Source organism: Chelon labrosus, assembly GCF_963514085.1.
Source record: "Chelon labrosus genome assembly, chromosome: 15".
Taxonomy (NCBI): domain Eukaryota; kingdom Metazoa; phylum Chordata; class Actinopteri; order Mugiliformes; family Mugilidae; genus Chelon; species Chelon labrosus.
The window spans coordinates 16,154,197-16,295,742 of NC_140348.1; the positions used below are offsets into that span (position 1 = coordinate 16,154,197).

Consider the following 141,546-nt stretch of genomic DNA (forward strand, 5'->3'; position numbering starts at 1 on the left):
GCAACCAGCCTCAGGTGTCCGATTTAGTCTTTCAGTTGAGGTCCTCAGGCAGTGAAGGATGAATCATAGTGAAACCTAGTGCAGCCACAATCCTACGCTCCAGCTAGCTGATGTCTTAATAACATCAGTGAATGCAAACAACCTGCCGACTTCCTGCGTGGTTTTATCTTTGTCCAAGAGAAGCAGAAATTAGCATGCCTCACTCTCTCTGCATGTATGCATGTCACTGTCTATTAGCGAGTACGAGTGCTGCTGCCCGCGCGGGTGGAGGAAAAGGATGTCGAGGAAAGCCCTGGTGAGGTGTTTTCTCATGGAATCCCCCTCCGAATGCTGCTAGCTCGTTAGAGTTTCCAGCCACTTAAGAGAAACGCTGTTATTTTAATGCACACACCTTCGCATGACATCCTAACGCAAACATGCCAAACTAAACACGACCTTTTCTGATGGCAACCAGGTATTAATGATCTGAATTTGTTCTTGACTCGCGTTCGGACTGCAGCTGTTGCACGCTGTCAAGCTCTTTGCTCTCTAAAGCAAAGCAGCGTGATAGGAGAATCCTGTGAAACTGTTAAATGGGAATAAAAGCCTCCTTATGTGTTTTACAGCCCCAGTTATAAGGTCACGGGCTCAGGGTAGTCACAGCTCAGTAATAGCTGGCCACGGTTGATTTCAGGGGTCTGATTGATGCCCTGCAGTAATGATCCCCACGTCCCATGCTGCGAGGTTCACTAATTGTTAAATAGACTGAAATATAGGTATGTGCTTTAGCAACAGCATGACGGGCTTTTGACCCAGGAACATCTGTTAGTTGTTGGTACTGCAGGACCTAATTCATTTTCAGTTTTAGGAAACATCGCATAAGTTGCAGCAAATATTTGATGTCTAATTTTATGTTTCCCGACACATTGGACTATAGTTTTATATCTGTAGGCCTGTATCTAAATGCTCTTTCCACCTCTTTAACAACCAGAAAGTTGTGCCTCAACTGGCCATAAAAGAAAATTTGATTGATCATGTATGTGGGCGGAAAGAGGAAGATGATGAATTTATCAAAGTGCTTTTTTTTTTTTTTTGCCTGTCAGCTCGTCGATTCCTTGACATGTGTGGGAAAATGTCGGTGAGTTCGGGTAAGGTCACGCTTGCGCACTCACCCGCCCCAGCCGCAAAAATAAAAATGAAATACACACTTTCGTACACAGGTTTTTTTTTTTATTTAATATGCTTGATTAATGGCCGTTGATGCGGACTTTATTTAACTCTGATGAATGATGCTTTAAATGGGGATTAATGGCCGTCGTCTTTCTTGCACACAAGCACCTAAATGGCAATTTGCATCCCTAATGCCTTTTGTGGGAATGATGATATTAAGTCGTCAAAAAAAAAAAAAAAAAAATCCCTGTCTATTCACGAAGAAGCCTTTGTCTTGTCTCTCTGCTTGTCGTCTCCCCTTACAGCATCAGGAATAAATAACAGCAAAATCCGACTCTCTTGGGCAGAATTGCATGCAAACACGTGTTTTATAGTTCTGCTAGAAAACAATATCCAAAATTGTCAGTGCTGCTCTGTTCTCACCGGACATTTACTCAACGGAACAGGTTGCATGCGTGCACAGTCATGATACAAACTCGTGAAAAACACACATTACAGTGTCAAGCTCCACTTCTAGATACACATATCTCTATCTTCACCAGTCTCTGGCACGGCCCTCCCTGCCCTCTCTTTATGCTCTAAACAACATCTTCCCGTCCTCAAAGAATGCCTCTGATGGGCCTCTTTGACACGCATTGTTTGTGCAAGAAAATTTAGACCCACAGCCCCTGGCCTTGGCCCTCATCTGCTCTCCAACCATAGGCAGGGCTGCCACTGTGACTAATGTATTATAGATCTCTCTCTCTCTCTCCCTGTGCATGTGTGTGTGTTTGTGTGAGCATACGTGTTTGCGTGTGTGAGTCAGAGAAACAGAGAAAGTGTGACTAATGCCTACAGAATGGTATTTATACATTAGGGGGCCATTAGTGGTTCAGGCTCCTGGGTGGAACAGCAGGGAGTGAGACAGGCATTGTCGTCGCCCCTGACGCCCCTCTCACAGCCAGCCACTGCCATTCCTGCAGCACACACAGGCATTTTTAGGATGTTGGGGAAACAAACAACAGCTGCCTGTGCACTGGAACATGGTACTTAGCATCCAGATCAACAGCAAAGGGATTAGTCCGATTGTTATTCAGGTTGTTTAATTGCACAGTTATTGCTAAGCTGCAGAGACGCTGCCTCATTAATTACTTTAAAAGTATATCAGTAGTGTCTTTCATTTATTTCAAGTTTATTTCCCCCACTCCAGCTTCATGAAGTTTACTTTAACCATGAATTTAAAATAGTCCCTCAGATATCATCAGCAGGTCAGGTGTGTTGGGTATCCCTGTGATGTTCAGGCATTATTTTCCCTGCTGTATAATAGTCTAAATTAATCTAGTCTAAAAGGAATTGGAGCTCAAATCACAAAAAAATGAAATACAGAGAGCCCAATGCACTGCAACTTTAGAAAAAGAAAAAAAAAACACTGCACACAAATAGTCAAAAATCCATCTTTACCAATATGACAACACGGGCAGAACATTTGGAAAAAATAAATGCTTCAAATGCACAAAACGCAGCCAAATACAGAACCTCTGAACATGACTCAGTCTACAATAAACATCTCAGTGGACTCAGCTGGAACATGCTTGTGGTTGCCATGGTGATTTGTGAAGTTGACTAGCTCTCAGTGGTGTTGGAAACTTTGTTAACATATACATTTGCTCGAGTGTTTCACGTGTTCAGATATGTGGATCGCATGTCACATCAACACGACACGACCCACATGAAGCAGAAAAAGAAACCATGATTTTTGCTAAAATTACCGTGATGCATATGTGTGTTGTATCGTGACAGTATCGGAAATATTGACATTTGCAAAATAGAAGGTTAACATTGTGTAATGCAGTCAAACGTCCGCACCTAGGCTCTCCAAAGTCTGCGGGCAGCAGAAAGCAGGAACAATATCCTAACTAACAACATCTGTCTGACTCAAGCACACAAACATTTATCCTTCTGTCTATGAAGGTTCTCAGTCATCCAGGTCATGGTATATCCAACAAAAGTTCAAAAAAGGCAACTGGACTAGAGAGTTTTAGTAGTAGAGTTTTTTTTTGAGAAGACGTTTCACCACTCACCCGAATAGATTCTTCAGTTCTAGGGGACTGGTGGGAAGTCTGAGGTTTAAATAGGAACTCCTCCTGAAAAAACTTGCTTGTTATGCTAATAACCAGAAATTGGTGCAGCTAATTTCCATTAACGACTGGGTACTTACCTGTAGTTGAGGGGGGACTGTTTTACATACAGGCTGCAGTTCGGCATGTACGGAAAATGCTGAGAGTATATAGCAGAGCTGGTCTCTATACAATACTAGAATTGTCTAATCTCAACAACAACAAAAACAGATATGGAAACATCAAAGGAACCTGCGACTTAGTCAGTCACCACCAAATCAAGGCAAACTTTTCCCCGCTATACTGAGTGGCAAAGAAGCATTTATACGGCAAACATGGCCGAGTTTACTTTTAAAGACTACGGCTTCATTGATGGAAAAAAGGCGCAGGCTTTTGTCATGTTGCACTCTGGGGGCACTGCGTAGGAGTGCAAACTTTGTGTAAAGCAAACCATTAATCGTGTTCTCACAGTACAGTCCTACATCACTCCGACCAAAGCCTGCATGCTACCTCCTCCATGACTCTTGCAGGAAGTGAGCTCTACATTCTTTATCCACTTTGTTGACAGAAAGAAAACGATAGAAAATAATGTTTTCTCGGTGTAGATGAACCCGCGTCAGGAAAACATTACCATTTAGAGGAGGAAATGCCGTCAATTCAAAGATAAGGTGTGCTAATAACACGGAGGAAGTCCCCAGCGGAGCTCACTGATGGTACAAGCAGAGAACATTTCTGTACACACTGATAACAGAAAAGAACACACAAAACGTGGAAGAACAATACAGAAGAATATCTTCAAACAAAAACGGCACAAAATCAATTCATACATAAAGTAAATGTAAAACAATGGGATGTCACACGATGTCCTGCTCCTAAATGTTCAAAGAAACCTCTCGACAACTGTGTGATTTCTCAAAGTCTGACTGACAGTGTTTGATCCTGCCGCCTCTAGTGGTCAGGACATTAAAGACATCACCAAGACAGACTGTTTTTTCACCTGTATAGTTTAATTAGTTGCACAGTTTAATATAAAACTTTATTTTTAACTATACAGACTTTGCGACTGTGGACACAGGCTATGATCTTGGCATTTGATCTCAGATTATAAAGTGTTTCAGTATTTTGCATTATTCACAGTGACGAAGGCCAACGTTTGCCCTTCACTGGGTGGGCAGCGTCGGAAGGCTCAGTGTGTGCATGTGTGTAGTGTGTTTGTGACAGAGAGAGAGACAGAAAGAGGGAGTAACGAAAGGTGTAAAAATACCATACTGCTCCAAGATAAACCCTCTCTCCCACGGTCTGACATTTACAGAGTCCTGGAGCGTGGGAGTACGTGAGGGGGGTTGCCCTGTGAGTGTGGACCCGTGCACGCTGTGTGTACGCGTGTGTGTGTATATGAGGTTTCCCTCCACCGAAGAGAAAAGCTCCATTGATGTGAGATGGCGCTCCTGTTCCCATGTCAAGTGCGGCCCAGGGTCAGAGGGAAACTCTGGGATTTTCCACAGGTATATAGCTGTGTGTGTTTGCACGTTTCCCATGTTTGCACAGAAAGGTATGACGTTTTAAAGTGTGTGTTTCATGCGTAATTTAGAGGGGAAATCTGTTTTCATAGAGCTTTAGAAGGGAGGAAAAATGTCCCTCTGGAAACCCTGTATTAGAGAAGGATGCCTTGGAGTGGCATGTATATATATATTTATATATATACAGTGCTACATAGTCTAATCTGTGGCTGTTTTCTTTTAGTTTTTTGGGCGTAATCCCTTTGAAGCCGTGACTGCTTCTCAAATATGTTTTGAAGAAACACATTTGTTCCTGTGTCTCTGCAAGTGAGCTGTCATCACGGAGCGTCAACTTACAAAGGCTATGGTCAACAACAACTGCCAAAAACACATTAGTGGCCATTTATGTTCCTGCGTGAAACTCAATAAAAAGCCACGTTTTGGTTCTTAGAAGACAAGTGTCCATACCAATACGAGTGGTATCTGTGGCGTAGGAAAAATGCTTTTGTCTGTTTCAATAGGTCAGAAAAAAAAAACAATGGAATTTAATGACAGAAAGGTCTCTTGTCTCCATATAGCTCCCCAACACCATGAAGCATGTTCACTTATAGCATACATAGTTTTAATATTTGAAGGGACAATATATACCTGGCATTTGTGTGGATGTTACTTAGACCACCCACCTGGACCAGACCGGGCTCCCCCACCCCTTAGCAATGACACTCCTTGATGGCCGCAGCCATCCCCAGCAGGATGCAGCCTGACACAGACACACACACAAAAACAGTTTAGGAATAACTAAAAAAAAAACATGAAGAACCAGTTCAAGGTGTTGACCTGGCCTCCAAATTCACTAGATCCCAAACTGATCAAGTATCTGTGGGATGCACTGGAACAAGCCTGACCCACAGAGGACCCTCCCCTCAACCCATAGGTCCCAAAGACCCCACATTCTGTTGCCAGACACCACAGGACACCCTCAAAAAGCCCATGTCCATTCTCTGATGAGTCACAACGGTTTTCTAGGCACAAGGGAGACCTACACGTTATTAGGATGGTGGTCAAAATGTTATGCCTGATCGGTTTATATATCGAATTTATACATATAGACATGTCAGTGACGTCTGTGAGAAATGTATTCTGAAGTTAGCATTTAAGCCATCTTGTTGCAACCCGTGTATAGCACCATTTTGGACCACACAATAGATTAGTGAGTTAGTCTGTTCATTTACTTATTATACAACCTATGATTATAATCTCTTGCAAATCATGTGGAAGACATGTAATCAATGAATAAAACAACAAACAAAACAGTGATTGAAAACCTTGGCAAGTGATGTTTGAAGAATAGGATGGAAGTTTTTTTTTTTTCGTGTCTGCATGAACCCACACCCTCTTCCCCTCACTTGCCTCCTCACACATGACATTTGGCCCCAGGCCCCCAGCATCAGGCAATGATAGACACAAACACTGGTTGTTGCGGTGTCCATGTGCCCTAGAAATTAAAGAACGTCTGGCTAAGAAGCAAAAATAGCACCGTTTAGGATCTGGAGCGGTGCTTGCTTCGTGACCAGAGGTATCTTATTATTTAGTAGTTTTATATATAATCATTCCTTATTATGATACAATGGTTTAAATGTGCTCCAGTCAGAGTTTTTTTATATCGCAGAACATCATGACTTCAGCATTTAACAGAAGCAGCACTGGCCTTGGTACAGCAGCGATGGAGAAAAGCATTACTTAGAACACATTGTTGCAGAATTTGAACACTTAACACAACGATGGGCGGTGAATATCATGCATTTTCATAATAGCCATGGTCAGTGAAAGGCTTAAATCTCTCATGACTTTATACTGTATACTTACGCCACCACTTCTGCAGATGGAGTTGGTCATAGCTAACATAACATGTACTTGAGTTTGGTAAAAACTTTAGAGAAGAAAGCTCTGAAATATCTAGAGTGTTCTTTGAAACTGCAGCGCTTGACATTTTCATGTCCAACACAAACAGCCTTTAACCATCAGCCTTTGCTTCAGCCCTGTCACCCTTTCCAGAAGGCCCCAGCCAGAGACCTGTCAGGTCAATAAAATATGACCTTTGGCAGTATACATCTGATAAAGTTCCTCACTTTACGTGGTGACAGCCTGTACTGGAGTAATTTACCGGGCTTCAATAAAGGAGCACTCAGCTCCGTTGCCTCCTCTGGCTCAGTGGTTTGTGACAGGCGGGCAAGTGGAGGAGCAGCCCAGTCAGTGACCCGCCATGGTTGATGTTCATCACAATGACACTGACCTACTTAACTGCCATCTCCTCTTGGATGTCAAAGAAATCAGTGCCTGACATTTGGGGAAAAAAAAAGCTTGGTCAATATTAGTCAGGAATGACTGATAATAACCTACATAGCCCTTTGTAACAATGACTGCTGGCTAAATAGGAAAGAAAAGAATGGCTCGTTAGTTGCCGGTGTCTTCATGTGATTGGTGTTGTTTTTCAGAAGGTAGGTTAATCCGTCTCCTAAGTGTGCTTGAAGCATACACACGCGCCTAAGCAGAGGCCATCAAAGCTAACGTCTCAACTTGAATCAGACACAGATTGATGGTGGTGAGGCGAAAAAGGCTCCTCCGCCTCGCATTTAGCAAGAGGCGAATGTGGGAGGCAGTGACCCGGAGCAAAGGTCTCATCAGCGCCTGTCCCCGTCTGAGGCCTCTCTGCCTGTCAAAGTCACATTTTAATCGCAAACATAATTTGAATTTACACTAATGAATACAAATGACTCCCAGGACTCCACAAGCTGAAAGTAATAAATTATTATCGCTGCTAACAATCGCATTTCTGGAGCCCTTTTTCAATTAGCCGCCCCTGTGGAGATGATCATGGAGGGCCCGCTCAAATGAAGATAAACGACGCCCCGCGCAACGCCGTGCGTCTGCTCCTCTGATTTAATAGCTTTCTAATTCGGTAACATCTTCGACGTGACGAGGCATGAGCCTTTTCTTTGATGAGAAAGTCACCTAATTGAAAGCAGGTGTTAATCAACCTTGCTCTGCGTGATTTAGGAGGGAGTTTGACAAAGAGAACATCGTCCTTGCCACTCACTGACACAGACCATTCAGTTCCCAAAGACGCCTTTTTTTTTTTTCGCTGCACTTTGCAGTTTCCGTAGCACCGTGCACCCCGCTCTGCTAAGCCAAATGTCCAAACATCCTATGAATCTTACGACTATGAAACTGTTCCAAAACACAACTTCAAGAGAGGACGGCCTCGTACACACATTTGTATCGAGAAGGAGAATTTAATGCATCTGTTTTCGGATACTAAATTAGTCTTCCAGAATAGCAATAAATCGTAATGTCGTTTTCATTTCTTGGGGCACATATGTAGAGCTGTTCCCTCTGCTAAAGGCCATCAACAAAACCAAAGCTTATGCCCATTGACAGGTGCTCATTTACTCTGGCTGCTTGTAGAGGTCACATGATAATTATAGCAAATTATGGTCATGGAAAAAGGCCTTTTCTGAGTTCTGTTCATGGGCCCGTGGTGCTCGGTGCCTCAGAGCACACAAACCAAATCCCTAAAACACAATAATGTTCAGCTCCTCTGGCCTATAAGAAGCATCGGGAAATAACTCAGATGCTATTTGGTTCTGCGTAGCCGTGTGATTAAAATGAATGATTGGTAAGCTGGCCATGCCTTATTTTAGATAGAATGGAAGGCAAAATAATGATGCACCTTACAGCATGGCCTTGTTTATGTCATTATACTGTATGTATTATGTTTACTGTATTGAATGGGCACAGTTTATAGTATTGTCAACCCCTAATTTGTGTTTCCTAGCCTATTGATGACATAATATGTTATTATATTAGATATTAATTATTGTAACGCAGAGTTTATCTCTTGTGTTGTTTATTGACCTATTATTTTTCTCCCTCAAGTGAATCTTTGTCTTAAAAGAGACAAAACCGTTCCTGTGTGGCCTATTTATTGTACAAATAATGGACATATTTTTTTAAACGTAAGAATTACAAGACAAAGCTGTAAACTGTAGGGATGTGCCGAGTGGTTCGCCTTGTGTCGTCTGTGTTATGTCTTCCAGATTCAACAGGAACAATAGAACAGACCAGAGGAAAGAAAATAAAAATATGAAACAAATTCACTGTGAATGAAATTATTTGCATAAAGTACCCTGTGATGTAACTCTGGACCCCACTCGCAGCTCAAAACGTTCCAGAGAACCCTTTACATAACCAACTTCAGATAATTGCAAGTGAACGTATAAGAGGAGGCCGTAATCATAATCGGCTTCCCCTGACAAGGCTGTGGTTTTCGAAAGACTGGAAAGCCACGAAAGTGACATTCTGCTTACAGAGCCGATGAATGGCTCTCTGTGTCTCTGTCAGTGGGCTGTCATCACAGAGGAGACTATGGGGTCGCCTTACAAAGGCTATGGTCAACAACAACGGCAAAAAAACACATCAGTGGCCAGTTGTGTTGCTGCGTGAAACTCAATCAAAAACCACAATCTGGAAGACAGAGACAGTTCAGCTCTTGGAGGACAAGTGTCCATACCAATACGGTTGGTATCTGCGGTGTAGGAAAAAATCACTTCAGGCCCTTTCACTCCGTTGACAACAGTGAAGCGTTTGCTGACTTTGCACGCAGGTGGTTCAACATCACGTTTCCTTCCATTGCTCAATCTCAACATGTGGTTAACTTCAACAGAAACAAATCACAAACTGTAGAAGAAATGTTGGAGATGGGAGAAGCACTGACGTGTGCATGATCAGGTTAGATGGGACGCTCTAATATAGTTTTTGCTAGTTTGTCTTTTGATGTAATTGCGTTAATTCATTCTCACTGCTCTCGCTGTAACAGTTCTTGATCCACCTGGGAGTTTTTGCCAAAAAAGCTCTAGAAACCGCTGTATATACAGTTAGAGGAGTCCGTAACTAAACTAAAGTGAGAGTGAATATTAGATTTACATTCGTCACATTGCCAGGCACACAACTCCAAATGAATGTTCTTCTGTGTCTGCTGGACGTGTAAAGGAGATTTTCTTTTTAGCTAAAATGCACTAATGCTTTCAAAAGACCACAAACATTTTTCCGTAGTTTTAGCTGCGCAAATCACCATGGAAGCCAAAATGTGGTGATTTTGAATGTTTCGAAAATGATTAATGCATTTTGCTGCTTTGTAGGTTTGAGAAAGTTCTCCCACTTTGAGTGAACCATTCAAATTACCCAAATGGATTTACTAAATAACGCAGATTAAATTACTTTTCCCTGTTGTGGTGTTAAGTGTTCATGTGGAAACAGTCAAAGCTGTCTGATATGTGAAATTATCACCTACAATTGTTTACTTGACTATTACAAAATACAGGTTTTCATATGAAAATAATCTATTGTGCATTCGTCACTGCCATTTATTTTTGGTTTAATGCTTTTTTGCAAATTATTATTTTAAACTTGAGATTTATCCACCTTATCTTCCAGCTTCTATCGGTGATCTCAGATCTCTGTTCTCTTTTATTGGCAGGAGTTTAATCTCGCTGCTTGATGAAAAACCACATGCTGAAATTCACCCAAGTGTTTTTCTGAGAGTCCAAATCATCTATGACGGGGCCTATTTTGCAAGCATCCTGCAGGGTAATAATTCTCAGGCCTCTCGAGATCAACCGAGGGGGGAGGGTCATTCATACTTAACCTCTTCAACCCAGAAAGACCTGTCAGGCGAATCGTTATGACCAAGGTTCGGTATGTACCCAAACCTTTATCTCAACAGAACTTTTATCAGATCCCAAAGTGTTTGTGATGGAAGGCTGAAATACTGGAAAATAATAAGAGATGCATGATATCTGCTTGGATTAAATTTTTTCATTCAGTGTAAGCAGATTTTAGCTTCCTAGAGGCGCTGCAATAAGATGAATATATGTAAAATTGTCGTGTTATGTAAAGTAAAACCCATGCAACATCCTTCCCCCTTCCCCTGTAAATGGATGGCGGGGTAGGCATGCATACGTGTGGATGTTGAGAGAGTTTGCGGCAGCACCTAATTTGTGAGCTATTTTTTTTTTCTATCGGTACACAGAGAAAAAGAAAACAGCCTTGTGTCTGTGATACACCGTGATCCCACCAGAGAGCGAGAAGATTTACTGAGCACATATGATCTCATTTCTACACGTTTCTCAGGCCTCTAAATCACACCCTCTGACTGATCGGCCCTCTGCTAATGACTTTTCCATCAACTTTTTTCCCCAGCTCTACATGTTCCTGACTAATATTGTTAGACTCTGTGCGTATTTGAAGATATTCCGCTTTGATCCTATGTCTTTTTTTTTTTTTTTTTTACTACCTCCAGTGTTGCTGATATCAGCTGACATTGGGGCAGATTTACGGTATCACCTCCGAGTGTGTGAGTCAGTCAGTAATTCTTTCCCTTTCTCATCCCCTGTGGTTTAGAATCGAAAGGACAGCTGTTTAATAAGATGATACATCTATAAATAGAAATGGCCCTTGAATAACTTGAGTTTATGCCGTTATTTTCCCATAACTTACAGCAATAACAAGGTCTGAGTTGGGGTGCAAGGAGAAATAGGAGGAAGGAGGATGGGTGACTCCTGAATTGTGTATGTGTGTGAGTGTGGTGGCTGTAGATGTTGTGCACAAGAGCAGTGGGAGTAGAAAGTGAGCAAGTAAATCTGCTCTGCGGCTTCCACAGCATCAGGTTTATATGTGTGCCGAGCGTGCAGTGTGTTTTCAGGGGTTTCCATGCTGTCACAAAAGACCCCTGTGAGACCAGCTTATTTACCCTGCAGTAAAACCCGAGAGGGAGTATACCCTGCAGTAAAAGTTGAGAAGGGGCGCAGTGGAATTAGATTTAGGGCCGTCTCCGGCTCTCTGTTCTGTGTGTGCCGTCAGGGAAAACCCACTCTGCTGCTCTTGTTCCGTTGTTCAGGTTGAATTATGTTGTGTTCAGAGTCCAGGGGTAACATGTAGTGGTATAGCACACAAACAAGTTTCAGAATAGGTTTTAATTAAAGAGAGAGGTATTACATTGTTCTCAGTTATTGGTTATATAGTGGCTGGTACAGTGACAAGATATTAATTCAGCATAAATAAGCAGTTGTGCAATTAAGGGTTATTACATTTCACAATGCTGTTGCATAAGCACTTGCTTGACTGTACAAGATGCATTTTCACAGATGAATGCAAAATGTGCTTTTGATTGTTCTTTCGTTTTTTCAAGATCTGAGGAAGAAAAACATATCAACAGGATCTCAAAGAGAACGTGAACTTGCACATAACAGAGTGTTAGCTATCGCCGGAAACCAACCCGACCAGCGCTGAATGAAAAGATGTTGCATACACAGTACAGAGGCTGATGGCTCTGCATAGCCATCCACATGGCAAAGGTACAGTACTGCATATGTCTTACCGACATGCTCCAAACTGATTGGAAGATGTTATTGGGTAAGAGATTGACATTCTGATCCCCTCTCCTCGCCGGAGAGTATTGCTTTGTTACATTCCACATTTTAATCATGTTCAAGTCATTCAGTCAAACTCCAGGCTAAGACTTCTGTACTTTAAGAGTCTGCATGCAATACGAGAGCTGGTGTGTGTTTGTCTGTTAGCAGCTAAATGAACAAAGCTTACAAGCAGTGACATCCAAAGGTTGAGGTTCAGACCAGCAGCTATAAATCATCTTTGATCTGTGACTTGGAGATGTAGCTCTGTTGCTTTGCACAACGTCTAAAGTGGCAAAATGGAAAGTTTGTAAACCTTATAATATTTTTTGCATTTTTGACTTGAGTTTATATTAAATATAAATTTAGCTATGGAATACAGATAGAGGATGTTGCCACAGAACAAATCAAAAGCCCAGAAAATAATTATTTAAATTGCATTTAAACCAGTTTTGCATTTTACGAAAATATTGGAATAACGCCTTGTCCAAATTTTTAGTAAAATACTGAATTGAAAATTTATGAATTTATCCAAGCATTTGCCATGTGGAATCATTCTTTATCTGTATTAAGATGTGCTAGTTGTGGTTATGCGTAGTAAAACTTTCCTTGTGATAGTGTTTTGTATAAAATGAGCCCACAAACGAAAAAAGATTGACAGGCGGTGTGCAAACATCACACTATTTCCACATTACAGTTGATCTAACTAAAAGGTGAGATGTAATCCTCCTCTGGTTTGGCTCAACCAAACATTCACCTCAGACCACAGACAGACTGAAAGCGGCACATTCAATCTAACCACCGTCAGGTGCTCTCAAATCAGTTTCTTGATCTCCGGCCCTGACCGCCTGTGACAAGCGGCCTGGGGTCAGTATAGAGCAAGTGTGTCTTTCCAAGGCACTTGATTCTTTTCATTCCTTTAGATGTTGAACTGAAAAACAAATGCACTTAAATTAAATGATTACACAAAGCTTAATCCAAAGCTACTCATCAAGGATTCAAACGGACACTAACTTTGGTATGATGTTCTTACACTTGTGCACTTCGATGACGTTATTACCAGAGAAGAAATATGAATAATACCAGATTTTGAATTCCATGCACTATGATTGTTAAAAATAAATTCAACTTGCAAATCAAAAGACATGGAGAACAAGGAATAAGATAAGACCAAATAGTGACACAAAATTTAAAAAAAAAAGACGATTGGAAGGCAAATCACTAAACCTGAAAAGGCAAAACAACCTCAGTGATCTAAGTTAAATTGACATAATCACAGCACCAAGAACACATACACGGACAAATAAATAAAAGTTGAAGTCGTTGTAGCAAAACAGAGATGTACAGATTTCAGATTATAGCTAACTAAACTAACAACAGCCAAAGGAAAAAGTATCACCAGTGTTGATAGACTGCACATGGTCAAAAATACACAGCCGGTGCTTTGCAGGTAGGTGAACTGGAGATGGAAACATTCAAACCACTTTGTGGTCTCTGGGACTTTCTGGCTGCCACTGGTTGCCGTGAAGCTGTAAAATCCCCTGTAAAACTTCCAACCAGACTTTGTAGCAGAAGAGGTACTGTTCCTGAAATGAGAAGGACAAAGGACACGTCTAGCTTTTGGGAACTGTATTATATTAAAGCTTGAACTTTGAACTTTAACCCCAGTGTTGGCACTGACCTTGGTCTGAATCATCCCATGTCGCTGAAGTCTCATCTCTTTTACAATGTCGCTCACATTAATCTGAAGACAGAGACAGACGATTATAAGGCACAGCTACAGATAGAGGTCAGCTGTGGCTAGATTTAATGAGAATGAAATCAATAAACAGACAAAACCAGGAGTCTACTTCACTTAAATGCTGACCTGTACATGCCTTGTTCAGTGTGTTTACCAGCTTAGTTTAACAAAATGTTTAAAATACACAGATCAGGCATAACATTATGACCACCTTCCTAATATGGTGTAGGTCTCCCTTGGGCCTTCAAAGCAGTTCTGACTCATCAGAGAATGGACACGGGCCTTCTGAGGGCGTAATGTGGCGTCTGACAACAGAATGTTGTTAGTGGGGGCCTTTGTGTCCTAGGGGTTGATCTGGAGTTGAGGATCTAGTGAATCTGGAGGCAAGGCCAACACCTTGTGCTGTTTTTCACATTTGTTTGACTTGTTCCTAAACCGTTTTTGTGTGTGTGTGCCTGTGTCAGGCTGCATCCTGCTGGGAAGGAGTGTCATTGCTATGGAGTGGGGGTTCCTGGTCTGGTCTAGGTGGGGGTACATGTCTAAGTAACATCCACACGAATGCCAGGCCCAAAAGTTTCCCAACAGAACATTGCATTGTCACAAGATGGTCAATGTTATTCACTTGTCAGTGGTTTTAATGTTGTGGCTGTATGTAGATCTAATACTGGCTGCCACTAGACAAAACGTCAAGAGATCAGGTTATTACAACGGCTCCTAAGGGGAATTCCATCCAATATTAGTGAGATATTTTACTAAAAGTAAAAAATGGAAAAAGTCTGGAGATATGCCGGTGCCACGGCTAAAACTAGAGAGCGGCGTAGCAAACTTATTATTAAACCTTGAACACTTGCTTTCACTCACAGGCAAATCATTCTCGACAAGGTTAATGATAATGTCAGTGCAGATGAGAACTCCCGTGCGTCCGATGCCAGCGCTGCAGTGAACGGTGACTGGACCCCTGTTGTGCACTGCCCTCAGATAGCGAATGAAGCGAACCAGCTGCTCGGAGCATTGTGGGACGCCGTGGTCTGGCCAGTGTGTGAACTTCAGGTGATGAACAAAGTGTGTCTCGCCAGTCTGAAACAATAATATTTGCATATTTAGATTTCACAATAAATCATAATGTTGCACCTACATAGTTAGACAGACAGACAGGTACTCCCGTCTTACCTCTGTCTCCACCATGCGGATGATCTTGATGTGGAAGTTTTCGAGGTACTGTTGGTTCTCCAGGTGAAGCTGGTACCTGCCAGTGTCCAAAGGCACGTCCAGCTTCCCTGGCCAATATTTGTGACATTTGATCCTTCCCCGTTCCACCTCCTGGGTCATCATGCAAATAACGTCTGATTTGTTTTCCCAGATCATCTGCCAGAAGGCCTGGACTGTGGAGGGCAGAGGGCCCTGGCAGGAGATGTAGAAGAACTCTTCAGCTCCAACTTGCATGCGGATGTAGCTGGCGTTGATGTAGTCCTGGTTCTCTCCAAGGGCAACACGAGTTTTGTCATCTATGGAACGAAAGAGAAACAAAACACTCTAAACTCAGTGTACTTTGGAGTGTGAGCATACATCCCTTAAATTAATCACTGAAATCAAATGGTGTACCTCTATCAGCGTGCTTCCTTTATGCAATGTCAGTGTTAATGAACCCATTCATTTCTTGTTCACAAATTAGTTTTCCACAAGCATAGAAACTAATTGCACAGTAAATAAAGGTGGGTAAATAGCTCTGGGCTCTGGAGCTCAGCAGGCCAGTGCTGTGAAGATGTTTGTTGCTGATGAGTGGAGTGATAGACCAAAGTGAGGCAGGAATGTTTTCTGGGTTAGTCCAGCACACAGACTGGAAATCTGGCTTTCTAAATAAAACACTCAAACGCCACATGGAGGCGATTGGTAAATAATACACCTTTTTTTCGGGACTACTTGCACAAACAGCAGTAACAAGCAACAAGGCATGAGGAGAGGTGCTGTGATATTCCATTGGGGGTCACTACTCCTTTCATCACACTCGTTCGTCTCAGCAATGACCCACTTCACCCCAGCACCAAGGCTGGAGAAATAGACGCTTTTGTAAATGTTAGATGTGTGCATGTGTGTGTGTGTTTTCCAGCCAGCGTTACATTAGCGACGTTCCTAATCTCAGACAGATTAATGCACGCTCACGTCTTCGTCCCGTCTCCCTGTATTTACCCTCTGAAATTCATTACGATAGTGCATCTTGTGATTTTATTTGCTCCTGATGCTGCTTCATTTATTAAAAGCATAAATCCCGGATAATTACAAGGATCTTTATCATCATAAAGTATTTGCCAGACTAAATTATGTGTGCGGTTCCAGTGAACCCACTTGGGAGATGATTTGCTGCGCAGAAATTACTTAAGGGTTGTAAACAAATATCTGGGTAGCTGTCTTCAGTGTAGACATTAGAGTTAGGTGAAACCAAGCGCCAGCAAATGTGCTCTCCAATAAATGCTATGAGCACCCAGCTTTTACAAGCTTTGGCCCACCAATAAATAAATAAATAAAAACTCCCAAAAGGGAACATAAAATAAAGTGCAGGGTTGGAGCAAATGGAGAAAGTGAAAGTTTACACGCTGTCATCTTACAGGGTAGGATGTCTCTGTAGCGGTTCTTGTCTCTGTTCTCTGGGGCTTTTCCTACCAGACAGTTGTCAGAGGGCTTCAGATGCTCCAGAGCCTGAAATGAATGACACGAATATAATAATTGTGACAGTGCATTACAAATTCTAATAACCTCTTTGTATATTAGGATCAATGTTGGAGAAATAAATGCCGCTTTCCCTTCCACAGATACACACCATGAACTCTTTGACCAGTTCCTGCTGATCGAGTTGATGTTGCAGAATCTGGATGAGTGCTTTGACCCTGGACCCTGAATACTGGCTGGTCTTAGCAGGAGTGATGAGAGCTAGACTGGCAAGTTCCTCCTCTGATACTATAGGTGGGCCTGAGGAAAACAGAGGGACACGAGCGTTACCTTCATGTCTCCGCTCAGGTAAAATGTACCTCTGACACTTTAACATAGCAGCAAAAACAGAGAACTAGACACCTGTTTGGAGAGGGCTCATTTCCTGACTTGTGGCGTCGAACACGTCGTCATCTTCCTCGCTGCTCCAGCCGTCCGACTGAGTTTTCCGGCGGTCTTTGCAGGACTGGTCCAGAAGTTTGGTCACAATTTGTTTCCTGGGGGAGTCAGGGGGCAGGGATGAGACCAGACCATTTTTACTCTTCTGTAGGTGGGGATGAAATCATGCAAGGCTGAGCTTCCTTTCCCTGCGACTTTTCCACCTAAAATGCAGTATAGACAAGAGGCTAAAATATCCTCCTACTTCTGCTGAACGTTTTGTTTTGAAGCTACATGGAGAAGAGCTACAGACGTCCTAACTGCTACTCTACGATTTGTCTCATTAGGGTTCACAGCCTGACAGCGTTTATCCTAGGGTTGTTTTATTTGTTGCTCTCTGCTGCCTCCCTATGGTTAAGAGTGGACTAACTGCAGCACACCAAAACAAAAGAAGATGCAGGAAGTAGAGGAGGAGGACAGGAGAGGGAAACATGTAGACAGTAAAAAGAGGAGAGAAGTTTATGATGTTACTACCTGTCAGAAGCTCCATGCAACATGTCAGTGACACTGAGGGATGGGCAGCAAGCTTGATGAGAAGGGGTGCTGTTACAACTCTCCTGTTCCACAGACAAGCAGCCAGAGGAGGCAACGGACAGGAGGACCAAGATGTTAGTAGAAGATGTTAGTATAAAGGTAAGGAGGGGTATGACTTCATTTAAACACATGTAGTAATTTACACACACGAGTTTATATGTGCCTGCGCTTGTTTGTGTCCATATTACCTCTTTAACTGACGTCTCAATTGTTACAACAGACAGGCGGTGAGGCGGGGAAGGTGGTGACGTTAGGACAATGTCTGGGTCATTGACCACAGGGTCTGATGTTGCCTCTGAAACAGCAATTGTAGCACTCAGTACAAGACAGAAAATGTTCATGTTCCTTAATCCTGTTTATTACCATCAAACACAGATCAGCCACAAGATTAAAACCACTGACAGGAGAAGTAAATAACATTGACCATCTTGTGACAATACAGTGTTCTGCTGGGAAACTTTTGGACCTGACATCTGCGTGGATGTTACTTAGACATGTAGCACCCACCTAGACCAGACCAGGCACCCCCACCCCATAGCAATGACACTCCTTGATGGCAGCAGCCATCCCCAGGCACACACACACACACATGAAAACGGTTTAACTAACAAAAAAAAAAAACATGAAAAACAGCACAAGGTGTTGACCTGGCCTCCAAATTCACTAGATCCCAAACTGATCAAGTATCTGTGGGATGCACTGGAACAAGCCTGATCCACTGAGGACCCTCCCTTCAACCCATAGGACCCAAAGGCCTCCACTAACAGGATTCTGTTGCCAGACACCACAGGACACCCTCAGAAGGCCCATGTCCATTCCCTGATGACTGTTTTATTGGCACAAAAATCTACATAATTCCAGGAAGGCGGTCATAATGTTATGCCTGATCGGTGTACACTCTGCAAGTCTACAATCCTGCACTGAACATCCACCTTCTACAATCTGTTGATAATAGGAAACAGTTGCCAGAGATCATACCAGGAGGGCGCTCAACCGGCCTGTTCAGCATGACATCAGGTGATGTACAACCATCAGGGCTGGATGTAGGAGCCGGCTGCTCGGCCAGAATAGCTTCGGTGTGAGCGGACAAGTTTGGCGGTGTTGGTGACTCGGAGTAGGTCAGGGGAAGGATGTCCCTGCAGATGGTGAGCTGTACAGCGCCTTCGGCTTTACGCAGGATATCCACCACCTTGCTGTGGCTCAGCCCAGACACGATCACACCGTTCACCTGTCATATATAAACAGTCACAATCAAGGTCTTGTCTAACGACGACGGTAATAAAACAGTCAAGATGCGTGATGAGTTAGTTGTTACCTCCAACAGAATATCTCCCACTCTCAAACGGCCGTCCTGTTCGGCCACTCCACCGGAGCAGATTTCCCTCACTCGGAGCATGCTGCCGTTCGTTCCCCCGATCAAAGCGAAGCCGAGTCCTCCTCCGTCTGGTTTTGTGAACTCTACTTGCATGATACAACTCTAAAGGGACAAGGAGAAATCAGCAGCAGACATCCAGTTAGACTGATGATCTGCTGATTTTATTATCATGTCTTTGTAAGAGAACATTATGTTCTACAAAAATGCCATTACAATGTGAATGCAAACATCAAGAACCCCTGACAGAGGTGCACATGCAGACGGCAAACCCCTATTAGAGAATGAATTTGCAGATTGACACAGAGTAGACTCATGTTACAGTGTCTGTTCCAGTGGACACTTCAAAAAATGTGCAGCCAAAGAATTAGATGCGACAAAACCAGTGTTGGAGGAAGACAGATCTGTTAAAAAACAATATGTTCACGAACTTACATCCTGTTCTTGGGCAACAGAGAGACATCTGAATTTTGCAGCAGTCCTGCACACGGCTTCAGCTGAAAAACAACAAGAGTTATCAGTGAACCAACAGCCAGTGCAGAGAAAAGAAATGCTGTTACTGCGCTCAGTATTGTGTTAAAAAATATTGATCAAGCCGGTAACAGCTAAACAAACAAGGGGAAGCATCTGGAGTTCGGCCATCAGCCAACAGTGCCACTTTCCATCCATGCGACCATTGCTCCAAAAAACAGGCACACGGAAATAAAACAACACACACCAACCTCCCACCTCTTCGGCCATTTTGAAAGAGAAGTGTTGATGGGTGCGACTCTACAGCTGAACGCGGCTGATCTTTTCAGACTGACCCTCGCCTCTGTTCCTTACTGCTCCGTGCACTGTCACCAGGTAACTGAACTACCTGCCCTATAGACTACCAGCTGTATGGCTCTGCTTGTCTGCTTGTGTGTGTGTGTGTGTGTGTGTGTGTGTGTATGGGATGCCTTTGGAAACTTGCAGTCCAATACACCAGTGGAGGGCTAGAGGCTTGCTAATTATTAATCCTGCTGTGAGAGCCCAGGATCTGTCTGTCAGCATTCAGATCACACACCCACACACACACACACACACAGACACGCACACGTACAGTTGCAAAGAAAGCTATCTGTCAGCGCCGAGCTCCGGCTTCACACACACAATGGGATGACAAGCAAAGGGGTGAAAGGGAACCAGTCATAGAACAAGCAATGGAGAGATAAATGGAGGAATAAACGGGGGAAAGAAAGAAAGAAGAAACTCACCATCTTCAGTAGGAGATTCTCTCTCTGGAGAAACAGGCTCTTCAAAACGAGTAAAGAACTTCCTGTCCTTTTTCCAGTCAAACAAGCCTATTACAGAAAAAAAAGCGCTGTTATAGATTGAAAGAGGAGTGATGTATTAGAGGGGTACTTGTAAAAATGTACAGCCATTTCCTTCTTTCCCAGAACTCAATAATTATCTGGTAATGATTGAACTTAACTTATCATTGTTTAGTTTAGCACAAGCATATCTGGTCTCTATAGCGATCCATCTGCGCATATGCTGCATAACAACCAAACTCTCCTGTTTATGGTTAACACAAGCAGGTGAAGACATGCCGTACGTCCTTACCGTTCCACTTAGCCTTGGGGGTCACCGGCTGGTCATCTCTGAGATGGACACAAACAACAGAGACGTTTCAGAAAACAAAAAACTAACGTACAAACACCAGTTTCAGTGTCTAACTTCTTGCATTTTTTTATACCTGAGGATTTTCAGTTTCACTTTACGAGGGGCGATCTCGCAGGCTTTGACTGCATCCTCCAAAGTCATCCCAAGGGTGCACCTGCCACAGATGTAGAGGATCTTGTCATTGGGCTGGACGCTGCCCTCCTCACTGGCTGGGGAGCCTGACACCACCTCCAGACAATAGATGCCCTGCCATTTGCTGCCGATGCCACCTGTCAGCTTTATTCCTGGAGGGCACACACAGAGACACGTTGAAATGATACAGGCTGATGCACAAATGTATGAAACGAGTAAAATAAAATATGTGCAGCGTCCCACCCAGTTGTCCAGAGGGTGTTTTGTAAAGGACAACATCAGGCAGGCTGTCACAGGGAGGCGGAGCCACCAGGTTGCTAACTGCCCTTCCCAGTGTCATACTCAGTCTTCTTGGAGATGACCTGAGAATCGTCATGGCAACATCATCTGCCACACTTGTGACATTATGCCCATTTACCTGGAAGAAAATGACAACACGTCAGTAAGGGCATGCTACATACGTAGGAAGATGTGTGTTAGTGTGCGTACTGTGATGAGCCTGTCTCCAGCTCGGAGTCGTCCGTCTGCCTTGGCTGGGTTGTCCAGTATTTCCTGTATGTAGTAGCAGTTGTCCAGTTTGCTACGAGTGATGGTGAACCCAAAGCTTCCGCTCCTGGACTTGGTCAGAATCACCGTGAGCTCAAACTCTTTAACCAATCCCTGTCCGACAAGAAACAATTATTATTATTATTATTATTTTTTTATTTTTTTAACAGAACTGAATCCTGACAACCCTGCAAAGAAAATACATCGTTGTTTCTTCTTTTTGCAAAGAAAGGGATAGTGCTGCTGTGGAAAAATGGTTCAAGTATAGATAAGGACATACACCAATCAGCCACAACATTAAAAAAGGAGAAGTAAATGACATTGACCATCTTGTGACTATACAATGTTCTGCTGGGAAACTTTTGGACCTGGCATTCGTGTGGGTGTCACTTAAACATGTACCACCCACCTAGACCAGACCAGGCACCCCCACCCCATAGCAATGACACTCCTTGATGGCAGCAGCCATCCCCAGCCTGACACAGGCACACACACAAAAACAGTTTAGGAACAACTCAAAAAACATAGAAGAACAGCACAAGGTGTTGACTTGGCCTCCAAATTCACTAGATCCCAAACTGATCAAAAATCTGTGGGATGATCCACAGAGGCCCCTCCCCTCAACCCATAGGACCCAAAGGCCCCCACTAACAACATTCTGTTTCCAGACACCACAGGACACCCTCAGAAGGACCATGTCCATTCTCTGATGAGTCACAGCTGTTTTGGAGGCACAAGGGAAACCTACACAATATTAGGAAGGTGGTCATAATGTTATGCCTGATTGGTGTATGTGGACAACAAGGTAAAAATATAGTTGAAAAAGACACACAGGAACAGAAAACGTCACCAACTTGCCTTTCTTCGACTCTCTGCCTCCTCCTCATCCTCGTCTTCATCGTAATCATCGTCGTATTGTCTTTCTCTCTTCTCTGGTTCTCCTCTCGGCTGCGTGTGGGTCTGGGCAGGAGGCGGCAGCACCGTGGTCGGCAGCGTCAGGGCGGGTGGAGGAGACACGGAGGAGAGGATCTGGGCCGTGATGGGGGTCGGCGGCGGAGGCTGAGGCGGAGGCACCGAAGGCCGGCTGTCCTTGGACATGGCTTTGTAGTGACTCGGAAGGAGGCCCTCCTGGATCAGGTGATGCTTGATCTTGGGCGGCTGCGTTGTGAGCGGCTGAGATGGGCGGGCCAGGGAGTGAGTGGTCGGAGTGTCAGTTGAGAGGCCGAGGGGCAAGGTGGTGGCAGTGGAGACGTGACAGCTGCTGGAGGTCTTAGGGCTGAAGGCTGTGAGGTTGGTCGCTGGAGTGCTGTCAGTGGGAAGGCTGTGCACTGGGTCGAGTGTGGAGCTGATGGTCAGGTACTCCTCGTCTGCTACGATTGTCAGTCCATTTCCCATGAGGCAGTAGGTCACGCTGCCGTCTGCCTCCTCTCTGACTCCACTGCAGATAAATGAACACAACATCACTATCAAATCAGAGCTTGGACTTCAATGTGTCAATTGAAATTTAAAATAGTTATGACTGAGTATTTTACTCTAGAGCTGAGTAACTAAGACAGCTACGATAGCTAAGACAGTACTTGTGTGGTACTGTACATGGAGTTGGAGAATTAGATAATTACACAGCAGTTTGAGAAGTTTTCATGTACACTTTGACATTGTTTTTATGTTATTCAAGCATTTCCAAACCAGAAATGGCTACAGCATTTAGAGACCCTATTTTCTATTTTCCGTGATATGTGTAAATAAATTTTTTTTTTTTAAATTTATGTCATTCAGTAATATGTAATAGTTTTCATGTATATCTACATCTAATCCATTACCTGGCATAAACAGAGTTTGTAGCAGTCTTTGGATATACATCCATAAGCATCACAGTTGAGCTTGATGTCGTTGCAGCCTCCTCTTCCTCCTTCTCGCCCTTGCTCTTCCTTTTTGCCTCTCCTTCCTTACGTTCCCCTGGTCTCTCAGCCGTCGCTTGTGGCTCTGATGCCGCTGGCGGAGAGGAAGGCACGGGCGAGGTGGGCGATGCCGGTGAGGCGGGTGAGGCGGGTGAGACCGGCGAAGGAGGAGATGTAGGTGATGTTGGGGGCGAGCGAGGAGGGGATGGAGGGGTCTGGTCGGCCTGCGCTTCGCACTTCTGACTTTCCTGGCTCTCTGGGAGTGGTGGAGCTGCAGGAGGTTTTGGGGTTTTCTCAGCTGTGTTGTTCAGATCTTTGTCCTGAGAGGGAGGCTGCTTCTGGTCAAATATGTTGGCGTCATACTCGTCCTGAAGGAACTTGATGTAGTCCTGTCCGAGTCGGATGTCCAGGGACCGGGATCGAACCTCACGAGAGGGTGCAGGACTCTGCAAAGTCAGACAACATGTAAGAGTCTGTCTGGAATACTGTCTGTCTTGGAACCTACTGAACATACAGTGATTTATTTGTATATTATCTTACCAGTGTGTTGTCATCTGCATCATACAGCATTCCAGCACCAGGTCTGCAGATCAACAGACGAACCTCAGATGGAGCACCACGTAGCAGAAACAAAACCCTCTGAGACGAAACAGAAAAGAGTGACCGCCCAAAACAGTTTGGGTCGAGTACATCTGGGGACAGACTGAAAATGTGCACATCGTTCTATTGTCATATGTCTAAAAGCGCCAGTGTTAATACCATTGTAATTCCTTGGCAGTACAAAAAAGATTAAATGACACTAACACTATGACACAACCAGCTTTCTATTTTTGGAAGTCTAAGATTAAAGGATTAGTGAGCTGATGACGTGGCAGAGATCTTAAAGAAAGAGAAAGGCCGGTAGTGTTTTAAACAACCAGCTGTCCATTCACAATTATATATCCACAAACAAAATGACAAACTGAGCTGCCTCTTAAGCATACAGCTTTAGTTTGCATTTACCAATTTCCCCATTTCAAAGTATATACACAGCCACAATAAAATAAAACTCATAACATGGAAATCACCTGGTAAGACAGATCCTTGACACGCTCTTTGTTGACAGACAAAATGATGTCTCCCTCTCGCAGCAAGCCGCTTTCCATCGCTGGCTGACCCGGGAACAGACGCTTGATGCGCACCACACTGCCACGGTCTGGCCCTGAGCGCAGCTGTGAGATGTAGAAGCTGAAGCCGAGGCCAGACAAGCTCTTCTTAAGTAGCACTTCGTGTGTGTTTTCTGCAAAAGAGAAGAAACAGAGGGGAATGGTAGAGCATTAACGTGCACCGCGTAGTCTTAAGTTTGTAATCTGGGCTGTAATGTTCAACTTTGTGACCAAAAAGTGTTTATTAGTCTCACCAACACGCGCTACATCCTTATTTTTGCAGAATATCTCCAGTGAGAAGCATTTTTTTCATAATTTCTCTCACACTTCTTTCTGCGATTTCCAGCAATGAAAGGAAGAGGAGGTGTGATTTTAACTCAGCCAGTGAACAGGCAGCTTGAAGGTTTCAGTGCATGCCGTCTCAAGGGACTGAGGCAGCATCAGCCCTGGATGACTCTGACAGCAACCACAATGTAGCTGTCAGATGACACACAGTCACCTCTGGGCCATGTGTGCATGGGTGTGTGTGTGTGTGTGTGTGTGCGCCTGACACTGTCTATCTTTTTTTTTTTTTTTGAGAATATGCGCCCCTTCCTCTCCGCTCTCACCATCCGTCACAAAGCTGTAGTCCTTGGCTCGACCACTCAAGGTTGTTTCCTTGGAGACTTCGGTCCTGGGGGGCTGCGTGTGTGATGGACTGTAGACCAGGGGAGGGCAGGGTGAGTCAAACTTAGGCTCCAGTATTACTGTGGGCTCCCTCTCCAGCAGCAGGCTTACAAACTATGGGGTACAGATGGATACACATACACCCACTTTACATCTTTAATAATTCTATATTTACAGTATATACAGAGAATTATCGACTATTTTTTATTATTTTTTAAGACAATCCAAAAAACCTTATGTACCCCTTTATGGTTCCATCAAGTTTTCTGATATAAATAAATAAATATTTAGTTTAATTAGGCGTTTAGGGGTCCACTTTCTACTGATACTAATGCAATTAAATCAGCAAATGAGAAATTTGGATTGTGTAATTGTGTTTTGCAGTGTGTTCGCGTGTGTATGCGTGTGTGCTTGTGTGTGTGTTGTATGTGTGTGTGTGTATACACCTCCCCAGTCCTCTTCAGGCACTCAACAGCTTGCTGGTGAGTCACGCCCCTCAGGTTGGACCCGTCAACCTCCAGCAGTCTGTCACCTGTCATATGCACAAACACAAATCTCATCATCATTAGCAACATCGAAACATAAACGGTCTGTGTGTGTGTGTGTTTGTGTGGGTGTGTTGGGCGTGTGTGTGGGTTGGTTGATGGGCATGTCAGCAGATCTAAAAAGTCGTCCCTGCTCACTGAAGCATGAACCAAGGCGGCGGAGACATGGCGCAGTGGCTCCGGAGGCTCAGTCTAATACAAATAACTGACAAAATTTTATTATTTAATGCTACTACTCTACTTTGCAGGCTTTAGACTTTTTCTTTTATCGTTGAGAGTCTGGGCTGCATACTTCAGTCCACATCTTTTGAAGATGATGAAATGATATAATAGTAATGTAACAAAATAAGAAACTGAAAGTCAATTCCAGTTGCTAGTATTTCTGACATCCTGCACAAAATCAAACCTCTGCAGAACGTTTGAGTTTTCAGCAGCCACCTGACGACATTTCAAAGGACAAATAAAAATGATTACCGATTTGAATGCTCCCGTCCTGGTCGGCAGCACCTCCCATCACCAGGCTCTTGATGTAAATTCCTCCATGTCGCACGTTAGTGTTCATTCCTCCCTTTTGGCAAGAGAGATTGCAATAAAAAAGAAGGGAATTAGTAAATGCACTGGCCTCAGATAACCCAAACAAGTCACACTGACTCAGCATGCAGGCATCCAAGTGTGGCTTGTCACTTATTGACCTTTCTCATTAAGCATTGTAAATCGCTTTGGCTGTCGATACGGCTGTGACGTCAGATTTGGCATGGTTTACTTGGATGTAAATTTGTCAACAGAGGCTAAAAGCACAAGACTTTCTATCCAGAGACTTACATTTCCCTGTTCAAAATATACTCAGAGACGGTGCATCCACCGTCCTCTGTCCTCTACAGATGGAAGACACGAGCTAAATATCCTTCGTTATGAGGGAAACACTCACAGCAACACTGATGCCGAGGCTGCCGTTGCTTTTCTTCAGCTCCACCGTGAACCGCTCCGACGTTCTGAGGCTTAAGACAGAGGGTGACCTCGAACACATGTCCTGAAAAAGAGCCAGTAGAAGGGGAACTCTTTAGATTACAACCTGAAACCTATTGTAAACTATTTATAGTTATTATTTAGATTTAGATACCAAGAAAATTCTTACTCAGCACTTCTAAAAGTGAAGAAGTTAAAGAAACAAAGGGCTAAAAACAGATGGGTTTATATGGGAATTACAATTACATGTATGGGCTTATAAAAAAAATAGGAAATCTATGTACATAGTGAATTATTACAAGGTATAATCAAGTTACCAGAAGAAGCATCTATGTCAATAAAAATGCACTGAACTTAAACACCAACAACAAAAACCTCACAATAAACCCTAAATTGCTCAGTGAAAATGGGGCGAACACTCATACATCCTTTTATAGCCCACTACTTAATCAACATTTTTAAAATTAACTTACTTATTTTACAGTTACAACCATGAAGGCACAATGTTTTCATTTATCAGAACAGAGGTAAAATCTAAGCAATGCCATGTAAGAAAGCAGAAAGGAGATTACATAGCGGAAAAGGAATGAAGGCGTAAACCTGTGTTTTCAGGACCTCTGTGACGACATCTCTGAGTCGGCACACATTAATGTGAGCACATAATCTGTTTAACAATTAGCTCTGGTCGACCTCTGTTATCAGCCGGGACAACTTTGCTTCCATGGAAACAAAGTCACTTATCTCTGACATTTGTCCACTTGGTGGTGGCGGAGGCAGCGGCGGCTCTAACCTGGGTGTCATGTATTCGCACGACAGGAATGTGAAGCCTCCTGCTCCGTTTTGGGGTTGCCATGCTGGACAGTGTGATGGCCTCCTCCAGCTCCTCCACGGCGGGACGGTACTCTGTGCCACACAGGGTGGTCTGTGACCCAAAGCTCCTTTCCAATGCCAGACCCAGAGTACTTTGGCTCAAGGAGCTATTTCTGTCTTTCAAAGAATCTGACACAGTACACATATTCTGTAAGTTGCATTATTGTACATAGCAATGATAAAATGGTGATTTATAAATATTTGCCGTCCCGTCAGACCGAATGCAGAGGAGAAAGCGTTGAGCAGTTCTCACGTTTAGGCTGCGACACGATGAGCTCCACCTCATCGGGGCTGTTCTGTAAGATGGCAGCAGCGTCGCTGAACGTCACCCCTTCCAAACTAGTCTTGTTTAAGGAGATGAGACGTCCACCTGAAGAAAAATCATAGTCAAATCCCTGTGACAGGTTTTCACGATCGATTTCTCTCTCTAACGATGTTAAGCTGTACGTATGCTAAGCTGTAAAGCCAGTGCCTCTGTTTCCAGTTTCCACTGTTGGTGCTTCGTACCGGGTTTGATTCGTCCATCTTTGTCCGCAGGCCCATCGGGAACAATGGAAGCAATGAAGATCCCAAGGTCAAGTTTACCTGTATTGTCCTCTCCTACTATTACAAAGCCTGAAACAGGACCAGAGGATGTGAAGACAAAAGTCTCCCGCTATAGAATCAGCTAAGTGACACTCATTAATTTTAAATCAAGTTCACAGCTAAGCCCGTGTTAATAAACTCACCGAAGCCCAGTTTGGAATCTTTCTTCAGGTTCACACAGACTATCTCTCTCTCTGGTGGGGTCCGGGTCGGCGTATCAACTATAAAGCACATGTGCATATATGACAAATGGGACGATGTAAATGCTTTCAGGGTCACAGGAGCAGGTCAAAAGTCTAACACAGGCTCACGTGAACAAACATTTAGCAATAAATTATCCTAAATAGTTGACATAATCACCTCTTATGGAGGATGAGGTGTCAGAGTCCTGCTTCTGTAGTGAGACACTGGACATCATTCTGGGAATCGTCTCTGGAGTGCTACAACACATGTGTATGGTTATTTAAACCATACAATATTTTTTGTAATAAGAACAGGAATCCTATCGTGATTAAACGCTACCTCCAACACTGCCGCTCTTTCCCATCCCTGAGGTCTCCGGATTCGGGCAGCTCCTTGTTCAGCTCTCTGCTCATCTCCCTCCTCATCTCTCTCTGCTGGCGGAGCCGAGCCTCCAGCTTGGCCGTCAGGTCGTCACACGACTTGGACATGGAGTCCGGTTGACCAGGCACGAGACCGACATGGTTCAACATGCCCTCTGAGCAGGAAATCCGCTTCAGGTTCAAGTTGCGAGCCCGGTAGGCGGACATGTACTTCTCCATGTTCTCATCTGGAGAAAGAGAGGAGAATCAGGTTTTGGTTAATGTTTGTTCTTCTCAGCTATAACCTTCGTGAACATCCAGTATTAGAACTAAACAGCACATTTGCATAATCAGTGAAATTTCCCCACCTGGTATCATTGTGTGGTTAAGCTGTCTTGACGTCATCTCGCTATGAAACTTGTGCTGTGCTGAGCAGAGGTTCAGGAGGTACTGTGCTATTTTGGAGCTCTCCGTTACAAAGCCGTGCTTCTTCCCGCTGGGCCCGCCGCACTCTATAATCAGTTTACGTCGCTGAAAGACCGACACAAATCATTTACTTTATGCTTCATACTAAAATATGACATGTATAAAGTAATCTCTTATACAACATCAAAATCTGACTGTCACCCCGGTGGATATGGAGTCAGTTTCCCTCCACAGGAAGCGTCTGGTGACAGCCCGGAGGTGGTTCTTCATCTCGTACACGATGATTCCTTTGGCACAGACTCCCAAAACCAACTCTCCCACCACCGGCCTTTTCTCTCTCCCCACGCGGTGGAACATGACCCCATACTCTGGTAGCTGCTGGACAATCTAAGGTATACACATTAGAAAATTGTGTGTACACGTCGCTGTAGCAATTCTCATTTAGACTTACAGGAAGGAAAACAGTAGATCATCAATCATCAGTTTAAAAGCAAAGTAGTAATTTAGCAGTTTTAGTAGTAATTTAGCATATTGCAAGGTGAAGTTAATACATGACCATAGAACAGTGTGAGCTACTGGGTAATGTAATCGGTATTTTGTGTAGGACTGAATGCATTAGCACTCTGGCTACCTTTAGATACTCTGTTTCTGCCTCTTCTGGCAGCATCTGGGAATGATTTGCATGTAGTCTTGGCAGCTCTTCCTTGATACTGGGCAGGGCTAGCTTCTCCAACATCCTCTTGGACACATAATGCTCCGGCTGGTAATAATTCTTACCATACAACTAAAAAAACACATAAAAGAACCAAACACACCGCTGTGAGACGTGCCGACAGATGACGCTGGTGTTTAAAGACACATCATGAACATTGTTCTTTCCGTCCTCAGTACCTCTGGCATGTAGTCACCGAACTCGGCCTGCAGAGCGAGAGCAGCCAGGAACAAGCCCGTCTCCTCATTGCAATAAAGCCTGTCCTCCAGGATATCCCTACGCAGCTGTAAATAGTACTGGTGACGAGTCAGTTTGTGCCTTGTGAGCGGGGAGAAAATGATTTACAAAGAAGCATCAGTGTTTGATATCGCTCCGTTTCTACAAATGAACTTCCCAGATTTACGGATATGAGTAAATCAGCAGGCCAGTGCTGCACTTACAGAATGAAGGAGATATCATCAACAAAAAATTTGACTCGAAGAAACACCAAAAAGGAAGATATCTGCCCTTTTTTCCAACTGTCAGGCGCAACTTTGGAGATTTTAGTTTCATGATCCAAAAAGAAATATTCATCATCTGTGGAATTCCAAAGAAAAGCCTCTTAAACCACCGAGGAAAAACTGAAACATTATCATCCATCAAGCCAGCTGTGATGGAGCAATGTCACAAGTGAAATGTTTTTGTGCAGTTAAGATATGACACGTCCCATATAATATCCTCTTACCATCTAGAAAGGCAAGACCAAAGTAAAAGTGTTCCACCAAGTTTGCGTGAGCCACCACCATGTCAAACACATCTCTCGCTTTGGACTTAATGTCACAGCGGACCACCACGTACTGTCCGTTAGGCAGCACTACAGTCACTTCTCTCTGAGACGAACATGAACGGCCCTTTCTGGACTGCGGTACACACACACAGACACACAGACGCACATGGACATAAAAGAAAAACCTACAGACACTCACATACATATAGAAAATACATACAAAAATACTGTGCATGCAAATTTTGGAAGTAGAGCAGGCAAGGAAATACGGGTTAAAATAACAGGGGGGGGAAAATGAAATTGATCAGTAAAACAATGATCTTGAATATACCACAATAGATCCTGGGAGCTCAAGAAGAATCTGTTGTTCATCTGGCATTCTGACGAACTCTGGACCTAATGCCTAAGAAAAAATCAAAATACGTTTTTAGGATAAGGTCTTTACACAGGAACATATCTGACAAACATCTGTGCTTCTCTAAATACTCCCTATGCCGTCTGCACTTAGAGATTAATTTGCCTGCACTAAATAGCACATAGATCAATGTAATTTTCATGCAGCTTAAAACTGTATACCAGCATCCCTACGATAACACAAAATTGCATTTTGCATTTACTTAAACAGCCCCCGGTCTTACCTTCGCTTTCCTCTGGCTCAGGCTGAGCGAGGACTCGCTGAATGTGATGGAAGGACTGTGAGATCTGCCTGATGTCTTGGGAGACATGTCATGGTGGGGGCTCCTTCCGAGACAACTGCAGGTGCTGTCCCTGTGACGAACCCCACGGGGGAGTCTGAAGGGGTGGGGCCGAAGGACAGATTGTGTAATAGTTGTGCAAGTTGGAAAAGTCAAACAAACAAGACAATGTCATGTCCCCTAAAAGTGAGTGCAGACTGTGACGGTGGAGAGCACGATGAATGGATAGGTTTGTTTGTACTGACGTGGTCAGACAATCTCCACACTATTGGTGAGTGTGTGCGGGTGTGGTTGCATTTAATACATGCCTGTCTAAAGATGACTGGTACAACGGTGTGGGAGAGCTTCTCTGTCTTTGTCTCCAAGGTCTTTGAGGTAAACTCCCTACAAAACAGAAATTAAACTTTTGGAAAGCACATCAAACCAAATGAATGACAGATCTTTTTGACTTCTCTCTAGGCTCCGTTTCCTCCGCATCATATGCCTACCTGACTTGGAATCAGAGTCTGTCGAGTATCTCCTCCCTTCGGCGCTTCCGTCGCTGACGTCTGAAAATGGCCCTCTCTTTCCTGTCGGCCAGGTAAGAGATGAAAGATGACGCCGTGTTTGATTCCTGCCCGTCTCCGGAGACACTGAGATGTTTGGACAGAACTGAGGCGGGTCCAGGATTTAGCCTGGAGCGTCCACGCTTGGTATCTGATTATTGGCTCTCTCTCTGCTTAATCCCGGGCTTGCTTTAGGTTAAGATTTTAATCCTGTTTACCTGTATGCTGTCTCGAGTCAAAAGAATAGTGACTGCAAGCACTCTTTGTGAATATGCAGATGAGAAAAAGGTCAAAATTGATTTATGACATAAAAGTGACAGCAGAATAGGAGACTATAGGAATTTCTCAATCTCTCTTTATATATCAGGTTTATTTTAATGTTGAGTGAGTCACAAATGAGGCTGCAGAAATTATTTAGAAAGTGTTTTCCCTTTTTACAACAGTCTAATTCTATTTTTGCCCTTAACCATCCCCTCCTACTGTCCCTCTGTTGCAAAGCATTGTGATTAGAATCAAGGATTTTGGCTGAGCTTTCTTCTCTCATGCACAGTAGGAGGCTTTTGGATGTATTTACCGTGCAACTTGTGTAACAAAATGTTTGCGAGGACGTGCATGCTCACCGTGAAGTCTCTCTCTGATCATCTGGCTCCTGCCGCTCAGAGGGACGTTGCTGTCTGGCAGAGAGCCATGGTCCATCTGGAGGAAAATAAAACACTGATCTTCACAGCTATTTTCTTTTTTTTTCTATTGTTGTCTTCATGTTTATTTTATAGTGTGCCTTTAATTTCCCACAGAGAAGCTGATGTGCAGACACATAACAGACATGAACATATTGCAGGTAGGAATCCAGACTCACTGATTCATGAAAAACCTCCTCCACCAGCTGTCTGATGACTTTGGCGGGGGGCAGCAGGATGGAGGCTTTGTGCTGATATTCGCAGGCTTCCAGGACGGCGTTGAGATTCACCCGGCGGTGGGCCAAGTCCTCGCACATGCTGAGGAGGAGGCTGTTTAGATGGTCACTCAACTGGACTGGCTGAGAACGGGAGTGGAAAAGAATCACAGTGAGAGTGGTGTGGGACCGTGATGGCGCTGATAAAGAAGTGTGCAGCTTTTTATCTGGAGCTCTCACCTGATTTTGAGGTAGGTGAAAATCAACTGACCAGTAGAGAGTCATACCCAGTGAATACACCAGCATCTGTGCAACAAAGGATGCGACATATTGATATAATGACACACGAATGACGCATGGCCAACAAACTTTAAAATAAAAGCAGATTCACTTTTACATACATGTATAGACTGTGCATAATAAGATGTTAGTCCCTTCTTAATTAATATTAAACCCTAAGGTGAGCTTTCTTATGTTGAAACAGAAATTAGATAATCGTAATTTAAAATGAGGGTTAAAATATTGGACTATGATGACTTGAAGACTTAATGGTGAAGTAAACATCAGAGATGCTTTGCCACGAGCTGCAACTGCAGGAACTACACTAACTACGGTGATGCAGATCTTCTTCTGATGTGGCATTCCTTGGAGCATCCACGTTGTTGGAAACCCTTCACCAGCAGGGATCTAAGGTTCTTACGTGCTTTGCCCCTTAACCTGTACACCTCGCCTGAGTGGGGCAGCGAAGCCTGATTAGGCTTCACCTGCAGAAGAGTTCCAGCTGTGGCTCTCTCTTCTCTGTGAGCTGGACTCGGCTGCTGCGGCTATGTCCCTGGTGGCTTTTTTCAGCTGTTTGGGCTCCAGCTTTTGAGGAAGTAGCGCACCGATTTTGCTGGCAACCCGCGACAGCCGACTTCAATGGGGAAGGTGGTTGCGTGCCACCCTTTTAAAACCGCTTCCTCGGTCAGATATTGGTATTTGGCTTTTTTTCAACTGGTGGGACGTGTCTAGCCTCTCTTCCCAGGGCACCGTGAGCTCAGCAACTATGGTTTTCCCACTCCTAGATAGCAGGACCATGTGTGGTCGGAGCGGGGTCACTGCCACATCCTGTGGGAAGACAAGCTTCCTCTTCAGGCCCACACTCAGGCCCATAATCTATTTAGTTTGCACACTGTGCTTTGTATTATTTAGGGGAAAGATATTTCCACAGTTTGTTTTAAAAATGTCTTATATAAAAAAATATATAAATGCACACAAATTAAATATATTACTTTTTTTTCTACTTGATGTTTTACATTAGGGTTCTGAGCTGCAGATTTCAGGGCAGAAGTTACTTTAAACAGCCACTAGATGGCAGTTAATCGACCTTCATCTCTTGACAGCCTTAGATTTTGCACTCAGAGGAAAAAGATACATCTGGTCGTGGTAGACTTACAACCAGTTCACTGCAGACTTTAAGAAATGTGTTTAAAAAGGCTTAAGAACTAATATCCTGTAGTTTTTGAGGAGTCTGCCTTCAGCTTTCACGTGAGGTGCTGGGACAGGTACGAGGATGCGTGCACTGACCCTCTCTGTGGCAGGTTTGGTTGAGCTGGCACGGCCCTGCAGCATCTCTGGAGCAGCGAAGGTGGATACCTCATCTGATAGGCCACAGTTCTTAAACGCTAAGGTACCAGTGGCTGACAGCAGCAAGGAGGTGGGGCTTATGATATTGCACATATTGTTGTGACCTGGAAAAAAAAAAAAAAAAAGGCAGGAAGTCCATAACGTACATAAAATGCTGCTGCTACTGTTTCACAGCAAAGCCAAACTGTGTGAAACTGTGACACTTGAAGAGATTTCGAATGTTTACGTAACTCGCACTGCAATAATGTAATGGTACAATCACAGCATCAAGGCAGGATGTATGTGAGCCTACAGTAAGGGGGGGTTATCTATATAAGGCTTTACCTTTATAAGAGACATCCACTAAAGACTCTGCAGTGCCCAGCAGCAGGGACCAGACCTCCTCCTCCAGCAGAGGTCCCCCTCGTGCCTCCAGTACTTCGGCTAATGTGACAAATGTGCTGCTCATTCTGCACACATTCCACACACGCACCTGAGGATGCAGAGAACACACACATCACACGAAATACACACATGTACAAACCTAAAATAACACCCATTAAACGGTCGAGGTAATCACCCGAAAAGAGGTTTATATTTACTTGCTCCACATGCAGACACGTACAGGAGTTGAATGGACGTCTTGCACGCCTTTCACCACTCATGAAAACAGTGCACATTCTGTGCCGAGCTGCAACTCTAAACTCGCCGTCATCACGAGCTGTGGCCCATTTAGCATTTCCGCCTAATCTTTACTCCTCTCTGTGAAGATATTAGTGTTGTCGTCGAAGCCCGTCAGCAGTACTGTGACTGCAGAGACAGTTATAAGAGACAATTCTGAGAAAAGACTCAGACTCTGATTAGATTATCTTTGTCCACTAGTCACAACGCTTCTCGCCATCCCTGCTTTTTGCTAACAGGCTTCCCTCTGACCTAAGGGCATCTCTGAATAAGCTGAGATTCTGGCATCAAAGCAACTGTGTCATGATCCCATGCTAGTTTGTTGCCACATGCTGTGCAGGTATTACCACAAATATACCACACGGCTTTACATAAGATGTCCAGCGTCCAACACATTATTTCCATTCTGCTTACTTTATTTCTTTTTTTGTTTTGTTCTTTTGTGTCAAAGTATTTGACAAAGTAGAATGAAGCGGTGGATACGCCTTACGCCATTAGACAGACAGATTACCTTTGCCAGCTGTCTATTTGGATGCATACGTTAACACTGATTCAGTAACACAGTAAAATATCTGTCACGTTCAGATGAAAGCATCATGAGAAAGACGGTGTTTTTTTGCTTCTTTAAATCTGCTCAGGACATTATTTTATCTACATGAATATTCGGTTAGACTGTATCACATACTGCCATCAAAGATTACGCAAAAAAATTAGTATGAACATTTTCATTAACAGCTATCTCGAAGTGTGAACGCGACACAGGGATGTTTAAAAAGCCTGAGAATTATTTTACTACATATACAACTTTATATATTTAAAATGTGAGACAACAGTGAGGATAATTCTGCAAAACGGCTTGTACCCTCTGATACAAACCAGCCCTATTACTTTAGGCCTGAACAAATCCCTCTCTGAAACTGAGCTGATCCTTGGCTTACGAGATTAAAGGTGCTGCAAAAATACAAACAAAGCAATTAGACTTTAGGGTTATTAGGTTTAAATCGATGATTACATAGTCATATTGATGTGATATATAAAATCGCCCCGCCGTAGCCTATCGGTTTGTTGTTATGATGCAGAAGAGATCGAAGGAGAAGGAAAGTAGGAAAACCTGCCAGGGGCTCCCGACCAATCCGCACCTGAGCAAAAAACTTCAGCAGCTGTTCTCCCTCAAAGTGGTCTGTCTACAAGTGTAAAAGCCACTGGAGCAACTTTGCAAAGACACACAGAGCTACAGGGACCAAAAATAGAAACCTGGCAATTGGTTGCCAGGTATACTGAAAACAGACGGTCATGTGTGGCTGAAGAAAAGTCTGAAGGATCTGCGCTGTGCACACAACAACATTTTATTTCTACATTTTGATTTGTTGATTGGCTGGATTCTATCTGCATACTGATAGTTGTGTTGAAGTGAGAAAGCATGGAGGCATTTAGGGTGAATTTTGCTGTCTAGAACTAACTCTTTGTGGTAACTAAAAATCTGATATCCCGTCCATTTCTCTGCATCACAATCTCTTCTCAACTCACTGCACTGGTTGTAACTATGCACTATGTTTGAGCTGAAATGCACTGAAATGTAGGGAACCAGTCAACAACAAGTCTTAATATGCTGTCAAACAAACCTCTTCACTGATCCATGAAGCCGGAAACCACATGATGTGGAGGCAGGCAGAAAAGCTCTGATGTATTTTGAGGGAATTTAGGACAATATGCTTCTTTAGGATCTAGGTCTCGTCCAGCCTTTATGTCTAACTATGTGACAATAAATCCTCCTTCTTCCCGTAGCATGAAAAGAAAGTATGACAGTGTGGATGTTTAGCTACTATAATTACTGTTAAGTTAAGGTATTTACAGCACAATAAAGCCTCTTCACTACATTTTCTGTCCTCCCAGGCCTGATCACGAAGGATATACAGTGTATGTTTCTTAGAGGTAAATTCCCTTTACAGTTTACTGTGAATGTTTAGCCTCAAGTGAATCAGTTTCACGTTTGCAACCAGTTAACAGAGCAAATGTGCCAAGAATATGGAGGCACCCCTTTCAGTTCAGCAAACTGTCAAACAGCACCGTAGGATGGAGATGGTGAGAGTGTGTAACATTACCTGGTACCATATGTAACCTATGCCAGCGGTCTGATCCTTTGTGTTATCTTCAGTGCTCCCACCACGGATCCAAAGTAATCCTTGTGATCATCGCATTGCTGTTTTGATGTCCTCGCAGTGAAGGCTGCTCGGTTCTGGCAGGTAATTCATCAATGACATTAACTATCCATGGTGCCCCATTCATTCGCTCTATAGCCCCAAGCGCCACGCTGAAGATGTGAAACTTTTTACTGTAATTGGCGCTATTCTTAGCTTCTCGCCTTTAAACACTTGATTGGATTAGCCTCGCGGTTTGACAGCGACAGGTCAGAGCCACCAATAGCGGGTGGCGTGAGATCAGCTACACCGATTTGACTAATCCGTCTGACGCCCAAGAGGTGCGGTGGATCCCCGGGTAGGTGCGCTACAGAGAAGCCTCGGAAGGACGAACGATCTCGGCCGAGCCAGTGGACAGTAGCCTGCTGCCGTAGGGCTGCTCCCCAACAATGATCATAACACTGCGGGCTCTCTTCGAACAAGGGGTAAGAAACCGTAGTAGCCTTGTCTTGCTGCGGGAGTCGGTGCTGGGACGTTTATCCATGCCCAGGGTTTTCCTTTTTTTTTTTTGGTTGCGCGCAGCTTGTCTCTGCAGGCCCTGGGGTATCTGCGCAGGGACAAGGATAAATAACAACCATCCAGGGTTGTGAGGTGGGTGCAGGGAGAATTGAAACTACTCAGCGCTAAGTTAACGTAATTTTACCTAATGTCCTTATTCAGTCACATGCCTTCGCAGAGCATGGCTCCGTGTACGCTCGTAGCGTATGGGAACTGATGGATGAACTCTAGATGGTACCCTTACCCTATCTACTATGCTATGGCTTCCTGCAGAGCCCGTGAATGCCATCGTCCACACATTACACCACAGCATAATGGCCAGGGCAGGAGATAAACTCTGTGGGATTATAGGAGATGCTAAATAGATCATGCAAATAACGACGCTCAGTTCATTTATAAGTAGGCTATTTATGATCACTGCTGCATCATTGTTTATTCTGGAAACAGTCCAAGCCACAACTTTGAAATAAAAGCCGTTAATGTAATGAATAATGAAAGAGTAAATCACAACTATACTGTTAATTTATCTGGTAAAAAATGCCTTTTTGTCTGGTTACAAAATGATCATAATTACTAATGTGAATCTGAGAAAATGTGAATCACATAATACAACCCTTTCATTTAGCCTTCTTAATAAGTCTAAATGAAACTGGAGTATTCACCAACTGACCTAATAATAAAATAGAACTGATAAGGAGATGAAGAAAAAGAAACAGGATATTTAAATAAATAAATACATAAATAAAATCCATATGAACTCCATTCTTTAATAAGTTGACTGAAACCGTGCCTGCATGTGTCTCGCTTTATGTGTGGACGTTCACCTCTGCCATACCTCTGTGAAGGATTCTGCAACAAGGACAGTTTTTTTTGAGGGGAGGAAACATTGGGGATCAGTTTCCAGTGCATTTTGTTTGAGTTAAAGAAAAAAAATAAATAAACGTGAATGCTTTTTTTTTATGACCTGTGTGCTTCAGTGATCCATAAACCACACAGTCTTGGAGCTATTTCTCCCAGTATGCGTCTGAATTGTGGGGAATATATATACACATTGAGATATTTGCACGGAATGAGATCAAAAAGGAAAAATATGCAGCCTCATTGTTCAGATTATAGGCTCTTTATTTCTGGAGAGGCACCGTAATGTCAGCCATCTATCAATTTACTGCAGAGATAAAGACAATCAAATATCTAAATGATTATTGTCACAAAACGGGGTAGGCCAAAACAAGTTTATGATTTTGGATAGATAGATAGATAGATAGATAGATAGATAGATAGATAGATAGATAGATAGATAGATAGATAGGCGGAAGTAAGGATGGATGGAGGAGGTGGTGGTGGGTGTGTCTGTGCACGAGTGACGCGCTGCTGGGACGCATGCCCCGTGCGCACTGCGCGTCCCGGCCTGTCAGTAGCAGGCAGATGGAAACGTAGGCAATGAATCTGGTGAGGTCATGTATTTTTAAGCCGCACAACGGAATAAATCATCATTCAGCGGCGGCGTAAACAAATAGCGCGCTGCTCCGGAACGCTTCACCGCCGATCGGACCGCCGGGGAATCGATAGTTTGATGATTTGATGACAGAGGTAAGATGAGGATTCGCACCTCTTGCTCCTCAGACGTGTTTATTGTTTGGCCGTGGGGGGAGGGTCGTATGCCGCTATGTGCATGCTGCTGCTATACCAGGGCGGTCGTGTGTGTTCACTCGCGGCCTCACTTATCACCACACACTGTTTCCCCCCCTCATGTCTTTATAATGTAATGCGTTTGCATACGGACGCTAATATAACCACCGACTGCGCACCGTGTGTAACAAACGGGCCCTGTCACATCACGATATGCGTGTGAATATCGCTGCAATAATGCCTTGTCGTGCAGCGTGTCCGGCTTATTGAAGCTGCCACACTGCTACATGCACGGCTGTTCCCCGATGCAGTCAAGACAGAGGGGTCGTGTGGCCAAGGTTAACACACTGACACGGAGGGAAGATGAATAGCTGCTCGATGGCAGTTCTTCACTCAGCCTCTGTTGATACTCAGCGTCTTGGAGATGTAGCGCTCCCCTGTTTCTCTGTCTCTGTGCCTGTGCCTTGCAGCCAGTTTGCAGATTTGGACCGGACACAGATATAAGAGGATGTGAGAAAAAAAAAAAAAAAAAAATGTGTGTATGGCTGAGATTCTTCTTGGCGTGTTTCTCATCTGCTCATGCACCTGAACTGAGAAAACACAAGATGATAATCTGCCTGTGGGGTTAATACTGGTTTGTTTGTGGTGTGCAATGTAAAAGACAAAAAAGCGTAATCCTATATTTTGTGTTGCTGACACAATTATCCAAATGAGTGCATTTTTTTTTTGGTGAGTGTTTGTATAATACAAGTTAACCAGTGTTGCTAGGATTGCTCTGCAAGTGTGTGCTTTGGAAGCCATTCATTAAATCATTAGGCCGAGGATGCTTGTTTAAGTAAAACAAAGGTTAATCATTAGAAGGCAGTGCACTCTAGGAATCACACTGCTGTACTTCTGCCTTTGCAGAAAACGCACAGCACCTGCCTTGACCTCTCGAGTGCTTTATGAGACTACTAATGTGTCCGCTGCATTCCTTGACAACACTGCGGCTTACACGCAAGTGCAATCTGATAGTGTGTAATTGATTTCATAAGAATTTGTTGATACAGCATGTGGTTGTAGTCATCCGTACCGGTTATCTCACACCAGGGTTGCTAATATTAACCCTGTATCTGTCTACATAGGAATTGAAAGCCTCAAAAGGTATGTCACCCCCCCCCCCCCCCCCGCTCTTATCTGACAGCCATTAGAACAAAAATAATGGCCTACATCATCTGTTGTATGTGGAGCACGTAACTGCACATACCGCCTGCAGCACTGCACGCTAACTGCGATGTCATTCAAGCCATCATTCCTCAAATGAGCGTGATTGTCTTCCTGTCTGAGGTATAAAAAGAAGTGGCATGTCTATTTTCATGTTGCGAGGGAGGTGGATGTTATGCACGTCTTTGTGACGTTGGAGGAGCAGAAGGAGAGCTGACTCACTTCATTCTGGCAATTATATCCCTCATATGGACTGTGTGTCGGCAGAGCGCAACAATGGGGCGGGCGATGAAGTTGTTTATGTAAGAATTCAAGAAATGGAACGGAAGTTGTTTGATTTTTTTTTGCCCTTTTTTAGATTTAAGGCGGTCCCGGTGAATGCGAAATGATGTTCGGAGACGTAATGCTCGCAAATTGGCATCTCTGTGTTGTGCCTTATCTGGGCGCACAGTCTCTCGGTGCAACTTGACCCAGTTAACATGTGCCTGTGGCAGACCTGCTTGTAGAACTGAGCTGGAGTCCTGGGCTGGGGTCCAAACTCACAGGAATTATCACCAGGCTTGGTTTTCCAGTGTGACAGAGTCACTCTGAGAGTTGTGTTTCATATGATGGATTGTGGACCTCCCCGCGGCTCGCTCCTCTGCCACCCTTACTGATGACATAAAATCTTCCATCCTGGTGTGTCTGCTGAGTTGCTGAGATAAGGAACCGCAGTGCTCGCCTCAAGTGTGAAATTCAGCAGTGTCTCTTTTACTTCTAATCTGCTTTCTCGGGAGACGGGATTTTCATCAGACTTTTTGTCGAGTCTGCTCAGCCGCTATTGTGTCGTCTGTGGTGTGGTTCTGGCACTGCAGAATATTTAAACGTGTGTCCGTCTCCACAGAGGACATTTTTGGATGCACAGAAAGCTTTAATCGAAGATTTCGCCATGAACAAAAACAAGAGAGAAAGGGAGTTCTACAGCCTAGATGTTGGGGATTCAACGTTCACAGTGCTGAAGCGCTACCAGAATCTGAGACCCATCGGTTCAGGAGCACAAGGAATCGTCTGGTGAGTGTTTCATCTGTATTCAGTAAACAACTGTTTGCTGATATATATAGGTCACTGTTTCAAGTACGTATCTCATTTAATGTCTCCTACTCTGACTGATAATCCTTCAATAAAATCAGACATCAGTTGTAAATTTTGCACCTTTTCATTTATGATACAAGCACAGACCATCCTTATGAATATCCAGTGACGCCTAATACCTTCTAATGTTACGTTTGTGACCGTGTTTTCATCGTATATTTGCCACCTTTGTTCCTCAGCTCTGCTTATGACCAGATCCTTGAGCGAAACGTTGCCATCAAGAAGCTGAGTCGGCCGTTTCAAAATCAAACCCATGCCAAGAGGGCGTACAGAGAGCTAGTTCTAATGAAATGTGTCAATCACAAAAATGTAAGTGTGCAAATATTTTCCAATGCATTACATTTCTCCTCCGGGAGACGGGGCGTTTTAAACCAGGCAGATTATTAATGATGTTTTTATGCTTAAATCAAATTGCGATTTTGCGTGTGAATTCCCTGACTACATCCTTTTTGATTCATGTAATTTTATACCCACAGATCATCGGCTTATTAAATGTATTCACACCTCAGAAATCATTAGAAGAATTCCAGGATGTGTAAGTCAAACATATTATGTATTGGGGGAAAAAAATGGATTCCCTCTTTTTGTGTTTGCTGAAAAACTCCTCATCTAAAACTGTGTCTGCTCTGTCAGATACTTGGTGATGGAGCTGATGGACGCCAACCTGTGCCAGGTCATTCAGATGGAGCTGGACCACGAGAGGCTGTCCTATCTGCTCTATCAGACGCTGTGTGGCATCAAACACCTCCATGCCGCCGGCATCATTCACAGGGTAAACATCCGATCCCCGTGAATACGCTAACTAGTTTAAACCAGCGTTCTGAAGATGAGCTTTTAAATCCGTGATACTTGACACTCAAGTGTAAGGGGCAAATGGTCATCTGGGACAATTTGAGGTGATGAATATATTGACTTTCAGTTACCAACAAACCTCTATATAATACATTTTCTATGGGTTTCTGTTAATATTTTTAATAAAATGTTTTTTGTTTTTTGTTTTTTTAAATAAAATGCACACATCTTAGCAACTTTAGTGAAGCTGGTGTGAATGCACAAAAGTGAATGTTACATTTTCCCGTGTGAATAAGTTATGAGCTGGTTTAAAATTTACTGCTGCACCTTATCATCGGTGCCAGTAACGTGTGCAGCCACGTAATTAAATAAATAAGATTAACTCGATTATAATAGATCAGTATTTGCTAGTTACTTAAAAAAGGTTTAAGGGGGTGTTGCATATTCAGAGAAACATTCTTCCTAGTTCAGGGGAAAGGAGAGAATCAATACGGTAAATTGCCAATTGATTTATATGGAAATGAGGGAAATGCCACACATAAGCAAATTTATACTGCAGAGAAACATGGAGGTGGAGACTGTAGGTTATCAGCTGTGATTTACTCATGACTGACTTTCCTGCTCTAACTACTGAACCACAACAGCCCTTGCTATCGAACAAGGCTATCTTGTTGACACTTCAGGGTCAAACAAATACTTGACCCTTTGTTGGCAATCTGAAAACCAGAGGGCTCCTACCTAACATAACATTATGACCATTGACGGGAGAAATAAATAACCATAATAAATAATCTTGTGACAATGCAATGTTCTGCTGGGAAGCTTTTAGATCTGTCATTCATGTGGATGTTACTTAGACATGTACCACCCACCTAGACCAGACCAGACACCCCCGCCCCATAGCAATGACACAGCTCTGAACGGTTTAGGAACAACTAAAAGAAAAACATGAAGAACAGCACAAGGTGTTGACCTGGCCTCCAAATTCACTAGATCCCAAACTGTATAAGTAAGTATCTGTGGGATGATCCACAGAGGCCCCTCTCCTCAACCTAAAGGACCCAAAGGCCCATGTTGCCAGACACCACAGGACACCCTCAGAAGGCCCATGTCCATTCTTTGATTAGTCACAACTGTTTCGGAGGCACAAGGGAGACATACACAATATTAGGAAGGTGGTCGTAATGTTATGCCTGATTGTTGTATGTTACTATTGCTAGGTTAGATAAAGTATAGTAATGTGGAGGTCGGTAGCCATTAAAAAAAACCCCATTAAAAATCGCTAATAGTAGAGCAGCTAACATTAGCGACCGCGCTAACGTTGGCAGACATTGGAAAAATGTATTACGTTTTTAGCTTTGATGTATGAAATAAAGAGGCTTCCTTCCTTCCTTTGTGGTAGTCCTCGTATTTCTACTTCTACTTTATTGTCAATGTTACTGCTTCTTATATATAAAAAAAAAAAAAAAAATCCATTTTGCTTCCTCTATAGGACCTCAAGCCCAGTAATATAGTTGTCAAGTCAGACTGTACTCTGAAGATTTTGGACTTTGGCCTGGCTCGGACGGCTGCCACAGGCCTCCTGATGACGCCGTATGTGGTTACACGCTACTACAGAGCTCCAGAGGTTATCCTGGGAATGGGCTACCAGGCCAATGGTGAGTGTTTTTCTCCATGTACCTGCCACTCGTGAATTTACAATGTCAAGCGTGGTTGATTTCCAGTATAATAAACCTGACAGAATATGAAAACTGTTGTCTTTTAAGGTTTTTGCGTCAGTCCTCTTATAACTACAGGAACAATACGTTTGCTATTAGCGCTCTTTGAGCTGCATGGTGCTTTTGTACATAACATGACCTTGCTTTAAGGAAGTGCTCGCTAACTAGCGTCTTACGTGTAACTAACCCGTTGTTACGCACTCGCCCTGACCTCTTATCGGCTTCGTTTTTCGTGTTCCACTTCACTAGTGGACATATGGTCTGTGGGCTGCATACTGGCGGAAATGGTTCGCCATAAAATCCTCTTCCCTGGCAGGGACTGTATCCTCTTTCAAATACTTCACCACAATTAATCGCAACATTCATTTTAAAGTTCTTGCTGTGCAGACTGTCACGTCTTTCCCTGGTTGGTTTGTTCCAGGCTATGGGTAATTCTTATTAAGGCGTAGTGTAACATGCCTCATCTTAGACCTCTTGGCGTTTATGGGCTGTACATTTTCATCAGCATGTCAATTATTGCTCAGCGATGCTCTCTCACGCGCGCGCTCTCTCATATCTAGCTGCTGCTGCTGCTGCTGCACGGTCTCCATTTTCATCATCACACTGCGGCCATTCTGTTCACACCCTTCTCACTTCATTTGTTGTTTGTTTTCCCTTGCTTTTCTTCTCTCCACCGTTTTGTTTTGCATGCCCACCTCCCTGTCATCTAAATGTCCACCTCCAGTGGATGTATGGTCAGTGGGCTGCATTGTGGCCGAGATGATCAGGGGAAGTGTGTTGTTCCCCGGCACTGATCGTATCCTTCCCCATCATTGGTTCATCTCACTGTGTCATCTCCATTCAGTGGTCGATCCGCCACCGTCCTGAGATGTTCCCCCTTTGTCACGTGACCTCCATCATTGCTCTGCTGCGCCCATCCATTTTGAGAACTTTAAGCATAGACAGACAATAAACAAGAGCGGTAGATGAGAGTGTGTGCAGTAGTTATTTATTTATGTGTTTGCTAGAGTAGCTGCATCACCATAGATCATGCGACCTGGCTGAGTGTGTGCACACTTTGCAAGTAGAACTGTTTGTGTGCACACCTCAAAGAACGTTAAATGTCAGGCTGCCCTTATGGTGTGTTACAGTATTTGTGTGGGGGCGAATAGTGCGCCTGTGCGTGTGTGTGTGGCCTTTTGTTACCTTGACATTTGCACTCCAGACATTGACCAGTGGAACAAGGTAATTGAGCAGCTAGGCACTCCATCTCAGGATTTTCTAATGAAGCTGAACCAGTCGGTGAGAACGTACGTAGAAAACAGGCCACGCTACGCCGGCTACAGCTTTGAGAAACTCTTCCCAGATGTGCTCTTCCCCGCCGACTCCGATCACAACAAACTCAAAGGTAGAGTATTTTGGTGCACCTAAAACCATGAAATCATTTATCAAACCTCCTTCACAGGCTGTGATTTATAACCTAGCGTCTTATTTGCTTGTTGTTTCCCCTCTCAGCGAGCCAAGCTAGAGATCTCTTATCCAAGATGCTGGTGATTGATGCCTCCAAGCGCATCTCCGTTGATGAGGCCCTTCGACACCCTTATATTAATGTTTGGTATGACCCGGCTGAAGTGGAAGCGGTAAGTGGATCGGCGGCATGGCCTGCGTGATCCTTAAATGTGTCACATGAGATTTCAATCACATCACATCACTGGAAGTGGAAAGTTGGCTTGGCTCTTGTAATACCAATTACGCCACTTTCTCCTTCTCAGCCCCCGCCGAAGTTCACCGACAAACAGCTGGATGAGAGGGAGCATACCGTGGAGGAGTGGAAAGGTTGGACAGCACACTGCACTTCTTAGCCGTCAACGCTTCACTTCTCGCTCTCAGTTTGGATCTATGAATTTCCGTATCAAGTTAACTATCAAACCTCAAGTATATTTAACAAAGCATCTAACATACAGCTGCTACTCGCCGGTCGAGCGCTTACATGATTACGCTTTTGTTCAGGGAAATGTCAAAAATAAACCAGGTCTGTAGAAATGCGGACATTAGATGACAAACATTGTTGCCCGAGGAGCTTTGTTTCTCCACTGCAGTTGCCAGAATGGGCGTTGAAATACCCTTTTTAAGCCTCTCAGTTAGCGCTCCCCACTGCGGGGAACATGATTCTGTGGGGGCGTGGGAGGGACTCAAGATTGTGAGTAAATATCACTTTCAGTCGTGCAGCACGATGAGCTCATCCCAACCCCTGCCAGGTGATAATGACCCCCTCACTCATTTTTAGAAGGGTCACACCAGCACAGCCCGTTCAAATTAGAAACGCGATGCTGTTTGGACTGTACAGTATGCAGTGCACTCTGACGGGACAGAAAAGTATAACACTGATTACTGTCTGTCTCCTTCACGTAACCATTTCTTGTCATTTGAATTAATTTTCCAGACCTTATTTATAAGGAAGTTAGCGACTGGGAGGAATGGACAAAGAATGGAGTGATCAGAGGGCAGCCGTCTCCTTTAGGTGAGTGATCATTATAACTTTGGGGAGAATAAGGAGGTGGGAAGGATGAATCAATACTATTTTTGCTTAGGATGGGTGTGTATATATATATCAGAGAGTTGATGTAAACTTGGAAGTTGCTTCACAAGGATTATTTGCTCATGATTTCATTTTTCTTTTATGTTAAATCCGTGGAATGCATCGTTTACACATTTAGATAACCCTGTAAGAAGGACATCCGGTGATTTGCAGGTTTAAATGAGACATCTGTGGTAAATCTGGGATAAATTGAGATGTTGTCGTCATACTCGCACTTGATGTGTTATCTAAAGTTTACAGAATCCAAGTCTGGTCTGCGTGGTATTATATATTCCGTCCGTTTCCTCCAACGTGAAATAAACAAGTGCTTCTTGTAGTTCACCTCAGCTGTCGTTCTCTCCTTCCTGCAAATGTCCATTATGATGTCCATGACATAAGATACTAAACAAGTATTTGTCTCTCTGTGGCCGTCCGTCGGGCATGAGTCCAAAAAAGAATATTTTACTTTCCAAAGGCAGGTGACTTCCAGAAATGTCTTGTAGTGCATTATGTATTCCCTTCCAATAAGTTTTAACAACATTACAGTCCCCAAAAAATATGGTAATGATTTTCTCCTGCAAGTCAGGGGGTTCCCTTCATACTGAGATTTTTGGTAAGGTGTAATAAAATATCTTATTGGGCTTTTCCAGCCAAACTCCCTCCAGCTCTGTGATAGGTCCATTGATAGGTCCTTATAGTTGTCCATTCTTCCTCTTGTTATATCTATTCCTCCCTCCATTTTACATTTTGTTTTAATATATAGGGTGGTTTGTGTTTTCATATTTATAAGCCCATTATATATATACCCAAGATAATGCCTAATAATCTTTATTTGAACTATATGCCCTTTTAAAAAGGTCTTACAACAGTTTGCTTGATTCTGTTACACATTTTATCTTGTCACTGATGAAATGTCTCATCTGTAACGATATGAATCCCGTGATTCTAGTGAATATTTCTCTTAAATCTTTTCAAAACTAAGTAGTGTCCTTCAGTCCTTCAGTATCGTGCATAAAGCGATAATTTCTTTACATGTCCAATTTTTTAATCTAGCGTCTAATTTATTTGGAGCAAAATGTGTATCATATGCACACCACTTGAGAATTGCTCTATCTTCTTGTAATTTGTATTCTGTTCTCCAAATATTAAGAGTCTGCTTGACCCATGGATTTTCCATATTTTCCATATAAGTCTTGCAGGATACTGTTGGCTATAATTGCTTGTAAGGGACTGGAGGTCGTTGCCACCTCTGTACTCTTCCACTGAGCGTCATATGAGGGATTACACCAGCGTGTCATGTCAGCTTCCAGAATAAATAGTCAAAACATTTTTGAACAAAGGTTTAATATTCCCATTGCCAGGTGCTATGCAACAAAGCATGGGGGAGATGTATGTGTGTGTGTACAATCAGGAGAATTAAATGATGCAGATCCATTTTACCCAGTCCGATCATAACATGTGAACATTTTGTTCTCAGATCAGCCTTTTTCTTGTACTTGTATTACTTGATTTTCTCCGCAAAATTCTCTAAAAACGATAATTGCACTCAAATTATTGATTTATGTCTTCCTAGCTTGGTTCATTTTAGATAAGCGTATTGTAGATAAATAAATAGAAAGTGTCTCTTTATAACATTCGTAATTTATCTGGTAAATTTATTTGATATCTTGGCACCATCCATTATGGAAATCCATAGATTTGAACTGAAATGTTTCAATACCTGAGACGTATATAAAACATTTTTTTTTCCAATTATAATTTTTCAGCAGATTTCAGGCCCGCTTATAACTTGGATGTCCAAATCAGTGTAAATCTGAAGTGGTACACTTAAACCCCCCCCCCCCCCCCCAAAAACGTCTCTATTCTGCATATATCAATGAAACCTATCCGTTGACGTGTGTTTTTCGCAGCACAGGTGCAGCAGTGATCGACAGCCCTCCTCAGCCCACGTCCTCCTCCTCGTCGGCCAACGACGTCTCGTCCATGTCCACAGACCCCACTGACCCCGGCAGCGACCCCACCATGACCTCCGAAACCGACAGCAGCTTGGACAGCAACACCTCTCTGGGTGCACTGGCCTGCTGCAGATAACGTACGCACACAGTACACGAGAACAAACCTTCTCCTCATCAGTAAATGTGATGGGAGGGTTTAGGCCAATGGTACTTATCATATGTTAGTTTGTAGAGCTGTGCTTTTAATGTACAGTTTGTTCTTACTTTTCCCCGATACTGCTGTAAAGGATTGTGATTTGAAATTGTATCATTATTACTGTATTTTTGCTGCAAAGAATCAAAATATGTTTTTGATGTGAAACTGTGACGTATGTGATGGAAGAGAGGGACTGGAGTGTACTTTTACACATTGCTGTTTTTTAGCTACAGCTACAAAAACAAACACCATACTGTTAGCACTGTACTATTAGGTTGAGGATATTTTTGAATTGTTTATTTAGCATTTTTTGTATAGTTTTTAGGAAATTTGAATGAATCTACATTAACCCTGTCTAACTGTAGACTAGCACACTTCATGTTGGATCCTGGATGATTTTGTTCCTCAGCTTTCTTGTAGAAAGCGCCATTTGGTGTATCCAATGTATTTCTGTTAGTGTTATTTCAGCTCTGATTGTGTGTGACTGTGGTCTGTTGCCCCTGACACGATATCCCCTTTTTTTTTTTTTTTTTACTATAAACTGACAGCATTTTCTTTATTTAGTTGGATGTAATTTGTAGGTGACGGTCTGTTGAATGAGCAAAAACAGGGTGAATGTAAGTGAATAGAAATGTGGAAAGAGCCAATGATTACTGTTAGCGCTGTAACGAGTTAACACGGGCCATCCAAATGGCTTGGGTGCTGAATATGGGGACTGTCACCAGAGACTAAGCCTAAATTTGTCACTTTATATTTTGCCAGCTTCTTTCAGACATCATTCACAGCTGTCTGACATTTAAGATATTTAATTTAAGTGCCCTTACTCGGTTAAGTGATTTTCCAGTACTCTCCGTGGCAGACGCTCCTTCCCTCTGTGGGGCGTCTTTCTGTGTTCTACCTCACACGTGCACACACTCAAAACACACATTTTTAACAATAACGGTATGTAAGAATGCGATCAAAGGTCTATTTTTCTTTTCTGTATTATTTATTTATTTATTTCAAGCTAGGAGGTGTCTGTATGTATTGTACATTTCATTCAGAAGTACTATTTATATGCATTTTGTTTCACTTTTTTTTTTCTCTGAGCAGTATAATTCATGGATTAGTATAGTCAGTGATAAATCTGTACATTTTACTGTAGATGTATGAGTGTTTTCTGAGAGTCAGGAAACACACATTTGCTACCTACCATGGTAACCTTTGGATGTATTCGATAGCTCAAATTCCCAAACTGTCCTTTCGCCCTTTTCATGGTTGGGCACTCCGGACAGTAACCCCTAGCATCAGCTCCCAGAATGCACTTTGGGGATTGTGACGCATGTCCTGACCCTTTTCTTGGCCACGTTTCAACTGAGTAGTTGTGGCTTTCTTTTTATTTTTTGTGGGTTTTTTTTTTCTTTTTTTCTCCCCTCGTCCACCTCCAAAGTAGAACCAATAGAATAGACTACGCATGAGTTTTCTCTGAGCAAATCTGGTATTAGTGCAGGTACATTTAGAAGAAAGAAAAGGAAAGCCATACAGCACCGTTGGGGTGATGTTGCAGTCTTCTAATGGTTTGGTCAAACACTGTCAGCAAAAAGTTAACCCTTGGATCTGAAATTGCCTCACTAACAGACCGATTATATACACAGAAATGGAAACTGTCTACCTTCAACTCCAGCAAATAAAAAGAGTTGAATTTTAATGTCTCGCATTGTTCTTTCTTGTCACTATTTAGTCAGTAATTGAATGACCATCTGACCTATGATGTGTTAGTCGGAATTTCGTGGAATGACAAAATGATTGGTCCAGAGGAGTCCTCGTTTGGCACCGGCACTGGTCAGTGTAGGCACAAGACAGCTGTACTAAAGAGGGAAGGATGGCGATTAGTACTGCACTAGAGGTATTTGGTCTTCAAAGCTTTGGGGCTGGTTGGTCTTCCCGGTGACTTCGCTCCTCCTCCTCCTCCTCCTCTGTTGAAGGACCAGATGAAGGCAGGGTGGTCTAGTTGGTCCGTGTTGCACCTGTGGTCAGATCTCCGAGGGTTTTGAAGAATTCCTCCATCTCTTGCTGGAGGAGAATGTTTCGATTTTCCGCATCTTGATGTGCCCGCTCCGAGTTCCTGAGTCGGATCTCCAGCATGTGAAACTTCTTCTTCTCCTGGTCGAGCTCCTCCTCCAAACGGTTAACCTGGGACTGGTACCTGGAGCAGGACTCCTCCAACCTCAAACAAGAGAAGAACAGATTATAAATAACACCTGACGTTGATTTAAACTGGTTATTTGAATGTCAAGTGACTCATTCTTACTTGCGAATGCAGGATTCGTAACTAGTCCTCTGTTGCTTCAGCTCCTGCTTGAGTTGGGTCAGCATGCTTGTTAAATCTTCACTTGTTCCTGTGATGTCGTCCTCGTTGCCGCTTGCGCTGTGATCCAAAGTGTTTGTACTGTCCCTCACCTCTGTGGGTCTCTCTGGACCCTGTTCTAATTTCACTGCCTTATCACTTCCGTTTGGCTCAGATAACGGGATCTCAAAGGACGTCCAGATGGAGGGGGTGTCAGCAGGCAGGCTTAGACTGGAGGGGGCGACATTGTCATAGGCAGACATTCTGTGGGACTGGTGGAGGACTCTGTGCGACAGGGGCGTTCGAGAGGAGTCTTCATCGGAGTCTCTCTGTGAGTCTTTAAGTGAAAGAGTTTCTTTAAGGGAGAGAGTTGAATCCTTTAGTGACAGAGAAGAGTCTTTGAGTCTTTCGCCAGATGAGGTGGTGCGCCTGTGTGCTCGGAGGGACGACAAGCCATTCATCAGCCAGTTGCTCCCACCAGCTGATGACACATCCCCTGCCGACCCCCCTATTTTCCCCCTTGGGCCCCCAGGGGCTGCACCGCCCTTGAAGGAACTCCTCCAAGAGGGCAGAGCCTTAGAGTGTTTACTGGGACTAACAGCTACTTCATCTCCACATTGACCTTCAGTTTTGCTATCTGCTTTTCCATCCACTTTGTCTTCTGCCTTGCCTCTGCCTTTCCCTTCACTGTAGCCATCCTCACCTTTCTCTGATGTAACAGGGCTTGAAGCATTCGGTGTACTATCGGTAGGAGGTGTGGAAGACTGGGGTTTTTCTGTAGGGGTTTTGGATCTTGTGCCTGAGGACGGTGTGGGTTCTGCGTCTTCTTGTGAAAGCCATTCCACTTTGAACCGTTGGATCGGGGGAATCTTATTCCCAGGTTCTGGCTCCTCACGTTGGTAGAGTCGGGAGTGTTCGCTGATAAGAACAGTCATCAGGTACTGCACCTGTGAACTTCCTGTGTAGAAGCACAAACACACAAACTCATAAATATACAAATACATGACAGAGGATGGAAATTTACATGTTTTGGATGTACATATTGATTTAAAAACAAGTTTTTGTCAAAAATTTGCAACCCTCCATCATGGTAACTGGATCTTCCACTCTAGGCCGTAGGATGTTGGGTCCAAACACAGTGGCCAGGTTCTGAACACTCATCTTATTTTCATTCGACTCAGACTGAACCTCGTCCAGAAACCTGAGCAGGCAGAAACAAAGCAAAATGTATTTATCTGGTGAAATGTTTCATTCAAAACACTGAAAGGCAGAGCTGTGCCATGGTTGTCACTGGTGCGTGGGCACAGCTGGTGATATTTATATAGATGCAGAAGGCAGAGGAAGATATTAAATTATGCACAGTCACAGTTGCCGACGTCGCTTCCCGAGATGACGGGGATGTGGGTGTAGCGAACGTTATTTCTCTGGTTTGACAGACTGACGAATCTTTTGTGATGAAGCGAAATGACTGTGAAAACAGCAACAACGAAACCAGGCACAGTCACACTTGGAACACAAACAAGACACGGTCCACTTACTTGCAGATGTATTTAAGGAGGTTGTAGTTAACCTGAGGAAGGGATTTCACCTGTTTGCCTAGCTCTATGATACCCTTAAAACAAAAAAGAAGAAGACATGTTTATTGTCAAGACCGTAGTTTAAAATTTCTATATACACTGATCAGCCACAACATTATGACCACTGACTCCAAATTCACTAGACCCCAAACTGATAAAGCCTGATCCACAGAGGCCCCTCCCCTCAACCCATAGGACCCAAAGACCCCCACTAACATTATGTTACCAGACACCACAGGACACCCTCAGAAGACCCATGTACATTCTCTGATGAGCCCAAACTGTTTTTGAGGCACAACTGAGACCTACACAATATTAGGAAGGTGGTCATAATGGTATGCCTGATCAGTGTAAGGTCTTAATCATTTATTTACCACTTCTTTATCCTTGGTAAGAAGCTGGGCACAAGACAGAAACTGTGTGTATTTGGAGAATGGTATCATAGGCTCCGGTAGCTCTCGTATGTACAGCTTTAACAGTGATGCCACTGTGTGGACGTCTGTGGAACTGTAAGAGAAAGGAAGCGCACGTTATAGAACACCAGCCCTCACATACCTTGACTTGGCATGCAGCTGTAGATAAAATGCCCCCATAATGCTGCCTCACCTGTCAAACACTGGCTTCTCGCCACGGTCAAAGGCATCCTGCAGCTCTCGAACATGATTGGTCTGGCCGGGGGCCCTGAAGAGGCCCTCCTCCTTGAGTCCATGCTCACGTATGAAGCACACACACTGTTCGACCAGCACAGGGACCGGTCGCTGAGGACCATACTGGGCCTCATACAACATGGTCTCCTCTAGGTGCTGCCCAAAGACACCTGCAGCCGTATAACACAGAAAATTATATGACATTTCTTATGTGTAGGAGGAATAAGTCTTCTCAATAAATAGGAATCTTACCTCCACCAAGTGGAGCCCATATAGCTCTACGTATGGCTCTGACCCATTCTTCCATGTCACTCTGAGAACTGGCCATGAGCAGGACTGATTCATGGCTTGTACCAGTTCTATCCTTTTCTCCAGCACCCCCTGAAAGTACAGTCATGTTTCAATACTTTCTGATTACTTCGACCGGATCAATATAGAAAAATGACTTGCATGTCTCAAAACCACTGAGTTTAAAATATATGCACATCAAATACCACTTCTTCAAAGTACTTTGCAGAAGTATTATCAGAATAACTGTATCATCTTTAAACAAGGAAGCTCTACCCATTAGAAATATCAGTATCAGTATTTTCGATAACCTTATTAGCTTGAGCACCCCTGTGAAGTACAAAGACTCAGCCATGCAGCTCTGCCTTTCCTTCCTCTAGGTACCCACAGCTTGATAACACCCGGTTTGACATTTTGGTCTGACATTTGGTTTATTTCAGCACGGCTTTGATAACACTGTGAAATTCACTCCCTTCATTTGACTTTGTAATCATTTGCTTTTGAAGAGGTGGGAGAAGGGCTCAATTTCAGCTTTAAAGGGATACGAATTCAGCAATGAAAGGAATCTAATGTTATTCCATTTTCAACTAATGCAAATTAAAAAAATAAAATAAAATTTTTTTGCCATGTTCCTTGCATTATAGGCTACATATCAGTACCTGCATTCATCACTGAATCCTGCACTGTGGTGCATAGACTGTTGTGTGAGAGAGAAACGACCCAGAAAGAGCACGGCTCCCTGGGGACACCAGCAACTGCACCATGCCTTTCACTCTGTCTTTTTTCTCTTTCTGTCCAGGACATTTTCCACCTTGCCTTTTCGCACAGTTGTTTCTATAACAAACTTCATCTTCAAAGTGACACTAGACTGAGGGACTCTGTCTCACATATAAAAAGAAAGCAGAATACTTGCATATCTCATTCCAATCATATATGATTGCATTTTACGTGGAAATGGTTCAGGTGAAAAAACACACTATTATGCAAATGATTGAGGGCTTTGTTTTTGGGATTTCTATCCATCAAGCAATATCACAAAGGGGCACTCTGATAATACCAAATTCATGCAAGAGCCAGGCACCATTACCACACGTTTAAAGTAGGCACCTACAAATCTATACAGTACTAAAGAATCCAAAATAATCACTTAAATTATATATATTTACTAAATACATTCATGGTTAAAGATGCAAATTTCCACAGAGGCAGCGCTAACTGTTAAATATGGGGACATGGATCTAATTCTAATTGTGTGTGTGATTTTTTTTCTTCAGAAAACCGAAAGCTAAGACTGTGCGGTAGAACTTTCTATCTTTCTTCTTGTGCTGTTCATTCTCCCCACAGATCATAATCATGTCGGCCTAATGCTATCAACAGCAGAAATAAAGGAAGTTATAGTTGACCTCTCAGATGCCTGGTTCTGTTTTGCTTATTTCTTTCATGTTTCACGGCCTGAAACATAGATCTAACCGCTGATTTCATCGCTTCTGATTCTGAGTCAGTTTTCACAGAGGTCATGACCTGCTGCATTTAGATTGTGACCAGAATATGAAGCAACATTGGGAAATATGAATAGTTCGACTTCCTTTTGCAAGTAAGCATGATCATTCATTTAAATCTGAGGTGATTCCAGTCTTATTTATTTATTTATTTATTTTGGCACTCTGTACTGAACAGATTGTCCAGTGGCTTACCTACTTACTTACATGGCTTACTTACTTACTCGCATCCTTTCACGACAGAGTTGTCACCGTGCCAACTCACCTGGAACAATTTCAAAAAGGTGGCGACCAGGCTCGTCCTGATTGGCAGGCACCTCATTGACCTGGCAACCTTGGAGAGGAATACACCCCTGCAGGAGAAGGGAGAGGCGGCGTGAGGCGGCGGACAAACGCACAGACAGGCAGCGAGTTCGGATTTGGACGTGTAATGCATGTAAATCGTTGTAGACTTCTGAGTACGCTGGGCATTTGTCCAAACAGAGGGAGGCAATGATGATGGAGGGAGGGATGACTCAGGGAAACATCTCTTCATCTACTTATCCCCCTGGTGCTCGCTTGTGTACCGCACTCGCATTTCTGATTCTTCCAGCACAGAGAGGGTGAAAGGTCAACTACTAAGTGCTTACAGCAGAACCACAGGGCGGCTAGTTACCACATTATCAGTGTGTGTGTCAGGGCAATAACAGCACACTACAGCTTTAATGGCGAGTGTGGGTATGTCTTAATGGATGGTGATTTTTGTTATGAAGGAAAAGTGGATATACAGTACATCCAGCCATAGTCTGACACCAAAAATAGGATTTTTTTTTTGAGAGACTGAAAAAGTTATTTTCAGAGCCGGAGAACATTTGACTAATTAATTCATGAAGCTTAATTATGTATAAGGCTTTGCACCAGAATTAACCCAGACACACGGCAGTGAGACCTTCCAACAGGTGACATCAGCTAATCACCCTGTGCATGTGTGTTATTTTGAGACACCTGTGCCTTGCTCTCATCCTGGTCCTTGTAGAAATACAGAGCCTCGGTCCTCAGGACAAACCAACGCAGCTGCCAGTTCTTCATGATGCTCCGCTGTCTCTTCAGCCAGCCGGCCTTCAGCGCTTTCTCCTGATCCAGAGGAGAACATGGCCTGGAGAGCCGCGACAGCTCCCCGAGCACCATGCTTTTGGATCGCGCTGCAAGGACACACACATTGAGATCAAGTGAGAAAAAAGGGGCGTGGCAAGGAGTTACACATGGACAGGAGGATACATGTCATTATGGGAATCTCTTCCTTTGCTGTTTTGCTGTTAGTATACAAATTAACCAGAGGACAATCCACAATCGTTATTTGCAGAAGCCTCCCTCGGGCACAGCTGAGCTCACAGAGCTTGACAGACCATGCATCCAGATTCCCTCTTAAATCAATCCACCAAGGCAAGGCCTCCATTTTGCAGCAGAGACACCCTGCTTTTAGATGAAATCCATCCATCTCTCCCAGGGCATTTTCTTATATGTTTCAGATATTAACACCACACATATTATTTCCAATTTCGTGTCACTGTGCAGAGAGGTGCTTTGCTTCAGATCAGGCTATGCTTTACCTGCGACAGGCTGATTATAAGTATGGATTATACGTTAGCATGTGTATGGCAAAGGTATAGAGCAAAAACAGCGACAGTGGTCCCTGGGGAATCAAGGAGAGAGAGAAACGGGAGGGAGGTAAACAGAGAGAAAGGGAGAGCGAGGGAGAAGAGAGAAATCAATGGTGTCTTTTTTTCTGTTAATTGCGTCTTGCTTTCTGCTGAGGACAGCAGGGAAGGTATCTGTAAGAGGCTGGCTGGACTGAAATCTCTGTTTCAGTTTCTCTCTCCTGTTTCCTCTCTCTCTCACTCTCACTTATCAGCTCTGTGTCTGGACTCTTCATTTTATTTCTCTCCTTTCTGGATGTCCTTCCTTTGCAGAGTCATGATTGCTGGGAAGGGAGAGGACTACTGTAGAGTGAAGCAGCCATTAACAATACTGTACACTGACGGCAGACGCAGGCCGAGCTGGATCCATAAATAAAAACTGACGTCTTTGTACATCCTTACAAAAGAAAAAGAAAACCTCAAGGAGGAACTGTTCCTTTTTTTTCTTTTTTTGACCTACTGCCAGCGAAGAACTATTAGTGTACAAGGGTAAAATCTTATCGGTACATAATGCTGCTCAAAGTGCATGTCCATTAGGAACATGATGGACAAGAACATTTATGTTACTAATGAGCTGTCTTACGAGCTTACTGGTAATTATCAGTAAGGGGAAGAAATATTCAGATCCTTCACTTAAGTTAAAGTAGACAGATCACAATAGATAAAATATTAAATTATGTAAAACTTTTGCATTCATTTGAACTATGCTACATACTTTGGAGTAATTTTATATAACCGTGCATGGTATTTTATGAACAGATCATATGCTTTTGATATAAGAAATCTTCATCTGTAAATAAAAGAAATAAATGGTGGCGTAACAGTATTACCTGTGTCTGAAATACTGTATGCACTTTATTATTGTTATTTGAGTAAATGTGCTTTGCTGCACCGCTGGATCATTAAAGTAAAACTTCATATTGTGTCTGAAAACACTGTTACATTATATTGTGAATGCATTAATTATGCATTACTGTCGCATTTTGCTGTTAGGTTTGGTTGCAGTCGAGCAGATTTAAATGATTCACCGTTGGATAGTTTAGTCTATCAGGATGCATCACATTTGAAGCTAATCAACTTAACTTATCGATACATAATCTAAAATTACCACGACTGTCCCATCGAAGTTGAGTATAAAGTGTAAATTAAAGGGTTTCCCTCTGAAATGCAGTGATGCAAAACATGTTAACCAGCATAAAATGGAAACACTTCTATGCTGTATTTGAATAAATGCACCAAGGAAATAACTTTTGGTGTAATTTCAACACATAATTGATTCATTATTAACATAAAAATGAGACCGAAGTACTATTTTTTATTGATTTTCATAACTGACGACCTGTCCAGGGCCCCCCCCCCGCGACTCTTCACAGGACAAGCAGTTACAGAAGATGAATGAATGAATGAATGAATGAATTATAATTAACATAGAGCTGTATAGTTTGCACAAGGTCTCATCAATGAAATGTTGAAGAAACAACAAAATTATGTCTTTCTAGTGATTTTGCTATTTGCTATTTCATACGTTGTTGGCTACTGTTGTCCCAATAACATCTCTCTGTACAACTCCTTCACTGCTTAGGATTCAGACATGATATCTTCTGAGCTCCATCTCCGTGATGCTGCTTGAATGATGTTGCATAAAAGGGTCAGAGGAGAGCAGAGCTGGGAATCTAATCAAAGGAGAATACCATTACAGCAAATGAGAGATGGCAAGCGCACAAGACGTGGCAAGCACACCGAAGTGGATACCGCACTCTCCAACTGTGTCCGTGAAGGAGAAAGAAGAGGCACTTCTCCTTCCCATCATCTTTTATGATCTTGTTTTTACGGCTGTTCTAGGATAAGTCAGCAACTGCCAGGGGAGAAATGAAGCAACATCGTTGCCTGAAGACATAAAAATGTAAGCCTTCTTGAAGAAGGCGTGAGCCAGTATTTTGGTCTGTTATTGCCATTTTCATTCAGTGTGAAATTAAGCTCAGCTGTATTGGCTGTCGGCTTGGACATACCACTTAAACACTAATTATCAGTTTTCCTTAAATAAAGTGGCAAAAACTCCCCAACCAACCTTAAACAGCGGGAGTCAGTTACCGAGAAACCACCTGCTACAAAAGAGCACAGCAAGTATTTATACTCTGCATCATAGTAACCTCAATGGAAAGTGCTATTCTTGTGATTTACAGCTTCCATATTCATCTTCGCGTAGTCATGTGAGAGGCATGAAATACACGGTATCCCAAATTCAGCAGTCAGAAAAGGATTTTACCCTGCATTAGGGGAACTATGTTTGACAGTCAGCTGTTGCGATACGGGAGTAGGGAGTCAGGCGTTCCTCCCCGGCTAGAATCTGCCACCTGCCAGACCCACAACCAAATAGCTGGGGTTAAACCTTGAGCAAACACAGACGGAGTCATGTGTTCAGGTGTGAACATGTCAGGATGCAGAGTATCACAGGAGGGGGAGTCATCTTTCCGGCAGCCATGTTTACTACAACCCACAGCATCAAACCAGTCTTCTAGGAACGAGGATGGTTGATCACTTCAGGGTGAAATGACGGATTACATCATCCTGTAGTAGAGCCGTTTAACTGTCACCAGACACAGAAGCTAAAGGCTCAGTACTTCAGATCATTCAGGATAACTCAGAGAACCGCTGGTCACTAGGACACAGAATGACACCGGTGTGCCGATTTTACTCTAGCATGGCACTGTCACACCTCTCTTAATGTCAGTGAAAGCACTGGCAGCACTATTGATGACACACTATGACAAAGACGAGCAGACAGATGGAGCTCTGCAGAGACAGTGAGGAAAAGAAAGAGGCTGCTAGGGAAGACAGAAAAGAGAAATGAAGCACACAGGGGAAAGAAGGGGAGGAGGGACTGTGCTTACCCCGGCGTGCCTGTTTTATCTTGGGGCTCAGCATGGTTACCGTTGCTGTGCTGCTCCCTCTCACAGAGACATGACTGCATCCCTCTGTTTTAACACACTATCCCTCACACACACACACACACACACACACACACACACTCTCATCGCCGGCTTGCTGTTGCCTCGCCCTGCTACTCCTCATCCTCTTCGAGCATCTCTCTCCCTTGCTCACACTCTTGCACTTGGAGTCGGTCTGCTTTCACACTCACACACACACGCGCGCATACACACACTTACAGGCACTTAAGCACACACTCTCCTCTTCCTGCCCCCTTTCCTTTCGTCTGACTCCCCCTCTCTGTCCCACTGGCCCGGCGTGCTGTTGTTCTCACATACCTAGAGCCCTGCCCACTCTCACTCTCTCTCTCTCTCTGTCCCTCTGCCTTCTGCCGCACACTCTCAGTATCAATTTCTCACTGTCTATAAATATGTCTGGCTGTGTGTCCTCTAGTTTATAGCTCATTTCTTTATATCACTGTTCCCGCAGTCTTCACAATCCCTCCGGCCGCTCATGGAGATTTGATTATGGTCTCATCTGTACCTGAGGTACAACCTCAGATCAATACATTGGCTCTAACTGACACCATTCTCACCACTATGGACAGGGCATTATACTGTATACCTACAGAGAAATCAAATATTTAATATTTAGTGGTGGAAAGTGGAAAAAAAATAAAGTTAGTCTTAATTTATTTATGTGCTAATCAATAACAAAATAATGTTTGGGCACACTTTTATGTGTAATTCGTCAATCATCACAAGGGACTGTCAGCTGATGACGTTAAGTCCCCAAAGAAACAGACTGAGGATCTGAAAATGAAGCTAAATGATGCTCACAGACCAGGTGGAGGCTATAAAAAGACATCAAAACACTTTCAGTTTTCAATTTACAACTCATGGAATAACTGTTAAGGGGAAGTCAAGACCAGATCTGAAAGAATATAAATCCCTTTAGACACAACTCTCTGTTCGGCAGAAAAGCCAAACCGTCATTACCTGCCACAGTGGGAGTGGCAGGGAATTGTTCCAACAGTGCGGCACATAATGCTTTGCTGTGTTTTATACTGTAGAAGCAGTAATAGTTCATGAAATACACACCTTGAGCATGGGGTTGCAAATATTTTCTTCGGAGTATGCGGAAACAGGACATTAATCCAAAACAGACTTTAAACCTCACAAGGAACTACCTCAGTCTTTTGGAATGACCCCCCACGATCACTTGTGAACATCACTGACAAGATATGGCAGAGCCCGAACATGCTGTGACTGACAATAGGGTAAATATGTCAGAATTTAAACTGACTAGCGAGCAAGAGAGAGAGAGAAAATTATTAAATCAAGTGTAGAAAGTTTTTTAGGTTGCTGCTGAAAACATTTGAAACATTTGTGATACTCACCACAGGGGTGTTAGTGGAGTACTGAATGATTTGGGTCCCTAATGTTTGCACGTGTAACAATTACAATTTTTTTTGTCCCATTTCAAGTTCATGAAATCAAAATAAGCACAACATGAACATTTGAAGAGACTCACTTTTAAAATCTGCTGCAAGGTTGTTGTTTTGCTGTTGTTATTTCCACAAAATATGTAATTTGCCCAGGGGTGCTTGAACGTTTGCTTCCAATTGTAAAATCCATTGCAGATGTATGTTTGGGAGGACAGTCCGACAAAACTTGAACTCCACTCATATTTGGTATCCTGAATCATTTCAGGGTAAGAGTTATAGTCTGAGCGCGAATGCCACACTGCTCAGTCACTGTAATGTGTCTGTTTAAAGCCACAACACTCAAGGGTGTGCTGTTCTCGTTCCTAGTCAGTCTGGTTGTAGTGGATGTGATAAAGCAGACACATGCTGTAGCTCAAGAGGCTGGAGAGACAGGAGACACTATTGCAGGGAAGAGCTGTTTGAGTTTTCTCAGCTCACATATAATAATCACGTGATAGCAAATGGTAGAAACTGCACACTTCCTGAAAAAGAAGCCATTTTGGAGTACCATATTTTTGTCAATGTGATTATTATAGATACACAGAAACAGCTCATACGAAGAAATACTGTAGAATACATGTGGAAGCATTGATACCAGTACCAGATGGTCCAATACATTAGACATGTCATAGGCTCTTGTCACCTCGCCTCTTTAGTCGAGAAACACAGCATGTGTACTGCAGAGACAGCATCGGTGTAAACACCAACAGCAACACTCATCAAGCTATTTTCTGTGATGATGTGCTTCAGACGTGGGACAGTTGTGATCACGTTGTGCTCCGGGACAACTTCAGACACACCATCAAGACACGATGAGTGATTCTGGACGCCTGCCGTGTGTCGCTCACGCCCTCCAGCTGGGTCTTTTGGACCAGAGAAGCGGATCTGCAGATGTTGCAGATGTGGTGGCAGTCAGGCGTAAAATGATGAGACATTTTAAACATTCCACCGCAGCCTACACACGCCTAGAAGACGCACTGCATGCTGCAGTTTTTCACTGAGCAGAAGTGTTGTTCTGAGAATATTTGGGTCAGAGCAATGACCATCTATCTCACTGCTCACCGGTGGACGCTCCCTTTGAGGAATTAACCAGCAGAGAGAGCTCCAGAGATACTCTGGCATCAGATGTGATTGTTGCTGTGAAGGTGCTTCAAACATTTCAGAGCCATTTAAAACTGTGAACTTAACTGCAGCTGTCAACAAAATGCTTCACTGACACAGAAAAATTCACTCCACTGCACTGCAGCTGTACTCTAGTGATTGAAGGCAATACAGTCATCCACTCTGTCTCTTCTAATGTTATCTTCTTAGATTCCTTTTTTTCCCCAACATCATCACAGCTACAGAGGCCAAACAGATGGCGACACTGGAGTCGCCAAAGGCAGACAGGAGGATCTGATGGAAACACCTTTCAAACGGCTATGCAAAATATGCACCAGCAGTTTGGACATTGTGCTCGCTGAAATAGCAGATAAGCGTGCGTTTGCTTTGCTGAGCAGCCACCAGTGAGTAATGCCAGTCAATCAGAGACACGCCTCGAAAGACCACAGCTTCTCAAAGGGACAAACCTATGGACTACTCGGGGATTAACAAAGGGAAAATTCCCCCTCTCACCCAAATGTCACGCACAGATACCCCTCAGCATCATCACACAGCAGAGTGGAAAGTGAAAGAGTGTTTAGCTCAGCGGCGCCACAAGCAAAGCTGATCATGCAGAGAAGCTTCTTTTCATCATAAACAACTTGTTCCCAACTCATCAGAAAAGGGCTTAGTCCTCACAAATCGCAACACGTGTCCATTTCAGCTGTTCTGCTTCTGTTTGTGTGTTATGTAGTCTTGAAATCTACAAAAAGATTACTGGTTACATTTAAATAAGATGAAGAAAATACAAAATATGAACAATGATTCAACAGTATCATGTTGTGTTTCATTATGCTAAAATCAGAAAGCAAGAAACTTCTGATTTAAAGATTAAAAACTTTATTTTTAGGTCAAGTATTCAGCTACTTGCACTGGGTCTGACACACAGTGATTTCAGTGCGTCCCTACTGTAGACCCATAAGCCCAGCTCAATAATAAGCGACACAATAAATAATCACCTTGCTTTACATATGGCTGATATATACGACCTCAACTAGAAAACAAATTAAATCTGAGCTTTACCTGTAAATTCCTTTGGATTGTCACTGATCTGAGGAGTCCTGGATGGTTTCATGATACTCAACACGGTGTCCTTCTCCACTGGGGCCATCTCTAGAGCCACAACATACACACAGAGGCACATTCGGGGTCTAAACAACTACAATACTGAATAGACAATCGTCAGTAAACTAATCCAATGACATTCGCATACCCACAGAGAAGGGACTGCTATAGTTGCCATCATAAACACCAATGACAAATGCCTGAGGAATTCTGATCTGAACAGACTCTCACACAAAGAAGGAAATGGAGACAGTCATGCGAGTATTACTTGCCATGTCATCTCGTATGGGCAGACCAGACGACTCTCGGGCTGGAGCCAGACTCCCTGCGCAGCTCAAGCAAGCACCGCACAGTCCTAAGCCACTTCTCTGATAGGTACTGATTCAGAGAGAAATAAAACCCAGCTGTGGGAAGCTTTCCTGCCACTCTCCTCCTCTGAATTTTAAGTCTGTCTCTCACTCAGGAAGTGAGCTGTCTTGATGGAGAAGTGAAAACTGCTGACTTCAGCGTCAAAAAAAAATATTATGAGTTTCTCCTTTAGAAGTTAATGCTGTACATTTATCTTGCTTACTAAAGTGCAAAACCCAGTCAGTTAGTGCTTTGCCCGTGTAAATCAAGAGGGAGGGTCACAAGCTTTGACTCTGCAAAGTCCAAAGTTTCTTTGCATCGACATAAAACGGAAGAAATGGAATGTATTTCTTTATTAAACTTCTTTTTCTACAAGTTAAAAACAATATGGCACAAACAAGGTATCATCTTTGAAATAAAAAGGTGTCACCATTGATAAAATACTGTACATTAATAAAATATATTGGGATATCGACAGGTGACAGCCAGTTAAATACAATGATTCAAGGACAGAGAAATACAGTGAAAGCACTCAGTTCCACAGGCTTAGATGTGCTCAACTTAACCACTTCATATGCACAACAAGCAGTAGACGGCAACTGATATCACATGACGTAGGCGCTCACACAATCCAGGCCCACCAGCCTCTGAGGGGTGTGGGATACATCATCTATAATCTGGAAATATGGTCCCGAGGGACACGTAGGAAATGAGTGTGCGTAATTGAAGGCATGAAAAGAACATGTCCCATTAGCGAGAGCAGAGGAAGTGTCATGGCACAGATGACTGGGAGCAGGTTGGCGAGGCAACGACATTACGCTAGGAACTGAATTTTTCAGTGCCCGTCTTTGTTAACCATTAACACTAGCTAATCACAGGACGTGATCCTTGGTCTACTGTGTGATTTACACCATGACAAACATTTTATTTAAGGATAAGACTCACATTAAAAAAAGTATATTGATGTGGAATAAAAACAAAAACAAAAAAAACAAGTGTATGTTATCAGAGGTGCTCCCTGATAACAGTTTCAGATATATCCAGTATTTCACATTAAAGTATGTAAACAAACAATTAAAGCACAGTTTTTTAAAAGTATTCTCTCTAAAACTATGTGAACATTTAGACTCTTAGTGATAGTTATCCTGCAAACCACTTTGTGGACAAATCTGCCATCATGGACAACGAATAATCTACTCTAAAACCTATTTAATATTAAAATATACTATTAATATATAGCAGAATTTTACATTCAAGTGCAAGATGTCTTGTGGCATTTAAGATTAACTGAATCTTAAGAGGACATTATCACAAAATTCACTGAAGCACACCAAGGACTCTGTAAACTGAGAATGTGAGTGACGGGACACACTGACAGTTTTAAATGTCTATGGCAGTTTTATCCTCTCGTGTTTGTCCGCTGCCCACCCGCCTTCGGCCCTCCAGCAGAAACGACAGCACCGTAGCCCATCGCTGTCCCAGTGACCTCTGTCGCGCCGTGTTTTCACACTGTCTGAAGTAGGTGGTGGTTCCCGTGGCGACGGCATCGAACTGCTCAATCAGAAGCCACACCTCCCAAAAGAGCGTCATTGCGTTCATGACCATTAGGGCCACAACCCAGAACTCCTCCCCGACCAACGTGAGCCACGACGACAGGCTGCGACTGCCGGCGGGCATCTTGCTGTACAGGTAAGTTGTTGCTATGGCAATGAAGAGAAGGTGGGCAATCGCCATGGAGAGGATGAAGAAGAGGAAAAGGCGGTGGTTACTTCGGCCAACGCACCGGTTGAGGAAAAGGCAGTGATGGTCGTAGTCTTCAATGCACACGTCGCACAGCTTGCAGTGTTTAGTGTAGTCAGGCTGAAACAACTATGAGGAAAACAAAGACAGTGTGGGACAGAGAGCAACATACTAGGACAAGGTTTTCCCAACAATTTGTGTAAAGCATACAATCATCTGGAAAATGTGCAACCTTCTTTTAAATGTTGCTTTCATTATGGGTCTTACAATAAATATTTAATCTTTATTATTTGACATAGAGTACAAGGCTGCTGTGAGAACTTTGATCTAAGCCGGGTTATATGTAGACATTTGTGGCTGTGTGTACATTTCTAGATCTAAACAGGAAGTCTGAAGCATATGGGCATATATATAAAGCACTGTGACTCTCTTAACCGTGACAGCTATGAATGTATTACCTCACAGTATGGACAGAACCTGTGAGGGCTCTGGTTGTTCTCCACCAGGTCAGCGATACAGCAGAATCGAGGATCTGCATCTGCTTTGTCCAGTGCCCCAGGGTCCTGAGTCAGAACCTTACAGAAAAGGCCGAACAGTATGGAGAAGTGGAACACGGCCACCTGGGCCAGAGCACTGGTTGGCCACACACGTTCACAAGGTTAAGGACGTACAGAAGTAATTTTAATACAAGAACACCTAGATTACATTTGCCATATGGTAAATCCCTTGCATTTAATCTCGAAAAACAGATAACTGCATTTAATAACAATTTATACTGTACTGATCCCTCACGGGGAGATAATTTTCTTGCATTTGACCCATCCAGCTGCGGCCTCTTATTGTGCAGTGACCAGGGATCAAATTAGGGGTGAGATCCTTCAGTCCCAAGACTGCTTCTCTTACCACGACTCCACAGGTTCCCCCATATGAACAGGCATGAACTGTTAACTGAATGTAAACTGTCGTAGGGCTCATCTCTCAACTTCCACTCCATTCTCAGGTCTTAAGTTACCGCTAGTTGGACATGGTCATCAGAGGATTGCCACTGAGTTCCCAGATGGCTTCCCATTTCATCATAGACTAAAATTTTGGTTAACCTGAGGGTGGCACCATAATATTTGGTCATCAAACACCAGTTAAGGCAATGTAATCTCTCAACCAAAGATTTGTATGTACTTATCTGCGTGTGCCACCGAAATAAGGCCAAATAATCAGGAAATATGTGCAGTAAAAAGACGTTTCCTGTGTTATCTCTCTGTTAAGGATATTAGGCATTATTCTTCCATAGAAGCAGAGCAGGGAATGGAACATACCAGCCAGAAGAGTTCCCAGATAGATCGGGTTAGGCAACCTAGAAATAAGACAGATGCTTTTTCAAGAGAAGTTTATAACAAACAGATAAATTACTGATAGACTGTACTCCACTTGGTGTCAAACCTTTGGTATGTGGTCATGCGGTGGTACTGTGTGAAAATGCTTCTGGCCAGCCAGGGGAAGAGCAAACCACAGATTAGCCCCCCATAGCCTCCCAACATGGCTGCTATCAGCAGGATGGCCGCTCCACTCAGAGTTGGAAAAAACAGTGTCCAGTAGTATAAAACTGATGACAGGCAACACAAACGCACCAACGCGCATGAGAACATTTTATCAGCATCACTGTTCATTAGCATGTATCACTATGCTTGCTTTTATTACTAAATGGATGGTGAAAACAACAGAGCAGTATTTACCATGAGACTCTCTGGGCTTGTGGTGTATTGGCTCATTAATGTACCGACTCAGTAGTTTGGTGAGTTGCTGATGTCTTGAAAAAAATACAGCAAAGTATTAATCAGCATCATAATCCCAAGAGAAAAAAAATCCGGAAAAGCAAACATACTAGATATTTTAAAGGCATGTTACAATCCCAAGCAGTCGCCTGATAGTCAGTGCTTTTCCAGATAATCCTGGAGCACATTCAGCAGATTCACCTGAACGTTTTCCCCTGCTTGCTGAGATCCAGAGGAGTGAGGCCGCTGTGATTTTTCTGATGGAGCATCCTGCATCCTGCTCTCTGCAGCAGTGTCCAGCACACCTCCACTCCACCCCTCTCTGCTGCAACGTGAAGTGCTGTCGCTCCCTGCTGGTCAACTGCGTCCACGGCACACCTCTGTAACACAAGCTGCAGGGTGAGGGGCACAGCAGCTGAAACATCTCACACATCCCGTAAAAGATGCATCGGCCATTGTTTCACATAGCATCTTGAAATTAAGTTGATCTTTTTGCATGTGCAAGAAAAGATCCGGACTTTACTTTGTAAATTCTTGGGTTGTTGACCAGAGAACATCTTTTTGCTGTGATGTGTACACTACAGTGAACTATAGTCGTATGCGAATGATTACTGGGAATGAGACTTAATCATACAGTGATTGTCTGGGTTTGAGAAACAACACAATGTCAACTTACAGTTGAGTAAAGTGTTGAATCCCATTCAATGGTGCAACATTAGCTAGCCTTCCAAATATATTTACTGAGCTAAAGCCTGTGATTGAGTGACCTAGCAAAGACATTACCATACCTGCTCTCTGAGCAAATATCGGACCACCTCTGTGTTTCCCGTGGATGCGGCCAGGTGAAGGGGTGTCACCTGGTACATGTCTGTGTCCGAGAACCGGAACATTCCTGTTTCCCACAGATAGTGCACTGCAACACTGGGGAAGATAACCAAGAGTTAGTTCATGCACAAAGTGTGTGACAACTAAGTTTGTGGTGTGATGTTTCCTCTACTTACATGCTGCCTCCAGTAACTGCATGATGCAGTGATGTCTTTCCTTGCAGATCTATGAGGCGCAAATCAGCTCCATACTGCATCATTTGATGTATGATGTAGATGTTCCCTTGCCTGATGTGAGTACAAACTGTTATTAGTCAGAATCAAGAAGAGAACAAAACTCATACCGTTGGCATCACGCTATCACTTCAAGAGTCCAGGCGTGACCTAAATATGCAACTACCTGCAGGCAAAATGAAAGGCTGTCTGTCCCGCATCACATGTCATGTTGGGATCAGCTCCAGAGCTAAGGAAAAGGTCGACCAGGGCGCGGTTACCGTGGAGGGCAGCGTAGTGGAGTGGGGTGAAACCACCCCAGCCTGGATGAAGGCAAAACACATGCACATCACAGTCAGGTTTGAAGATGCTGACCCTCAAACTCATTTGCAGTTACACTAACAACATAACCCTGACACAAATGCACAGTCTGTAAGCCTGTTGATCGCTAAAAGCTGCTGGAGTTGCAGGTTGGGCTTCGATCTGCACAATGTGACTTTGTGTCCGTGTTGTCACTGGATCTGTCCACCTCTCCATCACAGGATCTGAGCCAGAGCATCTCACACAGGAGCTGCAGCAGGGTCAGGTAACCCCCTTGGCATTGTGACAAAATCAGACATGATATCAGAAGACTCTGGAGAATATTCAGGTTCATAAAACATATGTTAAATTTAGCCAGACTATATGATTGTTCTAAATACACTTATGTGACATGCGTATAAAAGGATCGTCCTCTTTAAAAAAAAAAAAAAGAAAAAAGAAAAGCCTTGTTTGCAGCTCTCTTATTGATTAAAAAAAAATAAAAAATCAGGAAATACCGTCAGGCCAAGTATTGCTGACAGGAACGAAGAACGAAGCTGTGGCCTCTATAAATAAAAGACAAACACGGAATATACAGTTGCATCTTTGAAGTCTTACCTTTTTGCTTGAGGATCGATCGATCATTCTGAACAAAGTGTATGCACTGCTCAATATTTCCTCTCTGTATACAGTCAAATATGTCTCCACCGCTAACGGAGCACACAGGCATCGGATGCATTATGGTGTGTGTGTGCACGGAGGCGGCCTTCTACTATTTCCAGTCGTGAGAAAAACTGCAACGGAAACAGAATCAGCCGCTCGGACGAGTCGCTACAACATCACAATGTAAACTGAGGAGGGAGATCATCTTTCGCCGCTAAGTAAAGGGGACCCTTCATTGTGCTAAACCGATTGAGGCAGGCCACGCCCGGAACGCCTCATTGGTTGGATGTGGTCAGGTGGAGTGTGATGTCATCGCGTCAGCTAAACACGTGGTCAGTATAAACTCAACAGCGTCATAGTCAGGCTAGTGAATGCAGTGAGGTAAACACGGTTTCATTCTAAAAGAGGTATTTGAAATGTAGACACCGAATAGACAAGAAATGTTTGAAACTAACTGTCATGTATTGCAATAATTTGTCTTCCCTTGTAGAACTGACAATGTATAATTTAGCAGTGCGGTGTACTATAATAATATAATATAATATATTGAGACTTTGACCTGCAGAGTATTCACACATGACATGCGTTTGGGACACGACCTGAAATGAGAGTCCAGTTGTGGAAACTCGGAGGGGAACTGTAACCATTGCGCGTGTTGTCAACTCCAAAAGGTTAGTTTACGGAAACAATGTGAGTCAAAGCTGTGTCGAAATACTTAATGCGCCATATGGAGCTCCTGAATGAGGAAATAGTGCCGCTATTTTCAGTCGCTGATGACTATCGGAGGTGTAAACGTGATATTTGTTTAGTTTTGTTGGCTTAACCTAACTCTGCGGACTGCATTCACTGTTTTTATGTTAAATTATTCTTAATTAGTCATATTAAAATGATTTTTAGCGTCTAAACAAGCCATGCAACTGAGAAACACGACACTAATGGTGGCGGCATCATTAAATCAGCTGCTTTCCAATTCTTTTCAATGAAAAATCTATGCTAGTTACTATACTCATCAATTCTCTGTAATATCTGGCTGCTATTTTTATATTTCTCACAAGATGGCGCCGTTTAGCTATATTAACTCTGCTTGTATTTTAGTCTTTATGACACCAACATGACACAATTTCTAAATGTATCTGCTAAACTGATTGGTCCTTTGTTATCACGTCTTACAGTAAATATGTCAGTATGTTTTCTGATGCCGGTAAAGTCTTAATCCTTTTTTAATGGTCATTTTCTCTCCAAGATTGTGGGTTAGTCTCTCTCTTTGTGGGTTAGATTACAATTTACTCACCTTTTTGTTTAGTTCTGCCTGCTTGTGTTGCATATTATCTACGCAAATCAATTGTTTAAACAAGTCTGTCATTCCAGTTCTTATCAGCAGACAGTGTAATGAGTTTGTAATTGTTCCACCACCGTGTCAAAGCCCTCTGTTTGTCTGTGTCAACCTGTAGTTACATGTGTTTGTGGATTTCTGTGGCAGGATCATGGACTCCTGTCACTGTGATTCATGTCATCGCAGTGTGATGAGACGTGTCTAAAAAAAGAAAAGGGTTTCTTCTTTGAGCTGCTGTGGGAGGGCCCCATCCAACCGGCTAAACAGCAGTGTTTCACTTCTGCTTCTCTAAGGAAGTTAGAAAGCACATGATCTGGACCAGCTGATGTGAGTTGCTGTGCTTGTTCAAAGTTCAGTCTGCTTGTTGCAGATTAGTAAGGGGGAGTTGTACAGAAGGGTCTGCACAGTACGCGCCACTCATGTCTTAGCAGGTCTCTGCTTGTCTTTTCCTCCTGGCATGGCCACAGAGGCAGGCCCCTCACTTAGCTGGAATAATACATCACAGATGACCGCATTTTGTTAGAGCCTGGAAACTCCCATATGGCTCTCACAGAAGTGCAGGTAAGAATATGAAGATTTGCCTGTCCTTTCATGAATGTTTTTCTTTTAAAATGTGGGAGAAGTGTTACAGTACCTGGGATAATGTGGCCATTTTTCACTTCGACATACTTGACTGTATGACAGACTGTATGACCGATACAACTCAAAAGTTGTATGTGTTGCTTTCGCAAGTAAAGACCGACTCTTCTGCGCTTGCTGTGAGTTTTACAGAACATTCTCATATGGTACAACATCAAAGTATTGATAATGTTCAATGGAATGCTAGTTTTGGTTTCCCTGTACTTACCACCATAGTTTAATCTAACAGCTCTGGCTTATCAGTTAAGAAGTCTTTCTCTAAATATTTCCCCTGTTGTTTATCCCGAGTGCCTGTCTCTAAAAATAATGTTAATGTAATGAGGGAACAATTCGCTAATCAAACCTCAGTCATTCAATAACATCTGTTTGGCAGCAGGACTCCTCATCTCCACATCTCATTCTCACATGGCATAATCAAACATCAACATCACTAACATCCTGTTGTGACATAGTATTAGGTCTTTATTAGGGTAATGTAGATTTGATTTTGCAAGTACAAACTGATTTGAATTTCTATTGCATATGTGCGCCTTACAAGTTGTCATTTTGGAGTGTCGTTTTCAGTGTTGCCAGTGGTGAATCTGAACCTTTAAAGGTGAATCATATGTTTCCCTCTTTTGAAGCTGGTCTCTTATGTAGCCTGTTAATGAGAATGGCACATGACCGCCAGTGGTCTGTCCTCCTGTCTGGTGATTTCACCACTGCACATAGTGTCTTCAGGGGAGGAGGGGCAAAGAGCAGATTTGGTCTGGGGCAAATTTATCTACAGAAGTGAGACAAATCAAAGAAATGTGATTTAAAAAAATACTGTGAAGATTTTCTAACCTCGTGGCATCTAAAAAAAGAAAAAAAAAATCAGTATCAAGATTTCTTTTTTTTTTATCCTCTTTAGAACCCAACTCTAAAAAATGAGAGGATCAATAAAGAAACTGGAGAGCTGAGTGCTTCAGGGGAGTTATCTGTCTCTGTGGAGTTGAAGACGGAGAAGGTGGAGGGCTCTTGTATGAATCCTCAACTCTCTCAAGTACTCCAAGAACAGCTACGGGAGCTGGGGATTCACACGGTCTCAAGCCCTGACCGCAGAACTGACCATGTTCCTTTAGAGCAGAAAAGGAAACGTCTGGTCAAATTCCTGCCGCTCTACATACAGGTATGGACCCCTGGGACAAGAATATCCCATTGTTAATCCACTCTTTATTTTAAGAACCATGCTGTTTCTTTATAGTTCCTCAACCTTTAATCAGGATGGTTATTTCTTTTCTTATTAAATTAATTTCAGAAATAAATAATAAAAGAAAAAAATCATCGTCTGAAGTATTATTATTGCATAATGTCACAATAATTTTAAGTGGAGCCACAATTCTAAATGATGTGAACTTTGTAAAGATTAAGGAGATGCAGAACTTCTCGCAACTGCAATCACAACTACATGATCTTACTGATCCTAATTTGACCCTGGTGCCGCTATAGGCCTGTGCTGCTAGGGGGACCCCCCCCCCCCCCCCCCCATAATGCATTGATCACACCTTCGCTCCCGTTTCTCTCTTTCACTCTACAAGTTTAACTCTGAAATACAGAAGTGCTTTTGATATCATGCCAATCAGATTAATTATGATTAATTTTAAATTCTCTGTGCCTGAAACATGTCACTTAGGAAGAAATGCCCCATATTCCTGTGTGCACACTTCCAATTCCATCCCTAATATGTGTGTGTGTGTGTGTGTGTGTGTGTGTGTGTGTGTGTGTGTATATCGCACAACTTACTGGACTTATAGCTGCAGAAGTAATCACTCTTTGGCGTGCGCCTCTACAGTATGTGTGCATTTGTGTGGGGGCAGGTAAAAGCCACATGACCAGAGATTTGATCAGAACGCAGGGCCTCACTTAAGAGCAGCGAACTCAGTGAAATGCGATATCCTCTTATGGAACTGAAAAGCGCATGTTGTATGCAGTGGCTTTCATTATTTATAGTGCAGTGCATTAGCAAAAGCGGACATCCAACTACAATATGGTCCTGAAATTAAGCTCTTCACAACAATGCAATGACTAATACAACCCAGACAAAAGTGACATTTAATGGCATGAAGTTCATGTAACATTATCTTTACATGCTTTACATATCTACAGCGAACTAAAATTTCAATGAAGGTTATAATGTTCAGTTTTTGTTGAAACATTAGACACACAGACCATCAGTATAAACATCTGCAGAATTCTAACATCTCATTACATATCTTGTCTTGTCTCATTTCTGATCTCAGGTCTGTGAAGATGGTGGCAGATTGGAAAGTTTGGACATAAAGCGGCTTGCAGCTCTTACTGCTGACAGTGTCATTCATAATGTCCACAGCAGAGTGGAAGGAAGACCTGCAGGTACGAGCAAATGCATGTATCAGCATACAGCATGGGCGGGGGGCCTTTCTACCTCCTTGGCCTGCTTCTGCTTTTTTGTGTGCAGGCTATTTAGCGGGCTGTTTACGTGAAACTTATTTTTTCTTTTGCTACGAAAGAGAAAGTTAATTAGGGAAGTAGATACTTCTGGTTTTAGATGCAGTCTTGGTGTAGATTTTAGCAAGCACACTGATACGATGCATGTTTTGCCTTTTAATACTTCATAAGAACTTTGCATGTTGACTGTGTAACTTTTTCTTCTTGATCCGAGACTGATCTTTTTACACACTGCTGTTACATTAAAATAACTTCGCAGAAACCGCTGTTCAGGTAAACCTTAAGATAGACACGTACTATTCAAATTCTGTCTCTAGAAACAGAAATGAAACTTTTATGTCAATGCACTAAATTTAGATTTTAATGCTTTCTGAGACAGTAATTGGTGAAGAGGTGTAGCTATAGAACGTGACAGCCTTGCTAAGTTTGACTTGATGATTTTAAACTGGTTTATGGCCATTTTGGTCAGCGTTGTCCTTGGTTCACTAAATCTCTTCTGTGGTTCCAGAGGGCGCTCGTCAGGAAGTGGTGCGGTTCTTCCAAAGACCAAATGAGGATACAGACTGTGAAATAAAAGAAAGTCCAGGATGGCTGCTGTTAAAGTCCCTCTTGGTGCTTACAGCTGACAGCTCAGTGAGTGAGAATTGACAGTTTTTATAGAGCAGTGAATTTCAAAAGCCCCTGCACTTACACTCCCTGGCCAAAAGAAAGTCGCCACCAAAATAAAAAGGTCACACATTCTAATATTTCGTTGGGCCGCCTTTAGCTTTGATTACAGCACGCATTCACTGTGGCATTGTTTCGATAAGCTTCTGCAATGTCAGAAAGATTTATTTACGGGAGAGTCTGACCAGAAGCCTTCTCCAGCACATCCCAAAGATTCTTCATGGGGTTAAGGTCTGGACTCTGTGGTGGCCAATCCATGTGTGAAAATGATGTCTCATGCTCCCTGAACCACTCTTTCACAATTTGAGAATCCTAGCATTGTCATCTTGGAATATGTGCTGTGCCATCTGGGAAGAAAAAAAATCCATTGATGGAATAACCTGGTCATTCAGTATATTCAGGTAGTCAGCTGACCTCATTCTTTGGACACATAATGTTGCTGAACCTAGACCTGACCAACTGCAGCAACCCGAGATCATAGCACTGCCCCCACAGATTTGTACAGTAGGCACTAGGCATGATGGGTGCGTCACTTCATCTGCCTCTATTCTGACCCTGATGCCCCCATCACTCTGGAACAGGGTGAATCTGGACTCATCAGACCACATGACCTTCTTCCATTGCTCCAGAGTCGAATCTTTATGCTCCCTAGCAAATTGAAGCATTTCTTCCAGTTAGCCTCACTGATTAGTGGTTTTCTTAAGGCTACACAGCTGTTCAGTCCCAATCCCCTGAGTTCCCTTCACATTGTACGTGTGGAAATGCTCTTACTTTCACTATTAAAAATAGCCCTGAGTTCTACTGTTGTTTTTCTTCTATTGATTTCACCAAACGTTTAAGTGATCGCTGATCACGATCTATCAGGATTTTTTTCCCCACCATCCTTCCAGTTTTTAATAATGCGTTGGACAGTTCTTAACCCAGTTTTAGTAGTTTCTAGAATCTCCTTAGACGTGTTCTCTGCTTGATGCATGCTGATGAGTTGACCCTTCTCAAACAGACTAACATCTTTTCCACGACCACAGGACGTGTCTTTCGACATGGTTGTTTAAGAAATGAGAAGCCACTCATTGCATCAGTTGGGGTTAAATAACTTGTTGTCAGCTGAAAGATAATCACCCATGCAGTAATTATCCAATAGGAGGCTTGTACCTATTTGCTTAGTTAAATCCAGGTGGCGACTCTTTTTTTTTTTTTTGGCCAGACAGTGTATTTATGGTTACAGTAATGGTTAAAATCATAAATAATATAAGTACATTGAGAACTGCATGTTGTTGTTTTTTTTGTGTGTCTGCAGGATATATTGTCCTCGATAAACCCAGGACTCCCTGCTGCTTTGGTGAAATGTTTGTACCTGCTCGTGTGCCTTCCAGCTAAAAAGGAGAACATTGCAATAGAAGAGACCTTTCAGGAGTCATTAACACAGGTTAATAATAATCCACTTCTTCCTTTAAAGGTCTGTAATTTAAGGGGCTCTGTTAGCAGAAATAGAAGATGGTAGTAATAATTATGTTTTCACTGTTGTTTAATCCTCTCTAACTGTGAATGGTTGTGTTTTTTGTTAGCTTAGGAAGAGTCCACCACATCAACAAGGTTCTCTTCAGTCAGACATGTTGCTCCATCGTGTTTATACAGTAGCCAAAAACAGACAAATCAAACTATTTGCATGCTTGGAAAGAGAAGGCGTCTGAGGTGTATTCAGTTTGCATGCAATTTGCGATGTCCTGCTCTGATCTTTTTTGTTTACTCTTGTTTTGTATTTATACTTCCCTCTGCCTCCCTCCCCCTTTAGGTTCTCCTTCAGCTCTGTAGGCATCCAAACAATGCGGAGGGACTGGTAGAGTCACAGGAGTTGCAATGTCTTATCATTGGCCTCACATCACTATGGGATCAGACCAGTGCCTCCTGGAGGCACCAGGCCTCCCGTGTCCTCAAAGCAGTCTCTGCTGTAGCGACAAGCAACACTGTCCCGAGTTTGCTAGGTGAGTAAACTCAAAACTAACAGGGATAAGTAACATTTCCATTAGGCTTTAAGCTGGTTACTTGTTTCCCTGAAAACAGGCAGCATGGAATAATTAGATTTTATTCTGGAAAGTTATTCGTGCAGACAGATATTTTCCAGAAATGATCTAATTATACAGAGACACATGACCACACATTCGAGGAGAGAGACATACTTCATTTATCTTTCACATGATCAGAACAGATAATTCACTCAAATGTTCCTGTTATCACAAGTTTGCTTAGATTCGTTTTGGACATCCAGAGGTTATCGTCATTTTCCAGCATGGTGATTCGCTCGCTTCACAGTGCATCTCTTTTCTGTGGTATACTTCTATAGGGGTTTGTTAAACCTGGTTGTACACATGCTAAGGCTGAAGGACATTAGTCCACCATATCACTGAAAAAAAGTCTTTTAGAAGGTCAGGGTTAGCGTGGTATCATGTGATAAAACTATTCTTGAGTTAGATACTTCCAGACTATTGCACCAAGGTACTGTGTGTGTCTGAGTAATTGCTACTTCCCTAACCATGGACATTACCATTTCCTTATTAGGCAAGAACTGTGTGCGGCTCTGCATCCAGAACTTGTTGCACATCAGTGCTGATGTCTCAGGACCACTGCTAGCTGAGGTGGCCGTGGCCGTGTTTAGCTTCATTAGAGACACGTACCACCTCAATCCAATCCTCTTCACCGAATTTGACACCAACAACGGCTACAAGGCTCTTGAGAACATCCTCAGACGGTGAGATTAAAGATCACGAACAGAAAACCAGTGAAATGGGATCTGGAATAAATTAAAGTCAAAGTGTGTGCTTAGAGAGCTTTATTTTCTTGGTGTTTTTTAAGACAAGCGTAAATATGCGTTCTGTGAAATTAAGTTGCATTTCTTGCTGTACAGCCTCTACAAAGGGTGTAATGATTCATACAAATGCAATTTGTCTGCTCCTTTGATCTGTGCATGTCTGCTATTTATTTAGCGTAACCTGTTTTGTTCTCTTGGTCTTAAGCTGTGAAGAGGGTGTGTCCTTGGAAGAGTTTCAGCCTGTGGAGGAGTTGCTCGCTCTCATTGCATCTTTTACTCTGCTTGGAAAAACTGAGCTGAAAGTGGCTCTTTGTGTCACTAACCCTCAGCCTCCAGGCTTCAGGTTCGACCCGCCACTCACCAAAGGTAGGTCAAGTCTTCACAGAAAGTACTGCAGTATTATTTTCAGACCTCCTCTCCGTAATTATCTCTTAACAGTTGGTTGTATCATGAGAATTAACCCTGAACCATCCCTCACAAATGCACACCCCAAACTATCTAATTAGTATTACTTGCACGGATCAGCAGCCATAGACTGCTAAAGGGACCACACAGTTCATCTCTCTTTTGCACTTTTGCCCTCATATAACCCACTCAAACCACACCACCCCCTTTCCCTGATTTCCCACATACCCAGGCTCCCCACTCCCCTACTGCTATCCCGCTGCAGTGCACAACACCCCTCAGGTTAACAGGAAGCTGAGGTGATTATGTCTGGGATGATGAAGTGGTGGCTCCCCCTCTAACTCTGTTAGGATGCCCCACATCCATTCACCACTGGCCTACAGCATCCAGTCATCTATCATAGATACGCACACACCTCTATCCAACACTCATAAATAGAGTGTCCATAATAAACGCATACAGTCACCCAAACATACACACAGACACACACACTTAACACCCATCTATCACATCAAGGAGTAGATCTGTTTCCAGCAGAGGGAAGTGGCGCTGTTTTGTATTGACCTTATTTGGTTATGATGCGATTTTGCTTAAGCGTGAATATGAATCCTATTACTAACCAGCTTCATATTTATTCACAAGAAATGTGTATTGTGGCACCCAAATCTAAGACCTCCAATAAAAATGTTGACAATGCAGCAAACAAACTCCATCAAGGCAGATTACGCTTCTTTTCTTTTGCATTCATGCCTCTAATATTGTCTGTTTTCAGTCTATTTGTGCACATGTAACTCAATTGGCGTGTGAGGTTCAGGTTGTGCTCTATATTAAAGGTTGTAATTTGTTTGTTGTTCTATAACATTGACTGTTTGACCTTGCCAGAGCAAAATCTTACATGTCAGGTTTTATATTCAAAACATTGTGTGGCTAAATTAACCCCGAGTTTATAGTGTTTTGAAGAGTAGCATGACAACAAAGGTATTTGAGACCCATCTAGATTTATTTTATTTAACATGACTAGTTATAAAGTGCTGAAATCTTATTTGAAAAGTTAAGTCTATTGACACGTTTTTTTCTCCAGGTTTAGCTGTAAAGAACCTGCCCGCGTTCGACCTGCTGCAGGCCTCCTTGCTGCGTTCTCAGGATCCTCTGCTCTGCTGTCAGCTTCTTCGAACACTACAGACAATATGGGAGAGGGACCCAGCCAATTTCTTCCTCTTGGAGTGGACCGTCCAGTCGATGGCCCAGCTAGCTGCCTGCATGTGGCGTAAACCGGTGCCTGCTCAAAAAATATTCTTTTCCCTGCTTGAGATGGTAAATTTGGACAACAAATGGTGCATGCTTTTTAAAACATTTTTTTTTTTGTTTAATGCAGAATGCATACAAGGTTTGATTAAATGCTTGAATTCTTACAGGTGGTGTTTAAGTTGAACTACATTCCCCACGAGACCTTGCGGGCACTGCTGGGTGTGTTGAAGCAAAGCTGGGCTGGAACACTGGCTACTGGAGTGGCAGGGATAGAATTTGGGGTGGTGGCGCTTACATGTTTTCACAGGTTAGCAGTGCTTCTTTTACTCACAATTCTTCAGGATACTTCTTAAAACCGTAGGCATGTCTTCTTTCTTTGTGAAAAACAAAGCATGTGCCCATACTACAAGTTTGAGTAAGAGTGGAAAAACACTCAATAAACTGGATAGTTTGGGTATTCTTTTATTATATGTCTCCTTGATGTAAGGTGAATAAAATCTGTGTCCTGTGCTCTATAGAATGACTGTGCACAGTAGTATGCTTGCCGACGTGCTAAGTGACTGGGGTCTGCTGGAGCTGCTGCTCGGGGAACTGCGCAGGAGAGCTAAGATCCTCAGGAAGGCAGGAGCTGTATCTTCCTCTAAAATAAGTATGAATGAACCTATTTGTAACTTTTTATGTAATCATGATTGCACAACATCTGTGCAGACAGAGTGTGCCTGTTTGATGTTGCACACACCATTACAGCAAATTTGGGATTGAGAAACGCGCTTGGTCAAGATTCAGTACTTAAGTGTTCGAAGTGAGGGAAAATAAAATTCCTGTGGCTCTTTGTACTTGGGCTTGCAAGTGTGTCTCAGCAGCTGCCTTCAATGACCTTCTGAAGCTGTAATTCTCAACTGAAGTTCTTGTTCTTTGTAGATTCTCAGCAGGTGTCAAGTGTGGAGGACAGTGACAGACTGCTCACTACCTGTATGCTTCAAGTTGTGTCAACTCTTACTTTGCGTTCAATCAAAAACACAGGTATATCCAGTCGCTTCTTCTGTTATTATTTCATTCATTTAATGTGTCTTTAATTTTACTATACATAGCTTATTGTTTTTCACGTCGGTTCCAGTTTCAGTGCGAGATCTTGGTATGGTTCCTTACATTAAGATCTTTTTGGATGAGGATCAGTATCGAGGTCCCACTCTGAGCATTCTGGAGCAGCTAGCTGAAATTAACCCAGAAGAATTCATGAGCACAGCCATTGGAGCCCTCTGCTCCTCCACACAACAAGAACTTGGCTTAAAGCTGGACCTTTTGCAGGTACTTGCCTTGCACATGCACCCACAGTCACAGGCAACAGCACACACACACATCCAGAAACACATGTAGCAATCTCAGCTGAGCTGTAAATGCAGTAATGCTCTACATCAAATCATAACAAATTGTAATGCACTTAAAACATAATAAGCTAGTGAATTTATTTTCTTAGCATGTGGGATTCTGATTAAATTATATACAAATGCAGATTGATTTGCTAAAACTGGTTTAGCTGTTCGCGCTGGACTGATTTGATTAGGCCAGCAGCCTTGTGCTGTGGCACTCTGAAGATTACCACCTCTATCAGATCAGTGAATGGGACAGAGATCCGATTAAGCCTAAATAAGTTACACACCTACTGTATGTGTCCATTTTTATAGATGGCAGCAAGAAGAGCACTTACTTGCCGATATTGTGTGCACTCAATGTGTGTACATTTGTGCTTGTTTGTGCACGCATCAAGACGCACGTGTGTGCCTGTGTGTTCTTTGTGCTAACATGGTTATAGCAGGTGGCAATCAGATTGGGTGCGACCTCGGTTGGCAAGTGTTGAGAGCCATTGTGATTACTCCAGTTTCAGTTAATCACATTTTCCTCTGCGTTCTGTCTCACACATTACCTACCTGATGGATTAGCTCTCTAAATTGAATAAAGCTAATGTGATTTAGTTCACCTCCAAAAACTAGTTACCAGAAATGATTTATGATTTATCTATACGTTTCATCTATTTTTCATGACATTCTTTTAATTGACTAGGAAGATTGTCTAAAAGCAGAGGCTTTGAGCAAAGCTTTGTGTCTGGTGTGGGCAGCAGAATCTGCTTTGTCACGCGTATTATTAGGCTTAAGTGTGTTTGAGCCCACATGCTCACTGTCCAAATTGTCTGCCTGTCTTTGGTATTGCAGTCTGTGCTGAGGGTGCTGGAGAGCCCCAACACTTGGGACGCCTTCAGAAGGGCGGGAGGCTTCACAGGACTGTTGTCCCTGGTGATCGACATGGAAGGAGCTCTTTCTGACCATCCAAAAGCAGAAGTGTGGACGTTCTTGGGCCATCAACCACTGCTGGACCTCCTCCTCCTCATTCTGCACATCCTGGCCTTGGCTGTGCATCTTCACACAGTAAATGCACATCATTTTGAGACTGGTGGCTTCTATGAAAGGCTGGCTGAGGCTCTACTCCATCTGGGCTGCTTCCACACTGCAAGCCTCGAGAGAGAAGCGTGGAATGGAGATAAGTGCTCTGGTCCCAAGACTGCACACGACAACCCTTGTGGAAAGAGCTTCCACCAGTTTGTTGAGTTAGCAGAAGCTCCTAAAACTCCCACTGCTCCCTCCACCACACAACATCTTAAGTTGCCTGTCACACTTCGGACATGCTTAAGGCTGCTCTCCTATCTCGACCAGTTTTCCACAGGGACCTTCTCACCTCAGGAGTTAAATATGGGACTAGAGCCTGAGGAAGGGTGTGATGGAGATAAAGAGAATCTAAAAAGACCAGTAGGGTACGAAGGAGTGCATTCAGGATCTCCTCCTGTCCACCCGGCTTCGGGCCCACAGTCCATGGAGAGCAAATTAGGAAATTCCAGAAACAGAGGTCTCAGTAGCTCCACAATCTGCACGGAGTCTCAGTACAGGTGAATATTTGTAACCATTTGGAGGAGATGGGAAACCCAAGTAAAGCTGCATTCACATATGTAGTGATGAATGGACATAAAACCTTTTTGTTTTTCTGTTTTTTTTTGTTTTTTTTTTTGCTTGGCTTATAGTAGGCTCACCCGCGATCCGATTATTCTTCATCCAGGGGCGATCCGAGTGATGATGACTCTCCTTCCATCAGTGTTTACTCCTGAGGACCCTCAGGTACATTTCTAGACTAAACATTTCACAATCGTCAATGTTGCGTATCGTTTAATACACAAAAAGGCCGCAGTATGAGACAAACTTCTTTCCCTCTTTCTCAGCTGTCTATGGAGGTCCAGTTCTCATTGGCACACCACATCCAGGTTTTGGTGAAATCTGAGCGAAACCGCCAGATAATGTGCGAAGGGGGGTTGGTCGCCACACTGCTGACTCAGTGTCAGAGCATACTGCTGACACCAAATCACCCGTTACATCTACCGGTTACACGTGTCTTGGAGAAGCTCTCTTCTCAGGCCATCACACATTTAGACTTCAGGTCAGACATGTACAGTCTTTGAAGCTTAGACTCAGGCATGTCTTTATTTTGCTAAAGATGAAGATGCTAAAATGTCCTATCAGCGTTTCAGCGATATTCTGTAGTTGACGTGTTTGTTACTGCTTCCTCTTCAGAAAGTTCCTTTGTTTAGGGGACCCTCTCATGTGCTTGTCAGGCAAAACAGCCAAGCAGCTACAGCTCGAATGTGACTCACAAGTCAAAGCACCTGTTTCAAATGGTATGTTTTATTATAATCACTCTATGTCTGCTTTTTACTATTACTAACAATTAATAAGTTCAGCCCACAGACACGAAAGCATGCCACTCATTAAATTTTGGTTGTGTTTTCTAAACCAGGTCAGAGTACAGAGGCAGATCCTGGATCTTCAGCGAAGACACTGAAACGCACCTTCAGCTTGTTACGGTCTACACCCTCTCTCGGTTCTGCGATCCCTGTCCACCAGATCCTCAGCTTGGTGTCCATGACATCACCGCGCACGTTCAGACCACACAGGCTCTCTTCCTCACCTGCATTTGTAGAGTTTGACATGAGTGAGAGCGGATATGGGTGAGTCCTTGTTTCAGTTTCTGTCTACTTAAAGGGGAACTACTGTTTTTTACAACCTGGACCTTATTTCTGGCATAAAATATGGCCGTTCACTCACCCATATAACTTTTGTGTAATTTGTATTCCTTCGGGAGATATTTAGATCAGCGTATATGCATATAGTGGGAGTGACTGGGGCACCGGAACACAGCCTCTAAATAAAACTCGTTCATTTCATCAATATTTTGTTATTGTACGTCTAGTGCTATTCCCCGTTGAGTCCGGAGTTACCTGTTATCATCGCCTGGGGTCTGTAGATTGACATACAGACCCCAGATGATGTCTTCTGACTTGGATGATGTCGTCTCTGAGCGCACCTGCGACAGTCGGCTTGTTTACCTGTAATTTGCTACTGCTAGTTTTTTTGCAACATGGCTGAATATTTTTTCGACTCTGAGGTTGTGGACGAACCATAGCAGTTAATGCCTTATTTAGAGGCTGCGTTTCGGTGCCCCAGTCACTCTCACTACATGGATGTACACTAATCTAAATATCTCCTGAAGCATTATGAATTACACAAAAGTTATATGGGTGAGTAAACAACCGTATTTTATGCCAGAAATAAGGTCCAGGTTGTAAAAAACAGTAGTTCCCCTTTAATATAAGATGTGCTACATGAACATTACTTCTTCTCCTTAAGGACATTTTGTATTATACATTATACATCTGCTGCAAATAATACCTGAATTCCATACTTTGAGGAAATAATAACAAAACAAATAAAAAACATTGCTAATTTCATACCATGTGCTTTGCAGCTGTCTTTTCCTGCCCTCTCTGGCCACAGTCAAAGGAGTCGCTGCTGATTCCATCTCAACCGGTGGAATTGGAGGAGGTCAGTCACAAGTCTAAATATTTAATACTCACATATTTGTGAATAACTCTAACCATCTTCTGTTTTGTATTTTAGACTGCCGAGGTTTTCCACCTGCAGCCGGTCTCTCGTTTTCGTGCTGGTTCCAGATCAACAGGTTCAGCTCAGCCTGTGATTCCCACCCAATCCGTCTGCTGTCCGTGGTTCGCCACATGTCCCGGACTGAACAACAGTACATTTGCCTGTCAATCTCCTTCTCAGCCTATGACGGCTGTCTGGTTATCTCCACTGAGGAGGAAGCATTTACATATCTAGGTAAGAGTGATATGGTTATGGTCGGTATTTGCCCTTGATAAACTTTGATAATCAGTTGTGTTTGAAGTCAGTGTTTATACAGAGATTGCCTTTCTCCATGTCTCTTTTACAGATATGATGGAGCCAGAAGTTTGCACTCCCACTTCTTTGCCTGCGTCACTGAGGTTCCGCTGCTCCAGCATCCTGGTCCCAGGCCAATGGCACCACCTGGTTGTGGTCATGACCAAAGACGTGAAGAAGAGCTGTCTGACCTCAGCCTACTTCAACGGCAAGCCAGTGGGGACAGGAAAGGTATGATGAGAGGAGAGAGACTGAGGAGTTGGTGATTGATCTGATTCAAGCCCCAATGTAGCGTTTATGTATTTATGTATCATAGCCTCTCCATTTTCTGTCAGATGAAGTACATTCAGCCATTCCCTGGTCAGTATGTATCCATGGACCCCACTGCTGTGATTGATGTGTATGGGCTGATAGGGACACCTGCTCCCTGGAAGGAGCATGCTGCACTAGTGTGGCGAGTGGGTCCTTCTTACCTTTTTGAAGAGGCCTTGAGCCCTGAGGCCGTGGGTGTTATATACACACAGGGCACCGCATACCTGGGCAACTTCCTGGCTCTGCGCAACACAGGTTAGTCACAAGATCTGCCATGCCATTATGCAACTTTCAGTACGTCTTCCAGGAAATGAGTTTCGGATAAATTCTGACTCTGTATTTTGTAGTTGTTGCTTAACACTGTTGCTGTATTACAGCATTGTAATAATTTAGCTTCGCATTTTTAATACTTTTGCATCATATGAAAATAATACAATTAAAAACAATGCAATTAAACAATTAGGTTTTTGCTATTTATTGCGAGGATTCTTGTGACACATCAAATGGCACAACTGTGATCAAGAGTGTTTCACAATTTCGATTTTTTTTGAAGTAGTTCTACTTAACGTGCCTGTGTTCTGCCCCTGATACAGACACTGAGTCTGTCCCTCTCAGGCTGGTTCCTGAGGAGAGGATCTCATTTGGCATCAACCCAGCAATTTCCACATTAACAACTGTTGCACAAATCAGAGAAGATTACAATGAAGTTGATTGCAGACTGATTGCCAAAGAGGTCAGTGTACAGTTAGTCCAAACTGAACCTATTTGTCTGTTATTTTGATACACAGTACCAATTGCGGTATCTAATTACAGATGGGGATAACGTCTCGGGATCAGTCCACCCCTGTATTCCTTGCGCGAAACATCAGCCAGCACCTGAGTGGTACTGCTCGCACCATAGGAGCAGCGCTGGTTGGACGTTTTGGTAAATGAACTATCATTTAAAAAGTTTCTTTGCTCTTTAGTTGCCATTTGGTAAGCTCCTCATTATGTCCTCTTCCTTTTAGGTGTGCGTACATTCACCCCCAGCACTGCATCCAATGGTTTTCTGTATGTCGGTGGGCCTACAGTTGTTCTCAGTCTAGTTGCAATGGCGCCGGATGACGGCTCTATGTATGCAGCTGTGAAAGTTCTTCTTTCAGTGCTTGAGACAAACCCTGCCATGCAGCAAGAAATGCACCGCATCAATGGATACAAGGTCTGTCAGATCTTTTAAAATCATTTAAATATAGACAGACATGAAAATCTGCTTCCTTACAATTGTCATCTGATCCTAAATATAATTTACTGTGCTTGTAGCTGCTAGCTTTCCTGCTCAAGATGAAGAGCAGCCTGGTCAGCCATCGGACCTTTCAGATGCTTCAGTGTCTGTGGAGTTCAGCGGAGTTGAGCTCTGAATCTGGTTGCCTACAAAACACGTCTGCTTTCCAAGCTCTGCTGTGTGACCTGGATGTAAGAAACCAAATTGCTGCATAAAAGAGTGAAACCTTTTCATGTCTACCCAGTGTTTATTTGTAAATTATTATCAGAAAGCTAATTGTAAAAATCTTTAGCTTTCTCTTTCTTTTTTGCAGGTTTGGCAGAACACATCAGACCATCTGGACCTTTCAGTTCTCAACTACTTTGCAGAAATCCTGAAATCCTCAAAGTAATTTCCACTGTTATCAGCGTGAGACCAGACCTCACCAAATATCTAGTAGCTCTAATCTAATTTATTATTAACTCGCATGGCAACAAGTTGTGTAACACAACAAAGAGCCTCTTGTTCAGGTTTGACGACAGATTTCATCGGCTGTTCTCTCAACATCTGCAACAACTTGTCATCAATATCATGGAATTGTACAACCGAAATAGTCAAGGGAACGTGCTTAGATTTTCTGTCTGTGGGAACAGATTGTGATTGATATTATTGCTGTCTTGTTTTTTCTTTGTAACCTCCACAGTGACAGCAGGAATGCATCGGTCATGCACAGAATGGGCCTGCTATCGAAGCTGCTATTTGAAATTTCTGATCCGACTGTGACCTTTCAGAAAGTAAAGATTATTTCTTGTGTCGTCACATCCCTGCTAAAGGCTTACTTCAGCCCTGTGGACATAAGCAGGTAAAGTCAGGGAGCAGTTTTGTCGTACAGCGTCTCAAAAATGTCAGAACTGTTTCAAATAATATCCTTTTTATTTGATTAGACTTGGGCTCTTCCTGGTCTACACACTTCCTCCGTCTAGTAACATAACTGAAGCCAGTGAGACATATGACGGTGGTCATTCGCTGGATTTGTTAGGTACACTATGTAACACACAACCATATCCCTTATATTACATTGCTATAAATGTCTCATGGATGACACAGGTTGTTGCTGGTACTGATCCAGGCTCATCTTCTCCTTGCTACAGGTCCAGCCTGCCTCATCTGGGTCCGCAACCAGATGCTAATTGTGCTTTGTGAAATCCTCAACTCAGACAAAGAGTGAGTGACCGAAACAGAAGCAAGAACACGTTTTCCCAGTATTTCATGAGCCATATTGTCATGAATTGAATTGCTATGTTATTTTGTTTCCCACAATAGTCAGCAAAATACGGCACTGGATTCCCTGGGCAGTGACTGGTTCCTGCTCTTCCTTCAGCCTCACCTTCACCCTTCCACCTTGAAACTGGGTCTCATCCTACTCACATACTTTCTGTCAAGTCCCAGTCAGCAGAGCAACTTCAGAGATGGGGTGCTCCCGGGATCACTGATAGAGTGCATGGAGGAACCCGTTGCTGTCATGGGTGCATAATAATTTCTTTAAAATGAAGTCTCATAGTTCAGTGTCGTAGTTTTGCCTCTCTATTCAAATCATATTGTGATATGAAGTCATTATTTGGATCCATCTTTCTGGTTAAACTAGAGAAAGGAGGTGTTGAACTGTGTTTAAATTCAATAATACTAAATTGTAGTTCTGTATTTAGATTATTGCTTAACACATTTTTCATACATAAACCTCGTGATATTGAAGATAGCATTTCACCCTAAATTAACCTTTGTCATTGTATACTTGTCTTGTTTTCAGACAACCTTCGAGCTAATTCTTGGTCTTACGAGTGCCGCAGCACTACCTGTCCAGGCTTTGATGTCCTACGAGGGCTGCTGATCAGACACACTCACCTCCCACAGGTGTACGAAGCCCTGGCTGCTCTGCTGCTGGGGAAGAAGGCCAGTCACACAACAAAGGCAAAGGTAGGCCATATTTTTATTTGGTTTAGTTTTTATTTTAATCTCTGTCTTGATGATCTAATTTTAAGTCACCTCTATCTATAGGTGCATCTGGATGATATGCTTCAGTCATTCATTGACAGCCAAACAGATTCTCCTGCTCAGCAGTTATGCATAGAAGCTGCCACAATACTTCTGGACTTAGTCAAAGTCGTCATCATCCAAGTAAGAATGTCAAAAGCTTACATTGAGAGTGTTTTTTGTCCTCAAACGATGCATTGATAATGTAAACTATACTTTATTTTATGTTTAAACAGCCCGTTTCTCCAACTAAGCACATGTCAGACTCTGATGTATCATGGGAGCTGCAGCTCCCAGCAAGTGTGATGCAGTTCCTTTGTCTCCTCCACAACCTCCGGCCAAGAGACCCACTGTGGGCATCACCCACGTTCCTGCATGCACTCGCTGGTGTTGTGTACCCTCCGGATGTTTCAAAGGTTTGTGTGTTACTCTAGTTTTATAAAAACCCCTCCTGGATTTAATCTATCTGTTCTTATTTGCTTGTTTACGCGATTCTTTCAGGGCATTGGTGAGTCTTGCATAAAAAGTGAGGGTGTGGACAAGAGTCATCCAAGCAGGAAGCCGGTGTTGGACTTCATGCGTATTCTCCTAATGGACAGTCTTCTTAATGTTCCTGCTAACACCAACACACATCCTCTCGTTCTGCTGCTGGAGGTGAATTCACACAAATAACACAATAATAATTACACACTGTTATTTGCAGTATTCATTTAGGTCACAGCTCGTAGTGTAATATCAAACATGCATGCAACACATAAACATTAGTGCCAAAATGCATTTTCACTGAAAAAGGCTTCAGTTTACTATAATAGTGCAAAACTCCCTTTTCTCCAGAAGGTGCCACTCTATGCTCAGTTACTAAACAAGGCACTATAAGGTACTGCTGATGAAATTGTTCACCACTAGGAGGGAGAAAACACCAAGAGGCCAAGTGTTTTCACCTACATAAGATAAACTTACATGCACGCACACACCTCCACCAACATCTACAATTCAGGCAACATTAGGCAATGTGTTCCGCTCACTATCAGGCGTAAAATGAAAACAACCTTCACATTTATAATGATATGTATGTCAGTTTCATATAATTATAATTATAATTATTTTTTTCAATTGCTAAACTTCTTAAATATTGCAGTTTTCCCCTGATGGTGCATCGCTGGAACAGAAGCAGAGTTTTCAAACTGAGCTGCTGGAGTTGGTCATGAACATCATCCGTATGCTCAGCTATGAAGAAGACAGCAGCACTCACCTCATTTCACAAGGTAACAATTACAAACCGTAGTTCAAACTGGACTAAACACATCTTTGCAATATAATATATAATATAATAAAAAAAAAAAATCTGAATTCACTTGTTTTTGTATTAAATTTCAGACTCAACGGATCAAACAAACGAAGGACAGATGGTCACGTTGATGGACAATGTGGTGCTTTTCAGTGAAAATGTGGTGCAGAAACTTTACGGTGGAACGTTCTTGGGAGACTCTGAGAGTTTGCTCAGTTTCTTCGCTGATCAGATTGTGGTGGTGAGACAAATACACGCACTTGGAAAAGAAAAGAAATTGCAAATTAAGTAAATTGTCAATTTAGACATTTTTTTTTTAAATCAGTGGAATATGGAAAGTGAAAATTAATGTAAAATCTGTGAATTAATAATTTAATTTCATGTCATTTTATGCTGACTGTTAACAAATACCTTCTGTATACTTCTAGGCTCTGGAGAAAGGCCAAAGTCAGAAAGAGAAGACGTTGTCTGCCCTGTACTCCTGCAGCAATAAAGTCCTGCTTTATTTCTTGTCTCAACCGCGACATTCCCAAGAAGAAAAGGAAACGGTCATTAGGGCATTACAAACCTTCATGGAACGATGGGACGTTGCCATGGCAACTTACAATGCAAATGTGAAGTTCATTACTTGCCTCCTTCATTGTCTGTTACTGATACGGTCTGGCAGGTAATAGTGAAACCAAAACTCACACGCAGATGCACACAAATATGGATTTACTGGTGATTAACACACAATCCCACTTTTTTTTTTTTTTAATAGCTACCCTGAAGGTTTTGGATGTGTGACCAAGCAAATGTCGCCCGGACTGCTGCCTGCCAAAACCAGACATTCATCATTTCTCACCAATGGAGCAGACATCACGTCAGGTACGAGGCCTCGTATGCGAGAGTTTATTTACATTTATCATGTCTGCAGGGGTTTACTGGGTCGTTACATGTCCCAACAAATGTGTGCATGTGCGTTCCAGAGGATAGTCAGCTAGTGTCCCTAGCGGAGGCCTGCTGGTCAAAGGTCCTGTTAGAGAGACAACATATGCTTGAAGAAAACTGTAAGATGGAGATCTCAGTGAGCCACAAAGCGGAGGCAGGGCCTGCCAGCATGTCTACCGTCAGTCCTCTGTGGGAGGAGATGGCCCACAAAGCCTGGCTGCTACACACAGGTAGCTATACTGATAACTGCAGAGGGAGAATATGTTTGAATGTGAGTGGTATTATCTATAATATTCTCTTCAAAATGTCTCCTCAGACTGTCAGAAGAGGAAGGTGGCCAGCAGCTCTCAGAAGAAGTTTGACATGATCAGCAGCGTCCTTCGCTCAGCTTTAGGCAAACCAGACCAAGAGTCAGTAACTGTAGAGGTAAATACAAAACATTCCCTCAGGTTTTTGTTCTTTTGCAGTAGACGGAACAAAAAAAAAATGTTTGCTTGTGGCTGTTGTCCCCTTTGAGAAGTGTGGAGTTACCTTTTCTCAGGTGTCCCTGCATCCCAGAGCGCTGTGCCAAACACTCGTCCCAAAGTCACCACTGTGCTTGTGCTCTGGGCCGTCCAGCCCTGTGGGGGTGTTTGATTATTTCTTTAAATAGATTTGGATTATCACAGCTGATTGCCCCTGAGTGGGCATTGTAATTGATATCTGTTAGGCTTATCCATGGGAACACTCACTACAACACACTGTTTGCTGCTGAAGGTTAAAGACGCGTTTATTGTTGTTTTTCCCCCCGAAACACGTGGCCCACATCATTAGTTCCCCCACAACGCTTAAGACGTTGAGCCATCTGGAGCAGGGAGCAGGGACATATTACTCAGGCACACAGGCATGAAATTACCGCGTCTGTGTGTCTGTCTCACACCCGCAAAAAGCGTGTGTGTGTTCTTGTTTGTGCACGTCCCTTGCCCACAGAAATCGCGTTGGCAATTATAGTGGTACCAATCTGATGAAAACATTATTCATTTGATGTTATTCTTTATCATATCAGTCTCTGACAGGCTATCAGAGAGGGTGATGAATTGTTTTTCCATCTGAGATGCGGAGAAGAATAGGGAGCGGTATTTTCTTTCTGCATTGTGTTGCACCACTCTGCACTTTGAAGAGGTTGCAACGAGCAAAAAAAAAAAAAAGATGTTCAAATCCTCAGTTATGGTCATTTTTGACTCACAAGTGAGTCATTAATTAATTATTGGATCACCAACTTATGACCTTTCTCATAATAAGTCATGAGCTTATTCGGACTGTTTTAAGTCACTGAAACCGTAGTAATACAAGGCATAGTTTGCATTACTACGGATCCAGAAAAAAATAAAAAGAAAGAGTTTTAAAGCCTGCTGTAGGTAATGAATGAGAATATAGAGAGTGAGAGGCAGACTGTGTCCTCAGTCAAGCTTCAGTGCAATCCTTTCAGAGATTTATTTCATCAGCGAATGCAGTTTTCATAATCATATCTGTGTCCTCATATTAGAAAGATAATTAACAGCACTAATGATCACGTTAAGTTCATTACACATTCACTGCCAGCTCAGAATGAAGTTGACATTATGTTGCCTTATCATCAAAGGTGGCGTATTGTTGGGAAGTCATTAAAATGGAAATGAGTGTGATGTTCTGATGTTAATTGCAGAGGGAAGAGATGAGTTATGTATTTAATGCAGCATTTAAAAAGCCAATGAGGTTCCTATCTGCTAAATAGGGTAATTAATGCTATATATTACTTATGTTTGTCCAAATGAAGGAATGAAATTAGAAAATGATGACGCCAACTCGCTGTTTATCTGTCTCAACACGGCTCTGGTTTGCAAACTTCATTATTACTCTCTTTTCTGTCTGTAATATTTCTATAATCTCCGCTCAAATTACCGCTTTATTTCTTTTTCTGCACAACTTCTCGTTTGGATGGGCAGTCAGTCACTCAGAAAAACTGTTTCCATTCCCTCGGCGGGCTTGTCAAAGTTTGACGTCAACTTTTACGCATGAATTTATTCTCATCTCAAATGTTTTTGCATCTTTTGTAATGCGGTAGTAGTAGTAGATTTCTTTTTACTGCTCTTGAAATCATTTATTCCAGGCGTGAGTTTATAGTGCAAAACGTAAAATTAGCATGTGTAAATAAGACTGGATATAAAGAGTTAGTGCATGTTCATTCATTCAGTTAAATGGCTTTCCTGGGTCAGCTGTGAAGATGGACACATGTTGTTTCACTAGTCTCTCAGCGAGCACTGCTGTGATGATGGGCTTAATGAAGCAGTTAACAGTCAGAATATGATCCCAGTGTGTCTGCTCAACACGAGCATCCTGCAGTCTCAACACAGCTCGGTTTTGGGTTTTTCAGTTTTTTAATTTCTTTCCTCTTTTAATCGACACATAAACACTGACTGACTACACAATAAAGGCGTAGGCACACACTTACCTTGCCCTTGACTGTGGTGTGGCTCAGTGATATTAATGTTTATGTTAATTTGATCACACCAACAAATGATTACATTTCCAGACAGGGTTATTGTAAGACTGTAGCCACTAGCTTATTTTGCCCAGTGAATGCAATTTAGAACCGATGTAATTGTATGAATGCATTGTAATTGCATGAGGAAACAACAATACCATTATGCATATACAATTTCTGGAACGTGATGTCTGTTGTGTGTACAATACGAGCTGGGGGAAGAGCGATTGCGCTGCCCCTCTTTTCATTTGCACCCATCAGGTTACTCTTGTCTGCTTGTAGGAGTTTCTGTCCTACATGGAGTCACATCGACAGAGGGGCCACAGCATGTTTGAGAATATGCAGACAAACCATTTGCAGGTGTGACAGACATTTTCACATAAATATACTAAAATAAATTACATTAAAAAGGCAAAATTTGATTTGTAATAATATGAATCTCTGTCTCGGTTTGTTTCTGCATCGCAGTTGCGAGCTAGTAAGTGGGAGAGTGTGAGCTCCAAGTGGCTGCGTGTGGAGGCCGAGCTGCTGAGGGAGAGAGCAGTGTTCGGCCCCGGCCCAGGGGTGCTGTTGAGCCGAGACTGGGAGCAAGACGCTGCAGAAGGACCCAATCGGACCAGGTCACGCATCCGCAGAAAAGCTCTGAGACGATCCAAGCGGGTAAAGCTTTTTATATTAAAGCAGGCTCTGTTCATTTCAGTTCTTCAGTTTACACACAGTCTAACCTTTTATGTATTTCAAACAGGTGCTAGGTACAATGTGTCTTGGTGGTATTTCCGAAGAAAACAAAAATAAAACAGAAGATTACACAGGTAAAGGTGAATTGTTGCCCGTTTTTAAAAATTTGTTAAATCCAAATTTGGTTGTTGGATTCTCAGTGGGAATTTTTTTTTTTCTTTGCGACAGAGCCCAAGATCTTGTGTGAAGTTGGCGCAGAGGCTAAAGAGGACGAAGGCGATGAAGGGCAGTCTTGTGACCGTCTGACTTTCTTCCCGGTTCTGAATGAGACACCTGCCGTCACTGAGGGTGTACCCGAAACCTCCACCCCTGAACCCTGCTCCCACACACAAGACTGCACCGACATACGCATCATCCTGCAGGAGCTGCACCCTGGAGAGGAGGTACTGTGGGTCGGGAGGGTGTGTTGGTATGCTGCCCCGAATACAACATTCCCAAACACAAACACAGCTCCGTCCCAGCCCACTAATATTCACAATCATAATTATCTGATGTAGACTAAGGGATTCCAGTAGCCCAGCGCTGCTATCAGAATTTCATCTTTCCTCATTAGTTTAATGTTTTAATGTTGAGGCCCAGCACAGCTCTTCTCATTCTTACAGTGAGTTAAAAACCAGTGCACATGTTGACAGGGACTCTCATCGCTCCGGCAACCAGCCGCGGCTTTTAATGTTTCTGACAGAAGTATTAATAAAAACAGTAGGAGGTGATGCAAGCTGTCTTACATCCGCTTAGTAAGTGTGTGATGTGTGCAAGTGTGTCCTGTTGTCTTGCAGCAGTTCAGTGCACGAGTCCTGCTGAGCTTCCTGTCAGATGAACACAGTCATTAGCTCTGAAAAATGCACACACACTCACGGGCCGGCACACACACTCATGCAGCAACACACAAAGGGAGACCCACTCATAATTAGCTTGCCAGCGCCAATAGTGTGATTATGACAATAATGTGTGTGGGGAGAAATCAATGGTCTGACATTAGGCTCTCAGTCAATAAAAGTCCTCCTTTTCTCTCCTTCTTCCCATCATCAGCTAAATCGCCCTCAGACTGATAACGCTTATCTGTCCACAGCACAATAAGGAGATAAGGAAACAAGTTGATTTTTGTGTATTTAATCTTTGATAACAATAAATGCAACTATTTTTTTAAAAGTCTAGTCACTGTTTGGGACTTTTGACCTGATGCCACTTTGTAATTACTGATGTAAACTGCCGTAACATCTGACCATGATACGACTCAGTCACCTTGACTCTTCTTAAGCATCTCCACATCACATTATCCATCATAGCATGTCTGTGTGTGTGTGCATTCAGACAAGAGGGTTCTGATCACTTATCAGGTTTCCTATTGTGTGTGTGGCAGTGATTAATTCTCCTAATAATGGCCAGGCGGGGTCTCCACTTCCGCCAAGTGTGTGACTCTGTGTCTGGCGGTGGGGAGTCTGATTTGATTAGTATAAATTGTGGGGGGCCTGCGGGCATGTTGGGGCCCCATATGGTTTTTGGGCGCTATGTCCCAGGGGGCCTGCAAGGGAGGCCAGCACAGGGAGACAGCCAGGTGCACACACTCGTTGTGAAATGAGGGGAGACAATGGAATTAGCCACGCATTATCACAATGCAGTTAGCATTAGCTACAGCCGCCGCTGATAGCAGCATGTGGGTCCACTTTGCCGCTGCATGGAACACACACAGCTGAAAAAAGGGGCCGGGCCTTCTCCTCCCCATCAATCAGTTCTGATAATGAAGTGTTCAACTGTGTCTTTTTAATAATGATTAAAATATGTGATTAAAATGATCAATCAAGTAAAGCTTGAAGTGCCTGTGTTGTTGCCATGTCATGTCCTGAGAGAGAAATGTGCGGATGTGTATTGCACCTCTCGCATGGGGCTTAATGTATCTCTTTTTCTCTCCTCTCTGTCTGTAGGTAAAGGCTAAGATGTGTGTAGTGATGGTGAGCGGCCTCAGAGTCACGGAGGGTTTGCTGCTGTTTGGGAAGGAGAGCCTGCTGTTGTGCGAAGGATTCACTCTCAGTCCTAACGGTGATGTTTGCTGCAGGAAACATCATCCCAGCAGGTTATTTGCAGTTGCAGTAAAGCATGTGAAGCTGCTCGGATATCGTTCAGTTTTTTCATCATCACCATGTCCCCTTTCTGCCAGTGTGAGAGATTCCTTTATTTCCACCATGCTGAGTAAAGAGATGCCACCCGCCAGGTGCAGACGCTCTCTCTATGAGGACATCAAGGAGGCTCGGTTCATGCGTTTCCTTTTAGAGGTCAGACATCCAAACGCTCCCCCAGATGATTTGAGTTAACATGCATCTTGTGTCTATGCAGAAATTTGTTTGAATTTAGCAATATTAGATGTTAGAATTAGTTTCTTTAAGCATAATGCAGAATCAACTAATGGAGATGAAGAGCCAGTAAAATGCATCACAAATCTGATTTCTATTTGTGCTCAGAATCAAGATGCATCCCGATTTAAAAAATATTGCATCTGAGTTGCTAAATACCTTCTTTGCCTTTCTCTTGCTGTAAGGACAATGCTATCGAGATTTTCATGAAAAATGGACACTCAGCCTTCCTGGTATTTGTGAATAAAGATCATGTCTCTGCATATAAAAGGTACCACGTTTATATATTTATTTTAAAAGTTGTTTTTTCTTTAGCACCCTGAGTCCGATCCTTTTTCTCCTCTTCTTCCTGCAGGTTGACCAACATCGTGCCAGCATTAAAAGGCAGAGGGGTCGCTGAGGTTATTGCTAATGCAAAGTAAGTATCAACAATCAACTGATAATATTTGGAGAAATTTTATTTTATCAGTGAATGTATGAATTACATAAAAATAGCTGTGTATCATGTCACTAGATATTAAGTACATATATCTTACACTTTGTGTGGCTTCTTTAAAATTACATCTATTCTAACGTTATTATTTTCATATCAGCCACTGTCATTGGTCATTTGATTTTCTTGTAGTCCCCCTTTTCTCGTATCCTCCACACATCCTGATTGACTGTAGCCACTGAGTGTGGTGCCATCAGTCCAGGATAAGTTCTTATCCTTTTCTCCTCAAACATATCACCATCACCATCACCACCACCTCTTCTTCCTCCTCCACCTCCTTTTATAACCCTCTCCTTCTGCGCTTTGCATCTCTTAAGGCATGTCTTACACAGGCTGCTCTCATGGACCAGGTACACATCTTCCTCTAGAACTGACTTTTCCTTCAGCGTCCCCTCACCGTCCCTTTGAGCATACCATACAGGATTTCGTTTCATATTCACCTTGGTATGGTTGCGCAGGACTTTCACAAACTCTGGTAACTTGCTAAAGAGGTTGTCGAACAGACCTAACTCTTGCAGACTATGTAGAGTCCCCATAGTGGGAGGCAGGGCGTCCAGCTGGTTCATCCCTAGATTCAGAGTCTTCAGGCTGGTGAGGGAACCCAGTGTGGAGGGTAAGCCCATAGAGGTTAGGCGGTTGTTGGAGAGGTTGAGGTAGGTCAGTCCCACCAGGTTGCCGATGGACTCGGGCACAGACTCTATCTTGTTACTATGGAGATCCAGCCATCTGAGTGACAGAAAGTTCCCAATGTTATCTGGGAGTTTCTGTATCAGGTTGCGGCTGAGGTCTAACTCGTCTAAGTTGGTGAGTTTGAGGAGACACTTTGGGAAGATGGTTATACCCATGTTGCTAAGGGTCAGTCTGTGTCGTCCATCTGGGGTCATCCGTATTGCCTTTTTGGCAGACTTGAGGGTCACCTTTGTCCCTTTGGCTCCCTTTCCCTTTCCTTTGGGCATGGCTCTACAGCACACAGAGAATTAAGGAACAGTTCAGTTTAAGATTTCAGCTCAGCCTCCACTTTTGTGACAGTTGCCCCAAGAGGCTGATTCACAATAATTTATCTAATCTCCACCAGCACACAGTACCATAGCAAATAGATGTGTTGCGTGTATGTTTATGTGTAACTATGTGTGTGTAAGGCTGATGTGATTTATTCAGATACAGAGGCTTATGTATGGCCTGAGGCAGCGGGGAAAGCGTACTCTCTGAGGAATGAGAGCTTGAGCAGCGTGTGTGTCTTGGTGAGTGTGTGTGTGTGTGCCATGGTGTTGTGTCTGCACTAGTGCGTGCTCACCCTGTGTTGCCCATGGGGGTATTTAAGAGCACGACTCTCTAATTAAGGCTAATGCTGAGGAACAAAAGGAGAGAGGCGACACTGGGTAATACAGCAACAACAAATGAGTGCTGATTCTCTCTCACCATTTAACTGATTGAGTTGTTTGGCTCTTTTCAGGCAAGAAATATGTGTGTGTGTGTGTGTGTGTGTGTAGGATATTCACGTGCAAGTGTGTTGACAGACATGGATGTACTGTACTACAGTAGGTGTGCGTGTGCGCACAAAGAGTCAAATCAGGACTTTGATAAATGATAGTTGGGGAGTGTTGAGAGTGTAATGAGGGCTTCGCTCTTCTCCCCTCCCTGTCTAAAAGAGCAAGGTGTGTGTCTGTTTGTGTCTGTGTTACACCCCAAGGCCCTCTCTCGCCTCATTCATCATCCTCAGGATGAGAGAGGTTATCCACTGGTGCTTGTTCCCATTATAACCTCCTATAGAAAACTATTGCATGAAATTATTGCCTGCAATTAGATAACACATTCTGGGCCAAATGCAATGATTGATTTAGTGTAGTTTTACAAAATAATTTGGTCAGGAGTTATTGGTGTTAGAAATTGGATACACTTAATGTTGCCTCTCATCCTTTAAACCTATTTTCTATGTACGTCCTTACTTCAGGTTGTGTAGCTTGTTGTTTTCTTGTTAAAATAATCCACATTTTAACCATAAATGAAGACGTGTACTCACCATATTTTATCGTCTTTATTCCTGGACTGATGTTAATCGAGCGATGAGGTTGTCTTCAGTTTTAGAAAACCACCGACAGCTTTAGCTCCTGTGAACCTCTCATCTCGAAGCCGCTCACCACTGTCCAAAAACCAAAACAAAAAATCTTCCATTACTTAAAACACCTTAAAGCTACATTACAGTTTGGTCAGCATGTGGAAGTTGTACTAATAAAACCTCTTGTTTCCTTCTCAAGTGTCAAGAGTAAAAAGATCAGGAATGCACCGCTTGTGTTTATATCAACCTTTGCCTTGCCTCCCGTCACCACGCAGGGAAAGTCAAGTTCCTCTTGTTTAACAGTGTTACTTAGCAACTGCGGTGCTTGGCGCCAGGACTTTTATTGTCATGTTACTGCTCTACAGAGGGAAAGGAGATTTCAGGAGCAGTTCATCACTTTCCTAGTTTAATCATGTTTAGAGAGGCGTTGCACGAGTAAAATGTTAATGAAATGTTTGCTAACATTGTCGTTTAGATGTTTTGTTTAATATTCGCACATTAATTGTAAACAAGGTGTTTTGATTGAGCAAACTTTGCACTCAGGAAGATTTGCCGTAGTCCATTTGATCATCACCACACAGCAGTCTTTGAACAAACTCCTAACCGAGTGAAAAAATAAGCTAGCATTAGTCAGATAATGAATTGTTGTTTGTCTTAGCTCTGCAGCAGGAAATCTTAGAGTAATTTAACAGAACGGTATTGTTCCTGTTTGACCAGTAATCATGAACCTCTGTTATGGGAATCGGAGCCACATGTCAAAGCATTAAAAACATCTCTGGACAAGGAAGTACTGTTCGCTCTTTTAAATTCCACAGTTTTCTGATGCATACACTTTACACTTACACTTCCTACTTAAACTATGTTTCCTCACAACTTACAGTTGGCACCGTGTGCTACATCCTCCACGTCTCTTCACATTTTTCATGCTACATGCCGTAGCTCACCTCAGTCCCTAACTGCTCCTACAGCTGTGTACACATAATTTCTGTTTCCTGAGTCACTCACTCACCTCCACTCTGCTGCTTCTTGAACTCTGCTGTGTTGCTTCAACTGCGGTTGCTAGGCAACAAACCAAGCAAAAAAAAAAAAAAAAAACTCTGCTCAGTGATCAGCCTCTGTTGCTAATTCAAAGTATTTGCTTTTATTGTGCCTTAGAAAGACTCCCGTGGTTGAAAAGACAGCCCTTGTTAAATGGCAGGTAATGCAATAAACACGACTCTTCATCCACTTCATTTTGTCAGAGGGGTTTGTGCTCACTGATTCAGTACTTCCTCCTTCAACAACACCAGACAATAGTAATGCTACTCCAGCTTCAGTGTTTGTTTATAACTGTATTTCTGCAATACTTGTTTCTCCTCTAGAAAGGGGAGATAAGTAACTTTGAGTACCTGATGCATTTGAACACCATCGCTGGGAGGACGTACAATGACTTGATGCAGTATCCAGTTTTCCCCTGGGTCTTGGCTGACTATCAGTCTGAGGTAAAACAGCTCACCTATGACACCTTTGTCTCGAACGTGCATATTGTCTAGTGTAAAATGCTTGATTTAATCTGTTCTCGACAGATGCTCGACCTGTCCAATCCTGCAACTTTCCGTGATTTGTCCAAACCAATGGGAGCTCAGACAGAGAAGAGGAAACAGATGTTCATCCAGAGATATGAAGAAGTGGAGAGTGAGGGTGAAGGTATCTGCTCGGCTCGTTTTTTAATTCTGTGCCATTTTCAGTGTTATTTGTCCTTATAACATGGTTCCCTCTGTAACAGACTTGTCAGCGCGATGCCACTACTGTACACACTACTCCTCAGCCATCATTGTGGCCTCCTTCCTCGTCAGGATGGAGCCGTTTTCACACACCTTCCAGACGCTGCAGGTGAAGCCGTGGATGCCAGGAAATTTAACAAAATATTTGCACGTCCTTGAAATTGTGAAGTTGTTTTTAGATGAAATTCTTCCTAAATAGGCCTGATTTGTTACTGACCTTCAGAGTAAACCTAAATATCTAAGAGCTACATGACTAAGCTTGTGACTGCCAAGTTGCATGTTATAGACTGCGTGATGGGAAAAAGTTTGCAGGACATCTCATAAAAATGGTGAATGATATAGATATGTACTGCATATCATATTCTTCTAGTATTAGTCCGTTTTTACTCATCCACAAGCTCCTCTTCATTTTCACACATAGTCTTACTAGTAATATTGTTCTAATGTGAGCTATTTTCTGCTCTCCAGACCCTTTTCTGTTTTGGGTATGAAAGCAGATTATAGAGAGATTTTAATATATATGCAAATAATTACAGAAAGTGTCTAAAAGAAGCCGATGCAAATAGCCACAGATGTTACCAATTTACCATGCAGCACCCAGTTGATTATAATGAAAAGGCATGCATATTTGATAGTCGGAATAAAGCAATAAAGATGCTAGTCTGTTGAAGTAGGATGCCTTTTTTGTCTTCTGAAGCACATAACGGGTGTGTAGTAATAACCATAACTGGATTTACATCTCTAACCAAGTTTGCTGCTATATATGCTATTTTCATTCATTGAGGTAATTGTTTTATTCTAAATTACATTCGCTCTCATGAGATTTCCATCATAGATTATGGAATTTTGCGGAAAGATGAAAAGCTTCCTCCTAATAGTTGCAAATATTTCCTGCCTATGTAATACAATCAAGAATATAAAATATGATTCACTACACTGCATCAGGCAGACTACTTTATTAATATGCCTGTTGCAAAGTTTGTTTGACAGTGTTGTGTCTGGTTTCCCCACAGGGAGGGTTTGATATCCCAGAGAGGATGTTCTACAGTATAAAGAAAGAGTGGGAGTCTGCCTCGAAAGACAACATGGGAGACGTCAGAGAGCTGGTCCCAGAGTTCTTCTATTTGCCCGACTTCCTGCTGAACTCCAACCACATCCAGCTGGGTCAGACACAAAAGAAATCTTTTAAATCCCCTAAATTAATGACTAAGTATGAATTTCCTGTTAAGATATTCCACGTGTACAAGCGCCTTTCTTATTTATGTGCTCAAAGGACAAAGTACTGGTCTCCCTTTCTGTACTTTTAGACTTCCTCACCCTGTCTGTTGCTCTCAACTACAAGCCTTCTTCTTTCTGCAAGATTTAGTCTCAGATATACAGTATTCTGTCATATATTTTTGTATCCTGCCGCCGTAGTACATGATATATCCTTCATTAACTCGTCATGCTGCCGTCTGATTAGACATTGGAGCACCTTTCCGCATAAATTTGCTGTAGTTCCTCAGTTCTTCTAGTTAATGAATTCAAACTGATACAACATACAGTGTGTAGCATATAAAGACGACCATGTTGTTTTAAATTCTTTGTTAATTAATTTGATCCTGGTTTAATTAATGAGCTAATTTGCTTAATTAAGAGGAACCACATTTTAATTCATGAACAGTTCTGTCTGATTGAAGTTGAGGATACCTTGCTGCATAAATGCGCCCATGTTCATGGTAATTAGGGGCGATATCACACACAATGCGGTTTGTTTGTGTGTTTGTTGGGCATTAATGGAGGTGTGTGTATGTTAATTATATTGGCTACTGCTATTACAGTCAATATATATTGATCTTAGTAGAATTTGCAAATAAAAACACATATTATCACCAGCCATGCCTTTCTAAAGGTATACTTTCTTAAATAACAAATATATTTACTTATTATTATTATTTATTTTTTAGGTTTAATGCACATCATTTATTTGTGTCAGTGGTCATAAACCATTGACCTTGTTCTTCCTGTTGTTCGTCCTCCACTTCTTCCTCATCCTCTTCTTCAAACTTACGTCGCTCTGCGATGCCGTCAGTTACAAAAGACTCTTTGAACTACACAAAGTAATATGACACATCATGTGCTTTATTTTTGGGTCTCTGCAGGATGTATGGAGGATGGTACTGCTCTGGGAGATGTCGAGCTGCCTCCATGGGCGAAAGGTGACCCCCAGGAGTTCATTAGAATCCATCGAGAGGTCAGTGACTCCTGAACCTGATCAAGTCTGTTCTAGTAGACCGTGTTGGTTTGTTGCGTCCGCCGCCTTTTCCCATGAGACTTAATAATGTTTGTCAATACTAGCAGATGTACGTATGTATACAAAAGATGCACTGTCTCCGTATCTCGAAACAAATATCCACTGTACACATGGCACTGCGTCAGTGTTGACAGCCATTAGTTCATGTTCACTCTATTTACCACAGTATACCAGTCACTGTCTTATTCATCAGATTCTCTGAAGGCCATTTTTGTCTCACAGTTTGGTTCAGTTACATTCATTTGGTACTAACTGTTTCCAAGTATAATGAACGTTTGTTTTCCTTATCAATAAATGCATGAAAAGGCTTGTATCAGATGCTGAGATGACAGACGCTGAAGCACAACAAGCCCATTTAACAGACTTTCTTTTTTCATAATGCCATTTTTTCTCTGCCAGCTCTTTATGAGTTGAATATTCTCTCTATTCTCGGCTCTTTCTTCTCTTTTCCTCTGTGGGGTTATTGTATATTTCTCCACTTTCTCACTCTTGGTCTGATTTCTTCAGTGTGACCCTCCCTTTTCCCATTCCTGGGGCATCTATGATGGTTATCACTCTGTAATCTACTGAACCACTCGTATTGCCTACCATTCTCATAAAATTAGTGACTTCAGAAGATTGTTTTTTTTCTTCCACGGACAAATTAACTGAGGACAATATATCCTTGTTATGCTGTTTTTTTTTTTCAGGTTTCTGTTCTTCTGGGATGGGTTTATTAAGATTTGGTACAAGGATATAGCTGGTCATAATGCCCACTTTTCCTTATTTACTCTTCAAAACCAATCTCTGGCTAATTCTACCCAAATCATTCTTTAATTCTAACGTTAAGATATGCTCATAACACAGCTGTTCACCTTCCTGCTGTTCTAGACTTCTAAATTGACTTTTGGAAGAAATCCTGCACTACCTGAATAATTTGATAGGCCGTGCAGTCCCAGAGAAGTTTTGTGTACTCTAAACTCTCATATTAACAGCGTGACTGATGGCTTGGGGCCGACTATAATAACAACATGTGCTGCACACTCCGTGTTTAGGAATTTCGCAATATTACTTGACTTGGTGGGTTTAGTTTGTGGAACAACTTTCTGCTTTCTTTGCGTTAGGCCCTGGAAAGTGAATACGTGAGTTCCCACATCCACCTGTGGATTGACCTTATTTTTGGATACCGGCAACAAGGTCCGGCTGCTGTGGAGAGTGTGAACACATTCCACCCTTACTTCTACGCCCAGAGAGGCCGTCAGGATGCTAAGGACCCTGTCATCAAGAGCACGATCTTGGGATATGTCAGCAACTTTGGACAGGTTCCCAAGCAGGTAAAAAATAGTGTGCAGATAGCTGTTTCTTGCATGTAAGGACATCATATTGTTCTTTTTTTTAAACAAATAATCATTCTTGGTAAATTTTCTGTGTCAAATATAGCTCTTCACCAAGCCCCATCCACCTCGCAGTGGCTCTAAGAAAGAAGGGTCATCGCCATCCCATCCCACTCCATTTTTTTTCAGACTGGATAAACTGAAGTCGACTGCACAGCCATTCAAAGGTACAGCTGTAGTAACTGTGTTTAAGATATCTTCACTGTAAAGGATTTGTTCTTCATTTCAGGAAATAGGTTTTTATGTTTAAATGGTCAAAGGTTAAACGAATAGATTAAAACCATTGTAATCTTTTTTTCACACTTCACCTTTTGATCATCTAATGACATAAAACATGGAAATTAGCACATTTTAGCAGTGGTATTGGACAGATCCAGCTGATTGGCTGCAGGCCGCAGCTTCACATTTAGCGTACTCACAGCCCGGGTGTCAAGACTATTGCTTTAAAGTAAATTATAAGCATTTTATGCTGAGTAAGCTAAATGTAATTAATTGTAGTCATCTACTTTTTTTGCGTTGTTCCTCCTTTGTTTTATTTCATAGCATTTGATGTCAATTATTATACACATTTTGTACCCAGGTCTCAAGGGAATGGTTGAAGCGGAGTGAAAATGTCCATAGTTTAATTTACACTACAGAGGGGTAGAAGGAGCTATCTCTTAGAGCTACAATATGGAGATGACTCTTCCGCTGAGCCCTACTTAATAATCTGAATATCCCTACAGGCCCACTGAGGGAGAGGAGATGAATCTGCGAATGCTCAGGGAGAGATTCCTGCATATTACATTTCATATTAAATCTTAGAGTGTCTGATCTGATCAATAAGCAGATAGAGATGAATAGGAGGAAGAAGGCTAAGACTAATGCAGACAGAACTTCTTTCTGGGGATTTTAGAAGCAGAACTGGCAATAGGATGTAATGATTTTTGCCTGTTCCTGCATGAATAGGTCAATTACAAGTGCAATTACTGCCTCTCCCTCTCACTGCCTCGCCCTCGTATAAACTCGTATATTTAAACCTTTATACTGTCCAGGATGCAGGTATCCTCCTAGGACTAAGGCTCAGCTTACTTATTGTGACCTGGGAATAACCATTTTAATTGCCCAGTTTTCTGTAGTCAGTTTAATGAAATTCTTTATAAGTTTACTGAGCTGCCAAACTCTTTAATGTGATGTGTTTTTGAAGAGTCATTATCTTTATTTGGCCGGGCAGGTTTATTCGGGGACATAAATGCAGAATGAGGTCACCTCTTTTGTGTGCATAAGGTTTGACTGACATTTTTTATTTTTTTTTTATTTTAATAACCCTCCAATCACCACTCTTAACCTTACTGCAGAGCTGCAGAGAGGCCCGGTCGGTCAGATTCTGTGTCTGGGAAAAGACATCCTGGTCTTGGAGAGAAACCGGCTCCTCCTGTCCCCTCAGCTGGGCTGCTTCTTCGGCTGGGGATTCCCAGACAACAGCTGTGCCTTCGGGAATTGTGCCACAGAAAAGGTTTGTATGTGGGATATAGAGTAAATGCGTTTATTGCATTAATATTGAACTTTCCAGTTGCATAAATCAAATTAAAATTAAGCAAACTTCTATTCTGACACAATAATTGAGCATATATGATTTTTTTTTATTTGAGAAAAGAATTGGAACAATAATGAAACTTCAATAATAGTGTTATTATGAAGTTTCTTTAATTTAGGTTTAAAGTATTTAAATTCAATAGCACAATAGTTTAACATCATATGATCTGATGAAAGACCATTAAACGGAGCATTTAGTTCAAGCAGTGCTAACTCATTGTTCTATAATTAGTCTGAATCCTTTTTTTCTCCACTAAAAATGTCTGATATTTTTACAAAAGGGATAAGACACAAGTCACTCATTAATAGGCACTTTATCGCTGCATAATTATGACCGATGCATGTCCATCTGTAGACCTTTGCAGTGTGTGAGAGTCTGTGCGACTGGGGCGAGACGTTGTGCGCCGCCTGCCCCAACCCGACGACCGTCATCACGGCGGGGACCAGCACTGTGGTTTGTGTGTGGGACGTCGCCGTCACCAAGGACAAAGTCACCCACATGAAACTCAGACAGGTTAGTGTGTCTGCGTGTTTGTTTGCTCTGCTCACAACAGCACATACGCAGGTACTGACCCCGACTCTGTCGCTCTCAGCCGTTGTACGGTCACACAGATGCGGTGACGTGCCTGGCCGTGTCTGAGGTCCACAGCGTGATGGTGAGTGGCTCCCGTGACCTCACCTGCATCCTGTGGGACTTGGAGGAGTTGAGTTACATCACCCAGTTAGCAGGACACACAACGAGCATCTCTGCGCTGGCTATCAACAAACTCACTGTAAGTCCGTCTCGTTTACGCGTGTCTTTCTTTGTTATTCTCCACCTGCTTCGTCTGTCTTTCCTCTGTCCTGTAAATGTTTTGGCTCTCTGTCATCATTCCCCTTTACTCGGCTCACAGCACGAGGAAGGGAGGACTCTCACTGCTGACAGCCAGCATATCCTCTTAATATGTTTTTTTGTGCGCCACATACGAGCGTCAACGCTATGCGTCTGTGTCCAAGGGAGACATTGTGTCATGTTCGGGACCTCTGCTCTACCTGTGGACCATGAAGGGCCAGCTGGTGGCCTGCGCTGACTCTTCCTGCGGCCCTCAGGCAGACATCCTGTGTGTTGGCTTCACACAGCGGCACGAGTGGGACAAGAGGAACGTCATTGTCACGGGCTGTGCAGACGGCGTCATACGGGTGAGTTTTTTTGTGTATTAACGACAGAAATAACGAGGCCTGTCTTAGATGGCAGCTCCTTGACGCCGCTAAAATATCAGCGGAAGAGTTTTTGCTTTGTTTTTATACAGTTTGTACAGTATTCAGCTGTGGCAGTCATTACTTTGGTATTAGCCTCACAGGTACCAGCTTGGATGTCCATCAAGCTATTAATATGAGCATATGGGTTTTGTGTGTGACTGTTTTTGCTTAGAATTAATATAAGCATATGTTGCCTCTTTGCAATCAAAGCCGCAAACTCTGAATTGTGCTTCGCTTGGGAATGGGTGCCCAAGCCCAACACACACACACACACACACAAATGGTATCATTACTTTGTTATTACACTGAGTGTGTGGGGTGTGTGCGCGCGCCGGTGCGTATGTGAGTGTGTTTGTTATTATGTTGAATTATGTCTATGATTTTGCTACTCGTTATGTGTCTCTCATATAGATATGGAGGACAGAGTACACCAAAACACAATTACCTGGCCCTCCAGAAGAGCCTGTGTCCCCAGGGCAAGACCGAGCAGAGAGAGACGGTAATGTTACTCGCTGTAGGATGGGATATGCATGTAGGTGTTGTATGTATAACAGCTAAGATGATGAGAGTGGCTGACAGTGACAAAACGGTGAAGGCAACTGCACAAAAACGCATCATGCCCTGTTTTTAGTGTTAAAAAAAAAACAAAACTGCTATCTAATTAGATAAGTCCTTAAGTGTGAGATGATTATTTTTAACCGCTCATCTCAGAGCTAGACAGCGGGCTTTCCAGATGAGAGCTTGTAATTCTTACCCTATCCCTCACTAGCATTAGGGCTAGCAGGAATTATGTTGTTATAAAGTTATTAAACATAGAGGCAGTAAACACTGATGAGTAATTCTGCTGACGTGTGTGTGCGTGTATAATTTAGAAAGCAATAATACCCAGATCCAATTTGGCATACGTTGGTTACAGCCTCGCGTCACCTCATAGGAGTATTATGCTTTCCAATTACATAGAGACAAGTCTTTACGTAACACGGAAGAATTTATATTTGAGGGATTTTTCGCCCTTTCTACAGCCTACTGACTGCAGATGGACGCTCTGTTAATGCGTGATTTCATTTCTTTTTTTAATTGTTTTTATTTTTGTGGTCGCCACTGAGGTCATAGTTTAGTGGCAATTTATCAGTAGTAGGTGGATGTTAATGTTTTCTCATGATGAATCCACAGGGAGCAGCTCATGTCGGGTTAAAAGCTGGGAGAGACGTCTGATGTTATGTCAAGAGCTGAACAGGAGCCAATATGTGTCACAACGCCGAACCAAAAATAATCCGGCCATCACAGCACTGGCAATGTCCAGGTACAGTAAATATCATGCACCCATGCCAGAGTTGAGACTCGTGATTGATTACTTCAAACTATATCTAAAGTTTCACTCTAAATTCGTGCTCACCAAGAGCTGAGTATGTAATGAATCTGCACCTAGTCTGAGTTACGTGTATAGTGTTATACATTATGCATATTATTGCAGGTTTTACAACAAAATCCATTTCTCTTCTCTGTGTAGGAGTCATGCCACTCTTTTGGCAGGAGATGCCTGGGGCCGAGTTTTCACCTGGGTCTCTGAGTGAGAGGTGGCAGTGTTTGAGCACAAGTCATGCATCTACACACTATTTCAGCACGTACTTTATCCTCTGAGAGACTCTCTATCCTGACACCAGCTGAACAGCAAGGGCTGCTTTATTTCAGCTGCCTTGTCTGGATATTCACAGAAGAACAATGTTACAATAACTGAAACATTCAAGGTACAATATTTATCTCCTACATAAATATTTAATTCTGTACTTTTTTTGTAAATACTGAATTCGAATACATTTGAATAAAATGATTCACATTTGCCTAAATCCTGTGACTCTCCTTTGATTATAACTGGAATCTGGGTTAGTCAAGATTTGATCTGAGCAGGACACTGGCTAAAAGTTTAATAAACTGCTTAATGAGAGGAAAACACTCATCGGTACACCCATTTAAATGAACTCTGACTGCTTTTGCAGAGCTTAGAAGTGACCACAGCCTTTAAAGTGAAAGCAATAGTAAATTGCGTGAAGCTTGCAAGCTCGGCCAACGTTTCCTGAGAAATACAGCTTTTGATAGTATCACAGGGTTCATTTCCCAAGATCTGCACGCCATGTATCCACTATTGTAAAGCGTATGGCATGTACACATGTCAGCATTTTATGCGGCGAGGGCTGTAATGTTTTGCTTTGGTGAATTTTTGTGGCATGGACAATCCAGGATGTTTAGTTAGATGTGAATAGTTTACAGGCCTTTGTTGTTTTTCACAATGTGTTTTCAATTTGCTTTGTAATGTGGCATTCATGAGTATTTGACTGCTTTCTAGTACCGTAACCCTCCCTCAGTTTAATGTGATCATGCAAATTATGTGTGTTGTGGGTGATGTAAAATGTTTTTTGGGTTTGTTGAGGTATTCTCTTCTGCTTGTAACAGTTTTTTGCGTGTGTTTATGGTTTCCCGAGGAGAGATATGGCATTTTTGCCACAAAGTGTTCAATCTCTGTAATCACTGCAGGTTCAGAAGTAAAATAAAACACTGACACTCTTAAGATAGTGCACACACAGTATAATAAATAAGAAACTTTGCTAGATTGTTGAAATAGTGGAAGCGTGCCTCCTGCTTGCTCTCTTATTCACATGCACCACTCCTCTCTATCATAAAGGAAGAGGTCTCTCTCTTTAACCTTTGTGTGTGTGGCTAATTGTGCTAAGTGGAGTAGCTTAATAGAGTGGAAAATAGTCTTCATAATTTTCCCAGAGAGCGAGCAATGACCTTCTCTAAAGACAACGGCCATCTCCATTCTCTCTACACCGCTGGTTTTATGATATGAAATGTCAAACCACTGGGTTCCTCAGAATAATTAAATCAAATAAATTATTGCACCTAGGCAGAACCATCTTGTAGCCTAACCCAATTATAATGCACTGTAAAGCTAATTATTAACCATGATTACAATTAGTCTAATTTGAATAAATGTAGTCATTAGCGGGTTCATCCCAGTCAGTGAGTATGAACTGTGGGGGAGGATGGTCTCCCGCTCTCGATCGCTCCCACTCACCAAAGGGAAAGGTGTGGATGTGCATCATTCTCTTCTCCACTCGGCTCCATCTTCATCCCATTTTTCACACACTGACCTTCACAAAATGGCCCACACCCTTCACCTTTTCCTAGGCGGGAAGTCTGCAGCATCCAGGATTTATATTTGCTTTCTCTGCAACATTAATCAGAGTGAAATCAGAAGCACATTCTTTGTGCCAGTTCTGTAACGTCTAGTATTTTATTAGAGAATTAAAATATCTTGAAAATGACTGCATTCACCTTCTTGCCAAGAGTTAGATGAGAAGATTGATTCCACTCCCATATCTGTCTGGTAAACATTAAGCTAGCAGCCAGTTAGCTTAGCTTAGCATAAGGAAGAGAAAACTGTCTCTGAAGGATGTCCGCAAACAAATGCTGCCGTCACCTCACATGATCCATGTAATCTGTTTTATCAGAAAATATTTTCTATTTTCTGTTGATTGCCTCACACCCTGCCTCAAGTTAGTGCTCCCAGCTCGACAGGGGTGTCAAACTTATTTTAGTTCAGGGACCACATACAGCCCAATTTGATCTCAAGGGTGCCGGACCAGTAACATAATAGCGTATTAACCTATAAATAACGACAACTCCCAAATGTTTCCCTTTGTTTTAGTGCAAAGAATTATAAGTACGTTATGAAATTGCATTTAATGAACTGCACTATTACAAAGCATGTAATAACAAACGGACATTTCTTAAGAAAAAGAAGTGCAGTTTCTGTTTAGTTCTAGGTCTCTGTGTCGTGTTATGTCCGCAATTCTTATTAAAACTGTGTGAACCCTAGGAATAGCAGTTTCTTTGATCAGGAAAAATTGCAGTTCTTCAGTGTAATTTGTGCACTTTGCAAATTCATCCCACGGGCCAGATTAAACCCTTTGGCGATCCGCTTCTGGCCCGCGGGCCGTATGTTTGAAAACCTGTGCAGCGGGGGAGCATAGCGCTCTAAAACTGCCACATGTTCTACTTTATTTGTACTGGTGAAATAAAAATGATTAAATGTGTTAATTACTAATCTTAAGCGGTTCTGGTATTGCTCGTTAGTTCCTGTCGTTGTTTTTGTTTCGATGCTAAGCTAAGCTAGCTGTATCCTAGTTTATTAGACAGAAAGGCCTCGTGTTAGTGATTTTGATGAAACGCATCTACGTCACAGAAACAAAGAAGCACATTTCAAAATCTCATATTGTTCCTATAACCCCTTCATTTCCTGTTTAGCATGCTTGTCACATGCTGAACGCAGTAAATCGGTTTGTAATATTACGTATTATTTTAGAATGTTTTGTTGTGTAGAAGAGTCTACTTTAAATAGATAGATAGTTAAAAATTTCATTTATGTAAATCAAAGGCTACACTCTTTGAATGTCAGACCCCAGGATATTTATTATTATGTATTAGTACTGTATAATGTACTGTTGTAAATGCATATGTAAAGCCGCGAGTTACAGTGCCTTCTGACGCTGCAGTTAGAGAGCCTGGACGACAGTTTGCTTCCACACAATCTCCTGAGTTTATACTGAATAGTTAATTGTAAGAGCATTCTACAAACATCTGGCTCACAGGCCAGCGATGCCAGCAAACCAAATAACAGAATTATAAGACCCAAAAACTGCTGTGCTGGAATGAATCTGCACAGAGCAGACACAAACCCACACTTATCAACAGATGTGGCATAGTTAGATCCAGAAAACAATGCTAAATATGTATAGTTCATAAATATAGTCCCGTTTCAGTCTGGAGGGTTGAATCTCTGCCTTCATCAGGTTATAACAAGTTGCCTTGTTTACAGCTGTTTCTCCTGGAAAAGGATCTGAGCATACACAGTGTCCGGGCTGGAGGGTGCGGGGTCAGGGCTGGAGGCGGCAGGGGGCTCCGGCCTCGGTCTGACCAGCTCCAGCTCTGCATATGTCAGGCTATCTTCTTGTGATACTCGAGGCTAGAGGGGGGACAAGGAAGGGAGATGAACTTTGAGGAATTTAGCTGGCAGATAAGGCGACAGAAAAAGTGTTGCACACATGTATTGACAGAGAGATTTTAGCAAATGAAAAAGATTCATGGAGAGAGAGTCTCTTTTCTCGGCACTGAATCAGTTTTGTTTCACTCGTGCCGGTAAACGTCTCTTCACTGCTCCTCAGCTGCAGAAACTATGTGTTTACGGGACCTCTCGGAACATTCAGTTTACTTGAAAAACATGTGGTACAATAGCAGCCCTATCCAACGTCCTCAGATCCTCCTAGTTGCGCTAATCCAATCAATATGTTCGTGCAAAAGAAGCGCTCCCATTCCCAGAGCCTCACTTCACCACGAAATCACAAGTACGGCACTTGTAGAAATACTGATTATCCTCAGTTCGAGTAGTTTTCTTCTGTATGTACTTGTTTGACACTTTTATTGTAGATATAAAACCAATGAAGCACTCTAAATAAATAATTGTGTTTCAGAAGCAATAAAGCTAAATAGAATTATCAAGCTCATAACTGAATGAAGAGACGGCAATAAACTCCTGTAGACAATCACACAGTCGTGAAACAAATTCCCCCTTGCATGTATCTCAATAACAAATCTGCTCATGGAAAAAAAAAATAAAAACTGTTTTCAAAACATTAACAAATAAATTATGAAGGTATTAAGTTGCTTTGTGTCATACATGACTTTTATGGTAGTAGTGGATGTACTGTAGGTCATGTGCTTGCCTGACGGGTGAGAACGAGACTTACAGGTGCAGATCTCCTTGGCTTCGACCTTCTGGGCTTCTGAGGTCTCTTTGCAGCAACGGGCACTGAGAAACAGAGACAAGCTTAATTGACTCAAAACAGCAGCCAAGAGAAATGAACTCGCAAACATGATTGTGTGGCTGAAGTCAAAATTCTCCTTCACGACCGATTTATATTAAACCTAACTAATTACAACAGGCGGAAGAGATCTATTCTGCCGTTTTCAGCGTCCCTGTTGACTTTATGTCTGACAATATCTTCCCAGGTTTTCAGGTTGTTCAATTTTCAGATATGAATTTGAATTAAAGCTTTGGATCTCAAAAATTTGAATTCAGGCCAGCTTGGTTTGTTGCAAAGATGTATTACGACCTGGATGCGCGGGGTCGCCATTTGTAAATTTTATAAAATACTGGACACTTTTCCAGGCTCATAATAGTCCTTGAACCCATCACTCACATCCACAGTGAAGTCATGACCAGACATCAGGGGTTGCGGACCCTAAAAGTTTGACGTCTGCTAGCATCCATCTCTCCGAATGTGACTTTACCTTTGGGTGGTATGTACAGCGGTGGCTCTTCAGGTAGTTTAGGTGGAGTCACTGGTACACTTATGTCGGTTTTCGGTTTTGTGTTTCTCCTTTGCGCTTTCGGGGAGGAACTGGAAGAACTTCCAGAGCTGGTTACGGTCTCTCCTGAGCTGTATGGAGTAAAAGATACCGCATTTTAATTAGGGCTCTAGCTAACAGTCTAACAGTTAAATACAAATTATGTTAAAGGAAACACTGACTAAGACTAAACATGGTGAAAATAGTTTGAATGCAAATTCAAATGCATACTGGTACCTGCTTTCTGGACACTTGACTAGAAGGTAACTGGCTGCGGGGAAAGTAGGAACAAAGAACATGTTGGCTTAACAAGAGGCAAAAAATAAAATAATAAATGAATTTAATGAAAGAAGACAAATGACAGCTTTTACCTTTGAGTCTATGTCTTCTGTGGAAATACTGGCAAGTTAGGACAAGTGTGAACATGAAGATGGACAGCAAGCCCAGTGAGCAGATTAGCACGGCACACAGATACACATCTGAAGGCAGACCAGCAGAGAGCGTCAGCTGTTATGAAATTAAGACTGATGTATTGTTAAGTGGCAGAATTAGAGTTAGAATTAAGAAGCAGTACCTGCAAATAAAAGCCACAGTCCATCACCGCTGCTTTCCTCGGGGGTGAAGTGCACTGGAGAAATGATTGTTAATAGAAAAAAAATATAAAGAAAGAAAAACAGTCAGCACAAACGGTACATGAAGGATAGAAAACTGTGCCCAGACTAAGCATCTTCTTAAATTACTTGTGTCTGAGGGCACTGACCAAATACAGCAGGCAGCATCAGTGGTTCCCAGAAATATCCAAACCACTGTCATGAAGGGAGAGTCTGCTGCGGCATCAGCCAAACCTGCCACACGCACGCACACACAGGCCTGGCTGCATTGTTGTTCTTGGAAAGGTATTGGGGGGTTCCCGTCACTTTGTGTATCAACTTACTTTTTTTTTTTTTGGCATCTTCACAGCTGTCTTAATGCTACAGTTTACTTTGTGTTCTTACAAGCAAGGAAGAAGAAAACAAATAAGGAAGTTGTTGTGGCTTGTGTGGGTCAGGGTTATTTAGAAAGGGGTTGAGGACGCATTACTTTGCCTCTGCTCGCCATAATGAGATTTTAATATGTCATTTACTCATAGGTTGATGTATATTAATAAGAAATGATACCATATTAACTCTAGTTGACTTCTGGCCTGTTTCAAGACCACTGCACTGCCTGCAAAACTGTCAGATGTGTCTCTCTGTGCCTCATAATTAATGTGGAAGCAACAAATGACTTCAGTGTTGTGACCCAACACGAAAAACTGGTTAAAAACAGATCAAAACATGTGTATCAGTGATCTGCACAATTAGATTTTTTTCACCCACGATTATATATCTTAATTTTTTTTTTGTTGTTTTGGTTCTGTTTGTGTTTTTGGCTTCTTTAAATTATTTGGCAGTTACATCGTCCACCCGCTGTGGACCAGAAATGAACAAATAATGACAACCTAAGAAAAACACACAACAACTTGCAGATTAGACAGGCAGTGGCAGCCAAGGCGACAGGCTACATTTAGCACGGATCTCTTCATAATGTGAGCAGTTAACATTTAGGCTAATGGAAGTAAACCTCACTTTTGACTAGACCCTCGCTGTGGTTAACCTCAGTCAAACCCCACATTTGATCACTGCAACGAGCTCGAGGTCATCGGGTTGGCTTTTGGGGTGTTGCTGGACGTGCACATGCTCTACAGATGTCCCTACAAAATGCTAAGAGTATACCAACACCGCTACATTTGCACATAAAACATTTGAGTCCATACACTGTGCTGCTTTTCGTGAGCTGAACACCATCAGGTACAGATTTAGGCCCATCTGCTTTAAAGACTTGACCTGGAAAAAATGGCAACCCGCTGACACCGGCAAGGTTGTGAACCTGAAGCCACAAATCATCTGTATCTAATCATTTTTCATTTGAAAGTGCAGCTCACGTTACCAATTCAGAAAAGCAGCAGAAAGCACTCAAAGCTCAGGTCTAAAGATCTGCAGTTGGGATTTAGAGATATGTGTGTGTGTTTACGCAAAATCTTTTAAATAAAAATAGTCTCTGAAATCTGCAGAGTGAGTGAGGGGTTCCCTGGATTCCTTTTTTTGTTTCCGCTTTGTTTACCCTTACTGTTTAATGTCAGCTCTTGTGTTTCTGGTTCTGTGGTCAATGCATGTCAGAGATGCCTGAGGTTGCGTGGCTTCCTTAGTGGGACCTTGCCCTGAGTGCAGGGCAGGGCGTTGTCAGATGGCTCTGTCTGACTTAAAGTTGTATTTTTTTTTCCTGCCATAAAGCAAGTGAAAGGTAAACCGGGCAATGTGCAGCCACATTAAAGCATAGCATAGCTGCATCATGAGTCTCTAGTGAGCCCCTCTATCCGTGCAGTGCATCCCGCTGATCATCAGTTAGTCGAAGAAGGCTTGTACTGATCTGAAGAAGTGTGTCATTCGCCCACGTTTATTCAGTGTGTTTACTGTTGATTTCTGCAGGAACCTTGGCACAGACTAAACAGTTTGCAGCTGAGTTCTCCAGTAAATTTTCTCCCGAGGCTTGCATAAAAGCAAACCCAGAATGCTGACGTCACGTATTTCAGAGTTTATGTACGTTGCCAGCTCAGCAACACTCTACCTTCTAGTCCTTGCACAGAGGGTGATATTGTTGAGTGCGGTTTGGCTGCGTGAGCTCATTGTTTTGACATGGAAATGCCAGAAGATTGGGGTCACTCTCAAACACACAGGCGTTACCTAATGCGCACAGTTCAGACAGAGTCCGCAAATGCGTGCAGCGCGTTTCTATTTGGTCTTCATTCTTTTGTGAAAACGTTTTGTGCTTCTTGTATTTGGAGGTTTTCGTTGCCAGATAACATCGACACCGCGCCTCAGCTGGATGAATGCGGCTGCAAGGGAATTCCTCGGAAAGGAGTATTCCATGGAAAACACTGGTGTTGTGAAGAAGTATGAAAAAGTGGAGAAGTTACAGACTTCTTCTATTCTTGTTAAAAGAAAAGTTGTGTGTGTGTGCAGTTTTGCTTTTTTGCCATGTAGTTGTGACAAATAGGCTCTTTACTTGCCTGCCTTAAGCAAGTGAAGGTTAAAACTGATGGTAATAAATTATGTTGTAATGATCTGACAAAAGGCTAAAATATTAATGCAGTCTGAGTCCTGTTTCAGCTAGAAATCATCTTTTGGCTTTCTCTCACCAGGGGACACTTTCCTTTGACATCTTGCTTAAGGGAGGACAGTCTCAAGACTGGGTGCTAGTTGAGAAATTGTAGAATAATCAGCCAAACAGACGCCTGGATCTTTCCATAGACAGCTGTGACATGGAGAGGAGAGGGATTTAGAGTACACCTTTAGTTACCTGTCAGCTGTGTGGTGCCGGTGCCATTGGAGGATGCTCTCCATGTGTTTCTGTGTCTGCGGATCTCCTGAACTTTGCAGGTGTAAAAGCCCTGGTCCGTCCCCATCACGCTGAAAATCCGCAAATGGTACACCTCTCCTTCAGTTTCCTCGTGCAGACGGAACTTAGGCTGGGGGAACCGACGGGTGTAGTTCCCGTACATCTTAAGTTTTTTGATGCCAATCTTCACAATCAGAAACTGAGGGGGCTCGGGCGCAGGTGGAGAGGACGGTGGTATGGATGGAGGCGGCGCGAGAGTGGGAGCAGGAAGGGGAGTAATGAACCAGCGAAGAATGAGGACGCTGTTGCCCCTCTTCCTTTGAGAAACCAGACAGGACAACGTCAAGTTGTCTTTCTCTGTGACAATGACAACAGGCCCAGGGGTGACTGTCACATTCAGGGCATAGCATACCTCTGTTGACAAAAAGCACAAACGGCACATGTTATGAATGTAGTTTATTTTATTTGATATATTGTTTTGCATGCACATACTGCATGGATGTGTGTTCAATTATTTAACCAAACTACAAAACACAGCCTTTTCCAAACATAAGTTCACTCACAGAAAGCTATGATCTGGTAACTTGTGTGACTCCTCCCTGCTTTTTTAAATTAGTAATTAACTTAATGTGCCACACATGGAAAAGTCTGCGTTCATCTTTACAAGATGTTTGATTTCCTGCCAATTAAACATAATTGTAGCATTTAGACAAAGTAAGTTTATATGCACACCCACAGCGGCTCTTCGGATGTGTCAGAGCTCAAACTATCACCGACTCTATGTGTCATTCCATCACGAGATGGGAATTCAGTCTGTTTTAGCTTGGAAGAATAAAAGGATGCCAGCTGAGTCACGTCTTTCTAAAAGACATGTGAAGTCTGGACACAATATGCGTGATTAGACAGGCGAAGAGAAGCTACAGGTGGGAAACATCCGTCCTCTGCACGGTACAACTCGACACAGGCAAAGAGAAACACGACAAGATAACAGGGACCATCTGGTCCCCCATGCTGCCTTGCTGGTTCTTTTTTCTTTTCTTTTTTTTTTTTTTTTGTTTGTTGTTGTGTTAGTTGGGGAATCTCCCTCTGGGTCTCCAGGGTCTGTACTAGTCGATTTAATGTGACAACAAAAGCTACAAAAGGGACTCAAATGAACATAACCCACAGCTGAATCTGACAAAAAGATTACAGGGCAGAAAAGATGAGTTGTTAGTTTATTAGTAGTTGATCGAACGCAAATCACACTGAGGTTTTCTTCTGATCACAGAGAACAAACTTGCTTAACTTCACAGCTGGTTTGGTTTTGAACAAAGCTTGCCATAAATATAGCAATTATTGCACTTGCAAATGTTGTTAGCAAACAATTATAATGATGATGAGGCGTTGTTCTTGTATACGTAACACTAATTAAACACTAAAGTTCGATAACAAACTAAAACGTAATAGTTTTACAGTGGTGTATATCTGGTTGACTGTGTTAATTCTTACAGCGTTTTCTTTCTTTCTCGCCTGTGTGTTTGCTATTAGTTGGTATTGCTGTAAACAAGGTAAACTTACCTGTAACCAGAGCCTTAGTCAGGACAAGGACCACTACAGAGAAGTACATTTTCCACAGTCAGCGAATCCATAAACCCAGACAACTGCACAGCACTTACACAAGCGGCTGCATTCAAAACAGAGCCTGACTGCACAACCCACCAGAGCCCTTGCCCACCATTAACTCTTCTCCTCTTTCTCCTCTTTTCTGTGTAATATGAAACAGTAAAGGCTCTGTTCTCACTTAGAAACTCCCACTCTCTCCCAGTACTCTCACTCTCCCTCCGACTGTCTCTCTCTCTCTCTCTCTCTTTCTCTCTCTCTCTCTTTTTCTCTGTGTGTCCTGCAAAACGTAGGAAATGTCATTTCCTGTGTTTCTGCGAGTGAGTCTTGGACCATGGCCCAAAACCCCAGAGCGCTAAAAGAGATGATCAGGTCTCATGGTCTGTGTGTGTCCATGCATTAGTGACTCTGAGCAGTTTTGAGAAGCATATGCAACAAAGTGATGAACATGCATTTCCATCACCTAAGTTACTCTAACAGTGAGGGGATAACAGTCGTCTTGCGTCTCCCGGTAAAGCTCACAAAGACAAACGCTGATGTTTGAGCCATGTATTTCTGTGTCTGCGTGCATTTCCGATAATGTGCATGCGTTCTGCGTGAGCTGGGACCTCTCCCTGTCTAGCTGCTGGACAGAGTGGCATGGGCTTGTCTCTGGCTGTGGTTGTCAGACTGTCCCAGTGGTATGAAGCCTGCTGCTTTATTGGGCAGGCTAAACTGCTGAGGCAGGGCTTCTGCTGGCGCTTTGAGCTCTGCCAAAGCCAAATGGAATTACACAACAGATTTAACCCCTTCAAGCTGTGTTGAGGATTCTCTTGAAAAGCATGAATTCAGTTCTGGGGGGGAAAAAAATGTATTGGCTGGGTTTATGAGGTGTTTGTATCTTTTCTAACCATGACAAAATATTTTTCATATCATTGTTTGAATTTAAATGGCCATGTAGATTTTTAGCCTTAGCAAGTTTTATGAGTTGAGGATCATGTGTGGATGTGCTAAACTGCTAGTTCTGGTGTGGAGAAATATTATATCTTCTTAAGTAAATCTCTCACTTGGGGTTTTCCTCAACTTTTCCTTTATCCAACTCTTAAGATCAAGTCTTTGCTCCAATGGAGGAATCGCTCTCCTCTGCCCCACAGTGGCCAAAGCAGGTCACTGCTTCCCAGGGTATCAGCTATATACTCCAGTTTACTATGCAACTCCACAGTACATTTAATGTGCGTATGTGGATCAAGGGAAATCAGAGAAAATACATTTTCACACTGCATTATTTCTATTGTCAAAATCCCAAAGGTGCAGTAAACAAAGACAAAGATTATTTAGATTGTGTCATACAGCTAGAAACAGTACAAATGTACCAAATGAGACCTTTTAACTCACTCAGGCCGACAGTACAAGATTAGATTTACAATAATACTGCATTGTTCTTAAGTAGTTTCAAGGTAAAATTAAATCACGTGGTACAGTCATTTTTTATTTTCCCCTTTTGTTTAATTATAATGTTTACATGGTAACATGAAAAACAAGCATTGTCATGAGAAATAGTTTATTTGACTGAATTTGTATTTGTATTGTCTGAATAAGCCCATGCCACAGCAACACAGAGAGGGTCTCTCAGTTAAAAAAACAAAAAAAAAACCTAACCACCATATGAAATTAAACAATCACATCACCGTCTGTTCACTCTGATACAGTGACTGAATACACAAACTATGCTTTCCGCCATCTGAAAGCTTCGATCGACACTTTGGGTTTCAAAATATTTCATGCATCGGAAAATGGCAAAAAATAGGATTTCACAAGCAGAAGAAGAAGAAAAAAACAACTTAAGCAGGCCCGTCTGTGTTTATAGCAGAAACAAACATTTCTCCAAGCAACTAAACCCTTTTGTCGTACTGTTGTCGTCTGATGTAGGTTGACATTCGTCTAGGTTTTGGAGGCAACGGGGTACCGATCATACCATTCGCACAAGAAATATAACTTAGCTTCTCACATTCAAAAGTCAAATGGAATGGTGAACTCTGTAAAACAATAAATGGATCAACAGCAGCAATTTAACAGCATGTCACAGGGATCTTTTTGAAAACCAAAAACCAAAAACACAGTGTCACTTGAAAAAGTAATTTACAAACGTGCACATTATGACCAGTTCATAACGTGGCAGCATTTGTTATCACCAGTCAGACACCTCCATGAAGTCCTCCAGTTCGCTTATGCTTATTATATCACGGTGCTGATACCGTGAGTGGGCTGAGCTATCATTTTCACAAACTGAGCTTCCTGCAAGCTGGCTGTTTGTGTCACACTCTGGGAACGGCTCATGTGAGCCATGTGTGCTGTAAATGGTGTTATATGTTTTGTCTTTATCATTAACCGTGTCCATGTACGGAGTCTTCTCCGGGCTGTAGCGATGCCCTTCAGAGATCTGTCCTGTTTCAGTAGCTGGATGTCCATAGCTGTTGCTCTCCCTGACAGGCAGTGGGTCTTGGGGTAGGGTTGCAGGAGCTGATGACCTCTGGGGGTGCATGGAGTCGATAGGTGCAGTTTGGTAGCCTTGGGGATAGCTGTGATAGCCTTGGTAAAACCCAAATGGCTTGCCAGCTGGGGAGGCACGGGACAGGGGCTGTTGTTGGGGCTTCATCTGGGTTTGGGGCTGAGGCTGTGGAAACGTTTGTTGGGGGTTATGTTGCGGGACACTCTGACCAGACTCCCGTACATTCAACTGAACATACTTTCCTGTCTCTGGATCAAAGAATGTCTTTGTTTTCACTGGAACGGGTAGGTCCACTACAAAATACTGACCAGAGCCGAGGTCTTGCAGCACCTTGCGCTGGGTGAGTGGGTAGGACTGGGGATAGCTTGATTCTACATGGTACTGTGTCACTGGAGCTGGGTGGTTGACTTGATGGAAAGTGGGAGAAGAGGGAACATGGTCAACTATCTTAGGAGCAGCAGGGATGGAAGCAGCAGCAGTAGCGTTATGTGAGGAAGCTGGGAGTGAGATAGGACCAGTGACATGAGGGGAAGCGTGGAAAGAGCGGTAAGAAGATTGGTGCTCTGTATGTGAAGAAGGCAAGCTAGATTCCAGTGCTGGAGTGTGAGCAAGGGAGACGGGTGGGGAAAAATGCGGGGAAGCCACAGCATGGCGGTTGGAGGAGCGTACCTCAGTGGAGGAGGAGGAAAAAGGGACACTGGATACTTCCTTCTCAACTCCAGCAGGACTGTCTGCTGTAGTTTTGGACAACTCTTTCTTTATCCTCCGCGTGGTTAACCTTTTGGCTCTACGCAAGGCCTTCTCGCTCTTTGGGGGAACAGCAGGAGGCCTTCCTAAAGAACGGGACACGTCACTGCTGAAACTGCATGCTGATTCCGGTCTGTCATAGTCATACAGGCCTCGTATGTCTGCCAGGTCTGCTGTGCTGGTGGCGAAACTCTCTACATCCTCTGACATGTTGCTGACGATAGAGCGGGAGTCGTCTTCATCCAGAACAATGCTTCTCCTGGAGTAGGGCCTGTAATGAGGGATGGGGGCTGAGTAATCTTGTGATGAAGATGCTGAATGGAAGGCGGAGGATTCTCTGATAGCAGAAAGCCTATTTAATCCCGTGTCAGGATAGACAGGTGTTCCAGCACTGCGTCTCATAATATCCTGTTCTTCCTCCCCCCGGTCCGTGGGTGAACCCAGCCAGAAATCCTCTCCATAGTTCTTATGGAAGCGTGGCTTGACTGACTTGGTCAAAGAGGAACCTTTGATGGTGTTATCCTTTACTCTGAACATTAAGGGCTTGCCTCCTAGAGCAGGAGAGGAAGTGTTGGAACGGGGCAGAGATGGAGCTGGAGATGCAGGGGCATGAGGCCTATAAGGCCTAGAGTGGGATGCTGAGTCACTGGTTGACTCAAGTCCAGATTGATTTCTTTGTTGGGAAGGTGAGGGGGAGCATAGTTGCCTTTCTCTGGGTTTCCTCTCTGATTCTGTTGAGGTGATGGCATAATACTGGAGAGAATCCGTCTGTGCTGCTTTTTTTTGCGTCTCCATCTGAGCTCCTCTCTTTTTAGCCTGGATCTCATCTTCTCTTTGAGCGAGCAGTTGTTCTTGTGCTGCTCTCTCCTCTTTCAGTGCTGCTTGACTCTCCTCAGGTATTCCAGCCCTCTCCTTTTTCTCTTCCCCTTCCTCTTTTTGTTTTATGATTTTCTGTTTTTCAGCTGCTCTTTTCTTCTCTTCCTCTTTTTGAATCCTCTCCTGCTCTGCTTTCTTCTGCTCTTGTTCAAGGGTCTGTTTGATCCTTTCCTTTTCTAAAGCTCGAGCAGCTCTTTCTTCTCTCTCCTTTCTTTTCTTTTCCTCCTCAGTATCGGCAAGGATCTTCTCTTCAATTTGTTTAGCCCTTCTTTGCTCCTCAATCACAGCGGCCATCCTTTGCTGCTCTTCTTTTACAGCACTTTTTTGCTGTTCCTCTTTTACCGCTCTCCTCTGTTGCTCTTCTTGTGCAGTACTCTTTTGCTGTTCATATTGTTCAGCTCTCCTTTGCTGCTCTTCTTTGGCAACTCTCATTTGCTGTTCTTTTGCAGCTCTCCTTTGCTGCTCTTCTTTCGCAGCTCTCTGCTGTAGCTCTTCTTGTACAGCTCTCCTTTGCTGCTCCTCTTGTACAGTTCTCCTTTGCTGCTCCTCTTGTGCTGCTCTCCTTTGCTGCTCTTCATGTACAGCTCTCTCCTGCTTCTCTTGTGCAGCTCTCCTTTGCTGTTCCTCTTGTGCAGCTCTCCTTTGCTGCTCTTCTTTGGCAGCTCTCTGCTGTAGCTCTTCTTGTGCAGCTCTCCTTTGCTGCTCCTCCTGTGCTGCTCTCCTTTGCTGCTCCTCTTGTGCTGCTCTCCTTTGCTGCTCTTCATGTACAGCTCTCTCCTGCTTCTCTTGTGCAGCTCTCCTTTGCTGTTCCTCTTGTGCAGCTCTCCTTTGCTGTTCCTCTTGTGCAGCTCTCCTTTGCTGCTCTTCTTTGGCAGCTCTCTCCTGTAGCTCTTCTTGTGCAGCTCTCCTTTGCTGCTCTTCGTGTGCAGCTCTCTCCTGCGTCTCTTGTGCAGCTCTCCTTTGCTGTTCCTCTTGTGCAGCTCTCCTTTGCTGTTCCTCTTGTGCAGCTCTCCTTTGCTGCTCCTCGTGTGCAGCTCTCTCCTGCTCCTCATGTGCTGCTCTCCTTTGCTGCTCTTCTTTGGCAGCTCTCTCCTGCTTCTCTTGTGCAGCTCTCCTTTGATGCTCTTCTTTGGCAGCTCTCTGCTGTAGCTCTTCTTGTGCAGCTCTCCTTTGCTGTTCCACTTGTGCAGCTCTCCTTTGCTGCTCTTCGTGTGCAGCTCTCTCCTGCTTCTCTTGTGCAGCTCTCCTTTGCTGTTCCTCTTGTGCAGCTCTCCTTTGCTGCTCTTCTTTGGCAGCTCTCTGCTGTAGCTCTTCTTGTGCAGCTCTCCTTTGCTGTTCCTCTTGTGCTGCTTTCCTTTGCTGTTCCTCTTGTGCAGTTCTCCTTTGCTGCTCTTCATGTGCAGCTCTCTCCTGCTTCTCTTGTGCAGCTCTCCTTTGCTGCTCTTCTTGTGCAGCTCTCCTTTGCTGTTCCTCTTGTGCTGCTTTCCTTTGCTGTTCCTCTTGTGCTGCTTTCCTTTGCTGTTCCTCTTGTGCAGTTCTCCTTTGCTGCTCTTCGTGTACAGCTCTCTGCTGCTTCACTTGTGCTGATCTCCTTTGTTGTTCCTGTTGTGCAGAAGTTTCTTTTATTTTAATTTCTTCTTCCTTTTGCTTTGCTCTCATATCCTCTTCTATTTGAGAAGCTCTCTCTTCTTCTTTCTGTTTGGCCTTTCTTTCTTCCTCTGCTCTTCTCTCAGCTTCTTTTTGTTTTTCTCTTCTCTCCTTGATTTTAGTAGTTATGGCCTCACGCTCTTTTGCCCTCCTCTCCTCTTCTCTCCGGATGGCTCTCCTCTCTTCTTCAGCCAGAGAAGCTCTACTCTCCTCTAACATCTGTTTTATTCTCATGTCTTCTCTTTTGTCCTCTTGACTCCTGGATGCTTGCTCTTCCTCCAGTTGTTTTATTCTACCCTGCTGCTTTGCTTTGGTTTCTTCATGCTGAGTTGCAAGCTTTTCTTTATTCAGTTTGTCTTTCTTCTCATCCCCGGTGTTTACATCTTGTTTCTCAGTCCTCTCATTTTCCCTTAGAGTTGACTTGTTTTCTTTCCAGTTGTGCATTTGCCCCATGGTTAGATGTGGAAGAGAATCATTATCAAAATTTGTCGATCTTTCTGAGGTTGTTGCTTGCAAAGACAGATTGTTTGGCTGACAGATACTTTGATCTACTTGACCTTGTCCTTGGTTGCCACCTCCATCCATTAGTTCCGTCTGAACTGTTGGTGAATTATTTATCTCTCTATGATTTTTTCCCGTATTGTCTGACACACCTTCATTCACCTTTGAATCCAGTTTGAACATCCCCGTCCTCTGGTGTTCTTTCTCTGTAATTGGAAATACTAGCGCTTTTGGCTCTTTGTTCGCTTTTGCGCTGAACTCTGTCTTATTTGGCAAACTTTTCTCTTTTACAGATGGCTCTTGTGGGTCAGCTGCGAACACAGGGCGTCTGCTATGACGAGTCTGTATTAGCGGAAAGAATCCTTCTCTTTTGTTGGGAGGGAATTCCTGGACTGAGTTCACGTCTCTGTCCTCTGAAACAATTACTTTTAACCTGGCATAGTCTGCCAATGCTGATATTTCAGGTATTGCGGACACCCTTTCTTTCGTTTTTGATTTAACTTCAGGTTTTTCTTTAATCGTATTTGAGTGGGAATTTCTTGAACTTTGTCTTTCAGTTGCTACTAAACTGTCCCGATTCTCTGAGTGGTGTTTTCTGCTGGGATTAGCTTGACCTGCCTTAGTCTGTTCATTATTACTCCATCTCTCAGTGGAACCATCAGCTCGTCTTGAAGCCAGCTTTTCTTCTGTTTCCCAATTTTTCCCTTTCAGGTTGTTATCCTGAATTCTTCCAGAATTTAATTCTGCTGTTTTCATTTTATCTTGATCCACACTGAACACAAAGGCTTCTATTTTTCCTCCCTTTTGAGATTCGTTGTCAATAGTTGTTTTGTTTGATCGTATCCCTGGAAGTTCCCTTCCCTTTGTTGTATCTCCTATAGCGCCACTATTGCCATGTGAGTCACTGCTTGTTTCTGTTACCCCTTGTACTTGAAAGTAGTCTCCCAGCACTGGTTGTACGTTTGATTCCTCCACCAATTTCACATTTTTCTTTACTTTTTCAGGCTTTCCATGTTCAGCTTGAATATCCTCATTGTTTGCATTTACGCTGCTCTGTGGATTGCTGTGTTTCAATGCATCAGACAGTTTCCTCACACTGGACAATACATGTTGTACTCTTAGTTTGTCTTCTAAAGTGTCTTTCTTTGTCTCACTGCTTGTTGGAGTGATGTCTTTGGTTTGAATTTTACTACTTAAGATGTTTGTTTTTTCTGCTGGAATAGATGAAGCAACTCGTTTAGAGTCATTTGATGGGACCCCATCTATAGGTAAAATGATGCTAGGGCATTTTACCTCCATTTTCATTTTGTCCTTCTCTGTTCCAGCTGGCATAACTCTGATGGCAATACTATCAATATGCACATCGTCATCCGCTTGATTATTTACGTTTCCGATGTGTGCCTCCTTATGTTGAAGTTTAGGAGATTTGTGTGCGTTTTTATCCTCAGTTAAATTATTAGAAACGCTGGCCTTGCTGAAGGTTTTTGGTGCTGTTGAGTCATGCCTCTTTTCTTCCACTAGAGGTGCACTCTTGCCATCTATGTCGCTGCTTCTTGATTGATTTATAACAGTTGGCATATCTTCTTTGACTGACTGCTTGACACCATGAGCCGAAGCATCATTCTTATTCTTGATTCCAGTGTCCACAACTTTGGCAATTAAGTTTTCATTGTTTTGCACTTTTTGTGGATTTTTCTCGTTGGTTTGAGTCTTAAGTTCATCTGTCCTTGTGTTTTTTGCTGAGTTTTCTTTTGCCGTCTTATCTGCAAAGTTGTTTGTTTCTCTTGCTTTTATGTCCTCTCTGTGTCTTTCAGTTTCAGCTAACAGTTTATTTTTAGCAGGTACAGTGACCCTGAAGGGCACATCTTTCTCAGCCACAGCTTCTGGCTGCGTTTTCCTTTGGGGTTTTGCATTTATAGTTGAACTCTCCTGCTGGAGATTTGTCTTTTTCACAGCGACATTCCCAGTAGCATTGTTCTTTCGTGTCTCTAAGCTTGACGCTTCTGGCACATTTACAGGAGGACATTTTATACCAATCTCCGTGTGGTCTTCTGTAAACTTCTTTGTAGATCTATTTCCTTCTCCTACTTCTCGACCTGCACTGGGATCATGCTTGTCAAGCTCTGAATTACTGCACTCTCTCTCTGTTGTGTTCATTTGTTTTAGAGTGGTATTATTCCCCTGATCAGTGCTTGGAGATAGGTTTCTTTCTCGTACAGTTACCATTATTCCCATAATCTGCAAGCTGTCGTCAGCTACAGGGCTCCCTTTCTGACCTAAGAAAAGATTTATTGAAGGTGCTGATGAGTCTTCATGAACTTCTTGTTTATTTTCATCCTTTTCTGTCACAGGTCTGGAGATTGCAGATTCAACACTTGTAGCTTGTGATGGATTTTGTTTCTTTCTGTTGAGATGGTCAGTACTGATGTCTGAATTGTCTTTCAGTCCCTCTTTTTGTTTTACAGAGATTTCTCCATGACTTCCTTGCTGTTTTCCTTGGTCAATCTTGGGTGTGTGCTCTTTATTTTGCTTGGTTGACTTCATCTCAGATTGATTCTCTTGCGTTTGATTTCTTATGATTCCCTCAGTTGTGCTTCCTGTCTGTTTTGTGCTTGTGGTTGGTTCTGGTACATCACTGCTGTTTTTCAGTTGGTTTTTTGGAACCTGTTTCTGTGACTGGTCTACCGACTGATTGGTGGTTGCAGCGGACTTAACTGGTGTTGTAGCAGAGCTCAAAGATGAAACAGACTTAACTGGTTCCACCTGCGCTCCTGAAGGCTCCATCAGGTGCTTTGGTGCACTAATGTTGGACATTTCATTCTTTTTCGTTGCTTCCTGCGCTGTTGGCCTATGTCGGACACTACCTACTGATAGCTTGGATGAACTCTTGGATATGAACCCATCTCGTAGAGCAAAACCCTTTTCTTTAATTGCTGAAATCTCCTTTTCAGCATGAGCTTTAATCTTGGAAGTCAGAATCTCCTGCTTGGTCTGAGCTTTCTCTTTTTGGGACAATGATCTGGGAGGGGTAAAATGCAGATCTTTGGCTGGGCCCACATTCAGCTCGGTCGACTTAGGTTTTCTTTCGATTGGGAGCGGTTTAGCCAAGTCAGAATCTCTTTGCTGTGAAGTGTCAGTGTTTCTCACAGGGTCACGTTTTTCTGACTTCTCAGCTGTGTCATTCTTCACTTTATCACTAACAGTGTCAGCATTTTCTCTTTTATGTGCATTCGTAGATAAATAATTTGCACTGGATAATTTGAATTCTTTGGATGACTCACTGTAAATGTATTGACTTTCTGTCACCTTAGAGCTGCCTGCTTCCTCATTTTCTGTGTTAGCTGTACTAGATCTGCTTGTGAGGCTGCCTTCATCTTTTGATTTCTCTTTGTTTACTGTGTCAATTTTATCAGGAGCTACAGCCTTTGTTTCATTGGCGTCATTTGAAGACGCATTCCCTGTAGCTGACACTTTGCTTCTGTTTGCTAAAAGAGCGTTGTTGAAACCATATTTCTCTTTGAGATTGTCGTAATCATCAGCTCCTCTGTCAGTCTGACTGATGCTGTTTCTGGCAACCGTGCCCAGTTTCTCTGGAGGCATTTGTGCCGCCGGATCCTGCTTTTTGTGTTCTTCCTTTTTATTGATATCTACCTTTAAAGGAGCACTTCTCTTTGCAGTGTCATCGTCTTTTCTGATGATGGTATGACTTACTTTCTCTTTTTGCTCGCCTCTCATTTTCTCTTTTATTTTGGCCAACTCTGCTTTAGCTTTAGCCAACTCTGTCTTAACTTGCTCAACTCTGTCTGGCTCACTTTTAAACTGTTGTGTGGCTGTTATCTTTGCTGTGAGTTTAGCTGAGCGTTCCTGCATATTTTCTATTTTTATTAAGTCTGCTTTAGCTCCCTCCACTTTGATTTTTTCCAGCTTTGCCCATTCTGCTTTTCTCTCTTCAGGTTTTATCTCTTTGGGCGTAATTCTAGGTGTTTTGGGTTGCTCTGCATTTACTTTACCTACTTGAATTGATCCTTCCTCATCTTTCACTTGTCTAATCTCCTCAACTTTATTGCAGTCTGTTTTGACATTTCCTACTTCGACAACCTTTGTTTTAACCTCAGCTTTAGTTTGTTGCTCTTTAATTTGCTTTGTTTTTCCCTGTTCTTCTTTTCTACATTCTGCTTCGGCCTGTTTTGTGTTAACCTTTTTTGTTCCTATTTGTTCGGCTTCCATCTGCTCTCTTTCAACTTCCTCAGTGTGCTCTGCATGGATCCTTTTTCCTGTGACCGGTTCAATTTTTGCTTGCTTTACTATTGCTTGTGCAGCCTGCTCGGTCTCAGCCAGTTCAGTTTTTATGTGTTCTTCTTTTAGCCTCTCAGCTTCAGCTTGTTCTACTTTGACCTGCTTACGCTGCTCCTCTTGCGTGTGCTTGGCTCCCGCTTCCTCTGTAATATATCTTGGCTCATCTGTTACCTTCTGCACTCGGATTTGCTCGGCCTTTGTCTGTCCCTCTCCGGCCCACTCTGGCTTATTTTCTTTAAACTGCTCTGTAGGTTCTCCTTTCTTCTTCACCTCATTATTAGATTCTGATTTGGCTTCTTTTACTTTTGTCTGTTTTGTAAGTTCTGATCTGGCTTGTTCTGTTTTGACTTCCTCTGCACCAGTCTGCCCTGCTAAAATTAACCTAGCCGATTCCGCTTTGGGTTGCTCCACTTGAGCCCGCTGCTGAGCTTTTGCCAACTTTGCTTGGGCGTGTTGTGCTTTTATATGTTCGGCCATGACCTGTTCGGCCTTGACTTCAGCTAACTGTCTATCCTTCATCTGGTTTTCCATCACGGTGGCAGATGTATTGTCTGGGTTAGATAATGATTTTTTCTGAATATTTTGTTCAAACTGATGTTTAGCTTCTATTGGCTGCAGACTTTGTGTTTCATGTGCCTTTGGAATTGACGTATATTGTTTCCTCTGATTTGTTTCTTGCATGGCACTAGGTTTCTCTGTAGCAGAATACACTCCATGTTGGCTTCTGTATTCTTGTTCAGTGTATCCAGTATAATTCTGTGTCAGATACTTATCTTTCAGTTCATTTTTCTCATTGTGTCCAGAATACTTTTGAGCAACATTTTTGTCCTTAAATGCCAAAGGTGGCTGTTGTCCGTAATATGCTGGATTTTCAACAGCGTTGTTGCTAAATGAACGTTGGGGCGGTTGGTTTGAAATGCTGCTGTTGACCAAGCCAGACTTTTTATTAGAAGATGTTCCAACACCAAAACTCTCACTCATCTGCACCTTCTCAAGCTCTTTACTCATATCTGGCTGATTTTCTTGTCTTGTCTTTTCCGTTAAAGCATCTATCTCTTGTTTCCATGGAGACACACCTGCTTTCAAGCTGAGCTTTTCTGTATCCTGGCTGTTTCTCCAATGATCCTGTGAGGACACATTATTGTAATCGTGTCTGTTGTCTTTGAGCTGCTCATATCTCTCCACCTTTGTGAATACACTTCCCACTGTTTCATTAAAAGGTTGCTCAGTATTCGCTTTCCTTATTAAATATTCCCTGCTTTGATTGTTGCCGGCACTTAGCCTCGATGTTTCCGCAGCAGAATAAGACGGTTTAAGGCTGTATGCATCCCCTCCCAACGCTCCAACATTATCTATCACGCCTTGCTTATAGGGAGCAAATGATGTTAAATCTTCATGGAGATTCTGTCCATTAGCCAGCTGATTGCCGGTGTAATTTTCAGGTATGAAGCCAGTGAACCCAGAGTGATGAACCATCTGACCTTGCATCTGAGCTGTTTGGTAATCACTTAAATTGTGTTCTGGATATGGGCCTGCATGTGCTGTTGCAGGTTGAGAATTTAGCGTTGAATATCCAGAGCCATAATACTGGTTGACAGCAGCATTAGTCCTGCTGGATTCTTCTGGCTGGGTAAACTGAATGTCCTGATCTGGAAAGTCAGGGATGTCTATCACAGTCTCTCTAGGCGGCTCTTGCATAGAGTGCTGTTTGTTTTTCTCCAGTGTTTCCAAGCCTTTGAATTTGGTGGGACTATAGGTGCTTTTTACTCTTTTCCTGTTGTCTTTGAGATTGAACAGTAGGCTGGTGGCACGGGATTTGTAGCTGGACATCCTAACATCAGGAGTGGCTCCCCTGCTTTCAGCCCGTACTGGAGCGTGTTCCACCGGTTGAGGAGAAGCTGCACACGGCTGGAAAATTGTCTCTGCTTCCTGATGTGCGTGGACTGACGGTGTGAGAAGCTGGCTGATGTGAAAGGGAGCTGTACTTGTGTTATTGCTAACATCATTCGGCACCACTGCATTATTTCCAAATGGAATTGAATTATTATTGCTACAAAATGCTGCTTGTTGACTTGTTATCACCTCTGTCGTGATATTTTGCTCTGTCATCATTTTGATTTTTTGCTGGAGGGCTTTGACGGAGCTGATGGTGTCCCGGACACGTCGAGACATCTCGATGGTGGGTGATGCAGTTGATGGGCGCTGGGATTGAAGCCTGTTACTTCCGAGACTTTGGGTCCTCTTCCTGTGAGGGAAGTGACCTGCCAACTCCGACTCACAGCGTTTCTCTACGGCTGATGATTTATGCAGCACTGTGGATGTTGAGGTGGAGCGTGGAGGAGTTGGAGCAACCACGGGTGCCATACTCCTGGGGTGTCTGATACCCCTATGAGGAAAATGTGGCTGGTCCTCCATCGAAAGCTCCTTGTACATTGGTGTCTCATACCATTTAGGGAACTCTGAGCGGTGCATAAAACCTGACACTTCTCCTCGCTGGAAGGGAAACCTGTTGTGGTCCCTCCATACCTTAAAGGGACTAAACTCACTGTGTATAAAGAAGTTAGAGTTGCAATTGACCTGTGCAGACATGCTGTGTTTACTGTGTGAGGCTGTCATAAAGGAAGATGCAGAATTGTGGGACATGTGAGCCACTGCAGCTACTTCAGATGAATAGAAGTTGGTGTCTCGGGATGAAAAAGGGCCAGCGGAGGAGAAATGACTACTGTTAAAATTTTGCTGGTATGATGTAGAGAATTCAGAGAGCTCCCTTTGGATACTCATCAGAGCGGATTTGTCCCAGCTTGTCTCATCATTCCACTCTCTGGGTTTATCATCCATTCCTGCTCCATCCCTGTATCCCTCAGAGTTGAAAGCTCTGATGAGAGAGGAAACTCTGGAGCGGCTTCTGCGCTGCTGTGAACTCAACTCTGTGGCTCCATTGCTGAGGAAGGACAGCTGCTCCTCCCTCAGAGATTTTTCCTGTTGAGAGGTTTCCACAAAGGAGTGTTGGAATGTGGCAGAAATCGTCCCATGTGTCCTATCCCCATAAGCGTCCCACTGTGGATCTCTGTGCATCTGGGCCCCGTACATTCCTCCGTGGATCCAGTCCTGTCCATACTGCTGCACCCTGAAGCTGAAGTTCTCATGTGCAGCTCTCTTAAGTTCCTCCCGCTCCCTGTCCTCTCTGTCTCCGTCCTGGCCAGTGTGGCTGAAGGCCATCTGTCTGTCCCTCTGGGTGCATGGCGAAGGCAAAGAGAGGTCTGAGTCATTGTAAACGGCCTCATCTCCGATGCAGAGACTCCTGAAAGCTCTGTCTGTCAGACTGCTGACCTCGCGGTCGTTCTCGTCCAGGAAGGACCCTCCGCTGGAGGTGTCGCTGTAGCCTCCGTCGCTGTGCTTTCGATGCCTGCCACTCTTACGGCCTGAGCGGCGCTTCTCAACAGAGGTCATGATGCAGACTTGCCAGCAGAGAACTCTGGCTTCAGTAGTTCAGTCATTCATGCGAATATAGACCACAAAATTGTACAGTCTGATGGCTGCCTGCCCCAGAGTTTGGGGCCCTCAGACTGGATTTGTGAAGTCAGTAGTTCCTAAGGCATTGTGCCTTTTAGTTGGCGTCTGTCCAAACTATCCTGGAATTTGCTGCTTTCCTAAAGGAGAAAAACAGAGAGAATCAGCCTGGACCTGAACCATTACAGTTACAAATCATACCACTTTAAAAGGAAATAGTTAAAAAAAAAAAAAATAGCTTTATAATAGTAGCCTAAGATGTGTTTTCTCTTATGTGAGACTATAGAAACTGTTACTCATTTGTTGTGGTTTGTAATTCATGATAGCTGTTCTTGGTAGGGAGACATTTTCCTTAGCATTAAGCAACAATGTACTGTATGTGGTTCTGAAAACAGCTCTGTAAATCCTTCCACTCAATCACTGTGACCTTCAGACGCATGCTGTGAATAAAACTACACTGTTGCTAGGCACAGTAAGGGCGGCCTCACGTGAGTTATTTTTGGTAATCAAGACGCATTCGTTCAAATTTAGACGAGCTCATACTCAAAGCTGAAGCACTCTGACACACACATACACACACATTCAGGGGTTAAATGCTAGGTTTTGTTATTGATTCACTGATATTTAACATTTGGTACTAACACATAATTTCTCATTTTCATTTTGTTAATGCTAATAAGAGATTTGGTTAGAGTTTGACCAGCAGTGCAGGCTTCCATCAAGCGGCTTCCCTTTGAGTCAAAGAGCGAGATCGTCTTGTTTGGGCCAGAGACAAGTGTGGCATATTGAAAACTAATCTTGTAGTTAAACCCGTTTGGTTTTACTACGGTACAGAGAGAGCAGGTGGAAGGCACTAAAATATCCTTAAGCAGAAGTGCTGCTAATTTGAGATTTTGGTGATAAAATGAAACAGTTTTCTGCAGGTGAAGTTCATAATGTGAACATTTAAAATGTATCTTCAAAACCAGCTTGAGTTAGACCACGTTAAAACATCAGCATTAAATATAAAGCAAGTCTTTTTATTTATACAATCTAAGGGCACACACAGTGACTTTTCCTGGCCTTCTTGTTTGCACTCATCACCGCTGTGTATTGCTTGTTGTGGGCCTTTAAAGGTGCAGCACACAGGATTAAACTGTATAATATTATAGCAAAACATTAAAAAAATAAAATGTAGTTTCCTCTTCTTAAATAAAATGCTAGTAGATTAAGAGGCAGCCAGGCGGAGGTGATATCATGGGCATGTTCTGGTTAAATACACTGTAGCTGCCAGGCAGCCGTCATCTTTCTCAGAATATCCAGTGGTTCATTAATATCCTCTGACCTATCCATCTCTTACGCATCTACAGATCAGCTGCTCACCAAGTCAGCATCAAACAAAACTACAACACTTGTCGCTGAGCAGAAAACGGCAGCCGCTTAGATATTCCTCAGTTTATTAAAAGAAGCATTCAAGAAAACAGTCAGAATAGTAAAACTCTTTCTCAACCCAAACTACTCATATTTCAGCTCAGCGGTGACAGAAGAATCTCAGAGAGAAGCATTTTGTTGTGATAGCGCTCCCTGATTTAATTTCCATTTTGCAATAATAATCTCTTGTCAGACTGTTGGTGTGATTTCAATCCGTTCTTGCATGTGACAGGTTTATTTTTGACCGGTGACGGACCTCCAGCTCTAAAACCTGACACCAAGGAGGGGTCGTTTTCACAGGGACTCTGGTGCAAAGGCAGACTGAACAGCAACATAGCTGTCACTTCTGAGTGCAGAGGACATGACTAAGTGTTTATAAATGTCAGCGGATTCAAATATAACTCTGACAGCAGAAGTTGTAAGCAGACAATTTTGTGGCAATATCTTTTATTCATCTCCAAATAAAATGCCTACTATTAAAATTAAGTCGACTGAACCTTTATGCTTGTATGTAAACATTGACTGCTGTTGTAATTTATCTGTCTACTCTTTAAGTGTTCCTCTTCGTACATGAACAAAATGAACACTGAGCTCTTGTCTTACCTTCCAGTTTTATAATCCATAATTTGGGCCTTTTTGTAAACTCCTCAAAGGGATTCGTGTTCCCAAAAGAGTCTTCCTGATCTGGTCCTGCTCTGTCACCTTACTATGGCAGCTCCAGCTCTTTTCTATTGACAGCAGTCCGAAGCAGGAACCCCTACGTAGTTAGGTCTTTGAGCATCTGAGCAGAAGGCAGGCGGCAAAACTCGGGGCAGGACACCAGACAGAAATAGAGGAGCTGTCCCAGAGAGAGTGTCCACCATGGGGGACAGAATGAGCGCTCCAGCTAGCATGCGGGTCTGCGAGATCCTTCGGTGTCGAGTGTCAGGGGCATGAAACAAACAGCCTCTCAACTATTTATAAATCTGGACGGCCACCGTTGGCCATTAGCAGCTACGGCTAACTGTCAGTGAACTGGCTTAGCGCTGCGACTGTGTGGGGAGGTTGTGGGGTCTAAACCAGGAGAAAAAGCTCATTTCCTGACGACGTGTTGTTGTTGTTGTGTGTGTTAGGTGTGTGTGAGGGTGAAGGAGGGGGTGCTGTAGTTTGGGTGCCCTTCTGGGAGACATAAATAGCTCAACCGCCTCACACTGAAGTGCCATGCTCTTCGCTCAACAGGCCTGACAAGCATTATATGGAGTGTTAACAAGTGGCTCTTGGTCCCACATCACAACAGACTTGAGTGAAGCGTTCTATTTACAATAAAAAGCGAATGATAGAAATTTTTAGCAGCATGGATTAAAGATATCTGAGGTTAATTTCATTTCAACATGAATATTACATTAACTTTTTTGCAGTTCTTAATACATGGATGTCTTGTGTCTTCTCTCACCTACCCAGCAGAAAAGGCCATAAGGCGAAGGAAGGGGAGGAACTGCACCTCCCACCTTTCACCCCTATCTCCCTCCCCTCCGTACAGCCTGATGCTATAATAGGACATCACTGCAGCAGATAGTATCCCGGGATTCTTGGCGGGTGCAGCTGGGCAGGCCTGGCAGGATGATGGACACACACACATGGGCCTTAATGGAGGGATGCGCAACACTCCACACATGCCCACACAAATGCACGCATGTACCCGGATGGTTTTACACGCAGCTCGGTAAAGTTTTGGGAAAAGGCTGAGGTAATCCCTTTTCAACCAACCTCTTTCCTCCCGTCTCACTGACATCCACTTCCTGATTTTTATTTTCACAATCAGTTTTACATATCTCGTCTTCTTTTGGCCTCTCAATGCTTAGTGCTTGTTTTTTTTTGTTTTTTTAAAAAAAGAATTTACAAAAACTTCCCTCAGCAAAAAATATTCAGTGTGTGTTTATCTAAAATGTTCAGTTTCCTCACTGAGGTTTGAAATGAAGCCTGTTGTGGGTAGTCTGGTTTCCTGCTCACTAAGTCCCTCTAGTGGACAAACTGAGAACAGCCACCCACTTCCAGCTGCTCTGTACTAAAAATCAGACTTTTTGGTCACTTGCTGTACTTCTCTGGTTTTTGCACAACCTCTCCTTCAACATGCTTTTATCTTGAAGCCACTGAGGACCGTGAGCATTGATCCCAAACGCTGAGGATGCTGTTCCCTGTGCTGAGTAAGGTGGAGCAGAGCTGCGGTTATGTGGCAGACGGCAGACAGGCACATTACTTGCTGCATTAAGATATGCTTTGTTTGTATAATCCATATTCCGAGATGATCTCAACTGATTCTAATTGATTGGGTTATTGATCAGCTCTGTTGCAGGAATTAAAAGCGGAGACGATATTTAAGCGAGGGGGCTGTTTGGGCCCTAAATGCATTTTGGAATCTGGGTCTGGGGGCAGCAAACTTTGGGAGCTGCAGCAAATGTTAAGCAAAAGAACTGTATGTAAGGCCTTTTTTGAGTTCACTGTCTCTGTGTGTCCATGCACAACGACTCCCGGTTTCAGGACATATTTCCCCACATCCGTGCAAAAAAAAAAAAAAAAATTTCATTACTGCAACAAAAGAAGCCCATTAACTGCACTGTAAGAACAGAGTTCAACTGCTGTCCCCCATATTCACCATGTTTGTCTGCTTTTCTGGCCGCTCTCCAGCTAATTTGATATAACAATGCTCCGCGAAACCGCCTCAGGACTTTTTTTAGGTGACAGAAAATTATCAATGATGCCACATGCACAGCTGAATGTCAACATCAACTTGACTTGTTTATGAAATATTAAAGCGGTGAATTATGGGAGCCGCGCAGAACTTAATGATGATCGGAGTCATTACAACTTCAGCATCCTTTGTTTTGGCGAATGATTAAATTCCACAACTGCTGTATTCAATTTTGGAGAGACTGAATGTGTTTTTTCACGTCTTTTGTGCGAGCTGGCTGGAGTCTGTCGTCCACGCCGGTGCATTTAGGGAGAGGAGCTGATTTACGCGGGGATATTGTGTTATCATTAGCCGCCATGTCACTGGGCTTAACATCTTTTGCTCTGTAGCTCTCTTGTGCACTTAAATCAGAATCATTATATTATAAAATATGTTGTTTTTTTTGTTTTTTAAAAAAATAAATAAATAAATTTGGGGGATGAACAGATCCAGCAGAGCACCTGTAAATTATAATGACACAAAAATCATACTTTTAGATTTTTAAATAAATTCCAGCTCAAAAAATAAACTGCAACGGTTTATAATTCTGATCAATGAAATAAAAAATGCTGTCACAGGCCGTGTAAGCGTCACTTTATTGGTATAGTTGTAAGATATTTACAACATGCACACACAATGGTGTTAAAAAAAAATAAAAAAAGAGGATGTGAGTAGTCTGTGTACAACCTGGCATGACTTCTGACATTATCTCCCTCTTCCATGTCACCAGGGTGTCGCCTCATCAATTATTGAACCAGTACTTCATGGTAATACATAATTTCTTATCAATTATTCATGATAATGTGTGTGTAGTTTACTTAATTGTGTTATTGACTATCAAAAGTAATTTCCTGAAAATCCTCAAGGACGCAAATTGAATCAGCCCAACTACTGGTTGTGTGCTCTGCAGTTAAGTATTCTCAGCCCGATCAGCTGTTACTTTATTCAAGAGTCATTGCAGGGAGGAAGAGATATTTAGGAATAATGAATCAACATATATATTGCCCGTGATGAACTGCGGTGTGAAGAGCCCTGAGGTGATGAGAAATTATACTTTTTAAAATGCAAATTCAAGGTTAATAAATAGCATATATCACGTTTAATGGGGTTTATTTAAAAAAAAAATGCTCAGAGAGGAGTGGGGAGGAAGAGGGAGCGTTCCTAAAAGTAAATAAATAATAAGAGTCGCGATTGCTCTCCTCTCCCGGCTTTAAGGGAAGCTGATAAATAATGTATCAGAACAGATGGCTGGAGCGAGAGGCAACAGGAGAGGAACATGAGCGACTACATCTTTAATTGTTTTAAAGAACATGTCACAACAGGACTGGTGTGTTCCTTGTCTGCTGGCGCTACAGATGTGCTAACAGAGTGGAAGGGACAAGTGCCGCTCTGTCACTGCTGTAGCCTGCCTGGGGTTCACACACGAGCGTACTGTAATCTGGCACATGTACACATTGACACTGAAAATGGCTGATTAGTATTAAAGTGCAATCTCACTTTAAAATAATAAAAAAATAAATTAAAAAAATGAGAGACGATTGTTGGAGCCCGCTGCTGACCCTATGGCGTGAACATCATATTGCCAAAACCTTGCAAAACCCTCACCGTCCTTCCATCAGCTCTACACTTACAGTTTACATGCATTAACATTCACATTGTAAGCATCTGTCCTCTCAGAGAAAACAAGAAGAACCGTATGAGGATTATTTAAATTCACATTATCAAGTACGCCTTTCCTGCACACACGTTGCGTCTGTGTTAGTCCATCAAATAGAGTCCACGAGTGCATGAAGACAAATATAGATCCAAAACCACAGTTGTGCTTTTTATGGGGGTCACAAGGCCCCAGTTTTTCAGCATTTCACACAATGATAATTTACCTTCAAATAAATATTTTAATGTTTGCATCCATACAACGTGAAATCAGAAAAAAAGTCTGTCCCCGGCTGTTTCTGGAGTCAGTCAGTAGTTGTGCTTAGTGGCTCATGGGATCAGAGTAGAGTAGTAATAACAGGCACGATCACACAGATTTAAAGTATCAGTACATCCACATTTGTGTCCGGCGCTTCACTTTTTCTCCAGCGGGTCCTTGGAGCAGTGAGGGTGTTTGTCAGAACTGCTGCCCAGCGCTGGCATCTTGGTGGCCGGGATGGGGCTGGAGCTGTCCCCCCCTCTTCCGACAGAGACGGGCACCTCGATGGAGGGACCCAGCGTCGGCCTCACGACCCCGGCCGCGCTCATTCCGACTCCGGACAGGACTCCCACGCCGGCGCTGGGTCCGGTCGCTGCACCGAGGAGGTTGGCAGACTGCAGCACAGCCTCCGAGTGCTCGCGGGCCTTCATGCGCAGGGCGGCTACGCTGGCTGTGCGGTTGCCCTGACAACCGTAGGGTGGCAGGAAGGACAAGCCCATGGGGTCAGAAACACAGCAGGAGCACAAACCATTACCTGGAAGATAACGAAGGAGCGACTCGTGAAAACATTCACAATGTTCATGAACATTATCACCACTTGCCAATTAATAAAACTCATATTTACCTTTCAGTGTGGCGACCTGTGAGAGGGCCTGAGCGTAAGTGGCAGAGTTGAGGAGTGTGCCAGGTATACAAGACGGGAAGAAGGGACCACCGGGACCCACTGTCCTGTTGATACTGGAGAGAACACACGTCTTATTATCAAGAGAAAATGTTTCATCTGAAAATGTATTTTCTAAATAATCTTTGTTTCATATTTGCAGAGTAAGTACACATAATATTTAAGACGTCATCTAGAAGGCTATTTGTTGTTTCTTATTTATTGCCACCAATATGAAAATCTGGTCCAGCATTCTCTACCTGCCACAAACTTCCAATCTCTTCCGGACACCGTTTCTCTACAGTCACAGCCACAACAATCACTGTCTTCTCTCACCTTTGCTGCATCTCCAGCGGTTCTTTCTGTTTCCTGCCCTGGTCCACCGGAGACTGAGAGTTGATGCTGCGAGAGGGGGGAGCGCCCTCACTCATCTGCTCCTTCCCTCCTTCGGGGTCAGAGCTGCCTCGCTCCGTCTTCCTCCACTTTGCTCTGCGGTTCTGAAACCAAACCTGCATTACAAAAAAAAAAAGAAGGAAAAAGAAAGAAGATGTTGAGTAAAATCATATATCTGAACTGGAATGTCACTGCATTTCCTCACACACAAGCAATTAATGAAGCTTTATTTTAAGGTATTAATGTGTCTTCTTATAGATCTCAAACAAACAAATGTAAACTTGATCTTACTCGCAGGTCAAGTGAGGTTAAAACAAATGCTCTATTTGCTTTGTTCTGTGTCTGTCAAACCAGCGCTCTAATTTCCCACAGTCCCTGCCGACTTATCTCCAAAACTTACCCCATCCACACAGCTGAGAACATATAGCCAAGTTGTGGTATCTTAATCGAATGAAGGTCACTGCCTATAACAACATTTAATTGAGCAATTTTTCATTATCATATTTTAATGACTTCCCACTGACAGTTGTGCTGCCCGAGAGAGAGGCAGCTATGATGAAGTCGTTTATTTCCCTATTTAGTGATTGTTTGACAACATCAGATTCGATTAGGACTCGGTTCTAGCAGGCATTAATCATGATGTGTGAATGGAGGTTAGTCGGTGTGCATGTGCTCTGCATCCCTCCTATTGTGCCGGGGCTCTAAATGATGTCAACAGCCAAACAAAACGCATGCATTCATTCGGCATAAAGAAAAGGACAACATCTTGGTGGCAGGACAACAATACAACCAATGGACTTATCTCACCCCTGCACCTTCCAGCTAGAAGTCGCGCCCCCCCACACACACCCATCTCTGAATGGGCTATAATTGCTCCATTAATCTCAATTTGCTGCGTGCTCTTAATGCGGGGGAGGCCCATTGACACTTTACAAAAAGGGGGGCAACAACACTACAACAGAAAGGAAATTTATTTTCTAATAATAATGTAAGTTTAATATCCCTGCATACTGCGGTGGATTCATGTTCAGATTTAATAATAGGAATGTGGTAATCGGATTAGGAGGGGAATAATTTGTTTACAATCCCTAATTTACAGCGCTGGATTCCATTATCAACCCCGCCATTGGGTTTAAGCGATAGTAAGATGACCCTGGGGAACAAAAGGCAAACTATTATATTTCCCACAATTAGATCTGCGCGCACAACAAAACCCAAAAGCAAATCTGGAATGCAGGAAATTACATACAGGACACATAACTTAATTACATCTGGCCAAGTTTATAACAGCGCATATGTGCAGGGCGGGAGCGGAATATAAATTGCCAAATTTAAGGTACGTGTGTATTTGTGTTTTTAGGAGTGTGTGTGTGTGTGACAGAGTCAGAGAGAGAGAGAGAGAGAGAGAGAGAGGAGGAAGAGTTTTTGAGGCTGCATACTTTGCCATCTTTTTTAAAAAAACAAGGGAAAGAGATCTGCGTGGATGATGTATCCCTGCCTCTGAGACGCGGACAAATTAGTGAAGAACATTATCGCCGGTTAATTATGAATGACCGATTAATCAAGCTAATCTAATATTCACCATTATGTTGATGTTATTAAAGTGCATCGCCGGGATGACAGAGTGGCTTAATTTACCCCCATCTCGCATGGTCAAACGTGTCCAGGACACATTACGGTGCTGCGGCCATACCTGCACCCTGGCCTCGGTCAGGTTGATCTTCATGGCCAGCTCCTCCCGGGTGAACACGTCCGGGTAGTGGGTCTGCGCGAAGACAGCCTCCAAAGCCTCCAACTGCATGGAAAGAAAATACCAGTTATACAGTTATGATTAGTTATTGGTATTGATTCATTTATCTGTGCATTTATATTCTTCTTTCTTTCTTTCTTTCTTTCTTATATAGAAAACCTTAAACTTCCTTTTTTTAACATCTGGCAAGGTAACAAACTATACTGCCTGCACAATTTGCTTAATATCAAATTGTCTGCACGTATTTCAAAAAGAAAAGAAAAAAGAAAGGTACACTTGTGCATAGGTTACTCTTTAAAATGACAAATATTAATTTATAGGTGTAACCCTATAATCTTCTATTTTTATTTTGAATTACAGTTGATGTGTTATCAGCCATTGAAAATACCATTTTGTTTGACTGCATTTGTAATTTATAAAAGCAAATGCTCTGCTTATTTTTTAAAAACTTGACCAACTTTTTTAATAATTCATCCTGATTTTATGTGTTTTGTTTTAAGTGAAATTTCAGATAGGCCTATTTCTTGTTGTCTATATATATGTTTTTATATATGTATCCTGGTAAATTAATTACCTGTTGCAAAGTAAATGTTGTTCTGTTTCTTCGCTGTTTCCTGCGTAGGAATCCATCGTCAAAATCAGCCGGAGCGTGGTTCCCAAAACCTCCTGAATTCACTGAAAGAAAAAAAGTGGATAAAAGAGAATTAAATAATATAATCAAATGTGTAATGGGAGGTTTATTATTCCTTGTTAGTTAAATTAATCATTTAGTAAATGATAAAACAAAAGTTGGATTTAAAAAAAAAAAAAGTTAATGCAGTCAAATATAAATACAGGCCAAAGCAGGTGTATTTTCCATTTCCATTAGTTGCATGAAACATTGATGTTGGGAGTATGAGGGGAACCGTGACGGACTAAGAGCCATGACACCCAACATCTGTGCCCGGGACAAAACGCCCCCTCTGCCCCGGGGCCAAACCACCAGCGCTTCTC

The 141,546-nt window shown here is 42.9% G+C and overlaps 8 protein-coding genes across 14 annotated transcripts in view; 2 read left to right on the forward strand and 6 right to left on the reverse strand.

Moving 5' to 3' along the window:
• Positions 1-11,309: 11,309 nt before the first annotated feature.
• ptpn20 (protein tyrosine phosphatase non-receptor type 20) lies at positions 11,310-34,650 on the reverse strand (the record flags this gene model as incomplete). Its single annotated transcript, XM_084561647.1, has 46 exons — positions 11,310-13,796; positions 13,892-13,954; positions 14,813-15,028; positions 15,122-15,456; positions 16,555-16,645; positions 16,767-16,915; positions 17,018-17,151; positions 17,567-17,649; positions 17,815-17,921; positions 18,605-18,854; positions 18,942-19,103; positions 19,434-19,495; positions 20,237-20,323; positions 20,586-20,623; positions 20,719-20,929; positions 21,021-21,195; positions 21,267-21,437; positions 22,182-22,761; positions 23,144-23,667; positions 23,762-23,860; positions 24,289-24,500; positions 24,975-25,146; positions 25,479-25,564; positions 26,052-26,145; positions 26,506-26,607; positions 27,334-27,542; positions 27,667-27,783; positions 27,921-28,028; positions 28,142-28,219; positions 28,359-28,438; positions 28,521-28,788; positions 28,909-29,071; positions 29,168-29,353; positions 29,598-29,750; positions 29,858-29,996; positions 30,119-30,254; positions 30,403-30,577; positions 30,776-30,847; positions 31,083-31,236; positions 31,448-31,523; positions 31,628-31,708; positions 32,305-32,380; positions 32,541-32,720; positions 32,817-32,882; positions 34,143-34,306; positions 34,527-34,650. The coding sequence occupies 46 exons, from the start codon at positions 34,648-34,650 to the stop codon at positions 13,686-13,688; spliced, it is 7,119 nt and encodes a 2,372-aa protein (XP_084417773.1). The 3' UTR covers positions 11,310-13,685.
• Positions 34,651-38,908: 4,258 nt separating this feature from the next.
• mapk8a (mitogen-activated protein kinase 8a) lies at positions 38,909-50,718 on the forward strand (the record flags this gene model as incomplete). Of its 5 annotated transcripts, none has more annotated exons than XM_084562104.1 (12): positions 38,909-39,148; positions 41,274-41,440; positions 41,701-41,830; positions 41,998-42,056; positions 42,155-42,293; positions 43,806-43,971; positions 44,281-44,352; positions 45,236-45,418; positions 45,526-45,650; positions 45,783-45,846; positions 46,454-46,531; positions 48,504-50,718. In XM_084562104.1, the coding sequence occupies exons 1-12, from the start codon at positions 39,140-39,142 to the stop codon at positions 48,677-48,679; spliced, it is 1,368 nt and encodes a 455-aa protein (XP_084418230.1). In that variant the 5' UTR covers positions 38,909-39,139. The 5 variants fall into 5 exon arrangements, 4 of the variants coding, with proteins under 4 accessions (XP_084418230.1, XP_084418229.1, XP_084418231.1 ...); XM_084562103.1 differs by lacking the exon at positions 44,281-44,352 and adding an exon at positions 44,756-44,827 and having other exon boundaries at positions 48,504-48,679; XM_084562105.1 differs by lacking the exon at positions 44,281-44,352 and adding an exon at positions 44,756-44,827 and having other exon boundaries at positions 48,499-48,621.
• A 6-nt stretch (positions 50,719-50,724) lies between these two features.
• Positions 50,725-63,907, reverse strand: arhgap22a (Rho GTPase activating protein 22a). Its single transcript, XM_084562099.1, has 10 exons — positions 63,330-63,907; positions 56,061-56,257; positions 55,342-55,429; positions 53,542-53,670; positions 53,249-53,459; positions 53,017-53,149; positions 52,604-52,677; positions 52,145-52,266; positions 51,030-52,023; positions 50,725-50,945 (listed from the first exon to the last, which is right to left on the reverse strand). Exons 1-10 carry the CDS (start codon positions 63,448-63,450, stop codon positions 50,726-50,728), a joined length of 2,289 nt encoding a protein of 762 aa, XP_084418225.1. The 5' UTR covers positions 63,451-63,907; the 3' UTR covers position 50,725.
• Positions 63,908-64,089: 182 nt separating this feature from the next.
• On the reverse strand, positions 64,090-69,599 carry LOC311500598 (uncharacterized protein). Of its 3 annotated transcripts, none has more exons than XM_084562100.1 (10): positions 69,184-69,599; positions 68,453-68,588; positions 68,230-68,340; positions 68,017-68,149; positions 67,430-67,608; positions 67,190-67,263; positions 66,897-67,059; positions 66,728-66,810; positions 65,918-66,108; positions 64,090-65,588 (listed from the first exon to the last, which is right to left on the reverse strand). In XM_084562100.1, exons 1-10 carry the CDS (start codon positions 69,302-69,304, stop codon positions 65,100-65,102), a joined length of 1,680 nt encoding a protein of 559 aa, XP_084418226.1. In that variant the 5' UTR covers positions 69,305-69,599; the 3' UTR covers positions 64,090-65,099. The 3 variants fall into 3 exon arrangements, with proteins under 3 accessions (XP_084418226.1, XP_084418227.1, XP_084418228.1); XM_084562101.1 differs by having other exon boundaries at positions 68,453-68,859; positions 69,184-69,288; XM_084562102.1 differs by having other exon boundaries at positions 64,092-65,588; positions 68,230-68,356; positions 69,184-69,307.
• Positions 69,600-69,903: 304 nt separating this feature from the next.
• wdfy4 (WDFY family member 4) lies at positions 69,904-109,141 on the forward strand. Its single transcript, XM_084562326.1, has 64 exons — positions 69,904-71,122; positions 72,093-72,350; positions 73,462-73,573; positions 74,157-74,281; positions 75,612-75,740; positions 76,107-76,296; positions 76,871-77,060; positions 77,326-77,486; positions 78,607-78,839; positions 78,941-79,080; positions 79,292-79,422; positions 79,695-79,796; positions 79,891-80,081; positions 80,984-81,711; positions 81,844-81,937; positions 82,039-82,253; positions 82,388-82,491; positions 82,611-82,821; positions 83,619-83,695; positions 83,771-83,989; positions 84,102-84,280; positions 84,385-84,616; positions 84,955-85,094; positions 85,175-85,286; positions 85,369-85,559; positions 85,661-85,813; positions 85,936-86,009; positions 86,305-86,463; positions 86,546-86,640; positions 86,753-86,825; positions 86,925-87,127; positions 87,409-87,575; positions 87,657-87,776; positions 87,869-88,048; positions 88,134-88,286; positions 88,771-88,897; positions 89,010-89,161; positions 89,349-89,587; positions 89,681-89,787; positions 89,889-90,080; positions 90,167-90,276; positions 92,636-92,713; positions 92,822-93,013; positions 93,099-93,165; positions 93,260-93,474; positions 95,014-95,162; positions 95,247-95,361; positions 95,625-95,710; positions 95,795-95,857; positions 99,144-99,186; positions 99,350-99,469; positions 99,554-99,674; positions 99,754-99,860; positions 100,765-100,915; positions 101,893-101,984; positions 103,148-103,357; positions 103,464-103,584; positions 104,755-104,912; positions 105,348-105,506; positions 105,586-105,765; positions 105,989-106,171; positions 106,643-106,730; positions 107,405-107,534; positions 107,742-109,141. The coding sequence occupies exons 1-64, from the start codon at positions 71,102-71,104 to the stop codon at positions 107,803-107,805; spliced, it is 9,681 nt and encodes a 3,226-aa protein (XP_084418452.1). The 5' UTR covers positions 69,904-71,101; the 3' UTR covers positions 107,806-109,141.
• lrrc18a (leucine rich repeat containing 18a) lies at positions 95,985-97,397 on the reverse strand. The gene has a single exon (XM_084562328.1). It carries the CDS (start codon positions 96,886-96,888, stop codon positions 96,046-96,048), a length of 843 nt encoding a protein of 280 aa, XP_084418454.1. The 5' UTR covers positions 96,889-97,397; the 3' UTR covers positions 95,985-96,045.
• Positions 109,142-109,285: 144 nt separating the features above from the next.
• Positions 109,286-118,041, reverse strand: vstm4a (V-set and transmembrane domain containing 4a). The gene is made up of 9 exons (XM_084562327.1): positions 117,614-118,041; positions 116,018-116,470; positions 113,214-113,267; positions 113,011-113,118; positions 112,877-112,910; positions 112,583-112,731; positions 112,039-112,100; positions 109,568-111,257; positions 109,286-109,460 (listed from the first exon to the last, which is right to left on the reverse strand). The coding sequence occupies exons 1-8, from the start codon at positions 117,660-117,662 to the stop codon at positions 111,105-111,107; spliced, it is 1,062 nt and encodes a 353-aa protein (XP_084418453.1). The 5' UTR covers positions 117,663-118,041; the 3' UTR covers positions 109,286-109,460; positions 109,568-111,104.
• A 19,796-nt stretch (positions 118,042-137,837) lies between these two features.
• Positions 137,838-141,546, reverse strand: part of drgx (dorsal root ganglia homeobox) — a 4,310-nt gene continuing 601 nt past the window's right edge. Inside the window, exons 2-6 of the mRNA XM_084561503.1 lie at positions 141,128-141,228; positions 140,497-140,598; positions 138,747-138,919; positions 138,375-138,487; positions 137,838-138,284 (exon numbers count right to left, since the gene is read on the reverse strand). Of these exons, the coding sequence (XP_084417629.1) occupies positions 137,905-138,284; positions 138,375-138,487; positions 138,747-138,919; positions 140,497-140,598; positions 141,128-141,228 (869 nt within the window). The 3' untranslated portion in view covers positions 137,838-137,904. The remainder of the gene's footprint in view (positions 138,285-138,374; positions 138,488-138,746; positions 138,920-140,496; positions 140,599-141,127; positions 141,229-141,546) is intronic.

What these genes read in the sequence shown, in the direction of transcription:
- lrrc18a (XM_084562328.1), bottom strand. Translation starts at nt 96,888, where the DNA reads ATGCCCAAAGGAAAGGGAAAGGGAGCCAAAGGGACAAAGGTGACCCTC.
- vstm4a (XM_084562327.1), bottom strand. Translation starts at nt 117,662, where the DNA reads ATGTACTTCTCTGTAGTGGTCCTTGTCCTGACTAAGGCTCTGGTTACA. An exon ending in GACTAAGGCTCTGGTTACAG is followed by an intron (nt 116,471 to 117,613) that starts GTAAGTTTACCT and finishes TTTTGTCAACAG; the next exon opens with AGGTATGCTATGCCCTGAAT. An exon ending in CAGAAGACATAGACTCAAAG is followed by an intron (nt 112,911 to 113,010) that starts GTAAAAGCTGTC and finishes CTTTCCCCGCAG; the next exon opens with CCAGTTACCTTCTAGTCAAG.
- LOC311500598 (XM_084562100.1), bottom strand. Translation starts at nt 69,304, where the DNA reads ATGCATCCGATGCCTGTGTGCTCCGTTAGCGGTGGAGACATATTTGAC. An exon ending in GATATTTGCTCAGAGAGCAG is followed by an intron (nt 67,609 to 68,016) that starts GTATGGTAATGT and finishes CTTGTGTTACAG; the next exon opens with AGGTGTGCCGTGGACGCAGT. An exon ending in AAGCAGGGGAAAACGTTCAG is followed by an intron (nt 67,264 to 67,429) that starts GTGAATCTGCTG and finishes ATTTTTTTCAAG; the next exon opens with ACATCAGCAACTCACCAAAC.
- wdfy4 (XM_084562326.1), top strand. Translation starts at nt 71,102, where the DNA reads ATGGCTCTCACAGAAGTGCAG. An exon ending in CTCTGAGACGATCCAAGCGG is followed by an intron (nt 93,014 to 93,098) that starts GTAAAGCTTTTT and finishes TATTTCAAACAG; the next exon opens with GTGCTAGGTACAATGTGTCT. An exon ending in GAGGTTATTGCTAATGCAAA is followed by an intron (nt 95,858 to 99,143) that starts GTAAGTATCAAC and finishes ATTGTGCCTTAG; the next exon opens with AAAGACTCCCGTGGTTGAAA.
- arhgap22a (XM_084562099.1), bottom strand. Translation starts at nt 63,450, where the DNA reads ATGTGCCTCTGTGTGTATGTTGTGGCTCTAGAGATGGCCCCAGTGGAG. An exon ending in ATGGGCTCCACTTGGTGGAG is followed by an intron (nt 53,460 to 53,541) that starts GTAAGATTCCTA and finishes ATACGGCTGCAG; the next exon opens with GTGTCTTTGGGCAGCACCTA. An exon ending in CTCCTTAAATACATCTGCAA is followed by an intron (nt 52,267 to 52,603) that starts GTAAGTGGACCG and finishes CTGCCTGCTCAG; the next exon opens with GTTTCTGGACGAGGTTCAGT.